Raw genomic sequence first — 144,179 nt, 5'->3', positions numbered from 1 at the left:
GGGGGGGGGGGTCAAAAATCGTCAAAAATCGCGTGACGTCATTTATGGACGGCCCCTAATGCCGTTCATTAGCACCGGTGCACACAACACTCTAACTCACACCCGAGGTAGGTGCTCTCTATTACTGGTAGGAACCCACTGGTTACACCAGCCCACAGGGGATTATTGTGTCCGTCCGTCCGTCGTGCAGGGAGGGGCTGGGTGGGGAGGGAGGGGCTGGGTGGGGAGGGGCTGGGTGGGGAGGGGCTGGGTGGGGAGGGGCTGGGTGGGGAGGGGAGGGTGGGGAGGGGCTGGGTGGGGAGGGGCTGGGTGGGGAGGGAGGGGCTGGGTGGGGAGGGGCTGGGTGGGGAGGGGCTGGGTGGGGAGGGGAGGGGAGGGTGGGGAGGGGCTGGGTGGGGAGGGGCTGGGTGGGGAGGGGAGGGGCTGGGTGGGGAGGGTGGGGCTGGGTGGGGCGGGGCTGGTCACCCCGTGGTGCCCTTATAAAACTCAACGTTTAACCTACTCACGCCGGCTTGTGCCCGCCCTCACAGTCGGGCATAATTGCGGAATACACCACGCCGCCGTTGACCCTGGCCATTGACCGAGCAACCCGACGTTCCTACCAGCTCCCTCCGCAGGAGGAATGTGTTATTTATACCCGGCACTTTGAAGGCCCCCCACTTGTGCATCATCTCCCAATTAAACGCAAAACCACCAAACAAAGACAAAGGTCCCCCGTGTAGCCTTAACAGACTTGTTGGGGCAAGTGCTGTTAGCGAGCAGCACCCTACGAAGGCCGGCACTGTGGCACACGGGGAGTGGTTGACCGGTACCACGCCCGGCCGCCTTTGTCTCCCTACAGTGGCGATGTTTACACAGCGCACCAGCTACTCGTTTGAGGCTGAGTCGACCTAGAAGGAGGGGGGTGGGGGGAGGCCCAGGACCGGTTCAGATAATCCGTCACTGGTGGTGTTCGTGGCCGTGAGCGGGAATCGAACTCGGGTCGCCGGGTTCGTAGCGCAGCAGTAGCGCTAATCGCTACAGAACCGCTCCCCAGAAGAAGTTCAACAACAACAATAACAACCGCCATTCGCCACAAAGTGAAGGTGACGTCACCACGGCGCCTGTGCCAGGCTATGTGCACGTTAAGGCCACGTGAAGTGTCGAACGCCCGCTGGCAGCAGGAGGTCACGGGACAGATCCCAGGTGCCATGGGTCGACTGAACGATGCACCACCACCTGTGCCCCCCGACTGTGCCAACTTGCTGCGTTCTTAGCCCCCCGTGTACCAACATCAACACAAAGACAAAGGCTCCCCCCTTGCCGTAATGCCTTCACAGACTACTCTTTGGTTCTTTCGGTAAAGTCACGTATAAAGAGAAAATAATAAATTAAAAACTACCATACAACGTTTCAATTGCAACACAAGCAATCATCATCAGGTATAAATGAAATCGAAACACAAATCTAGTATACTTAGAAATTTAATATAATACAACAGAGCATCGGATAACATAACAGTCAACACCCTACCTGGTTGATTACGCTCTTCCTGAGAATGTTAAATTTGAGAGAGAGAGATAAAACACAGAACCGGAGGCACATAGACAAGACATATGAAGTGTTCTTGAAGACGCGTGGACAACGGGGTAAGGCACACGTATTTATTTGCACAATGTCTTACAATACTGGAGGGATGTATCGGCCCCCTCACCCGTACAACTGGGAATTCACCCCTAGCTAGCCTTCCTAGCCGAGTCCTCCGCTAACGGGCTAGGGGAGGCTGTCTGGCCCGACACTGGTCAGTCGGGCTACGGTACCCGGAATCCCAGAGGTCTGACTCTGGTTCCGGGACCACGCCACTGGCTCCAGCCTGTACTGCCCTTACAAGGGCGGCGTCCCAGGGGGAGTCCAGGGCCTATCTGGCCGGTCTTCTCTCTTCCCTTCTACCCTAAGACTGAGCCCCGAGCTCTCTGGCTCAACCCTTTTTATACCCCCCTAGAGGATCGAAACCCCCCTCACGCCGTCCAGTACGGACGTCGTTGCGGGCACCACCCCGTGTGCTCACGGAGTCCCCGCCCACTGTGTTTGTTATCCGTTAGCCCCTATGCAAACAGCCCTACACAAACAGCCCCTCTGTAACAGCCCTACATCACCCCCCCCTGTACAGCTCGCAGCCGTCCCGGCTGCAACAACTTTAATAAAGGCTATTTAACCCCTGGATACCCGCGTGTGCCTTAAAAAAAACGTTTTTAACGCTAACATGAAGGAACCAACAGCAACAACGACAACAACAACAACAATGACAACAACAAAACCCACAACCCCGAAGGGAACAATCCGACGCACCCCCCCTGAATAAATACGAATACCGTAAGAGCGACGCATATATACAGGTTAAGCAGGGAACTCGCAGCACACATGCAACACAACACAAAAAAAATGTGTTAGGAGCTCCCCACCGACGCAGCACCACGCAACCGTACGTAAGAGAGAAGAAGAAAAAAATGTTCGTCCAATGCATTATAAGAGTCTGCGCATTTTTGCGCGTGTCCTTGCTGCAGGCCCGTCACACGGGGCAATCCCGGGTGGCGAACCCGCCGGTGGCGGTTGTTCGTTTTGTATAGAGTCCGCGTCTGACGTCGCGGGAACCTCGGCGTCCCTTGCAGCAGCAGGTGGGTGCGGGCTCGTCAGTCCCGATGCACCTGGAGGTGGCACGGCCGGCAAGGCATTAGGTGAGCGCGGTGGAGACGGAGCTAGTGAGTCGGTCGACCCCCCACACGTCTGGCCACGCATGTGTGAAGTGGGTTTGTGTACCGCGACGAAAGGTTTCAACCGAGAGGGGTGCACGAACCATCGCCGCTTCCCCCAACGAATGCGCACGCACTGTGGTCGCAAGACCTCGACCACTTCCACGGGGCCCCGCCACGGCCGCGCCAGCTTAGGGGAGGTGGCCAGGGGTACTTGGGGACAGTGCAACCATGCCCTGTCCCCCGGTTTCCACTGTATTACATGCGCCCGACCCAGCCTGAGGCGCTCGTTCGCCTTTTGACGGAGGTCCGAGTTCAACCTCGCAGCATCCCGCGCCTCTGTTAATTTAGCCAGATTAAATTTGACGTGGTCAGCCAATTTAGTTTTTCCTTGCGGGTCGGGGATCTGCAGCTGGGCGCGAACAGGCGGGTCGGGTTCGCGACCGTACATAAGGTAAAAGGGGGAAAATCCCGTAGCTGCATGGGGTGCCATCCGGTATGCCGCCAAGACCCCCTGAATATGCAGGTCCCAATCAGTCTGAGAATCTGAGACCTGCTGTGCCATCATTGACGAAATGGTGCGATGCAGGCGCTCGACCATTCCGTCTGTCTGTGGGTGATACGGGGAGGTCCGAATTTTCTTTGTGCCTAAGAGGTCACAAACTTGTTTAAGTAATTTGCTTGAAAAATTTTTACCCTGGTCGGTCAGCAGCCGTTCCGGAGCACCTTTGTCCAGGACGTATCCCTGAACAAAGGCGTCCACAATGGCTGCTGCCGACTGGTTGGCAAGGGGCCAGGCCATGGGCCAGCGCGTAAAATACTCGACTCCTGTCAGCAAATACCTATTGCCCCTGGGGGTGGCGGGAAATGGGCCCAAGATGTCCAGCGCGACAAGCTCATTTATTCTGGACACCTTGATTGATTGTAAAGGCGGGTTAGACTCCCGTGCCGGCGGTTTCCGTTGCGCACACCGCGGGCATGAATTCAAAAGATCCCCAACATCCTTTGTCATACCAGGCCAAAAAAAATCTAGTTGTATCAGTGCAAGGGTCTTTAGAGTCCCCAGATGTAACAGGCGCTCATGCGCGGCCCACACCACTTTGCCTCGCAACTCCGAAGGGACGACCAGCCGATGTCGCTGTAATTTTGCGTCCCAATGCATGAGCAGACCCTGTACCATTTCCCATGCACCCGAATCACCTTTCACCCTGGCCAGCACCCCCGACGCGACGACGCCACCCGAGGAGGGAGGTATCCTCCATTTGGAGGCGCCCCCACTCAGTGACGGGCAACCCCAACAGGGAATCCCTTCCCTGTTGTTTGATCGAATTATCAGGCAGTGGTTCGTCGTCGTCGGTGGCTGCCAGGATCGGAACCGATGCGTCCCCTGAAGGTCTGCAACGTCCCGACCCCAGGAGGCATGCACATTCCGAGGTGGTTGGCATGCGTGACAGAGCGTCCGCGTTGGTATGGCGAACGCCCTTACGGTAAGTGGTCTCAAAATCAAAATCCTGGAGAACCTCCAACCATCGAGACAACTGTCCCGATGGTTGTTGAACCCGCAGGGCATACTGTAGTGCCGCATGATCTGTGCGGACGGTGAAATGCCGACCGTACAGATATGGGCGATACTGTTGGATGAAAAAAACAATTGCCAACAGTTCTCTACGGGTGACACAATATCTCTGCTCCGCAGGAGACAACACCCGACTACCGTATGCGACCACCCGTTCAACGCCATCAACCACCTGGGAAAGCACACCCCCAATACCCGTGTTGCTCGCATCGGTGTCGAGCAAAAAGGGCTTCGAAAAATCAGGGTAGATCAAGGGAGGGGCTTTCACCAGGGCGTCCCGAAGGGAGCGGAACGCAGCCTCCTCCTCTTGACCCCAGTGGAACCGAACCCCTTTAGATGTTAAAGCGTGCAGGGGTTTAGCAATTGTCGCAAAATCAGCAACAAACCGTCGATAATACGACGCGAACCCAATGAAACTCCTGACCTCTCCCACCGAGGTGGGAGTCGGCCAGGAGCTGACACACTGCGTTTTGGCGGGATCGGTAGCAATACCTGAGCGTCCCACGATGTGCCCCAAATAACGCACCGAATCACGCAACAAATGGCATTTTTGGGGCTTGAATTTCAAATTAGCAGCCCGCATCTTTAGGAAAACCGCCCGCAACCTCTGGAGATGTTCATCAAAGGTTTTTCCAAAGACGATAACGTCATCCAAATAAATGAGGCACGACTCCCATTGCAGTCCAGCCAAAACCAATTCCATTAAACGCTGGAAAGTTGCCGGCGCTGAGTGTAAGCCCATCGGCAACCGGTTGAATTGAAACAAGCCGTGCGGTGTACGAAAAGCAGTTTTAGGCTTTGACTCATCATCCAGAGGAAGCTGCCAGAATCCCAAAAGTAAATCGAGTGTGGAAAAGAATCGCGCTCCCGCCAAGGCGTCAAGCGATTCATCCATCCGAGGGAGCGGGTATGCGTCGGCAACCGAAATTTTATTAAGACGCCGGAAGTCAACGCAAAACCGCAACGAACCGTCCTGCTTTTTAACCAGGACGATCGGCGCTCCCCAAGGGCTGGTGGAAGGAGAAATGATGTCCGCGGCCAACATGTCATCAACAGCCGATTTGACATGGTCCTTTTCGGCGGGACTCAACCGAAACGGATTTTGGCGAATTGGCGCGCTGTCACCCGTGTCAATATGGTGACGCAGCAAGTGAGTGCAACCCAAATCATATTTATTTCGACTAAAAACGTCGGAAAATTCTCGCAGTAATGTTTTAAGTTGTTGACGCTCTGAATCGGACAGGTCCGTCGATCCCGCACAAAGCGCCTCGAGCCACCCTTCATCGCTGTCCGAATGCGGTCGCGACGCAGGGACAGTGTTGACGCAATTTACGGCGGGTTCCTCACACGGCACCGGCGTTGCGTGAGCAAGCACGGTCCCCTGTGGGATCACCACCGTCCGCGAGCCCACATTTAGGACCGCGATGAAGGGTTCACCATCCCCTCTCACTATGGTCTGGGCCGGTAGTAAGTCAGGTCCACTAACCCCGGCCCTAGACGGTCCCAACAGTACCCCTTGTGCCCCAGCACCCTTAACGAGGGGCCGCCGAAGTTTCAAGGGTACCAGCATTTGCGTCCCCGGAGGAACGCGTACCGTTCTTTCCACGAGCGCCGGCACCGTCGCGAACGCCGTCCGAGTCGCAACCGGCGATGGCAGAAACGCCATGCGTCTGCCCGATGGAAGCTCTATGCACCCCTGGTCGATCAAAATTACAATCGGCATTTTGGCCAGGAAGTCCGTCCCCAGCAGGCACGGAACCGCCAGCGAGGAAGAAACAAAAATCGGCCCAGACAATTTTATTTCCCCGATACAAATTTGGGCACGAATTTGTCCGATGATGCCAAGTGAGCCCCCGTTAGCCGCATAGAATGGTATGTTAACTGGCATCAAGGGACGACTCCGGACGGGGAGAATATTATAAATTAATTCCGAAATAATAGTCGCCGATGCTCCCGTATCGACCAGGATGCGCACTTCAACCCCGTCGATATACCCCACAACGGCCGACGACCCCGACGATGCGGCAACCACACGATCGGCCAGCACGGACCACTGGCCGGGTTCGATATGGGTACCCGGAGTGGTGCGTGATGGTGCGATGGTGCGTGATACCGGCCCCCCTCTCGTCGCGGTGTTTGAGTGCGTGACGGGTGTGTGTGTGGGCCAAACGTGTGGGGTGCCGCGACTCGCCGGTTTTTGATGGTGGAGCTTGGGATGAGGCCCGTCGTCCCGGTGAGGTGTCGTCCCGCGCTGACGAGGAGAGCGGCACCCTGAGGCGACGTGGCCCCGGACGCCGCAGTTAAAGCACCGCGGGAGCGACGTCGGAGGTGACGAATGGTCGGAACGGCCCGACCCGTCCTGGCCCGGCCGTGCACTCGTCGCCTGTTGCCGTCGGTGGTCGACGGCGTAGAGTTCCTCCGTCGGAAGGGTGGCTGCAGCCACCGCACGCCCCGCCGATGCCCTGCTGGCTTTTCGCCGGAGCGACAGGAGGTTTGCGTGGAGGAGCCGCGCCGCCTGGAGCGATGTCATTTCCGCGTCCTCCTGTGCAACGACAGCGATGTCAAGATCGTCAGCCAGGAGGAGTATTTTCTCCGTCACCATAGCGTCGATGCCGTCGTCATCCATACGGGGGAAGGCCGACTTGGCCATCGCCAGGAGGCTCGTTCGGTATCCCAGGGGCGACTCCTTTTCTCCCCGCTTGCGGTCGTAGAACTCCTGTCTGCATTCCGCCGATGGTCCGTAGACCCCTCCCAGCAGCTGCAGCGCCATTGGTAACGTAGAGCGCCTTTCCTTCGGTGCCGATGTTAGGGCGGCAAGCGCGTCGCCGTCCAGGAGCGCCGGCAGGGCGCTGAGAGCTTCTGCGTCTGTCCATTTAGCCATTTCTTGGTGGGCGAGGAAGCGTCTTCGGAAGCCGCTCCAGTCGCCCTCTGCGCCCACGAATTCTTTAAGCGGGGGCAGCCTTTGATGCAGCGCAGCAGTTGCCGTGGAGTCCCGTGGGCTGCTGTCTCCCCGACCCGGCTGCGTCTCGGCGCGAACGGCAGATGGCATCGCCTGTCGCAGCTTTGATGACGCGCCCTCCTCCGTCGTTGATGCGGCAGCCCCAGCGCGGCCGATGTCGGACCCCAGGTTGAGGTTGGCCACGCCCCTAGCGGTCGCCGCGTCGATGGCGGGAAATTCTAAATTTGAATCTTCAGAAATGGCGGGAAGGCGCTCCGGACGCCGGTTCCCCTCGCCCCACGGTGGACCACCAGCCCCCAGCCGTGTGATGTTCTCCAGCGTAGCGGCAGCGGCGTAGAGCAGTTCCGCCAGCCTCTCGTGAGCCAGCCTCAGGTGGTCTGTCCGCTGCTCCTCTTCATGGCGACGCTCCGGCAAGAACGCGTCCGGCCCCGGCTGCACGTCGTCTTGTTGAGCCATCTCGGGCTCGACAATTTCGGCGGCGTCTTCCGTTTGCTGTTCCCTGGCTCGAGCTGTTTGGCGCGTGTCCATGTTCTTGGTTCTTCTGACGCCAGATGAAGTGTTCTTGAAGACGCGTGGACAACGGGGTAAGGCACACGTATTTATTTGCACAATGTCTTACAATACTGGAGGGATGTATCGGCCCCCTCACCCGTACAACTGGGAATTCACCCCTAGCTAGCCTTCCTAGCCGAGTCCTCCGCTAACGGGCTAGGGGAGGCTGTCTGGCCCGACACTGGTCAGTCGGGCTACGGTACCCGGAATCCCAGAGGTCTGACTCTGGTTCCGGGACCACGCCACTGGCTCCAGCCTGTACTGCCCTTACAAGGGCGGCGTCCCAGGGGGAGTCCAGGGCCTATCTGGCCGGTCTTCTCTCTTCCCTTCTACCCTAAGACTGAGCCCCGAGCTCTCTGGCTCAACCCTTTTTATACCCCCCTAGAGGATCGAAACCCCCCTCACGCCGTCCAGTACGGACGTCGTTGCGGGCACCACCCCGTGTGCTCACGGAGTCCCCGCCCACTGTGTTTGTTATCCGTTAGCCCCTATGCAAACAGCCCTACACAAACAGCCCCTCTGTAACAGCCCTACACATATAAGCAGAGAGAGACAGATATCACAGAGATACATAGAGAGAGACACATACACACAGACTGTTGGGACAAGTGCCGTTTGCTAGCAGCACCTATGAATGCCGGACACAGCTCACCAAGGTGGTGGGTGACCATCACCCGGCCGCCTTTGTCTTCCTACAGCGGCGATGTTTACTACACACCGCACCAGGTACTCGTTTGTGGCGCGCTGTTTGGGCAGGATATCGATTCCTGAGTCGAGGGTATTGGGGGGGGGGGAGGAGGGGGGCAACCGGTCACATGAATGAATTATTAATTCACATTGTGAGTGGGGCTAGGTTTGGGGAATAATTCACATTGAGAATGGATAATGAATGAATGTGAAATAATTAATCATTCACATTGTGAGTGGGGCTAGCTAGGTTAGTGAATAATTCACATTGTGATTGAATAATAATTAATAATGTGAACTAATTAATAATTCACGTTGTGAGTGGGGCTATCTAGGTTTGCCGAAAAATTCACATTGTGAATGAATAATTCATAATGTGAACTTATTAATAATTCACGTTGTGAGTGGGGCTAGCTAGGTTAGTGAAAAATTAACATTGTGAATGAATAATTCATAATGTGAACTTATTAATAATTCACATTGTGAGTGGTGTTAGCTAGGTTAGTGAATAATTCACAGTGTGAATGAATAATAATTCATAATTTGAACTAATTAATAATTCACGTTGTGAGTGGGGCTAGCTAGGTTTGCCGAACAATTCACAGTGCGCACGAATGATCCATCTGAGAGTGAGTGAATTTTTCCATGCACGACTACGCCACTCAGCTACCCCGAAACGACATTAACACCACGAGCGTCGCCCCTGAAGCTTTCATCCAAAACCCCGTACGACAGAAGTGGGAAGATGAAACGTCAATTGATTCATCAATCAATCCGCACAAACCACGCGTTACCTTGACGAGGGCAGGTCATCGCGTTGGCGTAACGAGAAACGCCAATTTTTTAATTGTAAGAGCGAGTTTTTTTATTATCAAATGTTTGTTTAGGCTCACAATGCACGCACTCAATCGCGCGTAGCACCATCGATTTTTACGTTGGGGATAGGAATCAGAAACAGCCGCACCTCTGATTAGCGCGGTCGGCTACGTACGGGGCGAAAGAAGACCGACGTACGTGCATACACACTGCACGTAGATTAACACTGCACGTAGATTAACACCGCACGTAGATTGACACTGCACGTAGATTAACACTACCCATAGACTCAACACAACCCATAGACTCAACACCGCACCATAGACTCAACACTACCCATAGACTCAACACAACCCATAGACTCAACACTGCCCATAGACTCAACACAACCCATAGACTCAACACTTTCCATAGACTCAACACTGCCCATAGACTCAACACTGCCCATAGACTCAACACTGCCCATAGACTCAACACTGCCCATAGACTCAACACAACCCATAGACTCAACACTGCCCATAGACTCAACACTGCCCATAGACTCAACACTGGCCATAGACTCAACACTGCCCGTAGACTCAACACTGCACATAGACTCAACACAACCCATAGACTCAACACTGCCCATAGACTCAACACTGCCCATAGACTCAACACAACCCATAGACTCAACACTGCCCATAGACTCAACACTGCCCATAGACTCAACACTGGCCATAGACTCAACACTGCCCATAGACTCAACACTTTCCATAGACTCAACACTGCCCATAGACTCAACACCGCACCATAGACTCAACACTGCCCATAGACTCAACACCGCCCATAGACTCAACACCGCACCATAGACTCAACACTACCCATAAACTCAACACTGCACCATAGACTCAACACTGCCCATAGACTCAACACTGCACCATAGACTCAACACTGCCCATAGACTCAACACTGCACGTAGATTAACACTGCCCATAGACTCAACACTGCCCATAGACTCAACACTGCCCATAGACTCAACACTGCCCATAAACTCAACACTGCCCATAGACTCAACACTGCCGATAGACTCAACACTTTCCATAGACTCAACACTGCCCATAGACTCAACACTTTCCATAGACTCAACACTGCCCATAGACTCAACACTTTCCATAGACTCAACACTGCCCATAGACTCAACACTGCCCACAGACTCAACACTGCCCATAGACTCAACACTGCACCATAGACTCAACACTGCACCATAGACTCAACACTGACCATAGACTCAACACTGCCCATAGACTCAACACTGCCCATAGACTCCACACTGCCCGTAGACCAACACTGCCCGTAGACTCAACACTACCCATAGACTCAACACTGCCCATAGACTCAACACTGGCCATAGACTCAACACTGCACGTAGACTCAACACCGCCCATAGACTCAACACTTTCCATAGACTCAACACTGCCCATAGATTAAAATAAAAGCTTTTATTTTAATTTATTATTTTATCTTTAGACGTGACTTAACCGAAAGAACCAAAGAATTATTCCTGCAGTCACGAAAGCTCCATAATTAAGATTGAATTAAGACTGCCCATAGACTCAACACCGCACCATAGACTCAACACTGCCCGTAGACTCAACACTGCCCATAGACTCAACACTGCCCAAAGACTCAACACTGCCAGTAGACCAACACTGCCAATAGACTCAACACTGCCAGTAGACTCAATACTACCCATAGACTCAACACTACCCGTAGACTCAACACTTTCCATAGACTCAACACTGCCCAAAGACTCAACACTGCCAGTAGACCAACACTGCCAATAGACTCAACACTGCCAGTAGACTCAACACTACCCATAGACTCAACACTGCCCGTAGACTCAACACTGCCCATAGACTCAACACTACCCATAGACTCAACACTGCCCATAGACTCAACACTGCCCATAGACTCAACACTACCCATAGACTCAACACTGCCCATAGACTCAACACTACCCATAGACTCAACACTGCCCATAGACTCAACACCGCACGTGGACTAACACTTCCCATAGACTCAACACTGCCCATAGACTCAACACTGCCCATAGACTCAACACTGCCCATAGACTCAACACTGCCCACAGACGAACACTGCCAATAGACTCAACACTGCCCATAGACTCAACACTTTCCATAGACTCAACACTGCGCCTCCGATCGGCGCGATCGGCTGTGTGCGGTGCGAAAGAAGTCGAACGAACGTGGCGCACACCTGGAAGGGGGGCTGCTGCTGCTGCCGCTGACACGACGCGATTCAGGGCCAAGGTCGCAGCGTGCAAAAGAGTCGGCGAAAATATTCAATCAATTGCAGGGCCGTGCCTTTCTTCGCCGCCTTTCACGATGTATACACGTCCTTCGAAAATGAGACTTCAAGAGGTTTATTTTTGGTGTCTAAAAAAAAAAGGACCCCCAACGAATTTCCTCGAAAATCACAAAAATGCGAGAAATTTCTCCCCCCCAACCCAAAAAAAATAAGAACACCGCGATAACGATTCGAGAAATAGGGATCACTTCAAAGGGACGCGCGCCTGATGCAGCCAGAGGTGACGATTCAATCGATACGCGGTACTCACCGAGACAGACACCTACGAAGGCCCACACCATGCCCGGCCGCCTTTGTCTCCCCATAGCTGATATTGTTTTGAACACACCGCACCGGGTTACGGATTTGAGGCTGACTCGATCTATGGGAGGCCCAGGACCGGTTCAGATCGTCACTGATGGTGGCCGTGAGCGGGAATTGAACTCAGGTGCCTGGGTTCGCAGCGCAGCGCGCTAAGCACTACACTACCACTCCCATCGTACACACAGACACACACACAGACAGACACACAGACAGACACACACACATACACAGACACACACAGACACACACACAGACACAGACACACACCCCGTGTCTCTCTCACTCACACACACAGACACACACCCCGTGACTCTCTCACACACACACACAGACACACACCCCGTGTCTCTCTCTCACACACACACAGACACTCACCCCGTGTCTCTCTCTCACACACACACAGACACTCACCCCGTGTCTCTCTCTCACACACACAGACACTCACCCCGTGTCTCTCTCTCACACACACAGACACTCACCCCGTGTCTCTCTCTCACACACACACTCACCCCGTGTCTCTCTCTCACACACACACTCACCCCGTGTCTCTCTCTCACACACACACTCACCCCGTGTCTCTCTCTCACACACACAGACACTCACCCCGTGTCTCTCTCTCACACACACAGACACACACCCCGTGTCTCTCTCTCTCTCACACACACACTCACCCCGTGTCTCTCTCTCACACACACACTCACCCCGTGTCTCTCTCTCACACACACAGACACTCACCCCGTGTCTCTCTCTCACACACACACTCACCCCGTGTCTCTCTCTCACACACACACTCACCCCGTGTCTCTCTCTCACACACACACTCACCCCGTGTCTCTCTCACACACACAGACACACACCCCGTGTCTCTCTCTCACACACACACTCACCCCGTGTCTCTCTCTCACACACACAGACACTCACCCCGTGTCTCTCTCTCACACACACAAACACTCACCCCGTGTCTCTCTCACACACACAGACACTCACCCCGTGTCTCTCTCTCACACACACCCCGTGTCTCTCTCTCACACACACACTCACTCACCCCGTGTCTCTCTCTCACACACAGACACTCACCCCGTGTCTCTCTCTCACACACACAGACACTCACCCCGTGTCTCTCTCTCACACACACAATCACCACGTGTCTCTCTCTCTCTCACACACACACACACCCCGTGTCTCTCTCTCACACACACAGACACTCACCCCGTGTCTCTCTCTCACACACACAGACACTCACCCCGTGTCTCTCTCTCACACACACACTCACCCCGTGTCTCTCTCTCACACACACACTCACCCCGTGTCTCTCTCTCACACACACAGACACTCACCCCGTGTCTCTCTCTCACACACACAGACACTCACCCCGTGTCTCTCTCTCACACACACACTCACCCCGTGTCTCTCTCTCTCACACACACACACACACCCCGTGTCTCTCTCTCACACACACAATCACCACGTGTCTCGCACACACAGACACACTCACCCCGTGTCTCTCTCTCACACACACAGACACTCACCCCGTGTCTCTCTCTCACACACACAATCACCACGTGTCTCACACACACACAGACACACGTGTTGGTGGCCACCGTGCAGTGTGAATGGCGAATGTGTTGAGGCGTTGTGATTGTTGTCAATTTGTGCATTTGCAACCACCGCCCATGCAGCAGCAGCAGCATCATCGCCCAATGACATTTCACTTTTTATATTTATATTCTGATTCATAGTCTGCGTCTTTGAACCTCATGGCCGGAACCCGGGGACCCATAAGCCCCCGGCTCTCACATAAAACATATTGTAATGTAAACATTATATTATGTACACATTATAATATAATGTAAACATTATATAATGTAAACATTATATTATAATGTAAACAAAAACGTTGCTCGTTTTCACCAATGGGTATGAAGGATGGTGGCAAGTTCGATTTAAAGCTTCTTTCGTGACTGCAGGGATTCATCTTCTTGGTTCTTTCGGTAAAGTCACGTAAAGGGAAGTAATAAAATAATAAAAATAAAACATATTATGTTTAAAATAAAACATAACATTATGTTTAAAATAAAACATAATATTATGTTTTATTTGTATTATTTTATTACTTCCCTTCTACGTGACTTTACCGAAAGAACCAAGAAGATGGTGGCAAGTGTTGTCTCGTTAAACTATGCCTTTAAAACTGAAAACTACTTACCTGCAGCACCTCTAGTTCAATACACTATCGAAAAAATAATTTACACCCCTCTTGTCAATCATCGTGTTTCTCATTGCGGATTTGTGAACACACTTTGTAAACAGTACGTAACCTAGTACGCGTTTTCAATGCGCTGTTCATATTGTAACAAGCGTTTATATCAAGGCCGTAATTATTATATATATTTGGGGGGGGGCATATCCCGTGTTTCTCTCCCACAATATGCTCCTAAATGTCCCCCCAATATATTGCTATAAAAAAAAAATCATTGCTATGCTATGTAAATAAAAACAACAATTTGATAAACCTTGGCTACAATATCTGGACTTTTCTTCACGTAAATCAACGCACAGATTTCTGTTTATATGATTGTGGTTATGGTTGTTCTTTATTAATCCCTAATCTCTGCCATTACATACAATGAAACAATAAATGGTGTATAAAAAAGAAAAGTTAAAACAGAGCAATGTAATATAATAAACTATTAGACATTATTGTAAAAAATTAAGAAAAAGTCCATCCCATGTGTTAGTAAAATTTTTTTTCTATTTTAGGCAGGAAATTCGTTTTCAAACTTAGATTTTTTTTCTGGATTGGGACCCCCAGACACCCTGAAAGATTTGGTCCCACCCAATGTTGACTCCATGTCCACGGCCTTGGTTCATACCAATGTCACTCTACAGAGCAGTGGGTCGCCGCTCCTCTTATCCGCATTGATACGAGCGGTATGTGGGGACTGTGGCTTAACCGCAACAAATAAAAAATTAACCCGTAAAAACAAAGTTTTTCACTATAAATCCTTTATATGCGTGTTCAATGGGCCACAACCCAGCCCACATTGGTCTTTGAAACGGGCGGCTAGAGTCCTCTCGTCCTCTGGCTTGAGATGGCTGCCACCTATGGGTCAGATGATTGCCTGCCACCATTAAGCAATTGGTAATTAAATATAAAAAAAAAATTTTACCTAAAAACTGTAAAATTTGGGAAAAAAATTTTCACGAAAAGAAATTATCACGCACAACGAGTCTGTGTGCAAAATGCCAGCTCAATTGGATCACGGGAAGTGGGTTAAAACACGACCGAAAGATTTGCACGGTCGTAAGCGCGCAAGCAAGCAAGTGAACTTAATATAAAGGATTTAAAAAGCCTCTCTTGCACAGATGCATACGAGCAAGAGAGGTATTCTCAAACAGGAGGAATTCACGGTGCAACGCATCTCATATCTGCAGGTAATAGGATTGTCATCGATGGATCCTGGCTGCAGCCATTGGTAGGTCACAAATAATAATGAAGATAAGAGAGCCGTTTCACCGTATTATGCATACCGTGATGACAAATAAAGGACTTTAGTTTTCGATTTAAAGCTTTCGTGACTGCAGGGATTCATCTTCTTGGTTCTTTCGGTAAAGTCACGTAGAATGGAAAGAATAAAACAATAAAAATAAAACATAATAAAATAATTCTCACGACGTTTCGGCCACAACGCAAGCAGCCGTCCTCAGAACAGGACTCTGTCTTCTCGACAGACCTGTTCTCCACCTGAGGACGGCTGCTTGCGTTGTGGCCGAAACGTCGTGAGAATTATTTCATTATGTTTTATTTTCATTATTTCATTATTTCCATTCTACGTGACTTTACCGAAAGAACCAAGAAAAATGACTTTAGTTTGAGCAGCTTTGGATCAGACGTATTACGATCCTGCCCATACCCCGAGCATGGAGTGGCATTCGCTTGTTCAGCTCTTCTGCGCATTCATCCTCGCTGCTGCTGCTGCTGCTTGGACACGGCGTGACATAACAGTCGGGTCGCCGCGTTTATGTAGGGCGGTGGGACGGAGTCGCCACAAATCCATTGATTCAATCTCGATTCGAAGCTTTCGTGACATTGATTAATTACGATTTTGACTTCCGTTTATTCGAAAACCCCGGGGTCCCGCCACTAGGTTCGTTTAATGTGCTCTCATCCACGCGCTCCTCCGTCCGTCCGTCCGTCCGTCTCTTTGTTTTTTTTTTACGATCAGTGGAAACAAGAAGATGCTCGGTGTAGTCGGCACTTTGCTTCGTTCATCATTTCGTAATTTTTTTTTATAACTTTGCTTTATGTAAACCCCCATCTCTCGCTCACTCTCTCGCTCACTCTCTCGCTCACTCTCTTGGTCACTCTCTCGGTCTCTCTCTCGCTCACTATCTCGCTCTCTCTCTCGCTCACTCTCTCGCTCTCTCTCTCTGTCACTCACTCTCTCGCTCGCTCACTCTCTCGCTCACTCACTCTCTCGCTCATTCTCTCGCTCTCTCTCGTTCTGCACGCAGCCCTTCTCGCAGTCCGACGGCCTCCGACGGGTAGCTCATATCAGCATGCAGAGCTCCCCGTCATCTGCCACCGAGCACACGGCCTCCTCCATCGCCCACTGCTCCTTGAAGGCCGGCACGGCGTGGGTCACCAGCCGCGCCGCATGGCGGAACTCCAGCCCACACACCCTGGCTCCGACCAGAGCGCGGAAGATGCCCAGGCTGCTGGCCGGACGTATCCCCTCCAGGGCCACCTTCCTCGCCCTGTCTATGGCGAGATTGGCGTAGCCGACGAGCACGTTGACCAGCCCCTGAAGATGTTGGGGTCCGTCGCCCTTTTGGTATCCAAAGATCTCTCTCTGTGCAACTTGAACGCAATCTAATCGAGTAGTACTCGCACGACTGCAGATGTGCATTGTGAGTCCTGGAACGCCTTTGCGTCGGGAGGAGGAGACTGGGGGAGATGTCTTCGGCCCTCGTTCAATACACACATCCTGGCTCCCGGCATGGGAACGTGGAATGTTTTCACCACTGGGCCGAGGACGGCCATAGGAACGTCGCCCGATACTCGTGTTTATATGGAGGGGGGGGGGGGAGCGGGGGGGGGGGGGGGAAATTCGATCCCTGGAAAACAAATACATTCTGTTCCCCGATGGATTCATTATCGATCCATTCATTGATCGAATTAAGGCCTCAATCTGCCAGCGAAGACATCGCGTTTTCAATTGCAGAGAGGTGCAGATCTGTACGTACGAGTGTGTAGTGTGCGTGGAACTTCTTTCGCACCGTACGTAGCCAACCGCGTTAATTGTTGGTGCGGGGGAAGGACTATCTATGGGTTTCTGTGTGAGTCTATGGGTCTCTGTGTGAGTCTATGGGTCTCTGTGTGAGTCTATGGGTTTCTGTGTGAGTCTATGGGTCTCTGTGTGAATCTACGGGTCTCTGTGTGAGTCTATGGGTCTGTGTGTGAGTATATGGGTCTCTGTGTGAGTCTATGGGTCTCTGTGAGTCTATGGGTCTCTGTGTGAGTCTTTTGGCGTCCACTGGTCTAGCGCCAATTGAGACGAGGCTCAAAAGAAAGCCGTCTCTGGTGTGGACCAATCAGTTAAAGGACAATGCATTTATTATCAAAGTGTGTTTTTTGCGAAAACAGCTCAGATCTTCGGCCTTGAAGTCAGCCTGAGGAAGACTGAAGTTCTTCATCAGTCCGCACCCCATGAGGAGCACCATCCACCAAGCATCTTCATTGAACAAACAGAACTGAAAGCTGTCCACCAGTTCAGCTACTTGGGGTGCGTCATCTCGTCTGACGCCAAGATCGACAACGAAGTCGACAACAGGCTGGCCAAGGCAAACAGTGCATTTGGCAGACTATACAAACGTGTCTGGAACAACAGAAACCTTAAAAGAGCCACAAAGGTCAACGTCTACAAAGCTGTTGTGCTGACCACTCTCCTGTATGGCGCTGAGTCCTGGGTCACGTACCGTCATCACCTGAGTCTCCTCGAGCGTTTCCATCAGCGCTGCCTCCGCACAATCTTCAATATTCACTGGAGTGACTTCGTCGCCAACACTGAAGTCCTCAAGTCAGCGAAGGTCATCAGCATCGAGGCCATGGTCCTCAAGACACAGCTTCGTTGGGCAGGGCACATCGCCAGGATGGAGAACCACCGCTTGCCTAAGATTGTGCTGTATGGGGAACTGTCCTCTGGCCATCGCGACATAGGGGCACCACGAAAGCGATACAAAGACTCCCTGAAGAAGTCCCTCACTGCTTGCTGCATCGATCACCGTCAGTGGGCAACACAAGCAGCTGATCGCAACTCCTGGCGGCACACAGTCCACCAGGCCACCTCCTTCTTCGAAGATACCCGCAGGGCCCGTATGGAGGACAAAAGGAGAAGGAGGAAGAACCATGATCCCTCAGCACCCATCCCAGATGAGACCTATACTTGCAGCTGTTGTGGCAGGACCTGCTTGTCCCGCATAGGCCTCTTCAGCCACCAGCGTGCCTGCAGAAGACGTGGATGTCCTTCCTAGATCTTCGTTCGCGAAGCCAAGCCATGATGGTGTTTTTTGTTTGCATTTTGACCACAAGTATTGTGGTTAATGCAGACATGAATCCTCGTAAAAAGGTTTCAGTTGTGTTGCCAGAAAAAAGGGGAAAACCCCTATTAATATATTTTGGTACTGGCAAAGGAGGTCTAATGATGTAGTTTATATATATATACACACACGTGACGAGGTGTTCTAAACAGCCGGTACCTGAACATCTGCGTGAACACGCTGGTTCCGGGTAAATCGGGTGAAACGCACGTGCAGTCATATCGGATCCGCAAATAGACCATCTTTCATAGACCCCCCACCCCCCACCCCCACCCTACCACCACCACTGATAATTGTGCTTAATTAGGACACGACACACGACTGCATTCTATTCCAAAGCCTCTGTGACCATCTCAATAGACTCGTTAAATCAACACCTCCATAACCCCACTTCTCCACCGCCCCCCTCCCCATCTCTCTCTCTCTTTTTACGATCAGTGGAAACAAGAAGATGCTCGGTGTATTCGGCACTTTGCTTCGTTCATCATTTCGTATTTTTTTTTGTTAATTACATTTTTTAAAACTTTGCTTTATGTAAACCCCCACCTCTCGCTCACTCTCTCGCTCGCTCTCTACATTTAGCGAATACGCCCGTCGCGAATCGCCCGTACAACACGATGATTCACACGACGTCGAACGTACGTTGGCCAACCTTTAGCCAACGTGAGCACACAGCAGAGGTCGCAACCGGGTACCCGATACCCGTACCCTACCCCATACCCGGTTTCCCGTACCCGGCCGGGTACGGGTAGCCGTTTTGTGACCCTGGTGCGGCCGGGTACGGGTAGGCCGTGAGTCACTGGTGAGTCACCGTTTGTCACTCATTTCGGGTAGGGTACGGGTAGGGAACGGGTACGGGTAAGGAATCAAAACCCGTTTGCGACCTCTGCCACACAGTGATGATCGGGAGGTAAGCGCGCAGGGGAAGAATAACTCGACGCAAATCAACTGCATCGGAGTCCTGTTGTAACAAAAACGTGATGACCCCCTCCCCTCCCACCCTACCTCCCGCCCGCCGCTTTAAGTGGCCCAATGATCGGGCACGTCCCACTTAGTTGAGCTGATCATTTGCGCCTATAGCCGGGTAGCTTTGGCGGAAAAAATTAACCCGTAAAAACAAAGTTTTTCACTATAAATCCTTTATATGCGTGGCGGCTAGAGTCATCTCGTCCTCTGGCTTGAAATGGCTGCCACCTATGGGTCAGATGAATGCCTGCCACCATTAAGCAATTGGTAATTAAATATAAAAACAAAATTCCTAAAAAGTGTAAAATTTTGGAAAAAAATTTTCACGAAAATAAATTGTCACGCACAACGAGTCTGTGTGCAAAATGTCAGCTCGATTGGATCACGGGAAGTGGGTTAAAAAACTACCGAAAGATTTTCACGGTCGTAAGCGCGCAAGTGTAAAGTAGTCACTTGGCGGGAGACGACTTTGACGGGTAGCACACCTTTTTATTAACACCAAACTGTTACACGGGTGGCAACTGCCACATAACCCACGAGGTTCCCCTGAGCTATACCCACACGGGCTCTCACGCCCCGTAGCTTCTTGGAACACACCCGGCTGGGTTATTAGTCTCGACTCTGGGTCCCACAGCCTCGCCTCTGAGCCAGGGTTGCGATTTCCGCATGGAAAATGCGGAAGGAGGGTTCAAATTTTCCCGCATTTTTGCTAAAGTCAACCGCAAACGGTGGAAAGACTACTCCTATGACCGCGCGCTTTTAACAACACGTTAATGCGTTCTATTGGAAAGGATACATCATGTACATGTGCTCGTAATCACGGCTCCGCATTTGAATAAAGTATGTGGTTCTTGTGCGGAAACGCGGAAATCATATATTCATTCCAATCAGTAACTCAAAGCCCTACGTGATGCTGGGCCTTGCATGTATCCTTTCCAATAGAACGCATTAACGTGTTGTTAAAAGCGCGCGGTCATAGGAGTAGTCTTTCCACCGTTTGCGGTTGACTTTAGCAAAAATGCGGGAAAATTTGAACCCTCCTTCCGCATTTTCCATGCGGAAATCGCAACCCTGCTCTGAGCCGCACAGGGTCCCGGCCCTTACAAGGACAGCGGGGCTAGGGGTCTCAGGGCCCTATCTCTTCAACTCCGTCTTCGATCTTCAGCTGGTAATAACTCCCCGAGTGCTCTCGCGCGTCCCCCTTTATAGTCCTCCATGCGGACGTCGCTGAGAGCACCCACCCAAGTTGACCAATCACCCAGCGCTCTCTCTACGATCCTCTTTCCCATATCGTGTCTGCGTGCACAACCACGCACCTAGCGCCGCCCCGTGATCCATCACTGTCCGTGTGCGTCAACACGCCCCACACTCGATGTAGCCACGCCCGGCTCGCGCACACCCACGCCCCCACCTTGTCGGCGCGCACCGCCACTACACAAGCAAGCAAGCGAACTTAATATAAAGGATTTAAAAAGAGATCCGTAGCTCACGGCCAACATCGGTGACGATTATCTGAACCGGTCCTGGGCCTCCCCTAGGTCGACTCAGCCTCAAATGAGTACCTGGTGCGGTGCGTAAAAGCATCGCGCCACTTGGGGAGACAAAAGCCGGCCGGGCGTGGTGCTGCCGTGCCGGCCTTCGTAAAGGTGCTGCTCGCTAACAGCACTTGCCCCAACAGTCTGTTCAGGCTACACGGGGGATCTTTGTCTTTGTGGCAAGTTCCCTAAAGTTCCTTGAGTTATTCGTGCCACGGGGGGGGGGGGGGGGGGGGGGGGTTGGTAGCGGACTCCGCACGAGTTTCAGACCGGGGATCACCCGTGGCCCGTGGCCTCGCTGTGTGCCGTGAAGATGGCCATCGCCCGAAACGTCGCCCATTTGAATATACTTCTTTTTAAGGCCACCGTGTTAATTGACGAACGTGTTTTTTTTGTACTTATTATGATAATGCAGTCGTACCCAGATGTACGTCTCCCCCCCCCCCCCCCATATTTACGTTATTTCGCAAATACGTTGCCACTGAATGAACACCGCCATCCGATGCGTCTCCTCCACCCCCCACATGCACAATGACGTCGCTGGCAGCATCTCGTCTGCCCTTTCATCGTCGTCATCCGTCGCCTCTCAGCCTGCGCCTCCACCACTACAACAACCACCGCCACCACCACCGCCGCCACCGCCTCCTCCACCGCCACCACTGCCTCCTCCGTCACCGCCACCACCACCACCGCTACCGCCGCCACCGCCACCACCACCGCCGCCACCACCACCACCGCCTTCTACCAAACCCTGCAAATCATCGCTCTGATTCACGTCGTTTCGATCATTCGTCGTCATACCTTTGGGGAGCGCCATCCCAGACCTACACCGGGGGGGGGGGGGGGGGGCATTATCTGCAGTGTTTTTATTTATTTGTACTTTGTGCACCACTGCCAACGCTGCAGTAGCAATCACCACCAGAACATCTGTTGAATGCATTTTTTAAAAATCCTATAATCCCCCTCCACCCCCCTTGATGATGATGATGACGGTTACGAGGCCGGGAGCCGGCTAGTTCGATCATTCGCGAATTCCATCAATTCTTTCAACAGAAAAAATTATGTAAAAAAATACACGCACACAAGTGGTGAGCGTATTTTGCAGGGTGAAAACGTGGGATCCATTTGCGATTGAGCGGAATAAAAATAATAATTACACCCGGCACTTTCAAGGCCCCCACTTGCAAACCGCACAAGCATCACCACCACCGTGCACCATCACCTCACCATTTAACCCAAACCACCAAATACAAAGATCCCCCGTGTAGCCTTCACAGACTGTTGGGGCAAGTGCTGTTAGCGAGCACCTATGAAGGCCAGCACTGTGGCACACGAGGGGACGGGTGGGTGGGCCAGCAACCACGCCCGACCGCCCTTGTCTCCCACGGTGGCGATGTTTACCACACACGCCACACCAGGTACTAATTTGAGGCTGAGTCGACCTAGGGGACGATTTATTGGTCAATCAACTTCAAGACAGTGTATATATTATCAGAGTTATGTTTTTTGTTTGCATTATGACCGCAGGCATTGTTGTCTATGCAAACATGACTCCTCGTAAAAAAGGTGTCAGTTTTGTTGCCAGATAAAAGGGTAAAAAAAAACAATTATAAGAAAAAAGTCTTTACTCACCGCGGAGAACTGTGGCGACACGACCGCTCCGCACTCTAAACACCCCCTCCCCACCCCTCCCGCAAGGCCGTTTTACTTCGAATTCCGTTCGGTGAAAGGGTTATCTTGGTTCACGCCGTTACATGGCACCCAAGGCGCTTATTAAGCTTCCCCTCCATCTGTCTCCCCCTCGCCCGCCTCCCCGCGAGACCACAGAGCCAAGAGACGGAAATCGATGCATGGAATTATCCCGCAAGAGATGTTTACTATCTCGCCTGGTGTACAGGAGGTCGTGGGTTCAGTGAGGGTTGATCCCGACCCTGACGCCTGCTGCCGTATATTTGGAGTTCGCGTGTCTCTCTATAATCATCATCACGGTGGCTAGATGTTAACTACCTCGCCTGGTATACAGGAGGTCGTGGGTTCAGTGAGGGTTGATCCCGACCCTGACGCCTGCTGCCGTATATTTGGAGTTCGCGTGTCTCTCTATAATCATCATCACGGTGGCTAGATGTTAACTACGTCGCCTGGTGTACAGGAGGTCGTGGGTTCAGTGAGGGTTGATCCCGACCCTGACGCCTGCTGCTGTATATTTGGAGTTCGCGTGTCTCTATCATCATCACGGTGGCTAGGAGATGTTAACTACCTCGCCTGGTGTACAGGAGGTCGCGGGTTCGGCGAGGGTTGATCCCGACCCCTGACGCCTGCTGCATATTTGGAGTTTGCGTGTCTCTCTATAATCATCACGGTGGCTAGGAGATGTTAATTACCTCGCCTGGTGTACAGGAGGTCGTGGGTTCAGTGAGGGTTGAACCCGACCCCTGACGCCTGCTGCATATTTGGAGTTTGCGTGTCTCTCTATAATCATCACGGTGGCTAGGAGATGTTAATTACCTCGCCTGGTGTACAGGAGGTCGTGGGTTCAGTGAGGGTTGAACCCGACCCCTGACGCCTGCTGCATATTTGGAGTTTGCGTGTCTCTCTATAATCATCACGGTGGCTAGGAGATGTTAATTACCTCGCCTGGTGTACAGGAGGTCGTGGGTTCAGTGAGGGTTGAACCCGACCCCTGACGCCTGCTTCTGTATATTTGGAGTTCGCGTGTCTCTATCATCACGGTAGCTAGATGTTAACTATCTCGCCTGGTGTACAGGAGGTCGTGGGTTCAGTGAGGGTTGATCCCGACCCTGACGCCTGCTGTATATTTGGAGTTCGCGTATATCTCTCTCATCATCACGGTGGTTAGGAGATGTTAACTACCTCGCCTGGTGTACAGGAGGTCGAGGGATCAGTGAGGTTCGATCCCGACCCTGACGCCTGCTGTATATTTGGAGTTTGTGTGTCTCTCGCTCTCTCCCCGTGCTCGCGTGGATTTTTGTTCTCCGGCCACAACGCAATCGACGGCCGCTAGAATTCAGGCGGAAGCGGCACATGGCCGCGAAGCGAACGCAATCGATGGGCTCCGAGTAGGCCTCGGCAAGGTAAGGTAAAAGTGTAAAAAAACGAGCCTACCTTTACCCTACCCATTACCCTTACCCCTTGGCATGTCGACACATTTACCTTTACCCTTTAACCCGGTAAAAAGGGTACAATTACCTTACCTTGCCGAGGCCTCGCTCCGAGATCCAACCGACGGCGTCTAATAACGACAAAGCCGGTAGGAACGTAACAACAACAAACAATTTTTTGCGTAAAGTGACGACGGCCTTGCAACGGCGAGGCTGCAGATGCGCTACGGATGCTACTGAAGGCGCTCGAGATTTATTATTTATTATTATTGCATTTGTAGTGTCACAGGACGTGAGAGAGAGGGAGAGGAGGGGGGGGGTGTAGGTGCGCAGCCTTGAACGGCCAGCGACAGGAACTTGCTCGCGTATTTATTGATACGGATTTAATAACACGCTTCCCCCCCCCCGAACCCCACCACCCACCACCACGGGGGCTTTGCATAGTAGTGCGGGTTTTTCATTCCCACGGAAGCAACGTGGCCTGAGCATTTCAGCGTCTCGGCGCGAGACGAGAGACGAGAGGGGGGTCGCCGTTAGGTCGTCGGGAGTGACCGGCGCCGCTTTGGGGAAAAAACAACGAACGGATGAACATCGAGCGAACGAACGAATGGGCGTTGGGCGGACCGGCGCGCGGGCGGGCGGGCACGTTGGCGGACCGGCGCGAATCCTTTGGCGTGCGTTCTTTGACTTCCAACACCTCCAGGAGGAAAATAACGACAAGCGATCATCGGTTTTCCGAGCACGGCGCGCGGATTAATCGACGGACGAAGGAATGATTTGGGTGTTGCGAGACGAGAGAGAGAGATATCTATAGAAGGTAAAACAGTAATCAGTGTACACCAGTGCCCCCCTCCAGTCTATTGCATTTATGAATATCGAGTCGTCGTTCTCTACCCTCCCCCCCCCAATCCTCTTTTGGTGCCGTCTTAAATCAAAAAATAAAAAGCGTGACACAAAAAAAATCAAACACAAACCGAAGAGAAAAAAAACAACTCTCGACGACAAAGACGACAAAACGAAAATCCGAGACGTCGTGACGCTTACCCTGCTAGACGGGGGGGGGGGGGGGGGCGAGGGAATAACCGAAGAAAGTCTGAGAGACCCTCAGCTTCGTGGGGGGGTGGTGAGTAAAGGGGAGAAGGAAGAGCGGAATCAACGAAACCCTCCTGGCTCCCACGGGTAACGCCACAAAAAATTCACACAATGGCCCTTGGCGACCCCCGATTCGGATTGCCTTCATCTAGCAGCGGAATGAGAATGGGCGAAGGCTGACGATGACGACGACGACGATGACGACGATGGCCCTTTCCACCCAGCATCTATTCCGTTTCCGTGACCAACATCCGCGTGGGCCATCGACTCGTCCATTTGTTTTGCGAGGGCCTCGAAAACAAACGGCGCCAAAAACATTTCACGGCGCTTATTCCCACCGGTGGCGGGGTCGATAAAACGAGAACCACATCGTGAGAAACCAACAGCTGTTGATGGCCTGCACCCCCCGCCCGCCCCCCCCTGCCATCGCAACCCCCTGGGCCTTTAACGAAGCTCGCTGTGGAAGACAAACCACCCCCTTGTTTCCCACCACCACTGGCTCACCTGGGCCAGGCACCGCCCCCCCCCCCGCCACCAGCGACGGCACTCGTTGGGTTTTTATTTCCCCCCCTAGCCGGCTATTCGGCGTGCCGAGCCGGAGGTGGTGTGGCGGAGGTACGGGGCCACGCGACGGGGCTGACCGCCTCCCCACCACCCTCTTGCAGAGGAGGTCACCTGCCAAGCCTCTAGGGCAGTGTTTCTTCATTGCAAGGCCCACGGGGCCACGTGGCGGCCCCTGGTGGCCTTTAAGTGCGGCCCACCGACGGTGCGGGTGACCCCGTCCCCCCACCCGACTATAGACAAATGTGAAACGACACCCCCCCACCACACCCCCCCCCCACACACCCCCCCCCCCCCCCCCATCATCTTCGGGCTGTCAAACCACCGGCGGTTTGAAATGTGTGCCGGAGGCCTCGCACCGATGATGTCTTATCGGCGAAAGTGTGCCCCACTCTGAAAGTAGGTGAAGAACACCGCTAACGGGGTAGCTTTGTGTGGTGGAGGAATGTACTGGAATGGTGACTCCCCCCCCACCTCCCCCCCCTCCTCCCCCCCCCACCACCCCCCCCACCTCCGCCCCCCCACCACCCCCCCCACCTCCGCCCCCCCACCTCCCCGCAGTGTCACGAGGTCCACCAAGCTAAGTTCTGCAAATGTGTTCATGAGGTACGGAACGGCGTAAGAAGGGCCCCCCCCTGAGCACCCCGCGTCGAGTGCAGAGCAGGCGCCGTCGATTGTACGACGGCCCGTCGCACACGCGAGTGACGGCCCGCCCCTCCCCAACCCTGAGATGTTGTGCACGGTGCACGGAGGAGGTACGAGGCTGGCGCGGGGGAGATTGAGCCGAGCGTGCCGAGCCACGCGGCAGGCGCGGCCGAGGTGTCGCGAGCGTGCGGGGGGGGGGGCAGTGGGTGGGTGGCTGAGTGAGTAGGAAGGGAAGATTGTGGCTGTGTGAGCCGGGTGGGTCTGTGAGTGAGTAGAGTGGGCGGGTGAGTGCAGTGGGTGGGCGAGTGCAGTGGGTGGGCGAGTGTATGCGTGGGTGGGCAAGTGTATGCGTGGGTGAGTGAGTGGGTGGGTGAGTGGGTGGGCAGGTAAGATTGTGGCTGTGTGAGCCGCCTGGGTCTGAGTGAGTAGAGTGGGCGGGTGTATGCGTGGGTGGGCGGGTGCATGCGTGGGTGAGTGAGTGGGTGGGTTGGCGAGTGGGTGGGCGGGTAAGAGCGTGGCTGTGTGGGTCGCGTTGGTCGGTGAGTGAGTAGGGTGGACGAGTGAGACAGTGAGAGTTGGTGAGAGTGGCCGGACGGGTGGCTGAGTTGACGGGTGGGTGAGTGGGCTGTTGGTTGGGCGGGCGAGCGAGCGAGCGAGTGAGCGAGTGGGTAACTGAAAGATTAATTGAATTGGCGAGGAGGAGGAGGAGGGGTCACGTCATCGAAGGACCCCTGGCTCGGCACGCGGCGTCACGAGCCGCCGAGCGTGAGCTTCAGCTCGTCCAGGATGTTCGACAGCAAAGCGTGGTCGCTGCTCTTGCCGTCCACCGACACCATTGAGCCCTCCTGAGCCACAGGCCAGAGGGGAGGGGGGGTGAGACATGGATCAAAGCGTGCGGCCGTGGTGGAGGGCTCGTGGTCACAGCGGCAGGGGCTGCCTGAAGTGGCTAGGAGATATATTCTTGGTGACGTAGGTAAAACATTAAAATTAATAAAAGCAAAATATAAAAAAAAATCACGACGTTTCGGAGGCAACACAAGCTTCCGTCTTCAGGTGGAACCGTCACAGCCACGACAGCTGTATCAAGTAAATGAGAGATTACAATAAAAAGTGTGCCGTACTTGGCCCTTCCCCCTCTCCAACCATTATATATACGGAGTGGTAGCTCCTGCAATCTCTCATTTACTTGATACAGCTGTCGTGGCTGTGACGGTTCCACCTGAAGACGGAAGCTTGTGGTGTTGCCTCCGAAACGTCGTGATTTTTATTTTATTTTACTTTTATTAATTTTAATGTTTTACCTACGTGACTTTACCGAAAAAACCTAAGAATATGAATCCTTGCAGTCACGAAAGCTTCAAATCTGGAATATTCTTGGTTCTTTCGGTAAAGTCACGTAGAAGGGAAATAATACAATATAAAACAATAAAAATTCTCACGGCGTTTCGACTGCAACACGAGAATTTGTATTGTTTTATATTTTTATCATTTTATTAGCTCCTTTCTACGTGACTTTACCGAAAGAACCAAGAATATGAATCCCTGCAGTCACGAAAGCTTTAAATCGAAATTTGGCTAGGAGATGTTAACGACCTCGCCTGGTATACAGGAGGTCGTGGGTCCGATCCCGACCCTGACTCTTCGAGATTTGGAGTTTGCGTGTTCTCCCCGTTGTCGCGTGGATTTTCTCCAGGTTCTGCGGTTTTTCCTCTCCCCCACATTTAGAATCAACATCACGCGTTGTATAGTATTTGGCAGCGATAAATGTGCACGTGGTAAGCCACTTAATTGTGGGCACTTCTAAAAAAGGGCTACACAGCCCAGTGGGCCTTAGTAAGATAAAACAAATAAAAGTTTATCTGGAGGCCCAAACTGCTGAAATTTACCACCACCCCCCCTCCCCACCGCATCTGCCGTGTGAGAGCAATGTTCATCGCGAAACGGTCAGACCCCACATTTTAACAGTCAGAGTTGGGATTCAGCCAAATTGCATGCATGCATGCATGTTGAGTTTCTTTAGCAGAATATGTAGCCAACTCCAGTGGCTTTGTAACATCGTTAGGAAGAGCGAAGGAAGAGATGGCCAGCCAAAAGCCGCCGCTGCGAGGAGGATGACCCGAGTTTGCGCGATGGTTTATGCTCCTTGACGAGACCAGGCAAGGGCATTGTGGTGCTTCAAATGAAGTGGCGCTAGGCTCGTGAAGATGCAACAAAGCTCCCAATGACACGGGCTACAAAGTGGATTCTGAGGACACGAGCAAGGACTCACCGCGAGCTTGAGCAGCAGACACACGGGGTGATCCTGGATGGAGCGGCTGTAGAGCGACGCGCAATTTCCCAAGCGCTCCACCACTGGTGGGACAAACGTCATCGTCGTCACCGTCTTTGTTATAGCGATCGTCGTCGTCGTCATCATCATCGTTGTCGTCATCATCTTTGTCGTCGTCATCATCATTATCATCGTTGACGTCGTCATCATCATCACCGTCGTTATCATCACCGTCATCGTCGTCATCATCGTCGTCGTCGTCATCACCGTCATCGTCGTCATCGTCATCATCACCGTCATCGTCATCATCACCATCATCGTCATCATCACCATCATCGTCATCATCATCGTCGTCATCATCATCACCATCGTCATCATCACCATCGTCATCATCACCATCGTCATCGTCACCATCGAGCGAGGGAGGGAGCAAGGGAGGCAGCGAGGGGGAGGAGCGAGGGGGGGGGGGAGGAGTGAGGGAGGGAGCAAGGGAGGCAGCGAAGGGGGGGGGGCGAGCGAGGGGGGGAGGAGCGAGGGGGGGAGGAGCGAGGGGGGGGGGGCGAGAGCCACGAACCGGAGAATCGGTGCAGGAGGCAGACGCGGGCGAGCAGCACTGCGAAGGGCTGTGCGACGCTGCCGGCGCGCACCGACGCCGACTTGAGCTCCCCGCCGCCCAGCAGCTCCGCAAACGCCTCGCTGCACCGCCACGGGGCACACGGCACGGACCGCCAAACGTAACGTGGTGACGACCTCCGTCGGGACGGGGTCTCCGGGCAGTAAGACTGCCAAATCCAGGACTAATACGGTATTTAGACAAGACTGGAGGATGGGTCCCGGTCCCCCGATAAGATCTCTTTGGGTCTCTAGCGGGGGTAAACGAGAGCCGTTGATTTAAATAAATTGTTTGGCTTCTGTACCCCCCCCTCCTTGCTGAATTTTGTTTCGACCGAGTAACCCCCTTGCCTGACCCAACATGGTCCTGCGCAAGCAAATGTGTGAATAATGAAGATCAATATTTGAAACCGATTGTCCACTTTGTGAGGGAAAGCCTAACTAGAAACTGCAAGCGAATAAAAAAAAAAATGACAATTCAACGGACGCTCTGCTCTGCACGCGTGACGTAATACAGGCAAGGAACAACAGGTTCCACACTGCCCACCAGGGATTATTTGTCTGTCTGTCGTGCATAGCCACGCCCTCGATTTGTATTTCATAGAGCGCTTCGGGGCGGGCTCAGCACCACGTGACGCGCCGCCCCACGCAGCTTGCGCCGCGTGACACGGATCGCACGAATGCGCCGTCCAACCAAGTTCCTACCTGCCCACTCCGAAGAAGGAACGTGTTTTGTTTGCGCTCGTTGGCTGCTCTTGAAAACCCACATTGTGAACCGGCAACGAGTTTTGGCATCGCTCTAAGTTTCCATATGGAACTAAATGTTATCGTAGTTATTTTACATTGCCAGATCCGTATGCGACTATTCACCGAATGACTCTCAGTGTACGACGTCACTTCACACGCAAGTCACCTCGCGTACCTCCTGGGATACTGCCCCCAGGGGTCCGCATGCCCCTGGTTGAGAGGCACTGCTCTAGGCGATAGAAAGATAAACACGGTTGTTGCCGGAGTCTTTCGACAAGGCTGATAGACCAATCTCTACCGGAGTCTCTGGGCTAACAGAGACACAGGCAGACTGACTGGTCGCTGGCAACAGAGAGACAGGCAGACTGACTGGTCGCTAGGCAAAAGAGAGACGGGCAGACTGAGTGGTCGCTAGGCAACAGAGAGACAGGCAGACTGAGTGGTCGCTAGGCAACAGAGACACAGGCAGACTGAGTGGTCTCTAGGCAACAGAGAGACAGGCAGACTGACTGGTCGCTAGGCAACAGAGACACAGGCAGACTGAGTGGTCTCTAGGCAACAGAGAGACAGGCAGACTGACTGGTCGCTAGGCAACAGAGACACAGGCAGGCTGACTGGTCGCTAGGCAACAGAGAGACAGACAGACTGACTGGTCGCTAGGCAACAGAGAGACAGGCAGACTGACTGGTCGCTAGGCAACAGAGACACAGGCAGGCTGACTGGTCGCTAGGCAACAGAGAGACAGGCAGACTGACTGGTCGCTAGGCAACAGAGAGACAGGCAGACTGACTGGTCGCTAGGCAACAGAGAGACAGGCAGACTGACTGGTCGCTAGGCAACAGAGAGACAGACAGACTGACTGGTCGCTAGGCAACAGAGAGACAGGCAGACTGACTGGTCGCTAGGCAACAGAGACACAGGCAGGCTGACTGGTCGCTAGGCAACAGAGAGACAGGCAGACTGACTGGTCGCTAGGCAACAGAGAGACAGACAGACTGACTGGTCGCTAGGCAACAGAGAGACAGGCAGACTGACTGGTCGCTAGGCAACAGAGAGACAGGCAGACTGACTGGTCGCTAGGCAACAGAGAGACAGGCAGACTGACTGGTCGCTAGACAACAGAGAGACGGGCAGACTGAGTGGTCACTCGGCAACAGAGAGACGGGCAGACTGACTGGTCTCTAGGCAACAGAGACACAGGCAGACTGACTGGTCGCTAGGCAACAGAGACACAGGCAAACTGACTGGTCGCTAGGCAACAGAGAGACAGGCAGACTGAGTGGTCGCTAGGTAACAGAGAGAGGCAGGCAGACTGACTGGTCGCTAGGCAACAGAGAGACAGGCAGACTGAGTGGTCGCTAGGTAACAGAGACACAGGCAGACTGACTGGTCGCTAGGCAACAGAGAGACAGGCAGATTGAGTGGTCGCTAGGTAACAGAGAGAGGCAGGCAGACTGACCGGTCGCTAGGCAACAGAGAGACAGGCAGACTGAGTGGTCTCTGCTGTAGTCTCCAGGCTAACAGAGACACAGGCAGACTGACTGGTCGCTAGTCAACAGAGAGACAGGCAGGACGGTCTCCGTTGTACTCTCGGCAGTAGCCAGCGTCACTGCTACCGATGAGACACAGGCAGACTGACTGGTCGCTAGGCAACAGAGAGACAGGCAGACTGACTGGTCGCTAGGCAACAGAGAGACAGGCAGACTGAGTGGTCGCTAGGCTAACAGAGACACAGGCAGACTGACTGGTCGCTAGGTAACAGAGAGACAGGCAGACTGAGTGGTCTCTGCTGTAGTCTCCAGGCTAACAGAGACACAGGCAGACTGACTGGTCGCTAAGCAACAGAGAGACAGGCAGGACGGTCTCCGTTGTACTCTCGGCAGTAGCCAGCGTCACTGCTATCGATGAGACACAGGCAGACTGACTGGTCGCTAGGTAACAGAGAGACAGGCAGACTGAGTGGTCTCTGCTGTAGTCTCCAGGCTAACAGAGACACAGGCAGACTGACTGGTCGCTAAGCAACAGAGAGACAGGCAGGACGGTCTCCGTTGTACTCTCGGCAGTAGCCAGCGTCACTGCTACCGATGAGACACAGGCAGACTGACTGGTCGCTAGGCAACAGAGAGACAGGCAGACTGACTGGTCGCTAGGCAACAGAGAGACAGGCAGGCCGGTCCCCGTTGTACTCTAAGCAGTAGCCAGCGTCACTGCTACCGATGAGACACAGGCAGACTGACTGGTCGCTAGTCAACAGAGAGACAGGCAGGACGGTCTCCGTTGTACTCTCGGCGGTAGCCAGCGTCACTGCTACCGATGTGCCGGGCGCCTCACCTGTGGCAGGAGGTGGTGAGAAGGTAGGACGAGCAGGTGAACTGTAGCGTAAAGTCCAGTTTCTCGTGCGAGGAGCCATCATCCGTCTGCATGTGCGGTGGTGGTGGTGGTATTGAAACGCACGCACACCAGCTCCGGTTAACTGCCATTACTCACCTGTGCGGGGCGGTTGTGATATCCCTAGCCGGGGAAGGGGGCTGGAGGATGTGTGTGAGCACACAGAAACCCCGCCCCACCTCGGTGGGGAATTGTATAAAAGGCGAGACCCTGAGAGAGAGTTCATCTTTTTGGTTCTTTCGGTAAAGTCACGTAGAAGGGATAAAAATAAAATTATAAAATACAATTCTCACGACGTTTCGGCCACAACGCAAGCAGCCGGCCTCGGGTGAAGAAACAGGGCTGTCGGAAAGACAGCGTCCGAATGAACACCGCCAAGCTTGGCAGCGTATATTTAAGCTGGGTTAGGGGAGGAAGGGCGCCTTGACAAAGGAATTTGCATATCAACAGAGAAATTCAGCATATCTATGGAAAATCCAGATATGGGATTAGTCGCTACTTGTGGAATGCGTAGGAGGTGGGGGGTGGGGATCTCAAAGTCATATTATGCCCGTGCATTATGTAGGATTAGCAGAGTTCAGTTTGGACAAGCCCAAGACGAAGAACCAGCTGAAGGCCCAAGTCCATCTAGCTAGACCCTGGGACTCCTCTGACCCGCTGTCCTTCTAAGGGCCGGGCAGAGCAAGCCAGTGGTGCGACCCAGAGCCTCGGAGCCGATGTCCTTGTAAGAGCCGGCTTCGTGTGGCTGTCGGTCGAGACCTGTGCCTTGGCTGGGCCAGGTCAGGTAAGTCCCTTGAGAGCAGGCGAGTCGAAGCGGGAATATCTCCCTTGAGAGTAGCGAGTGAAGAGGCCGTTATACCGCTTTGAGTGTGAAGCGGTAATAAATACGTGTGTCGCCTCTAGTCAACCGCCTCTGTCGTCACGGTGCCCACTACACATGCACGCGCGCACAAAAAAATCCAAAGACAAAGACCGCCCCCTCCCCCCGTATAGCCTTCAACATACTATTGGGGCAAGTGCTGTTCACAAGTAGCACCTATGAAGGCCGGCACTGCATACGAGGGAGGGTGGACGGCTGAGCGCCAAGCCCGGCCGCCTTTGTCTCCCTGGTGGCGACGTTTAGACAGCGCACCAGATATGCATTTTGAAGCTGGGTCGACCTAGGGGAGAGGCCCAGGACCGGCGTACCCGGGTCGCCGGTTTCGTAGCGTGGCCCGTTTGCGTGTGTGCGTGTGCGTGTGTGCGGGCGCGGCACGGGCTAGAGAAGAGATGGAGTGATGTGGTACAGGAGGACGTGGAGCTGAGTGGACTTGCCGATGACTGGTACCAGCAGTGTCAAGATCGGCCTCTGTGGAGGAGGCTCGTGAAGGACGCTACTGGGCAGTTGGAGGCAGTCGCCCTCCAACAACAACGGAGGGCGGAGGAGCGACGCTCACAACAATGAGCGGAGCGCTGGGTGGCTAAAGCACAGCAAGTTGGTACAGTAGGGGGCACAGGTGGTGCATCAGCCAGTCATCTCGGTCATCTCGGTCAGTTGACCCGTGGCACCTGGGTCTGCCCCGTGACCTCCTGCCAGCGGGCGTTCGACACTTCACGTGGCCTCAAGGTGCACATGGCCTGGCACAAGCGTCGTGGTGACGTCACCGCCACTTAGTGGCGAATGGCGGTTGTTGTTGTTGTGTGCGTGTGTGCACGTGTGCGTGTGTGCGTGCGCAATCGTACGTGCGAGGGGCCTCACCTTGACCATGAACGCGAGGGAGCCCTTGAGCTTCTGCGGCATCACGATGGACTGGACGTTGAATGCGACGTGCATCTCGTTCGAGACGCCTACGGGAGCGCAGAGAAACATTGCGAGGCGTGAACGGTCCCCCCCGTCTCACGCGTACTCACCCGTGCGAAAGGGTTCGTGTGAGAGAGCGTGTGAGCGTGTGTGCGAGTTTGTGAGTTTGTGAGTGTGTCTGTGCAGCGGTTAGCAGCTGCGCCACGAACCAGGTGACGTGGGTTCGATTCCCGCTCCAGGCCAACACGGCGATCACAGGCGCTGCTCGCTAACAGCACTTGCCCCTAACAACAGCCTGTTCAGGCTACACGGGGGATGTTTTGTCTTTGTAATTGTGCGAGGGTTTGCGTGAGTGTGTATGATTGGACAAGGGTTTGTGTGATTGTGTGAGGGTTTGTGTGTGTGTGTGTGTGATTGTATAAGGGTTTGTGTGATTGTGTGAGGGTTTGTGTGTGTGTGTGTGTGATTGTATAAGGGTTTGTGTGATTGTGTGAGAGCGTGTGATTGTGTGAGGGTTTGTGTGTGTATGATTGGACACGGGTTTGTGCGATTGTGTGAGAGCGTGTGATTGTGTGAGGGTGTGTGTGTGATTGGACAAGGGTTTGTGTGATTGCGTGAAAGCGTGTGATTGTGTGAGGGTTTGTGTGTGTGTGTATGATCGGACAAGGGTTTGTGCGATTGCGTGAGAGCGTGTGATTGTGTAACGGTTTGTGTGTGTGTGTGCGTGCGTGCATGAGAGGGTGCGTGGCCGTGCGTGAGGGAGCGTGCGAGCGAGTGTCAGTCCACGTGGGCCGCTGGAGCGGGACAAAGGAGGTTCCACACCGGGACTTCGACATCCACCTCCACATTAGCTTGGCTACGTACGGTGCGAAAGAAGTTTGACGCACACACACACGTGGTGGAGAGGCGAGCGGCGGAGGCATGCATGGGCGAGCGACAACAACGACAAACGACGCCGCATAGTTACCACTACGCTGCTCAAAGTAGTCCCTCCCACGCCTCCGATTAGCGCGGTTGGCTACGTACGGAGTGAACGAAGTTCAACGTACGTGCACACTCCCCACGGACGAACACTGCCCATAGACTCAACACGTACATTTAGGCTTCGGCCCGCTGTACGCGTGCTCGTTCAACGCCCGAAGGAGAGACGGGCGGCTGGAGGGGCACGGAGGGCTAAGGTGGAGGGGGCTGGGGGGTTGAGGGGCTGTGGGGGGGGGGGTGTTGGGGGGGGGTGTTGGGGGGGGGTGTTGCAGCGGCGCTCACCGGCGGGCAGCTGGAAGGGGACCGCGATCCCATCGTGCGCCGCGGCGCCGGGCGGCCTCAGCAGCCTCATGTTGAGCGAGTCGAGGACGTTGAGCTCCATGGACTTGAGCTGAGCCTCGCCCTTGTTGGCCACAATCAGCGACACGACCACCTTGCTGCCACCGCTGCCCGCGTCGCCCTGGACGTCGTACGTCTACGCGCGAGCGGTGAGCGGTGGGGGGGACGCGAGGATGAGTGGCAGAGGTCGCAACCGGGTACCAGATACCCGTACACTACCCGATACCCGGCTACCCGCACCCGGCCGGGTACGGGCTACCCGTTTGCGACCCTGGTGCGGCTGGGTACGGGTAGGCCGTGAGTCACTGGTGAGTAACTGTTTGTCACTCATTTCCCAACGTCTTGTCTCTTCTCACAATTCAAGTTCCTAGAATCAACCCACCCGCGCCTGCAACATGGCTTCATCCCAGAGGTCGCAATCGGGTACCCGTACCCTACCCGATACCCGGCTGGGTACGGGTAGCCGGGTACGGGTAAGGAATCAAAACCCGTTTGCGACCTCTGATGAGTGGCGACGTGCAGAGACGAGACAAAGATCTCCCGCCCCCTACCCTTTTTACTTTCAATAGGAGCCCGGTACAAAGCGCAAACCGCGACGTGGGATGGGGTGGGGGTGGGGTACAGAAACTCCACAGACCTCGTTCACGGACACTATGGCACCAGGGTTTAAAGAAGCAGCTACTAATTTAAGGCCGGGACCGGTTCAGGTAATCGTCACTGGCAATTGGTGGCCGTGAGCGGGAATGGAACTCGGGTAGCCGAGTTTGCAGGGCAGCGCGCTAACCGCTGCACACCGCCGCTCCCCACACGCACCAAGGCAAACACAAAAGCCGCGCACATCGATTCCTGCACCCGTGATGAGGACTCGGGCTGACAGACCGACAGTTTGACCTGTCCGCATGGTGTGAACCACAATATACCAATTTTTATTTTAGCAGGTAAAAAATTTTCAGAAGCGACCTAGTCACAATTGATAGCTCAAAGAAGTGGTTTAACACGCGTCATTTTGTAGCAGTCAAATAAACACTCTAGACTCGGAGAAAAATTCACGCGACCACAGGGACAGAAGCACGCACACTCCGAATATACAGCGGCAGCAGGCATCGTCAGGGTCGGGATCGAACCCACGACCTCCTGTATACCAGGCGAGGTAGTCAACATCTCCTAGCCACCGTGATGATGATGATGAGAGAGAGACACCGCAAACTCCAAATATACAGCGGCAGCAGGCGTCGTCAAGGTCGGGATCGAACCCACGACCTCCTGCACAGCAGGCGAGGTAGTTAACATCTCCTAGCCACCGTGATGATGATGAGAGAGAGAGACACGCATACTCCAAATATACAGCAGCAGGCGTCGTCAAGGCCAGGATCGAACCCACGACCTCCTGTATACCAGGCGAGGTAGTTAACATCTCCTAGCCACCGTGATGATGATGAGAGAGAGACACCGCAAACTCCAAATATACAGCAGCAGGCATCGTCAGGGTCGGGATCGAACCCACGACCTCCTGTATACCAGGCGAGGTAGTTAACATCTCCTAGCCACCATGGCCCCCCCCCCCCCCCCCCCACTTCTACCGGCATCGTTTTTTTGACCATACTTCACCACGCTGGTGAGTGCAGTGCAGGTTGGTGAAGGCGGGGTCTGGAGGAGGGTGGTGGGCCCGGAGATCGGTGCAGACGCAGCGCTCGCCACTGATTTTAGCCGTGGTCGGAAATCAAACTCGGATCGATTGATTCTCCTCCCATCCCGAGGAGGTAGTGAACCTCAAAAGGTTCGATAATTGTTTTTTTACCCTTCTATCTGGCAAAAAAAACTGACACCTTTTTACAAGGAGTCATGTTTGTATAGACCGCAATACCTGCAGTCATAATACAAACAAAAGACATAACTCTGATAATGTGCACTGTCCTTGAAGTGCGCCTTTTGGCGTCATCTGGTCCAACCCATGTGAGACTAGGCTCTAAGGAAAGCTGTCTCGGGTGTGGACCAATCAACTTCAAGGACAGTGCACATTATCAGAGTTATGTCTTTTGTTTGCATTATGACTGCAGGTATTGCGGTCTATACAAACATGACTCCTTGTAAAAAGGTGTCAGTTTTTTTGCCAGATAGAAGGGTAAAAAAACAATTATCATATTTTTACTGGCAAATGAGGTTCCCATAGTACTCAAGAGGTTCATCAAGACCCGGTAATGATTCACGAAGATGTTCAAGTGTCTCTCTCTCTCTCGCTGTGATGTGCCACAACCCTAACCCCGAGTTGTGGGGGATCAGAAGTCGGAACTTACCAACTTGAGGTGGGAGTTCTCGGCCAGGAGCTTGTACCTGGACATCGGCTGGGGAAATAAAGCGACAGACCAAAGAAACACACGGAATATCAGGGCAGCGGTGGAGACTCCATTTGTCGGGTAAGAAAATGCTTCTGCACCGCGTGTTTGTTGAACTTCTTTCGCACCGTACGTAGCCAACCGCGCTAATCGGGGGTGCGGGGGAAGGACAACAAACTAAACACGAAAATTCGTTCTGAAGAAATCGGATTTCAATCGAGATGATTTCAAAGTGCACAACTCTGATGGCTTCCTGATGTAATAAAGCTCGTTGAGACGACTCCTGGAATCCGTCTTTTATTCAACTTGCATACAGCTTTTCCTTCCCGCTGCTGACAGGCAGCTTGAGAGGAACAGATAGCGGGAGAGACGCACTGCCACGTGGCAACCCGGAGCCCCGCTCCCGCGTGGCCCCTTTCCTCTGTTCGTTCCCGTTCTGACCACGTGTCGTTCGTCTCCACCCCTATTTAATACCCGGGTCACGTGGTACGTTTCCCCCAATCCTGGCTAGCCTCCATGGAATATTCTAGGCCTCCTCGTAAGCTGCCGGGACCACGCCCCTGACTCGTCTCCCCATTGGCTGTGGCCAAAGCCAGCAGAACCAATCCCCTACTTACAGCTGTCACCTTTCCATGACGTCAGGGCCACGCCCCTAGGCTTCCCCCCATTGGCTATAACCCAGGACTGGCAGAGCCGATCATCATGACAAGTTGTGATACGTCATTGAGCCTGAAATATCCTCACATTACACACTAATATCGGAATAAAGAGCATTCCGGAAGGAAAGCGCGCAATGATGCGGTGGCCGTCTTTGTTCGACGGTTAAGCCAAAATCCGCTGCTGCGAGGATGACCGGAGTTCGCGTGACGCTCTATGCTCCCTGACGAGACCAGCGAAGGTGTTACACGTGCCAGGCATGTGCGCCCACAATCGTGGAAACCGCCCAACTTGACGACGCGCGCTTCCCAGTGCCGGGCGAGACGGGCTTCACCAGGCCGGTGAGTTTTTCACCGACGCTGAGACCGTGACGGCGGCATTAAGACGTACAAGTGGTGCCGGGCTGTGGGAGGGAGGGGATCCATAGTCTTTGTGTTTTTTCGGTAAAGTCACGTAGGTAAAAAAATCAATTAAAATGAAAACAAATAAATTAAATCACGACGTTTCGGAGGCAACACAAGCTTCCGCCTTCAGGTGGTAGTGTCACAGCAAAATGACTGTATCAAGTGAAGAGTAATTACTGTATCAAGTGAAGAGTAATTACTGTATCAAGTGAAGAGTAATTACTGTATCAAGTGATTTTGTTGTGAGGGTTCCACCTGAAGACGGAAGCTTGTGGTTGCCTCCGAAACGTCATGATTTAATTGATTTGTTTTCATTTTAATAGATTTTTTCACCTACGCGACTTCACCGAAAAAAACAAAACGTATTGATCCTTGCAGTCACGAAAACTTCAAATCTAGGGAGGGGACTGCCAGCTAACCCCGCGTGTCCCGGTTGAGCTTCCCAGAATTCCGGAAACTTCCTTCATTAATAACAAGCCCCGTGGCGCGAGGTCGACCCCCGCGTGCACCCCCTTCGCCGTGGGATCCCCGCGCGACGCGAGGCTTACGGGCAGCAGAACGGGCAGCTCATCGCCGTTCTGCAGGGGGGCGGCCTTTCCAGGCGACGCGGCCTTCTCTTCCCGGCTCTTCCGGCTCTTCCGGGACGACTCGCCATCCTCCTCCCGGCTCTTCCGGCTCTTCCGGGACGACTCGCCATCAGCTTCCCGGCTCTTGCCGCTCTTTCGGGACGACTCGCCATCAGCTTCCCGGCTCTTGCCGCTCTTCTGGGACGAATCGCCATCCTCCTCCCGGCTCTTCCGGCTCTTCCGAGACGATTTTCCGTCTTCTTCCCTGCTCTTCCGGGACGGCTTGCTGTGCCCGTCCCTGCTCTTCCGGCTTTTCCGGGACGCGTCCCCCTCCTCCTCGTGACTTTCGGAGCTCTTCCGACTCTTCTGCGATGACGAACCCTCCTCCTTGCGGCCCTTGCGGCTTTTCTGCGATGGTTCCTCCTCCTCCTCTTGACAACTCTCCCGGCTCTCCCCGGGGGTCGCGACCTCTTCTTCGTCCTTCTCGTGCCTCTTCTCGCTCTGCAAAACGAAACCGGAGAAGCCGCCGTTGGCCAAGAGCGTTGAGAAGAGAGAGCCGAGTGGACGGCTCTTACGCCAATTCCCAATCAGGGTCATCGGAGATCGAGATATTAAAGCGACAACCATTCCCATCCGCAGGCGTCTACGGTCAGGTCAACTCCACTCCCTTTCAACAGAGTGCGGATTGAAGCCATTCAAAGTTCACCGTTAACTCCGTATAGAGTTCTGCACGTTCAAGTGATCAACATTCCCATGATGCAAATGAGAGAGGATGGAGACAGGTGCAGAGCGAGAGAGGCAGGTGCAGAGCGAGAGATAAGCAGAGCGAGAGAGAGAGAGCTAGTGAGAGAGAGAGAGAGAGCTAGTGAGAGAGTTCGCTAGAGGGACAGGTGGAGTGAGAGGGACCCTACGTTGTCCGCCACTTCCGGCTCGTGTGCTGCTGAAGGCGCTGTGCTCTCGATGAACTCGTACTGCAAGACACAACAACACAAGACGACCAAGAAGTTGCGCAACAAGTAACGTACGATGAACTTCTTTCGCACCGTACGTAGCCAGCCCTGCTAATCGGAGATTCAGCGGTTGAACGGGACCCCCAGAGTCGTCTTGAAATGGGAAAGTGTAAACTAGAGGCACGTGCATTCTTAACTACAGCCACATGTAACATTAACTACAGGGACATGTATTCTTCATTACAGGCACACGCAACCTTAAGCACAGTGACATGCACGTACAGCCAGGTGAACTACCTTGGCTTTGGAGGGAGACACTGCGTCGGACAGCCAGAAATCCAAATCGTTCAGCTGTGGAGAGCAGAGACCACCAATACACACACACACACAAAGGTAAAGCAATGTGAGGTCTTTTCTTGGTTCTTTCAGTAAAGTCACGTAGAAGGGAAATAATAAAGTAATAAAAATAAAACATAATAAAATAATTCTCACGACGTTTTGGCCACAACACAAGCAGCCGAAACGTCGTGAAAATTATTTTATAATGTTTAATTTTTATTATTTTATTATTTCCCTTCTACGTGACTTTACCGAAAGAACCAAGAAGACGAATCCCTGCAGTCACGAAAGCTTTAAATCGAAATTTTATGTGAGGTCTGTGCATGTGTGTGCTGTGTGTGGTGCGTATGATGCGTTTGTGCTGTGTGCGTGTGAGGTGTGTGCTATGCATGTGGTGTGTGTGCTGTGTATGTGTGCTGCGTGTGCGTGATGCGTGTGTGCGTGTGTGGGGACCAGTAATGTAGCGCTTAGCGTGCTGCCCTACAAACCCGGCGACCCGAGTTCGATTCCTGCTCATGGCCAACACCAGTGACGATTATCTAAATCGGTCTTGGGCCTCCCCTAGGTCGATTCAGCCTCAAATGAGTACATGCCGCAGTGTGTGAACATCACTAACAGCACTTGTCCCAACAGTCTGTTAAGCCTATATGGGAGATCTTTGTCTTTATTTTTTGTGGTGTGCTGTGTGCACTGTGCGTGGGCACTGTGTGTGTGCACGCTGTGTGTGTGTGCACGCTGTGTGTGTGTGCTGTCGCTGTGTGTGTGTGCTGTCGCTGTGTGTGTGTGTGCGCGCTGTGTGTGTGTGCTGTGTGTGTGTGCTGTGTGTGTGTGTGCTGTGTGTGTGTGTGTGTGCTGTCGCTGTGTGTGTGTGTGCTGTGTGTGTGTGCGTGCTGTGTGTGCGCGCTGTGTGTGCGCGCGCGCTGTGTGTGTGCGCTGTGTGTGTGTGCTGTGTGTGTGTGTGCGCTGTGTGTGTGTGTGCTGTCGCTGTGTGTGTGTGTGCGCGCTGTGTGTGTGTGCTGTGTGTGTGTGCTGTGTGTGTGTGTGCGCTGTGTGTGTGTGTGCTGTCGCTGTGTGTGTGTGCTGTGTGCTGTGTGTGCGCTGTGTGTGTGTGCGCGCTGTGTGTGTGTGTGTATGGTCGATATTAGGGGGTGGGGAACCGCTTCCTTACCAAGACTCAAAACAGGAATTTCAATTTCCTTTTGTGTGCGGCACATTAAACACTCAACTCACTATGCTGCAATGTCACATCTGCCACGATGCTACACTAAGCTAAAATCACAGTAACCTTGGCTCGATTTCTAGCAAATTCCTGGCAAATGGAATCTCCACATCTATCATTCATTGAGCCTCTTACGGCTTAAACAAAAAAAATATTATAAGGAGAGCCTCTGTAGAAACTGCTCTAACAGCAACAACAGTTGGACACCCTACAGAGGTTGGTGAGGGGGGGGTGCAGGGTGGTTCAGGATTATTTTAAAAATTGCGTCAGGATCACCGGGCCGGACACGCACCTCGTGGAATCCGGGTTTCAGACGCCCGCGGTTAAGCCGAGTTAGGTTCTCAAGCGATGCGCTCGGCCCAATGATGAAACGAGGCGAGCAAAAAAAAAGAAAAATTAACCCGTAAAAACAAAGTTTTTCACTATAAATCCTTTATATGCGTGGCAGCTAGAGTCCTCTCGTCCTCTGGCTTGAGATGGCTGCCACCTATGGGTCAGATGATTGCCTGCCACCATTAAGCAATTGGTAATTAAATATAATTATTTTTTTTTCCTAAAAAGTGTAAAGTTATGGAAAAAAATTTTCACGGAAATAAATTGTCACGCACAACGAGTCTGTGTGCAAAATGTCAGCTCGATTGGATCACGGGAAGTGGGTTAAAAAACGACCAAAAGATGTACACGGTCGTAAGCGCGCAAGCAAGCAAGCGAGCGAACTTCATAAAAAGGATTTAAAAAGAAACATCGCGTACAATGCGGTTTCTCGAATTGATTCAGCATTTTCTTGAATTCGTTTATTTGCCTCGTGACAAATGGCTACACAGGAGCAGGCTTGTACGGCGGAGGTTGCACCTCCACCTCGTGCAGACAAGATGTAATTGAAGCGAGCTCCGAACGAGCTCTGTGAAACCATCTTACCGCAAGATGCATATTCTCCAACAGGTGGCGAGAGTTCCAAATGGAAATCTCTTGCCCCTCAAGCCACGGTTGACAACGAAACAGCACCAACGCCAACAACCACACATCACCGGGACGCGAGAGATTCGGAAGTCCTGGAAAATGTACAGGGACCCAGAGGTCAAAGATCAAGGGGGTGAAGGTCGTACGTCTGCATTGGCGGGCGTGCTGGTGCCGCCCTCTCCATCGCCGGCCGCCCCCCTAGGCTCCGGGTCATGTGACGTGGCGGCCACCGCCTTCTTGTCCCCGTGCGAGCCGTGCCTCTTCCGCTCTTTCTGTCACAGACCCCGCACAGACCCCGCGGCAATGGTGACGACGGCGCAACGATAGCGGTAACGATGCAAGGGTCGCTGGTTATGACAATCGAACGCGAGTAGGTGACACAGGAGTAAAGACTATTTAAGGCCTCGACACAGAGGCCTAGTTTCTCTGTGTGCCTATGTATGTCTCTCTCTCTATGTATCTCTGCGATATGTGTCTGCTTATATGTCTGTCTATATGTCTCTGGTTCTGTGTTTTATCTCTCTCTCTCAAATTTAGCATTCTCAGGAAGAACGTAATCAACCAGGTAGGGTGTTGACTGTTATGTTATCCGACTCTCTCTGTTGTATTACATTACATTTCTAAGTATACTAGATTTGTGTTTCTATTTCATTTATACCTGATGACGATTGCTTGTGTTGCAATCGAAACGTCGTATGCTAGTATTTAATTTATTATTTTCTCTTTCTACGTGACTTTACCGAAAGAACCAAAGAGTAAAGACTGCTCAAGTCTATCGGGTTTGTTTCTAAGGCTGGGGGGTCAGGTTTAGGGTTTCTGGTTGGAGTCGGGTTCAGGGTCGGAATCAGGTTTATGGTTCTGGTTGGAGTCAGGTTTAGGGTTTTGGGTGGGGTCAGGTGTAGAGTTCTGCGTGGGATCAGGTTTAGGGTTCTGGGTCGGAATCAGGTTTATGGTTCTGGTTGGAGTTGGGTTTAGGGTTTGGGTGGGGTCAGGTTAAGATTTCTGCGTGGGATCAGGTTTAGGGTTTCTGGTTGGAGTCAGGTTCACGGTTTCGGCTGGAGTCAGGTTTAGGGTTTAGGGTTAGAGTCAGGTCTACGGTCCTCGCTGGAGTCTGGTTTAGGGTTTTAGGTGGGGTCAGGTTTAGAGTTCTGGCATGGGATCAGGTTTAGGGTTTCTGGTTGGAGTCAAGTTCACGGTTTCGGCTGGAGTCGGGTTTAGCACGAGCATCAGCGAGCGCAAGACAGGATGAAGGCGTCAAACGTCGGTGGTAGAAGAGAGGGTCAAACCTTGTCCTTCTTGCCCTTCTTCCTGTCCTTCTCCTTGTCTTTGCCCTTGTCCTTCTCTTTGCTCTTCCTCTTCTCCTTGCCCTGCTCTTTGCCGCTCATCTTGCCCGGCTGCACGGGGCTCTCGCTGTCCGGCGAGACGATGCGGTGAGTCTTCACCGGCAGCTTGTCGCCGTCGGTCAGCGGCCTGGCAAGCGAGCAGAGGCATCGTCGCTCACCGTCACCACCATCATCACCATCACCGCCATCGTCAAAGACAAAGATCCCATCCCTCCCCCCACCCCCGGGACAGCTTGTGAGCAAGTAGCGGCATATAGGAGGTCGTGGGTTCAATCCCCGACGCCTGCTGTATAAATTTCGATTTAAAGCTTTCGTGACTGCAGGGATTCATCTTCTTGGTTCTTTCGGTAAAGTCACGTAGAAGGGAGGTAATAAAATAATAAAAATAAAACATAAAATAATTCTCACGGCGTTTCGGCCACAACGCAAGCAGCCGTCCTCAGGTGAAGACCAGGTCTGTTCAGACGCTGTCTCCCCGACAGACCTGGTCTTCACCTGAGGACGGCTGCTTGTGTTGTGGCCGAAACGTCGTGAGAATTATTTTATTATGTTTTATTTTTATCATTTTATTACCTCCCTTCTACGTGACTTTACCGAAAGAACCAAGAAGCCTGCTGTATATTTGGAGTTTGCGTGTGTCTCTTTCTCTCCCCTGAGGTCGCGTGGATTACTTTTTTTCCGGGTCCTCCGGTTTTCCCCTCCACGTTTAGAATCAACGAGCGTGTTTGGCTCCTGCTATAAATGTCCACATGATGATAACCCACTTCGTTGTGCTATCACTTGTGGCCAGGGTCGCTTGCGAGAAAAGAGCTCTACAAGCTCAGCAGGCCTTACCTGCTAAAATAAAAATAGTTAACAGCTTAGTTTGATCTTCTTGGTTCTTTCCGTAAAGCCATGTAGAAGGGAAATAGTACAATAATAAAAATAAAACATAATAAAATACAATTCTCACGACGTTTCGGCCACAACGCAAGCAGCCGTCCTCAGGTGATATGCAAATTCCTTTGTCAAGGCACCCTTCCTCCTCTAACCCAGCTTAAATATACGCTGCCAAGCTTGGTGGTGTTCATTCGGACGCTGTCTTTCCGACAGCCCTGTTCTTCACCCGAGGACGGCTGCTTGCGTTGTGTCTGAAACGTCGTGAGAATTGTATTTTATTATGTTTCATTTTCATTATTTTATTATTTCCCTTCTACGTGACTTTACCGAAAGAACCAAGAAGATGAATCCCTGCAGTCACGAAAGAAGCTTTAAATCGAAATTTAGTTTGAGTTCAAGATGACGCAAAAACATACTCACTTGTCCAAATCCATGTCCAGAGCTCTGTAGGGGTCTTTGGGGTCGAACCTTTTATCTTCATCGTCACTGGGGAGGGCGTCCTGGGTCAACACGAACATCGCAGAGCTTAGCCGGGGGACGTCTCCCGGGGGAGACCGGCACTGCGCCAGTGAGCAGCAATTTAATAAAAACAACAACAACGGCAACAGCGGCGGCATGGGGATGTGCAGCGGGTCAGCGGCATGAGTCACCGCCGCCGCTGCTGCTGAATGTTTGCTCACCGCATCAGGCGCTGGCTCTTAAAGATGAGATGGCTCATGGGGGACGGCGAGGCCAGGTTCGGGTAGGAGGGGGGGGATGGAGAAACTCCAAAGGGCGCGTACACAAAGACAAAGCATCCCCCACCTTCCTATAGCCTTTAACAGACTGCAGAGGGGCAAGTGCCGTTCGTGAGTGAGCGCCTATGAAGGCCGGCGTGTCTCTCCAGGACTCATGCTTACACACTTGCGCTAGGTACTCGTTTAAGGCTGAGTCGACCTAGGGGAAGCCCAGGGCCGGTTCAGATATTCGTCACCGATGTTTGGTTGCGAGTGAATCGGACATTGCAATTGGAATCTCTATTTATCGTGGAGAAATCCGATGAGCCATTAAGCTCTTTTTCAACAGCTGTCCAGGAGGGGCAAAAGTAGCAATGGAATGGGTTCATAGCGCAGTGCACTAATGAATGTGCCACCGCTCACACACACACACTCTCTTGCAAATGTTCATTCACACGTGCACATCCAAAAACAGATAAACACACATCTCCTCTCACAAGCACACCCCCCCATGTGCACAGTAAACAGGCCTCCAATTACACAAAGATCCCCCGTGTAGCCTTTAAAGGATTGTTGGGCAAGTGCTATTAGAAAGCAAATATGAAATAAAATAATAATAAATGAAAAATAACTAAATTAAATCACGACGTTTCGGAGGCAACATAAGTCTCCGTCTTCAGGTGGGACAGTCACAGCTAAATTTACTGTATCAAGTGAAGAGAAATCCAAGAGACAAGATCTTATATACTGGTTCAGGGGAGGGGGGAGGAGCTAATCTAAATGAGGGGGGAGGAGCTAATCTAAATGAGGGGGGAGGAGCTAATCTAAATGAGGGGGGAAGAGCTAATCTAAATGAGGGAGGAGGAGCTAATCTAAATGAGGGGGGAGGAGCTAATCTAAATGAGGGGGGAGGAGCTAATCTAAATGAGGGGGGAAGAGCTAATCTAAATGAGGGAGGAGGAGCTAATCTAAATTTGGCAGTCAGGGACTGGGAGGGTGGAGGGGGGGCTCGAAGGGAAGGTTCAAGTGAAGCACTTCCATAGGGATTATGGCCGATGTTGGCTTCCAAAACCAAACAACAGCAGCGCTGTTAAACGCGGTGGATGTCAACAACTCGGTAAAATAGACCTACGTGACTTTACCGAAAAAACCCAAGAGTGTGCATCCTTGCAGTCACGAAAGCTTCAAATCTAGAAGCAAATATGAAGGCCGGCATGGCGCATGATGAAGTGGGTGGCCAACACCACGCCCGGTCGCCTTTGTCTTCCTTTTGTAAATGTTTACACACCGTACCAGGTACTCATTTGAGGCCGAGTCGACCTAGGGGAGGCCCAGAACAGATAATCGTCACTGGTGTTGGCCGTGAGCGTGAATCGAACTCGGGTCGCCGGGTTCGTAGCGCAGCGTAGCGCTAACTGCTACACTGTCGCTCCCCACAGACGCACACCGTTAATTGGCTGTGAGCACGAATCGACCACGGGTCGCCGGGTTCCTAGCGCAGCACGCTAACCGCTTCCCTGCCGCTCCAATCACACACCCGGCAAGAGACACGCGCGCATGCACAAACGACCCATCCACACACACAGGCACACATCCCCAACAACAACCACGGCCGTCTTTCCCCACGAGGTGGCGGTGACGTCACCGTGGCTCTTGTGCTAGATTCGGTGAACTTTAAGGTCACGTGAAGCACGTATAACAACACGCAATATCAGAGCGGCGACGGAGACCCCATTTGTCAGGTGAGAAGATGCTTCTGCATCGTATATGTTTGTTGAACTTCTTTCGCACCGCACGTAGCCAAACGTACTAAGTGGAGGTGAGGGGGGACGGACAAGAAACTAAACACGAAAAGCAGTTCGAAAAAAAAATGTTAACATAGATTAAAAAAATGCATAGCTCCAATGGTTCATCTTCTTGGTTCTTTTCGGTAAAGTCACGTAGAAGGGAAATAATAAAAGACGCTTCGGCCACAACGCAAGCAGCCGTCCTCAGGTGAAGAACAGGTCTGTCGGAAAGACGGCGTCTGAATGACAGCGTTTGAATGACGCTGTCTTTTCGACAGACCTGTTCTTCACCTGAGGACGGCTGCTTGCGTTGTGGCCGAAACGTCTTTTATTATTTCCCTTCTACGTGACTTTACCGAAAAGAACCAAGAAGATGAATCCCTGCAGTCACGAAAGCTTTATATCGAAAGCTCCAATGGCTTTCTAATAAACGTTCCCCGACGGCCACAGAAGCGCATCTTAAAGCGCGCGATGCAGTAACGACAGGAGGTCACGGGACAGACCCAGATGCTGTGGGTTGACCAACTGAGATGATGGACAGATGCCCCCCTACCTGTAATCCTCACTGTGCCACCTCGCTGCATTTTATCCGCGCGCACACACCAGGCCTCCTTTGCAGACGAGAAATTGTTTTTCGTGTCTCCGTGCGTTTATTTCATCTCCTGGTTAAGTGAAAGGGGCCTCACTGATCACAGCCTGGCACTAACCCACAAAGACCGGGGTAGCTTGCACACGCACACACACACACGCGCGCGCCCAGCACCTCGGGCATCTCCTCGGTGACGATGTCGACCGTCTGCGCGGGCGCGATGTCCTCCTCGCTGTCGGCCGTGCGGTGCCGCCGCCTGCGCCGCCGCCCGTCCTTGTCGCCCTTGCGACGCGCCTCCCCCCCGCCCGCCGCGGTGCGCTGCTTCCGTCGCCGCTCCTCCTCCTGCCGCGCCAGCTGCTCCGACGACGCGTGCAAGCCTGTGCGGGCCGATTGGCGAGACGCAAACCGCATGTCGTCCCCCCCCTCTTGAAGTCGACAGTTATTGCAATTCACTACTCTACGGGATGTCTGGCAAAAAAAAAAAAGCATTAACAAGCCGTAGCGCGTACATTGTTCTCCAGCACACTCTGAGGTTGTTTCGGTATAGTCACGTAGGTAAAATAATAATGAAGTAAAATGAAAATAAACAAAATTAAATCGCGACGTTTCGGAGGCAACGCAAGTCTCCGTCTGCAGGTGGGACCGTCACAGCCAAATTGACTGTATCAAGTGAAGAGAAATCCAAGAGACGAGATCTTATATACTGGTTCAGGGGAGGGGGTAGGAGCTTATCTAAACTATGGCTCCTCCCCCCTCCCGTCACGACTGATCCCACCTGCTTCAACTGCCGTTCGGCGAGACTCGGGATGAGGCCATCATACGCAGAGGGGCTGTCACGGATCAATATAACGGAGGGAGAGTGCACATGCACGCTGGCACGGGGGAGGGACAACCCCACGTGCAGGACCCGAGGGCTGCATGTTGGCGAAGGCGGGGAGGGGGGGGCACGCCTACCTGGCATTTTCAGCGGCACGTCGAGGTCAATCTCCACGACGGGGATGTGATTCACTCCTGGCGAGGAGTTCTAGAGGACAAAAGGACAAAGGCAAGAATTCCCCGTGTAGCCTCTGTTGGGGCAAGTGCTGTTTGCGAGCAACTGTGAAGGCCGGCACGGCGCACGAAGGGGGGTGGGTGGCCAGCACCACGCCCGGCCGTCTGTCTCCACAAAGTGGCGATGTTTACTACACACCGCACCAGGTACTCATTTGATGCCGAGTCGACCTAGGGGAGGCCCAGGACCGGTTCAGATAATCGTCACCGGTGTTGGCCGTGAGCGTGAATCGAACTCGGGTCGTCGGGCGCAGCATAGCGCTAACCATTACGCTACCACTCCGCCCACATACACAAAGTACAAACATCAGCACCACGTGATGGCCAAATGTGTGCACACAACCGTAATGTGAAGACATCGCACGTGATGTGTCCGGTCCGCGTACTCTGGATGTAGTAAGCGGCTCACTAGCAATCTAGTACACAACTGGGGGGGGGGGGGGGGGGGGCGGTTACGAACCTTTTGGTGGGAGGGGGAGCTCTTGATGTAGTAGGGATTGCTCTCCTGATCCCGCTTGCGCTGCTCCCGCATCTGAAGGTGGTGGGGGGGGGGGGGGCACAAAAACACGTGGTCACGAGGGCCGGGGCTCAGTGCGGTGGCAGTGGTCGTGGGGTTAGAACCCTGAGGTTCCCTCGGCCTGATGCTCTTGTGAGGGCTGGGTCCGGACGGGCCAGTGGTCAGGGACCCACCGGACCAGCGGTGGGTCAGTCTCCCCTAGGTTTAGCCAGCCAGAGGGCTGGAGTAGGGAGAGTCGTAGGTACGATAGCCTGGAGGCTGTACCTCCCCAGGTTGTGGGTGAAAGGGGCCATTACCCCTTTGCGTTAGGGATTAGTGTAAACTGTTTGGTGAAATAAAGCGTGTTGCCTCGACGAAGACTCCGTCTCCCTCCAAGAACATTACACATGGAGGGGAGATCTTTGTTCTGAGTGTGCAAGTTGCCTTGTTCATCTCGTCCTTGCTGGGCTCCGGCTGCCGGCGTTGACTCGGATCGCTGTGCTCCTCCACGATGCCTCGTTTCCGCTTGCCCTCGTTCTCCCCGTCCTCCTCTTCCTCCTCCTCGCTTCCCGACGAGGGCTCGTTAATCCAGCTGTCCAGGTCCAGCCTGGACAACGACAACAACAACAACCGCTGTTTGACACTAAGTGGGCGACCTCTCCAGTGCTGCTGCGGTGGTCCACTTCCTGCCCCGCCTCCTCCCCCCCACTTCTCTCCCCCCCCCCTACTGCCGAGGCCGATATAACCTCGTGCCACGGCATATCTGTCGTCTACTTCAACACTATACACTACAATATAAACTACACTATACACTACACTATGCACTACACTATGCACTACACTACACTACTATACACTACACTATACAATACACTACATTACTATGCACTATACAATACACTACACTCTACACTACTATACATTACACAATACACTACACTCTACACTACACTACATTACACTATACACTACACTACTATACACTACACACTACACTACTATACACTACTACACACTACACTATACACTACACTACTATATTTTAACCGGTCCTGGGCCCTTCCGTTTTGATTCCACCACGGCGCTAGTGCAGCGGGTGGCGCGCAAGTGTCATCGGTGTGGTTGGTGTCAGCGCTGCGGTCTCACCCATCCGGGATGGGTACTTTCTTCTGGGCCTTGGGCGCCACGGGGTTGAGTTCCCCGGAGAAGAGCGAGGCCACCTCCGCCACCACGGCCACGTCCTTGACGTGCAGCTTCTGCACGTAGCGCACCAGCTGCAGCACGCCCGACGCCTGCACGCGGCGCCGCGCGGAACGCACGCCGCATGCCGCACGGCCGATTAGCACGGTTGGCTAATTCTAGATTTGACGCTTTCGTGACTGCAAGGATTCATACTCTTCGTTCTTTCGGTAAAGTCACCATGTAGGTAAAAAATGAAATAACACGACCACAGGGGAGAGAAAGAGACACACGCAAACTCCGAATATACAGCAGGCTTCTTGGTTCTTTCGGGTAAAGTCACGTAGAAGGGAAGTAATAAAATAATAAAAATAAAACATAATAAAATAATTCTCACGACGTTTCGGCCACAACGCAAGCAGCCGTCCTCAGGTGGAGACCAGGTCTGTCGGGGAGACAGCATCTGAACAGACCTGGTCTTCACTTGAGGATGGCTGCTTGCGTTGTGGCCGAAACGTCGTGAGAATTATTTGATTATGTTTACTTTTTATTATTTTATTACCTCCCTTCTACGTGACTTTACCGAAAGAACCAAGAAGATGAATCCCTGCAGTCACGAAAGCTTTAAATCGAAAAATAAAATAATAAAATCACGACGTTTCGGAGGCAACGCGAGTCTCCGTCATCATCAGGTGGGACCGTCACAGCCAGATTTGCTGCATCAAGTGAGGCAGGGATTCCAAGATGCAAGCTCTTACATACAAGTTAAGGGGGAGGAGGGGGGGGGAGCTTATCAGAATGTGGTAGCCAATGAATGGAACGTATCGAGAGGGGGGGGGGCGGGGCTAAGTACGGCGCGAAAGAAGTTCAACACACGTACATATCGTCTTGGTTCTTTTGGTAAAGTCACGGAGAAGGGAAATAATAAAATAATAAAAATAAAACATAATAAACGTACATGTTATACGTACACAATCCACAAGCCACTTCACGAGCGACACGCACACCGCACCAATGCCACACACCCTGCCCCCCTCTAAAATCTCGTCGGATCTCAGAAGCTAAGCAGGGCCGAGCGCTGGACAGGCGCTCGCAAGCGGTGACGACTCACCCTCTCCTGCACCTCCAGGTCGCCGTTGTTCACAAACGGCGGCAGGCGGTCGGCCATGAGGCTGACGAGGTCGCCGAGGCCGCTGCCGGCGTTGTCGTTGGGGTCGTCGGGGTCGCGACCCGACAGCGACCCCAGCAGCCAGGCGAACAACTTGGCGGAATTGTGCACGTACACGGCCTGGACGTGGCCGGGCAGCGTGCACACGCGCGGGCGCAGGAGGGCTTCGAGGGTCACGCGCGGCTCTTCCAGGTGCCTGCGACGAGACGAAGGTCAGTTTCTTGTCCCTCCCCGTCACCTCCGAAGGGCACGGTTGGCGATGTACGGCGCGCGCGCGAGAAGTTCAACACGCACGCACGCACGCATACGTCAGATCCCATACCCCCCACCCCGACCGCCGCCACGTAGCCTTTTAGGATCGGTGGGAGCAAGAGCTGTGAAATATTTGTGATTCAACACATCCTCCCTCACGTAACACACTGCAACATTAGGACGTTGCCGGGCGGTGATGCCAGGGCAGTCGACGGTATCGGGCACATCGGACTCATCAGAGCAGGCGGGGGGAGGAGAGGAAGGGATTTTCTTTGGGGGAAGGGTGGGAGGTTAGACGGTCATTGCCGTTCTGGGTTCAGGTGTTTAAGGGGCAAGCGCTGTGAGCGATGGGTGGGTGTGGCTAGCACTTGGCATGGCACCAAGTGCTCATTGAAGACTGAGTCGACCCAAAAGGAAGGCCCCAGGGACCGGTTAAAATATATTGGTCTTGACACTATTGCCGATGCTGCTACGGATGTTGCTGCTATTCCTGCTGCGAATGTTGATCACGATGTCGCTACTGATCCTGATGATGCTGATCATGCTGATGGTGGTGGTGTCGATGACGTGCAGCTTCAGATGCAGGGCTACAACATCAGCTGGGCAGCCTTCAACATCATCGAGGTCATGAGTTCAGCGAAATTCACGCACAGGGTAAGGGGATCCATTCTCTTTGGTTTTTTCGGTAAAGTCACGTAGGTGAAAATGAAAACAAATGAATTAAATCACGACGTTTCGGAAGCAACACACGCACAACCGTCATTCAGGTGTTGACTGCACCAGCAAAATGACCGAGGCGTCTGAAGAATTTTGCCGGAGCAGTCAACACCTGATGACAGATGTGCTGGTGTTGCTTCCGAAACGTCGCGATTTAATTTATGCGTTTGTCTTTTTCTACCTACGTGACTTTACCGAAAAAAACAAAGAGAGTATGGATCCTTGCAGTCACGAAAACTTCAAATCTAGAATCAATAAAAACTCTTTGGGTCTTTGGGTAAAGTCAAATAGATCTTTATCTACGTGGGAATTGTCATTCAGCAGGCGAAACACTTCACTGCCGCTGCGCACGACATGACTGCACGCGTAGGCCAGCGGTTGGGAAAGCAGATACAGGTTAGTCCCCGAGTTACGATGGGGTCCGACTGACGATATTTCGATCTTACGATGGCGATAGCGATAAGACAAAATTGCCATCAACAACCTAACATCGTACACCATTGGTGTCATGACTCCTCGTAAAAAGGTGTCAGTTTTGTTGCCAGAGAGAAGGGTAAAAAAACAATTATCATATTTTTTACTGGCAAATCAGGTACCAATGGTGTAAATGCTTACCCCGAGCTCTCATACTCTGATGGTGCATTGTCTCTGAGTTGTGCGCATTTTGGCGTCATCTGGTCCAACCCATGTGAGACTAGGCTCTAAGGAACGCTGTCTCGGGTGTGGACCAATCAACTTCAAGGACAGTGCATACATTATCAGAGTTATGTTTTTTGTTTGCATTATGACTGCAGGTATTGTGGTCTATGCAAACATGACTCCTTCCTGAAATTTCGACGAATCGTCACGATGCAAACTCTTGATCAGATCCCAGATTCTAATCGATATTTCGCTTTGGTCTCGATTCTCACCGTCTTTAATTTGTATTGTTTGTCCTCTCTCTCTCTCGTCCGTGCGCCCACCGTGACATGTGCCCCCCCCCCCCCCCCCCCGTGGCAAATCCACCGCCACGGCAGTTTGTTTGGACATACTTCACCACGCCGGTGAACCGAGACGGGCGCTTCCCCGCCCCCCACCCGCCAGAGGTCGCAAACGGGTTTTGATTCCTTACCCGTACCCGGCCGCACCAGGGTCGCAAACGGCTACCCGTACCCGTACCCGGCCGGGTACGGGTAGCCGGGTATCGGGTAGGCTACGGGTTTCGGGTACCCGGTTGCGACCTCTGGGAGACACGGGGGACATGCGGGGACGGAAGCAGGGGGAGAGGTTTGCGGGGGGGGGGGGGGGGTAAAGCGGAGACGGGGATACGCGAAGACAGGAGAGGGACGTGTGGCACAGAGGCGGGGGGGATGGGGGGACAGGGGCGGGGGAGGCAAGGGGAGTTTGACGGGTGGTGTGGCAGGGCGGGGGGCGGCGGGGGGGGGGGGGGGGGGCGATCGCTGCTCACTCTGCAAACTCCCCGCAGATCCAGGCGGCGGCCGACAGGACGTCGGCAAGCCCCCGCTGGGGCCCCTCGTCCAGCAGCAGCGCCATCTGGCGCACGGCGAAGGGGCGCACAGCGCGCACGCGCACCGCCACGTCCTGCAGCTGCGAGGCGACGCGCGGCCCGTGCTGCGTGCCCTTCAGCCGAGTCAGCTCCACCAGCACGCTCACGTACCTGCACGCATACGAGAGAACGTACACACACGTGTGTTGTATCTACACACACACACACGCTCACGTACTTACACACACACACGCTCACGTACCTACACACACACGCTCACGTACCTGCACGCATACGAGAGAACGTACACACGCGCTCACGTATCTACACACACACGCTCACGTACTTACACACACACACACGCGCTCACGTATCTACACACACACACACACGCTCACGTACTTACACACACACACACGCGCTCACGTACTTACACACAAACGCTCACGTACCTACACACACACACACGCTCACGTACCTACACACACACGCTCACGTACCTACACACACGCTGACGTACCTACACACACGCTCACGTACCTACACACACACACACACACGCTCATGTACCTACACGCATACGAGAGAACGTACACACACGCTCACGTACTTACACACACATGCTGACGTACCTACACACACACGCTGACGTACCTACACACACACGCTGACGTACCTACACACACACGCTCACGTACCTGCACGCATACGAGAGAACGTACACACGCGCTCACGTATCTACACACACACGCTCACGTACTTACACACACACACACACACGCTCACGTACTTACACACAAACGCTCACGTACCTACACACACACACGCTCACGTACCTACACACACACGCTCACGTACCTGCACACATACGAGAGAACGTACACACACGTGTGTTGTACCTACACACACACGCTCACGTACCTACACACACGCTGACGTACCTACACACACACGCTGACGTACCTACACACAAACGCTCACTTACCTACACAAACACGCTCACGTACCTACATACACACACGCTGACGTACCTACACACGCACACACACGCTCACGTACCAACACAAACACTGACGTACCTACACACACGCTGACGTACCTACACACACGCTGACGTACCTACACGCATACGAGAGAACGTACACATACGCTCACGTACCGACACCACAAGCTCACGTGAACATGCATAACAACACACGTATACATGCATGCATACGCACACGCACTTACACATACAAGCTCATGTACCTACACACATGCACGCACATGTAGACGTACACATACACACACGCTCACATACCTACACACGCTCACATACCTACATACACACACGCACCTACATACACACACGCTCACGTACCTACACAACAACCGTCATTCGCCAACTAAGTGGTGGCGACGTCACCACGGCGCTCGTGCCAGGCTACGTGCACGTTGAGGCTACGTGAAGTGTTGAACGCCCGCTGGCAGGAGGTCACGGTAAAAACCCAGGTGCCATTCTGTCGACTGACTGAGATGACTGGCCGAAGCACCACCTGTGTGCCCACCACTGTGCCAACTTTCCGCGTTTCAGCCGCCCTGGCGTTTCGCTCGTTGTTGTGAGCGTCGCTCCTTGTCGCACGTGCGCGGGCAGGCGGGAAGGGGGGGGGGGGAGGCGAGGGCGGCGGGGAACTGACCACTCAAAGTTGGTGACGTGCTGATAGTTGGACTGGCTGCAGATGTCGATGATCTTGGTGAGCAGCTCGTCGCGATAGGACGTGCCCTCCGCCTTGTCCACGTGAGACATCAGCTTCTTCACGATCTCCATCAGGTTCTTCTTGGAGACCTGCGGCGGGTGGAGAGGGCAGGGAGGGGGTGGGGGGGGGTGGCACGCGGAGGACGCGATCATCGTCAGCCGCAAAGCAGAGCAATAACCGGCCAGACAAAACGATGGGCGGATGGGTCTGATGAACTCTCCGAATAATAGCCAGCACACACGCACACACGCAGGCACACATACACGCACGCAGGCACGCACACATGCAGGCACGCACACACGCAGGCACGCATACACGCACGCAGGCATGCAGGCACGCACACACGCAGGCACGCACACACGCACACACGCACACACGCACACACGCACACACGCACGCACGCACACACGCAGGCACGCACACACGCACACACGCACACACGCACACACGCACACACGCACGCACGCACACACGCACGCACGCACACACGCACACGCAGGCACGCACGCACGCACACACACACACAGGCACGCAGGCACGCACACACGCAGGCAAGCACACACACGCACACACACACACACACGCAGGTACGCAGACATACACACACACACACGCAGACACACACACACACGCAGGCACACACGCACACACGCACGTACGCACGCACACGCAGGCACACACGCACACAAGCACGCACGCACACACGCACCATGCCGTAGAGCAAGTCGAGGGCGCGCAGGCGGATCGACTCGTCCTTGCCGTCCAGGCACTGCAGGATCAGGTCCTTGTGCGGTTGCACGGCCTTGGGGTGCGAGGTCAGGATCCTGGACATGGCGAGCAGCCCCAAGTACTTCACTGGCTCATGAGGGGGGGGAAGCCATAGAGACAGACAAAACCCGTGAGCCCACTTGCTGATGGGAGGAATCTGATGAGTTACAAAGCTTTTTGTTTATTATTTTAATTCTATTATTATTATTTCTATTATTTATTTTGATGAGTATTTCGTTTTTTTTGCCTACGTGACTTTACCGAAAAAAACCTAAGACTATAAAGCTCTTTCTCACAGATGTCCAGTAGGGGCCGGATCAGAACGAACGTTACAACAACGAACAATACAAAAGCACGATAGGCGTGCTAAGTACAGCAAAGGTAAGCAAATCACTGATACAAAAAATATATACAAATAGAACTAAACTATTTTATTTGAGCATCTAAAGCTCACTGAGCTTTTAGCTTCTTTCTCAGAAGGGACTTGGCCACAAATGATAGCTCAACGAAGTTGCTCATCGCGTGAAAATGTATCATAAGCAGCCAAATAATCTAATAATGTAAAAACATCTTCTTGGTTCTTTCGGTAAAGTCACGTAGAATGGAAACAATTAAAATAATAAAAATAAAATAATAAAATAATTCTCGCGACGTTTCAGCCACAACGCAAGCAGCCGTCCTCAGGTGGAGAACAGGTCTGTCAAGAAGACAGCGTCTGAATTCAGACGCGAGAACAGGTCTGTCTTCTCGACAGACCTGTTCTTCACCTGAGGACGGCTGCTTGCGTTGTGGCCGAAACATCGTGAGAATTATTTTATTATGTTTTATTTTTATTATTTTATTACTTCCCTTCTACGTGACTTTACCGAAAGAACCAAGAAGATGAATCCCTGCAGTCACGAAAGCTTTACATCGAAATAATGTAAAAACATATTTCTAAATGTGGAGGGGAAAAAACGGAGGAGGACCCGGAGAAAAATCCACGCGACCACGGGGAGAAACATGCAAACTCCAGAATAAACAGGCGTCACTGTCGGGATCGAACCCACAATCTCCTGCGTACCAGGCAAGGGAGTTAAACATCTCGGCAGCGCGGGGTAACCACGTCTAAAGGGGCCATCGATTCGGTTAACGAGCGAGAAGAACGACGACTCACAGTTCTGGTCGGAGTCTTCGATGAGAATTCGTAGTTTCTGCACACAGAGCTGAGGGCGACGGGGTTATACGCACACACACACACTCACTCCGTTAGACAAAGACCCCCCGTATAGCCTTCAGCAGACTGTTGGGGCAAGTGCTGTTAGCGATGAAGGTCAGCATGGCACACAAGGAGGATGGGTGGCAAACGCCACGCCTGGCGATGTTCACATATTAATAAAAAAGTGTGCCGTTCCTGGCCCTTCCCCCCTCAACCAGTATATATACGGGGCAGTATTTCTTGTGATCTCTCATTTACTTGATACAGCTGTCGTGGCTGTGACGGTTCCACCTGAAGACGGAGGCTTGTGTTGCTTCCGAAACGTCGTGAATTTTTTAATTTGTTTTATTTTATTAATTTACATTTTTTACCTACGTGACTTTACCGAAAAAACCTAAGAGGATGTTCACACATTGCACCGGGTATTGATTTGAGGCTGAGTCGACCTATGGGAAGGCCGAGGACCAGTTCAGATAAACGTCACTGGTGTTGGTGACCCTGGCAAGAAAACAAACTCGATTGTTCTCCTGTGTATTTTGTCTCTGATCGCTATTGTTCTCTGCTTCGTTCTGTATCTTGTCGCTATTGTTCTTGTTTGTTCTGGATCTTGCCGCTATTGTTCTGTATCATCGCTATTGTTCTCTGCTTTGTTCTGTATCTTGTCGCTATTGTTCTCTCCTTTGTTCTGTATCTTGTCACTATTGTTCTCTCCTTTGTTCTGTATCTGGTCGCTATTGTTCTGTATTTGTCACCATTGTTCTCTCCTTTGTTCTGTATCTTGTCGCTATTGTTCTCTCCTTTGTTCTGTAGCATCGCTATTGTTATCGTTTGTTGCATCTAAATTCTTCTGTTAGCCCCAAAATAACACAATTTAACATTACAATTGAATGCAGATGTAGCGATGTAAAGGAGTCACTATGGTGTTTAGCACCAGCTACTGTCACAAGAGTTGAACTGTGCGTCTTGAGCCTCTCTCTGGCACCACCAGAGTGGGCATGGCGTGGAAGCGGGGCCCTAGGGGACATGGTTCTGGCGACGGTCAGAGAGAGAGGGCAAGTAAGAACGTGACAGTCTGGGTGAACCCGAGAGGGCACGTGACCGGGACCGGGTAGCGAGGGGACCCAAAGGGTGGCTTGGGGGACACGTGGTGCTCAGTCGAGGGCCTTCTGGTGAGATCCAGCAGGGGGCGTTGCCGAAGGCGGAGCGGGGCCAGGCTCGGGAGCATAAAAGGGAGGTCCCGAGAGCCATCTGGGCTGTCTGCTCAAATGGAACCCGTTGGTGCTACGTCTCTTCGATCCTCGGTCTTTACGCTCGGCATCGTGGGTCAGGCAGTGTGTTAGCCGACTGACCCGGTTATGTAGTTACCCCATTGTGGTCTAGTTAACGTGTTGTTACGTTGAAGTAGTAGACCTGTTTGGGGCCGTATAATAAACGTGATGCCTCCAAGTTCAAGAGTGTGTCTCCGTGGAACTCACCACACAGGTATTGTTTTTAGAGTCTTAGATTACAAGATACAGTGAGAGTTAGAGCCTCTGATTTAAAAATGCAATCCAAAAGTAATTCCTTGTTTTTAAAGGGCCAGGCTAACACATTTAGACATATTTTGACACGAGATACGGCTTGGGAGTGTTTTGGCTTTAGCACTGGTGGTTTCATCATCACAGGATTCAGACAGAAGGCATTGAAAGTATGGGATTATGGGATAGCGATTGAAAACGTCGGGAATACAAATGTAATCCAGAAGTAATCCTTTGCTTTCAAACAAATTAAGTTACGAAAACTCAACACATTCATAAATAACACTGCAATGGCTCTTCTTCATATCATAATAATTGCAAACGAAGGGCCCATTGCATCAAACGTCGTCTTTAAGTGTTTTTTTCTGTTTAAGGCCGCAGTGTTATTCCGAACCAGAAAAATTATTTATACTAGAGGAATCTGATGCGCTATAAGGCTCTTTTTCACACATATCCAGTAAGTGTTGATTTTAGTTGTTGTTATTAATTGTGCTTGTGCACCACTGCCAACGCAGCAGCAGCAGCAGCGCCATCACCAAATTTCTGAACGGGCTAATGCATCACACCACGGAAGCATTGAACAATGTAAACAAAATACTCAAGAGTCCAAGATTAAAGTAACATTGCATTTTAAGCTGGTACCCTACGATTGCACATGACAGGCACAGTAATCTAGCTCTAATGTAGAGAGCGTGCATGCCATAGGAGAATGGTGTACATACCTTGCATCTGGATGTACCACACTCAAAATAAATGAAAAATATTAAAGAGCAAAGTCACATTTCGAAGGGGGTAAAGGAGGGAAGAAAACGGTCACGGTCTCGTTGTCGAGTCTCAGTCAGAGTAGCACTGAGCGGGGTTAAAGGTCAGGGGCAGGTCAAAAGGGGGGGGGGGTCAATCGTCCACATTCAAATAAATACGAGTGGCCACGTGCGAGGGTCAGAATTAAGATTATTGTGGGGGGGGAGGGGTGGTAGGGGTGGTCATGGGAGGGGTCATGGGAAGTGTTCAGTCTGGGTCAGAGTTCAGATCATTGGGTGGGTGGGGGGTCATGGGAGCGTTTCAGTCAGGGAGGTTATACTTAGATGTCAAGGAGGTATTCGGGTCAAGGGGGTCGTCGTCGTCATCTTTCCTTTACCTGGATGCTAGCATTGTGGTCCGGGATCCCTGAAGACAAGGAAACGAGAACTGTGGTCATGACACGGAGGGAGGCAAGGAGAGAGCGGGAGAGGGGAGGGGGGGGCGCGAGCGTTAGTGAGAGACCCCCGCTCCCGTGCCAGCAGCCAGGAGGACAGGAGACGCACCACGGCTATCGTCCACACACACACGCGTGTGCGCGCGTGCACGCTGGCACACGCACGGGGCTAGAGTGGGCCATGGTTCCAGGGAGAGGCTGAGGGCCTTCCTACCTGGGCTCAGAGGTCGCAAACGGGTTTTTATTCCTTACCCGTACCCGGCCGCACCAGGGTCGCAATCGGGTACCCGATACCCGTACCCGATACCCGGCTACCCGTACCCGGCCGGGTATCGGGTAGGGAACGGGTACCCGATTGCGATCTCTGGGATGAAGCCATGTTGCAGGCGCGGGTGGGTTGATTCTAGGAACTTGAATTGTGAGAAGAGACAAGACGTTGGGAAATGAGTGACAAACGGTGACTCACCAGTGACTCACGGCCTACCCGTACCTGTACCCGGCCGCACCAGGGTCACAAAAGGGTACGGGTAGCCGGGTAACGGGTAGGGTACGAGTATCGGATACCCGATTACGACCTCTGCCTGGGCTACTTGGACTGTCTGATTAGCGAAGCGAAGTGGGCTGGGAGAGGGGTCGGGTCGTGTGGCATTTTTTATTATTTCGACGGCGTTTTTGCTGCTGTGAATTTCCACGCGATGATGACCCAACTTCGTTGAGCTATCATTTGTGACCAGGTCACTTCTGAAAAATAAGCGAAGAGCTCAGTGGGCTCGGTAAGATAAAAAAAAGTTGTTGTTTTATCTGTATATTTTTATTAAGTGATTGGTTTACCTTTCCTAAACTGTGTACTCCGATTGCGTTTTTGTATTGTTTGTCATTATAACGTTATGACCCGCCCCTTACTGGACATGTCAAAATGAGATTTACAACTCATCGGATTCCTCCGGTATGAATAAATAATCTGATAAGCTGAGAGGGAGCATTGTGGGAAATACCCACCATGCCACGAATTTAACTCAGGGGTGGTGGTGGTGGGGGAGGTTACCTATGGCCCATGGGCTGGATGTGGCCCAAAACTTAATTTAATAAGGGTCCAAAAGCCACCTAAGGCCCTACCACTTCGAAATGGCCCACAAACGATAGTTTTTCACCATTGCAGGCATCTTAACTGCACGAATCGGCTCTTAGAATTGAAAATATTTTCAAGCTGCCAAACACTAATTTCGAATTTTAGCGCAGTCACACCTCTCACTTCAAGGCTCTCTTGCAGTGCCAGATGTAACCGAGGTGGCGTGTGAAAACGCGTGGCCCGCCAAGGTATTTAAAAACCCCACTGGGCTTTTAAATACCTTCCAACTCGAGTCTCTGTGTGTGCGTGGACGATACCGAAGATACGCCGTGCAATCATTCGACAGATAGAGTTCACACACACTCGTCCCGACCACCACATACTCTCGGCCCCAGTTCTGACCGGGCCCGATCAAATTATTTATTTGAGCACCGAGAAGCGGGCGTCAGCCACCGGTTGCTATCGGGTGTGCAGGTTGTGCTACTGCACCGGCGCCTACAGGCCTGGGAGGCGGGCGGTTGGGGACTTGGGCACCGGGCTACGGATGAGGAGAGAAATTTGACCCATTTTGTTCCTTGCACCAGGGCGGCCCGTGCCAAACATGGGTGGGGGGGTGAGCCGAACGGTATCCGAATTTCATCGGGAGGGGTCACTGCATCCTCTTTCGTGACCAATCGTACAATGCATGCATTAGGCTTAAGGAAACATGGAAACGATTTGGCGGGCGCACGTGGGTGGGTGGGTGGTGGTGATCAGAACGGACCGAGGGAGAATTGGGGTGGGTGGGTAGTGGTGATGATCGGAACGGACCGAGGGAGAATTGGGGTGGTCGGGGTGAGTTGCGAAGGCATCTGCTGTTGCACAGAAAGTCTCTAAACCGCAAACCGAGCGGCGATTGGACAGAGAGAGACCGACAGACATTTTTTTTACGACGGCGACACCGTCACACCTTGAATCGCCGCGAGACCAAAGCGCAAAGCCCCGACTGCGAAGCAAAGCGGCGAAAAAACTAAAAACACTGCTTCAAGTTAAAATCGGCAACGCATCCTTCACCTAGGACCCCTCTAAAAGTCTGGACTCGCCGAGGCTTTCCAGGACAAATCCGTCACTTTGTTATTTTATTGGTGGCGTTATTATCATCATTACTCTTTTGGACAAAGAAGAGCAACGGACGTGCATTGGTCAAAGCGCTGTGTTATTGGGATCGAACATCGAAATGGATTTTTTTTTTGCACTTTCTGTATATGCACCATGGACGGGTTGTGCTTTTTCTGTAGGATTGTATTGTTTACGTATGTGATGTTTAGATTTGTGTGCAATTAATTTTAGGTGTATCTTGTAATGTTATTGTTTGTTGCGGTTGAACCCAAATCAAGAGCCGAATGGCTCACAGGGTAAATCCTAATAAATTTCACTGAAAACTGAAACTGACCGGTGGAAAGTGATATCCGAGCAACAGTCTTGGGCTTCTGCCCCCCCTCAACAGCCCACCCGCAATAACCAACGTGGTGGAGCAAGAGTCAAACAACCTCCTGGTGGGTGGGTGGGTGGGGGCGAGGGCGCTGCTCTGCCCCATCCATTACGAGCCTGTGCAAGACACCCTGCGCCAGGTGTCGAACCCAGGCTCGGAGGCGATTGGGGCTCGGTGCTCTCGGCAGAAAGCGAAAAAATTACAAAGAGAAGCGTGGCAATCTTTTTTCGCAGCCAAGCAAGCGCAGTTGGATTTTGAGAAAGGCGAGAGGGAGATATGGCCACACCGTCGGACAAACCAAGCGTCGTCAGCAGCCAAAAGAATCGGCGTAGGTAGCGACAGGGGCAGCAGCAGCAACAACAGCAGCAGCAGCAACAGCAACAACAGCAGCAGCAACATAAATCACGGCAACAACAACGACATTCCTCCAACGTCACTCGCATGTGAATTCACCCTGTGAGCAAGTCGGAACGTTTGTTCATCACGCACTCTTACGAGCCCAGCCCATCGCCAATGCCCCATGTTGGCCGCAACAGGGTAAGCTCTTTTGGAATAACGACACCGGTTTGAAGACCGTTGCCAAGAAATAATAACTGGCTCAGACTCGAGGATGGATCCCGAACATCGGCCGGCTATTGCTGGTAGAGTGGTGCTGCGGTCAGAGCGAACAGCCTCACACGAGGAAGGTTGCAAGTTTAAACTCCCGGTTGGTGGTCGTGGTGGGGGGCGGCAGGGCGGTGTGGGTGGTGATGTGGGTGGTGGGGTGGGGGGCTGGTGAGAGTAGTGGGGTGGTGGGAGTGCAGTGGTGGTGGGCTGGTGTCGTGGTGGGATAGGGGGGCTGTTGGGGTGGTGGAGTGATGGGATGGGGCTGGTGGGGTGGTGGTGAGTGGTGGGGGCTGGTGGGCTAGTGGAGCAGAGTGCAGGTGGGGTGGTGGGAGAAGTAGGGTGGTGGGGTGGAGAGCTGGTGGGGTGGTAAGAGTGGTGGGGCGGTGGGAGTGGTGGGATGGTGGGAGTGGTGGGGCGGTGGGAGTGGTGGGGTGGTGGGAGTGGTGGTGGTGGGGGCAGGTCCATTCCAGGCGAGATCATTAACATCTCGCCACCGTGGTGTCCTACTGTCTGCATCGTGTGCACGCTGTCTCTGTATTCTTTTCGCCGTCACCAATTTTATCCCGACTGTGCTTTTCGGGGTCACGTCAGTTCTCGTGCAGAGCAGTTCAACTATTTGCGGTAGAGAACGACCCACGGAGGTGGATATCATAGCGCTGCCTCCTGAGATCCTTGTATATGAAAGCGAATTTTGTTCATATTCTTGGTTCTTTCGGTAAAAGTCACGGAGAAGGGCAAAATAACATTTTCTTGCTGTGGATTTCACACCTGATGATGATTGCTTGTGTTGCAGTCGAAACGTCGTGAGAATTTTTATTGCTTAATATTTGTATTATTTTATTATTTCCCTTCTACGTGACTTTACCGAAAGAACCAAGAATATGAATCCCTGCAGTCACGAAAGGTTTAAATAAAAAATATTTTGTTTGTCGAATGGCACTCGAACTTATATTATTTGATACAGTACCACGATACAATGAATTATTTTTATTGAATTATATTTTTCCTTCCTAACTCTGTTACTCTAGAACAGGGGTGGGAAACCTTTTTTCTGCCAAGGGCCATTTGGATGTTTATAACATCATTCGCGGGCCGTACAAAATTATCAACTTAAAAATTAGCCCGTTATATTTTGTCAAACATTTAATTAACTCGCCCCTAAATGTGATGGCTGGAACAGACTAATTTGCGGGCCTTATACGGCCCGCGGGCCGGACGTTCCCCACCCCCCTGTTCTAGTTGAAATGGGATCCCATCTACAGCTGGGCAGGCAGCTTCAACGAGTGGCTCCTCTCGCTGTTTGCGCATCTTTAGCAGTCAGCTCTGGACCGAATCCCATTCGGTTCAACGACCGTTATTGATGAGATGCGGGCCCACTGCGATTCTCAATATCTTATTGACAAGGGACACCGAAATTCACATTGTAACGGTCACTTCATAATGCAACTGTCATTACTTTATCGGAGAACAGCTTTTATAATCACTGCCATGTAATGATCAGGCATGTGCCGTCAAGCAGATGCAGCGTCTCAGCTTCAGCACGAGCAGTCCCGTGTTTGTACGCGCGTACGTACGGAGAACCCCTTTCGCGCCGTACGTAGCCAACCGTGCTACTCGGAGGATGCAGAGGAAGGCCAACAACTAAACACGAAAAGCAGCTCTGTGGGTCCCACCCCCACCACCACAACCCCCCCCCCCCCACGTTTTATTGCGGTATCCAGTGCCGCCCCATTAACCGTGCCCACCACCCCCCCTCCCCGCCCCCGTCAACCGCGCTGCCGTACCTGCGATGACGGTGTTGACGCACTCGTACAGCAGCGACATCGCCGAAGTGCTGCCAACACAGAGGGAGGGTGCGGGGGGGGGGAGATCGGGGGGGGGGGGGGGCGGCACTCGAGTTAGCAACCGATCAACGCCGAGCACAACGGGTGGTGACGCCAACCCATCTCCCGCCCGTCCACCCCAGAGGTCGCAAACGGGTTTTGATTCCTTACCCGTACCCGTACCCGGCCGCACCAAGGTCGCAAATGGGTACCCGTACCCGGCCAGGTACGGGTACCCGTTCCCTACCCGTACCCATACCCTACCCGAAATGAGTGACAAACAGTTACTCACGAGTGACTCACGGCCTACCCGTACCCGTACCCGGCCGCACCAGGGTCGCAAATGGGTACCCGTACCCGGCCGGGTACGGGTAGCCGGGTATCGGGTAGGGTACGGGTATCGGGTACCCGGTTGCGACCTCTGGTCCATCTCCAACGCGAACCGGCCTGCGCGACTGCAACCCAGGGGGTGGGGGGGGGGTGAGGTGCTTTAAGATGGAAGCGCAGCCAAGATTAATTGGCGAACGAGCACCCTACGGCAAAGCAGGGTTCTTCAACTGGAACTCCCCCGCGCGGGCAACATCTGATCCGTGCAAGCTCTTGGAGCGGCTTGCCGAGAGATCTGGCGTTTGGTTTGTTGTCCTTCCCCCGCACCTCCGATTAGCACGGTTGGCTGCGTGCGGTGCGAAAGAAGTTCCACGTACGCACGTACATATGTCTCGCTGAGAGATATGGCTCGCCGAGAGATATGGTGTTTAGATTATTGTCCGTCCCGCGCACCTCTGATTAGCACGGTTGGCTACGTGCGGTGCGAAAGAAGTTCAACGTACGCACGTACATATGGCTCGCGGAGACAAACGAAGCAAGGGATAGAGAGATAGAGAGATGCATGTATGTACGTTGAACTCCTTTCGAACCGTTACGTAGCCAACCGTGCTAATCGGAGATGCGGGGGGGAAAGACAACAAACTAAACGCAAACTGAACAAGAGATGGACATTGGGAAGATGAGAGAGAAATAAAAGTTAGAGATGAGAGTGCAGTGCACAAGTGATATAATTTAGTGAGAAGCCAGAGAGATGAACAACGGATAGACAAGATTCGACTGTAGTTACAGCTTATCGTTAATGAAAGATAGACCAGGCGGCAAAAGTGGTCACGTGTACAGGATAATACGGATGATGTTATGATGCTCCACGACTTGGTGACATATGATCGTCACGAAGCCTGCCAGTGCAGGGCACAGTTTTTTTGTTGTTGTTGCGATCCACCGGGAAAATAGAGTTAAAGAACCCCTCTCTCAGATGATGATGATGATGATGTGCGTCCGCATGCAACGCTCGCCTCGCACGCGCTGCCCAAATCACCGCTCTTTCGGCATCGAATCGCCGGACGTGTCAATTCCGGGTCAACGAGTCGGAGGTCAGGGGTCACGACACCAAATTATGCGCGTGTGTTTGTTGAGCTTCTTCTGCAACGTACGTGGTCAACCATGCCGATCGGGAGGTGCGGGACAAAAACAACTCAATCACAACACTGGCTTAGCGCCTGTCAGAGGTCGCAAACGGGTTTTGATTCCTTACCCGTACCCGTACCCGGTCGCACCAGGGTCGCAAACGGCTACCCGTACCCAGCCGGGTACGGGTAGCCGGGTATCGGGTAGGGTACGGGTATCGGGTACCCGGTTGCGACCTCTGGCGCCTGTTTAGATGAGCATCAATTCAGAGAGACGTTGCACTTCCGGTATTTTGGGAAAACGGCTGCGGCGACAGGCGACGCGGTTTTTGCACGTTCCCCGCACGCTCTGCTACGAGACCCATTACGTTTAGCCGTACGGCAGTCAAGCCGACGTTCTTTTTTATTCTTCCACTTCTCAAGAGTCGGACATCCGGAGAAACGATACGGAGAAACAAACATTTCATGCGGTGGTATCTGTTGCTCCGTCACTGGTGACGGCGCCGAGATCAGTCAACTCGCGAACAGTTGAGGACCGCCATTGAGGCACGGGGTAGCCGGAAACCCAAATTCAAACTCCGCATTCACAGCGGCGCCAGCTTGGCTATACAGTAGAACCTCGGAGATCGAACGCACCAGAACTCGAACAAATCGGTGTTCCAACGATATTCGCGAACATTTTTTGGCCCGGAAATCGAACGAAATTCGGAGGTCGAACGGGCAATCGCAACTTGCAAGAACCTGTACGGCTGAGACACGTTTGGTCAGCGTGCATGACGCTTGCCCAGACGAAGGTTTTACCGTATGATAACCTCTTTAGATAAGTTTTTAGTCAGAAAGAGCTCAAGTGACTCACAGTTAGTGGCAGAAAAGAGGCACAAAAGAGAAAGAACCCCAGAAGGGCAGTTACCCGACGTTATTGTGGAAGGCGACTCCCCTTCCAAACAATAACACCACCACCTCCTCCTCACCACCTTCCACTCAAACCATCAACTCTCCTTACTACAGGTAAAGTGAAGTTCAATGTAAAATTTATTTCATTTATTCTATATATTTATTCCATTTATTTATTGTGTTTCTTGTTTTTTTGGTATGATTTTATGCATGCAATTACTGCACACTTCGTGTAAAAATGCTTCATAATGATATAATTCTTGTGTCCGAAACCAATTAATGTCATTTACATTAATTCTTATGGGGAAAATTTATTCGGTGTTCGAACAAATCGGTTATTCGAATGGATCTTCTGGAACGAATTAAGTTCGATCTCCAGGGTACCACTGTACCTGCGAAACCGATTTACAATCGCGGGCAGCAAAGAACAAACCCAAATTCGAAACCTACAATATCAGCGGTGCAAGCTTGCACGTCTCTCACCTCCGAGCTGCCCACCCACTCTGCCAGCCACCTCGCATTTTTTAAAATCCTTTATATTAAGTTCGCTTGCTTGCTTACGACCGTGCAAATCTTTCGGTCGTTTTTTAACCCACTTCCCGTGATCCAATCGAGCTGACATTTTGCACACAGACGCGTTGTGCGTGACAATTAATGTTCGTGAAATTTTTTTTCCAAAATTTTACACTTTTTAGGACAAAAATATTATATTTAATTACCAATTGCTTAATGGTGCAATGCAATCATCTGACCCATAGGTGGCAGCCATCTCAAGCCAGAGGACGAGAGGACTCTAGCCGCCACGCATATAAAGGATTTAGAGTGAAAAACTTTGTTTTTACGGGTTATACTTATTAAGAAGTGACCTGGCCACAAATGGATAGCTCAACGAAGCGGCTTATCGCGTGGAAATGTATCGCGGCCAAAAGCTCTCAACACAAGTCTCTAAGATGTGCAGGCAAACACACTGGAGGGGGAAAGACACGCAAACTCCAAATATACAGCAGGAGAAGGCGTCACAGGATTGGCATTGAACCCACAACCTCTTGCATACCAGGCGAGGTAGTCAACATCTCCTAGCCACTGTGATGATGATGATGATGAGAGAGAGACAAGCAAACTCCAAATATACAGGAGGCGTCAGGGTTGGCATCGAACGCACAACCTCCTGCATACCAGGCGAGGTAGTCAACATCTCCTAGCCACTGTGATGATGATGAGAGAGAGACACGCAAACTACAAATATACAGGCGGCGTCAGCGTTGGCATCGAACCCACAACCTCTTGCATACCAGGCGAGGTAGTTAACATCTCCTAGCCACCGTGATGATGATGAGAGAGAGAGACACGCAAACTCCAAATATACAGGAGGCGTCAGGGTTGGTATCGAACCCACAACCTCCTGCATACCAGGCGAGGTAGTCAACATCTCCGAGCCACCGTGATGATGATGATAGAGAGACACGCAAACTCCAAATATACAGGAGGCGTCAGGGTTGGCATCGAACCCACAACCTCCTGCATACCAGGCGAGGTAGTCAACATCTCCTAGCCACTGTGATGATGCTGAGAGAGAGAGACACGCAGACTCCAAATATACAGGAGGCGTCAGGGTTGGCATCGAACCCACAACCTCCTGCATACCAGGCGAGGTAGTCAACATCTCCGAGCCACCGTGATGATGATGATAGAGAGACACGCAAACTCCAAATATACAGGAGGCGTCAGGGTTGGCATCGAACCCACAACCTCCTGCATACCAGGCGAGGTAGTCAACATCTCCTAGCCACTGTGATGATGCTGAGAGAGAGAGACACGCAGACTCCAAATATACAGGAGGCATCAGGGTTGGCATCGAACCCACAACCTCCTGCATACCAGGCGAGGTAGTCAACATCTCCGAGCCACCGTGATGATGATGAGAGAGACACGCAAACTCCAAATATACAGGAGGCGTCAGGGTTGGCATCGAACCCACAACCTCCTGCATACCAGGCGAGGTAGTCAACATCTCCTAGCCACTGTGATGATGCTGAGAGAGACACGCAAACTCCAAATATACAGGAGGCTTCAGGGTCGGCATCGAACCCACAACCTCCTGCATACCAGGCGAGGTAGTCAACATCTCCTAGCCACTGTGATGATGATGAGAGACACGCAAACTCCAAATATACAGGAGGCGTCAGGGTTGGTATCGAACCCACAACCTCCTGCATACCAGGCGAGGTAGTCAACATCTCCGAGCCACCGTGATGATGATGATAGAGAGACACGCAAACTCCAAATATACAGGAGGCGTCAGGGTTGGCATCGAACCCACAACCTCCTGCATACCAGGCGAGGTAGTCAACATCTCCTAGCCACTGTGATGATGCTGAGAGAGAGAGACACGCAGACTCCAAATATAGAGGCGTCAGGGTTGGCATCGAACCCACAACCTCCTGCATACCAGGCGAGGTAGTCAACATCTCCGAGCCACTGTGATGATGATGATAGAGAGACACGCAAACTCCAAATATACAGGAGGCGTCAGGGTTGGCATCGAACCCACAACCTCCTGCATACCAGGCGAGGTAGTCAACATCTCCTAGCCACTGTGATGATGCTGAGAGAGAGAGACACGCAGACTCCAAATATACAGGAGGCGTCAGGGTTGGCATCGAACCCACAACCTCCTGCATACCAGGCGAGGTAGTCAACATCTCCGAGCCACCGTGATGATGATGATAGAGAGACACGCAAACTCCAAATATACAGGAGGCGTCAGGGTTGGCATCGAACCCACAACCTCCTGCATACCAGGCGAGGTAGTCAACATCTCCTAGCCACTGTGATGATGCTGAGAGAGACACGCAAACTCCAAATATACAGGAGGCGTCAGGGTTGGCATCGAACGCACAACCTCCTGCATACCAGGCGAGGTAGTCAACATCTCCTAGCCACTGTGATGATGATGAGAGAGAGACACGCAAACTACAAATATACAGGCGGCGGCAGCGTTGGCATCGAACCCACAACCTCTTGCATACCAGGCGAGGTAGTTAACATCTCCGAGCCACCGTGATGATGATGAGAGAGAGAGACACGCAAACTCCAAATATACAGGAGGCGTCAGGGTTGGTATCGAACCCACAACCTCCTGCATACCAGGCGAGGTAGTCAACATCTCCGAGCCACCGTGATGATGATGATAGAGAGACACGCAAACTCCAAATATACAGGAGGCATCAGGGTTGGCATCGAACCCACAACCTCCTGCATACCAGGCGAGGTAGTCAACATCTCCTAGCCACTGTGATGATGCTGGGAGAGACACGCAAACTCCAAATATACAGGAGGCTTCAGGGTCGGCATCGAACCCACAACCTCCTGCATACCAGGTGAGGTAGTCAACATCTCCGAGCCACTGTGATGATGATGAGAGACACGCAAACTCCAAATATACAGGAGGCGTCAGGGTTGGCATCGAACCCACAACCTCCTGCATACCAGGCGAGGTAGTCAATATCTCCAACAACAAAACTGACACCTTTTTTTTTAACAAGGAGTCATGTTTGCATTGACCACAATACCTGCGGTCGGAATGCAAACAAAAAACACAACTCTGATAATGTATGCACTGTCCTTGAAATTGATTGGCCCACACCCGAGACAGCTTTTTTCAAGGACAGTGCATACATTATCAGAGTTGTGTTTTTTTTTGCATTCTGACCGCAGGTATTGTGGTCAATGCAAACATGACTCCTCGTAAAAAAGGGTGTCAGTTTTGTTGCCAGATAAAAGGGTAAAAAACAATTATCATATTTTTCTACTGGCAAAGGAGGTTTCAATGGTGTAAATGCTTACCCCGAGCTCTCATACTCTGATGGTGCATTGCCTTTGAGTTGTGCGCCTTTTGGCGTCATCTGGTCCAACACCATGTGAGACTAGGCTCTAAGAAAAGCTGTCTCGGGTGTGGACCAATCAATTTCAAGGACAGTGCATACATTGTCAGAGTTGTGTTTTTTGTTAGCATTCCGACCGCAGGTATTGTGGTCAATGCAAACATGACTCCTTGTAAAAAAAGGTGTCAGTTTTGCTGCCAGATAAAAGGGTAAAAAAACAATTATCGCGTTCAGTTGCCACACAGACGTGTTTGCGGTCACGCAGCAGGCAAAGCTACAGACCTTCGTCGAGCGAGGAGCAGCCAATAGTGAAACCATGCAAGTCAAAAAAAACTCAGGCATACTATACTCTTAGTTATTTCGGTAAAGTCACGTAGGTAAAAATGAAATTAAAATTAATACAAATAAAATAATAAAAAATCACGACGTTTCGGAGGCAACACAAGTCTCCGTCATCAGGTGGGACCGTCACGGAAACATCGTGATTTTATTATTTTATTTTTTATTCATTTTAATTTCATTTTTTACCTACGTGACTTTACCGAAAGAACTAGAGTATGAATCCTTGCAGTCACGAAAGCTTCAAATCAGGCATATTAACCCACAAGCTCAATAATCTGCCAGTGGATCATCGACAGCTAAACTGTACTGCACATTTGGGGGGGAAGGGTGGTGGTAACCCATCCGATTGATGGCCACACCAAAGCCCTGCTTGGGCTTGGGGAAGAGGCACAATGGGGCCAGGCCGCAAGGGGCCGCCGTGAGGCTCAAGCGACGCGCCACGACGTGGGATGGCACGGCAGGAGGGAGAGACGGAAGGATGAGAGCGTGGTGGAGTAGAGGAAGGGGGGGGGGGATGCACGACTCAAGGACGAATAGAGAGAGGCTCGGGGTGGGTAATGAGCGAGAGAGAGAGCGGGCGAGTTTCTGCGTCTCAGCAGCAGCAGCTGCAGCGTACTCACATTGTCGAGACGTTTTGCCGGCTAATGCAGGCACAGACGCACACACACACGCACGCACACACACACACGCATAGGTCCACGGACATACCGGCACGCGCGTACAAACACACACACGCACACACGCGCGCACACACGCGCACACACACACACACGCGCACACACACACACACGCACACACGCACACACGCACACACACACACGCACACACACGCATAGGTCCACGGACATACGGGCGCGCGCACACGCACGCGCACACGCACGCGCACACACAGGCACGCGCGTACAAACACGCACAACAGCTCCAGAACCCAAAATCGACCCCAGTGGTAACGAGCGAACTTTGCAGTCAAGGCACAGGGTGGAGGGGAAGGCAGTGTTACGGAGAGACAGCGATTACGACAACAGCAACGAGGAGCGCGCGTGCGCCGCGCATGATATCGGCGAGCACGCAGCGTGCACGTGTTCAACTAAAGGTGTGTGTGTGCGTGTGTTGTGGGGAGCGGTGGTGTAATGGTTAGCGCGCTGCGCTACGAATCCGGCGACCCGAGTTCGATTCCCACTCACGGCCAACACCACAGTGACGATTATCTGAACCGGTCCCGGGCCTTTCTCTAGGTCAACTCGGACTCAAATGAGTACCTGGTGCGGTGTGTAAACATCGCCACTGGGGAGACAAAGGCAGTCCAGGTGTGGTGCTGGCCACCTACCCCCTCATGTGCTGTGCCGTGCCGGCCTTCATAGGTGCTCGCTAACAGCACTTGCCCCAACAGTCTGTCTAAGCTATAGGGGGGGGATCTTTGTTGTGAGAAGCAGTGGCGCAGAGGTTAGCGTGCTGCGCTACGAACAAGACAACCCAAGTTCGATTCCCGTTCACAGTTAACACCAGTGACGATCATTTGAACTGGTCCTGGGCATCGCCATTGGTCGACTCAACCTCAAATGAGTACCTGGTGCGGTATGTAAACATCGCTCACAACAACCAGCGGAGCGCCGGGGGGCTAAAACATAGCAAATTGGCGCAGCAGAGGGCACAGGTGGTGCATCTGCCAGTCATCTCAGTCAATCGAACCCGTGACCTCCTGCCGGCAGCGAGCATTGGACAGTTCACGTGAAGGGCCTAAAAGTGCACCTGGCCTGGCATAAGCGCCGTGGTGACGTCACCGCCGCTTAGTGGCGAACGGCGGTGGTTGTTGTTGTAGGCAATAAGTGTGTGTGTGTGTGTGTACGGTGCCGAGTGGCGCAACAGCGTACACAGGCAGTTAACGAGGCGCGTTAAGTGTGGATACAGGTGTAAGTGCGAGTACGTGCGCGCGCATGCATGGGTGTGTGGCGGTAGTGTATATAGAATGTGTGTGCTTGTGTCTGTAGGCAACGGTCTACGCCCATCTCGTCTGTGTGCGTGTGCATGTGCTGGACATCTGTGCGTATTTCTCCAGGATAAGCAAAGAAATCGGATTCTGAACCATGAACAATCCATTGCTTGATGAGAAGTGCCTCCACAAAGTTTGAGACCATCTCATGGTCCTGCAGTGTAAAACGCAGCATGCCTGTAGCTGCTGTGCACGAGCCGATTTCAACGCTCACATCTCTTTGTGTAGATTTGGTCTCCGCGGTTCTGTTACCCTCTGTCGGCTGCCGCTCGCTCGGTCGACAATTTCGATCACCGAGCGTTGCCTGCCCAAGCCCACCGAACTTTTTGTTCAACGGTCAACGCGACGTCTCGAACCCACGGCGCGTTCTCCGATCCACTCGTTCCAAATCCCGCTTCTCAGGACGATTGCAAGCACGCGGCTTGTCGTGGCCATATATTCGTGCATATATTTTTAAAATACTTTATATTAAGTTCGCTTGCTTGCTTGCTTGCGCGCTTACGACCGTGCAAATGTTTCGGTCGTTTTTTATTTAAATCCTTTATATTAAGTTCGCTTGCTTGCTTGCTTGTGCGCTTACGACCGTGCAAATCTTTCGGTCGTTTTTTAACCCACTTCCCGTGATCCAATCGAGCTGACATTTTCCACACAGACTCGTTGTGTGTGACAATTAATTTTCGTGAAAAAAAATTTGCTATATTTTAAACTTTTTAGGATTTTTTTTAAAATATTTAATTACCAATTGCTTAATGCTGCCAGGCAATCATCTGACCCATAGGAGGCAGCCATCTCAAGCCAGAGGACGAGAGGACTCTAGCCGCCACGCATATAAAGGATTTATGGTGAAAAACTTTGTTTTTACGGGTACATTTTTTAAGTGTTCGTGTTTAACAACCTCCCGGTCTCACCATACCCCAAGTGATGTTTTTATATTTTTTTTTTACAAACGGCAGATCTCAGAAACCATCTGCCAAAAGCGGGTAAAATAGCGTGGACACGGGGGTGTCGGTGTGCGTGCGCGAGTACGTGTCGGCGGGGAATTCATACGCAGTGTGGCGGCGTTTGCATGCCCCGTCGCGAACGCCACCCCCCACCTGTGAATGAGGTTGGTGAGAGGCTCGATGAGTTTCTTTCCCAGCCGTGGCTCCAGGGGAGTGAGCGACGCAAACTGCGAGCACAGAGAGAACGCAAAACACCCACCGCCCCGGGCGCTCATTTCCGACCTACGTTGCGGCGGTCCCCCAGCGGATATCCGTCGCGGGTCCATTCGCATTGGGGGGGGGGAGGGGGGGGGGAACGAACCCAAGAGCGGAATTAACACGAGTCACTTCAGTAAGTTTAACACGTAGGCTCTTTCTTTTTCGATTTAAAGCTTTCGCGACTGCAGGGATTCATCTTCTTGGTTCTTTCGGTAAAGTCACGTGGAATGGAAGTAATAAAATAATAGAAATAAAACGTAATAAAATAATTCTCACAGTGAGAATTAAAAATAAAACATAATAGAATAATTCTCACAGTGAGAATTATTTTATTATGTTTTATTTTTATTATTTTATTATTTCCATTCTACGTGACTTTACCGAAAGAACCAAGAAGACGTAGGCTTTCGCGACTGATATTATCCACTATAGCGGGTTTTTCTGGGTGTGCCGGACGAGTCACGAATTGGCAAACCTCACGAATTGGCTGTGTCGGCGGGTTTAACGACACATTTATATATTCATACGCAAATCTAACCCAACAAAAAAACCTGCATTATGGATGATATTGGTCGCGAAAGCCTACGCGTTAAAATCGCTACACTACCGATCCCCACAAATGAACCCCTCAAGACCAACGTGGAGCGGGGATGGCCTTTACGCAAGTTGCAGTTATTATTTCACAATTATTCCAAGGAGGCAAGGTCGGCGAGCGGCGGTGGCGGTGGGGGGATCTCACCAGCTTGATAATCTTAATGAGGACCCAGTTGTTGGTGGACGAGGTCATGAGCTTGAAGAACAGCGGCGCCAGCGAGAGGTAATTCTTCGGGTTCCTCCGCGCCAGCTCACAGATCACGTTCATCGCCGCCGACTGCACGCCTACGCACGCAGGGAGCGGACAGCACCCCCGAGCCGTCGCGGTGGTTACACAACAGGCGGCGACGGGCCCCACCGCCGTCGCACACGCTAGCGCCGGCTCCAGTAATTGAGGGCGGAGGTCATCGTCTTGAGAAAGAACCGTTTGGGTTCGGCGGTTTAAGCACGTGGGAGGCTTTCGCGAGCGGTGTGATTCACAAGTAAAGGGTTTCTCGGGTTAGATCGCGTGAATGTGCGTTGTTAAACCCGCCACCACCCGACACGGCCAACCGGTGTGCTGAAGTAGTAACTAATTGGGACGTTTTGTTCATGGGATAAACGTTGATAATTGGCGGCGGCGGGTGGTGGTGCTGGGTAAACGACACATTTATACTGGTAGGAACCTCCTGGTTACACCAGCCCACAGGGGATTATTGTGTCCGTCCATGTGTCGTGCAGGGAGGGGCTGGGTGGGGAGGGGAGGGTGGGGAGGGGCTGGGTGGGGAGGGGCTGGGTGGAGAGGGTGGGGCTGGGTGGAGAGGGTGGGGCTGGGTGGGGGATTGAGGGGAGGGGCTGGGTGGGGAGGGGCTGGTCACCCCGTGGTGCCCTTATAAAACTCAATGTTTAACCTACTCACGCCGGCTTGTGCCCGCCCTCACAGTCGGCCATATTTGCGGAATACACCACGCCGCCGTTGACCCTGGCCATTGACCGAGCAACCCAACGTTCCTACCAGCTCCCTCCGCAGGAATGTGTTGTTTGGGTCCGCATTAAGCATGAAGTTCAACGTTTAGAGTCAGGGGTCAGGGTCAGTATTACGGGGTTGGGGTGAGGTTTTTATTGGCACGGTTGGCTACGTCCAATGCGAAAAAAAAGTTCAACATACATGCATACAATTCAAGTGCCCGGGTCAAGTCGGTGGCGAGATGTTAACTACCTCGCCTGGCATACAGGAGATCATGGCTTCTATCCAGAACCTGACGCTTGCTGTATATTTGGAGTTTGCATGTCCTCGCTCCCCGTGGTGGTGGTGTGGATTTTTATCCGGGTCCTCTCCTTTTTCCCTCCACATTTAGAATCAGCGTGCGTCGACTGACCATTTGTGGCCGGGTCGCTTCTGAAAAAAACAAGCTATATCGCTCAGTAGGCCTTAACCGGTAAAATTCAAAACAGTTCAGATGTGTCAGCTAATATGTCGTTATCTCTGTGGGGTCGCGGTGCTCCGGGATCACGAGGGGGTGTGAGTGGGAGGGGGGTCAAGCCGTGCCTGGGTCTGGGTCCTCCAGCTTCTCCTTGAGACGAGGGAATGCCGGGCGGAGCGACTCGGGGTATTTGAGGAACACCTTGTACATGATGAGCACCGCCTTCTTGCGGATGTAGGGGCGCGTCGACGACATCTGCAGCACATCACGCGGAAATCCCCCGTGTACCAGAGGTCGCAACTGGGTACCCGATACCCGTACCCTACCCGATGCCCGGCTACCCGTACCCGGCCAGGTACGGGTACGGGTAGCCGTTTGCGACCCTGGTGCGGCCGGGTACGGGTACGGGTAGGCCGTGAGTCACTGGCGAGTCACCGTTTGTCACTCATTTCCCAACGTCTTGTCTCTTCTCACAATTCAAGTTCCTAGAATCAACCCACCCGCGCCTGCAACATGGCTTCATCCCAGAGGTTGCAATCGGGTACCCCATACTCGTACCCTACCCGATACCCGGCCGGGTACGGGTAGCCGGGTATCGGGTAGGGTACGGGTAAGGAATCAAAACCCGTTTGCGACCTCTGTGTTGCACTCATTTCGGGCAGGGTACGAGTACGGGTAGGGAACGGGTACCCGTACCCGACCGGGTACAGGTACCCATTTGCGACCCTGGTGCGGCCGGGTACAGGTACGGGTAAGAAATCAAAACCCGTTTGCGACCTCTGCCGTGTACCCCCCTTGGCAATCGCACCTCCGATTAGCATGGTTGGCTACGTACCGTTGCGAAACAAGTTCACCGCGACGCATACGCACATCATCATCCCTAACCTGCTTCCCTTCCTTCCTTAAAACAACCCATCTCTTCTCCCTAGCCCGGGGGTAGGCAACCAACGTAACAAGAGGAGGCCTTTGTTTTTCGAATTCGGTAAAAGACGCACTGCATGCGGATGCTCCACACGTACGTTTGGAGCAATGTTCCTCACTGCAAGGCCCGCGGGCAACTGCATCCCCTGGTGGCCTTTAAGTGCGGCCCCAGACGATTTCACAAATGTGAAAATACCCCCCCATCATCGCGCTGTCAACCCCAATAGTTTCAGATGTGCGGCGGCCCTCACACCGATGTCTTATCGGCGAAGTGGGCGCCCCCCCCCACCCCCCTCCGATAATTCGAGAAGAACACCGGTTTAGAGTAGTCATACCTCGGTATACAACCGCTTTGAAATACATCGAATTTGGTACAGGTCGTGTTTTGACGAGAAAAAAGTGCCTTGGGATACGACGTCTTGCTTGGGATACGACGCGCTTGCTAGAACTTTGAGACATCTCCTTTACCAGTGGCAAAATATATTAGTAGGTTTTGACCCTTTCAACTGGTACAAAAACTGACACCTTTATACAAGGCATCATGTGTGCAATAACCACAACACAAGCAGTCAAAATTCAAACAAAAAGAAACAACTCTGATGATGATAATGATATGCACTGTCCTTGAAGTTCATTGGTCCACACCCGAGACAGCTTTTCTTAGAGCCTAGTCTCCATTGGTGTTGAACCAGATGACGCCAATGGAGACTAGGCTCTAAGAAAAGCTGTCTCGGGTGTGGACCAATCAATTTCAAGGACAGTGCATATCATTATCATCATCAGAGTTGTTTCTTTTAGTTTGCATTTTGACTATTTGTGTTGTGATTATTGCAAACATGATGCCTTGTATAAAGGTGTCAGTTTTTGTACCAGTTGAAAGGGTAAAAACCTACTACTATTGCTAGAACTTGTATGGATTGGGATGAGTCACCGCATCTACCCCGTTCACGACCGAAACAAAGCGCCGCTCCTCAGTCTGCCTGTTCAGGAGATCTCGTTCAGTGCACAAGCATTGCTAGAAACTCTCCGTGAATTTTCACGTGATTTTTCGTGTCATTTTAACTAGAAATTTTTGCAAATTCATTCGAGATGGCAAGGTAAAGTGACGTTAAATTTTATTTTTATTTCAATTTATTTTAATTTATTTAGGCATTTATTTTCATTTGTGTATGCATTTTAGTAATAAGTGGTATCTAAATGATTTTCTACAACCCCATTAATGTATAATATGCCATATAACATATAATTTCTTAGACTCTGGAACAGATTATTTCATTTCCCTTTATTTATGGGAAAAATGCGTTTGGTCTACGTCATTTTCGGTACAAGTCCTCCTACCTTCCGGAACGAATTAACGACGTATACCGAGGTACCGCTGTACTTGGCTGCTACTACAATAAGCCAATCGATCAAGCCATCAGTGGGGGCCGTACCTGGTCAAAAACAACAACACTTAAATAGTTCAAAGTCGGTTCGGGCGCGAGCGGAGATCATAAACACGGCAGCCAGGTCCCAGGGACTTGAAACCTAGAAAATCTGGCTCCGGTTAAGTTGCTCGGATAAAGACATCGGCTCCTGAGAGGGAGACAAGACATCCGCGTAGCGCCGCCAAGACCAGGATTCTCACCAGGGTCATGATGTCGTTGGCGAGGTCGCGGGCGAGGTCGTGGGTCATGAAGCACGCCATGCCGGTGAGTGCCAGGCCGGCGTCGTACTGATTTTGACTGCTCAGGTCCTGTGTGACGAGCGAGCGTTACACACGCGCACGTGTTGTCATACACACGCGACTACGCACGCGCAATTGTATCATCATGCGATGTGAACACAATTTAACGAGACCTAAGACAAAAAAGTAACAAACTTGATTTGAAGCTTTCGTGACTGCAGGAATTACTCTGTGGTTCTTTCGGTAAAGTCACGTAGAAAGAAAATAACATAAATAATAGAATATGACGTTTCGATTGCAACAGAAGCAACCGTCATCAGGTGTGAATGCAAGCTCGGAGACAGATACACAGAGAGAGACACACATAGAGACACACAGAGAGAGACAAACACACAGGAGAGACACAGAGAGAGAGAGAGAGAGACACACACAGAGAGACAGAGAGAGAGAGAGAGACAAACACAGACACGGAGAGAAACACATACACAGAGAGAGACAAACACAGAGAGAGACAAACACAGAGAGAGAAAGACAAACACACAGAGGAGAGACACTGGCAGACCAAGGTACTCGCAATCCAAGGTTTTACTGGACTGCTTTTTGTGTTTAGTTTCTTGTCCTTCCCCCCGCACCTCCGATTAGCACGGCTGGCGACGCATGGAGCGGTTGGCTACGTACAGTAGCAGGTGAGGCTCACTGAGCTGTAGAGCTCTTTTTCAGAAGCGACCTGGCTACCACAAATGTAAGCTTAACGAAGTGGCTTATCATGTTCACGTTGTTAAACATACCAAGGCAAAAGTGTTGATCGTATTGAGCGTGGTGAGTGTTGAGTGTGGCGAGTGATGATTGTGTTGAGTGTGGCGACTGATGATTGCATTGAGCGTGGTGAGTGATGATTGTGTTGAGCGTGGTGAGTGATGATTGTGTTGAGCGTGGCGAGTGTTGATTGTGTTGAGCGTGGCGAGTGTTGATTGTGTTGAGCGTGGCGAGTGTTGATTGTGTTGAGCGTGGTGAGTGTTGATTGTGTTGAGCGTGGCGAGCGATGATTGTATTGAGCGTGGCGAGTGATGATTGTGTTGAGCGTGGCGAGTGCTGATTGTGTTGAGCGTGGCGAGTGCTGATTGCATTAAGCGTGGCGAGTGCTGATTGCATTGAGCGTGGCGAGTGTTGATTGTATTGAGCGTGGCGAGCGATGATTGTGTTGAGCGTGGCGAGTGCTGATTGTGTTGAGCGTAGTGAGTGATGATTGTATTGAGCGTGGCGAGCGATGATTGTGTTGAGCGTGGCGAGTGATGATTGTGTTGAGCGTGGCGAGTGTTGATTGTGTTGAGCGTGGTGAGTGTTGATTGTGTTGAGCGTGGCGAGTGTTGATTGTGTTGAGCGTGGCGAGCGATGATTGTATTGAGCGTGGCGAGCGTCACCTTGCGGATCATGTTGGTTGTGAGCATCAGGACATCGGTGCCCTCGTGAAACGACTGCGATGCTGCCATGTATCCAATGCGCTGAGACACGCAAGCAGCAGCAGAGAGAGAGCATGGTGATCACAGCTATGTATAGCTAACGTATACACATTGCGTGCAGACAAAGACAAAGATCCGCCGTGTGGCCTTAATAGGATGCAGGGGCAGATGCTGTGAACGAGCAGCACCAATGAAGGCTGGCATGGCACATGAGGGGGTGGGTGGCCAGCACCATGTCTGGCCGCCTTTGTCTCCCCAATGGCGATGTTTACACATCGCACCAGGGGAGGCCCAGTTCAAATAACCGCCACTGGTGTTGGCCGTGATCTCGGGTCTTGCTCTCCACTCACGCACCCTCGCACACATAGTATCCCCTTAACAGTCTGTACAGACTGTAGGGGCAAGTGCTGTTAGCGAGCACCTATAGAGGCCGGAACGGTACACGAGGGGGTGAGTGGCCAGCACCACGCCCGACCCCCAGTGGCGATGTTTACACACCGCACCAGGTACTCATTTAAGGCTGAGTCGACCTATAGTATATACACACACACACATACACATTCACACATTACACACACAGTATGTACACACTCACACCCAGGCCACAAACATACGCCAAGAGGTCAAGGGGCAGCCCTGCAATTTCCGTGCTCGGGCCACTGCTGCCGGAACACTCGAGGGATGCTCTGGGGGAGTCCCTCTACAGCGGCACTGGCTGGTGCGCAGGCGCTCCCCGCAAAGCCGTGGAAAGCGCTCCGCAAAAACTGTTGCACGTGTAGTGGCATAGCGCTGGCTGCTGGCGAAAAAAAGGAACTGCGGTGTATAGCAGAACTCGCGTCAGCAGGCCACGAGATACACGAGAGGGGGACGTCTCGGGGAAAGGTCTCAGAAGGAGCCCATCGGGAAGCCCCGGGGACCTGCTAGTAGGTTACAGAAGGGGGGCGAGGTGGAGCGAGGCCACGCTGAGAGTATAAGAGAGGCCCTCCCTGTGCGGGACCTCGTGGTTGTTGCTGGGAGTGGGATCCCCGCAAGTCTATCGTCGTCACCTTCTCGTCGTCGTCACCATCTCCCTGTCGTCCTCTTCGTCTTCACCATCCCGGGGCGCTGATAGTCAGACAGCCTACCAACTGTTCTAAGTAGTGCCGCCGACAATAGGACGGTCTTAGTAATAATAATAGTTAAATTTCGATTTAAAGCTTTCGTGACTGCAGGGATTCATCTTCTTGGTTCTTTCGGTAAAGTCACGTAGAAGGGAAGTAATAAAATAATAAAAATAAAACATAATAAAATACAATTCTCACGACGTTTCGACCACAACGCAAGCAGCCGTCCTCAAGTGAAGACGGCTGCTTGCGTTGTGGCCGAAACGTCGTGAGAATTCTTTTACTATGTTTTATTTTAATAAATTTTATTATTTTATTATTTCCCTTCTACGTGACTTTACCGAAAGAACCAAGAAGATGAAGCCTACCAACTGTTATAAGCAGTGCCGCCGACAATAGGACGGTCTTAATACTAATAATAGTGTGCACCCGCGTAGGGTGTTGTGTGTTATCCCGATGGTGCTTGTTAAATAAAGAAATGGCTCCAAGTCTTGCCGTCTCCGCATTGAGTCACTACACATGCATGTGAGATTTTTCCCCATCGCTCACCACGCGCGAATATTTTCACCGCGCCGCAAAAAACGTGCCCGGGTTTTCACAGCGACAGTCTGCGGGTCGCAGGAATCTTGAGAACCGCTTGCTCTGCTGTGCTCAAAATAATGACCACGGTAAATGTGAATGAGCTGTACGCCAAATAATACAGCGAAGAGCTTTACGGGGCCTCCCCTCTGCGAGCCCGTGCGTTGAACTTCTTTCGCGACCGTACGTAGCCAACCGTGCTAATCAGAGGCGCGGGCCGAGCGGGTGACCTCTGGACCACGAGCCCAGTGCACTAACCATTACCCCACGGCAGCGCCACTACAGTGTGTACACACACAAGGAGCTAATGACTGCACGGTAATGATTCAGGGCAGATGCGCCTCCCCTATACCTTAATCTAGATGTGAAGCTTTCGTGACTGCAGGGATCCATGGTTCTTTCGGTAAAGTCACGTGGGTAGAAAACTAAATAGATGAAATCACGACGTTTCGGGCGCAACGCAAGCGCCCGTTCATCAGCTGGGACAGCCACAGCAAGAAACAATTGCCCAAGTGGGCAAGAGGAGGCTGCTTGTGACACCCTTGTCAAGATCCCCTTACCTTGTGCGTGAATTTCGCTGAACTCATGACCTCGATGACGTTGAAGGCTGCCCAGCTGATGTCGTAGCCCTGCATCTGAAGCTGCACGTCATCAACATCACCACCACCACCACCATCATCATTATCAGCATGATCAGGATCAGTAGCGACATCGTTATCAACATTCGCAGCAGGAATAGCAGCAACATCGGTAGCAGCATCGGCGATAGCGTCAGCATCTTGGGCCTCCGAGTAGCGATTGGACATTGACCAGTAATTTGGAGAAATTTTCTCGCGTTGAGAATTGTTTTATTACTGTTACGAACAGCAAGAGAGTTATAGCTGCAATGGCAACACCAGTAGCATCATTAACATCATCATCAGGAGCATGAACATCACCAATATCATCAGCAAGAATCATTACATTAATCAGACCAATGACATCAAGGCATAGACTGTTGGGAGAAATTCTGTGAACGAGCGACAGTGGAAGGCCGGCACATCGCACGAACGGGTTGTGTGGCCAGCATTGTGCCAGGCCGCCTTTGTCTCCCCCAGTACCGATATGTACAAAACACATCAAGTATGTACAGGTAGTCCCCGACTTACGATGGAGATGTGTTACGACGACCCCCATCGTAAGTCGAAAATATCGTAAGTCGAAGATGGCCTATAGCCTACCCAGGAGTCTTAAAGAACGGTGAAAATTTAGCAAAACAGAGCAATTTACAGTACCGTACTGTATAAACTATATACTGTATGTATTTATTGATTACAATACTGTATTGCACGGTAAAATGTAGGAGTAAAAAGGTAAATTCGTAGCCTACCTATATGAACTGCAATTTAATGAAAAGTTTTTTCAGGAAACAATCTGCTATAAAAACTTTGAACATGCATTGAACGTATGTATCTCATCGTGGTAACCTTAAACTGAAATCGCTAAAGCTACGTATCATAGTGTAGTGTATAGTGTAGTGTATAGTGTAGTGTATAGTGTAGTGTAATAGTGTAGTGTAGCGTGTAATAGTGTAGTGTATAGTGTAGTGTAATAATGTAGTGTATAGTGTACTGTATAGTGTAGTGTACACATGCATTGAACGTATCGTAACGTATCATTGTACCGCGCTCACCAAGATTCTGTCCGTCGTCTGCACGCTTGAACGATGTTAGGTTGTTGATGGCAATTTTCTCGTATCGCTATCGCCATCGCAAGATCGAAATATCGTAAGTCGGACCATCGTAACTCGGGGACTACCTGTATTTCGCACCATACATAGCCAACCGTGCTCACTCATCAACCACACCATCGAAGGCTGAGTTGACCTAGGGGAGACCCAAGAACGGTTCAGCCATCATGTGTCACCGATAGGTTACCCATGGCCAGGCATCAAAAACCAATGTCGCTGGGTTTGCAGCACCACGATGTGGTTACTGCTCACTCTCGGAAGGTCATGCTCATCGAGACTGCGCGTACAGTCGGTGTCACCTGTAGCACCCAGGATTTAAAATCGATTCTCCCACCACTCGTGGATTTAAATCGATAGCTAACCATCGAATAAAGAGTCACCGCAACGATAAGTTTCTGTGGCCGTCTGGAACGCTCTTCCTTGCAAGATGACGAAGCCGCTTTTTAATCTCGATTGAACAATAATTTTTGACAAATTATTTTCGTGTTTAGTTTGTTGTCCTTCCCCCGCACCTCCCATTAGCCCAGTTCGCTAGGTATGGTGTGAAAGAAGTTCAACATACATACAGCGGTGAGTGTGTGGAAGTGAGTGTAGTATAGTAATCAGTGTGTCGGAGCGACGATGTAGTAGTGTGTATTGAGTGTGTGGAAGTGTGTGTGTTGAGTGTGTAGTAGTGTGTGTATTGAGTGTGTGGTAGTGAGTGTATTGAGTGTGTGAGTGTAGTGAGTGTATTGAGTGTGTGGTAGTGAGTGTATTGAGTGTGTGTAGTGAGTATATTGAGTGTATTGAGTGTATTGAGTGTAGTGAGTGTATTGAGTGTGTGGTAGTGTGTATTGAGTGTGGGGAGCGGTGGTGTAGTGGTTAGCGCGCTGCGCTACAAACCTCGCGACCCGGGTTCGATTCCCGCTCACGGCCAACACCAGTGACAATTATCTGAACCGGTCCTGGGCCTCCCCTAGGTCGACTCAGCCTCAAATGAGTACCTGGTGCAACGTGTTAACATCGCCACTGGGGAGACAAAGGCGGCCGGGCGTGGTGCTGGCCACCCGCCCCCTCGTGTGCCGTGCCGGCCTTCACAGGATATCTTTGTATTGAGTGTGTGGTAGTGAGTGTGTATTTAGTGTGCGGTAGTGAGTGTGTATAGTGTGTGTGTAGTAAATTGAAAAGAATTTCTTTAGAACCGCCCTTTTGTGCGTAGTTTGTTGCTATCACCCCACACCTCCGATTATCACGGTTGGCTACGTACGGTGCGAAAGGAGATCAACATATTTTTCGATTTAAAGCTTTCGTGACTGCAGGGATTCATCTTCTTGGTTCTTTCGGTAAAGTCACGTAGAAGGGAAGACGGCTGCTTGCGTTGTAGCCGAAACGTCGGGAGAATTATTTTATTTTATTATGTTTTATTTTTATTATTTTATTACTTCCCTTCTACGTGACTTTACCGAAAGAACCAAGAAGATGAGATCAACATACACATGCATGCGTGCGTATCGCGAGTGTGGGAACCGGCTGTAACCATAGCCTCGCGCGAGCTCCTCCACGAATGCCAGCAGGGACTCACGTAGCCGAGCTTGGCCACTGCGTTGGCCTTGACGGCAATGTTCTCCTGCCTCAGCTCCTGCTTGATCTCCTCGATGCACATTGATATGTACTTGGGCTGCAAAGACACAGGACAAACATCCGCCATATAGCCTTAACAGACTTTCGGGGCAAGCTCTGTTAGCGAGAAGTAGCACCTGTGAAGGCCGGCACGGCACACGAGGGGGTGGGTGGGTGGTCGGCGCCACGCCCGACCGCCTTTGTCTCCCCAGCATCGATGATTTTACACACCGCACCAGGGTCTCATTTGAGGCCGAGTCGACCTAGGGGAGGGCCCAGAACCTGGTTCAGATAATCGTCAATGGTGTTGGCCATGAGCGGGAAGTTAACTCGGGTCGCTGGGTTCGTAGCGCAGCGCGCTAACCATTGCACTTGGGCTGCACACACGCGCACGCACGCGCGCACGCACGCACGCACACACGCACGCACACACACGCGCACACACGCACACACGCACGCACGCGCGCACACACACAAGGCAAAAACACAAGCAAGGTGACCCGGTGCTTCAAGAGGTCAGAGCGATGAGCTGTCAACCACCGAGATCCTGGGTTTCGACTCCAAGCAGAGCCTGTGCATACAGTTCACAACGCAAACGCGCATTCGTCTATGACAGGGGTGGGGAATGTCCGGCCCGCGGGCCGTACGAGGCCCGCAAAATCATTTGGTGTGGCCCTGCCAAGGCAACCGCAGGCGGGACTCGAAGTTCAATAAATCTAGGAGCAAACCTGGAAAAGCAGTTGCGTGTAGCAGCAACATTATCAATAGCCAGCTAACATCACCAAGCCTCGCCCAAAGAGAAGCAGTTCCAGCCATCGCATTAGGGGCGAGTTAATTAAATGTTTGACCAAATGTAACGGGCTATTTTTTAAGGTGATTATTTTGTATGGCCCCACGAATGATGTTATAAATATCCAAATGGCCCTTGGCAGAAAAAAGCTTCCCCACCCCTGCTCTATGACAAGGTATTTAAGGGTAAAAAAAAAACTTTGAAGCAATGGCCCTTCTTCATAGCACAAGTGCTTCATAGGCTATGAAAGAAGAACGTCATCCGTTACCTACGTCTCCTTTCAAGGCCACGGCGTTACACGTCGATTTATTTCGTCACCCAGCCCCTCCCCACCCTCCCCTCCCCACCCAGCCCCTCCCTCCCCACCCAGCCCCTCCTTGCACGACGGACAGACACAATAATCCCCTGTGGGCTGGTGTAACCAGGAGGTTCCTACCAGTAAAAACGTTTATTCTTTGGACAAACACGACAAAAGATCACCTATTATAGTCAACAGGGGGCTGTTAGAGCAAGAGCTGTCAGCGAGCACTTACGAAGGCCGGCACGGCGCTCAAGGGGGTGGGGGGAGTGATCGACACAATGCCGCGGCTGCTTTTGTCGTCTCAGCGGTGTTTTCCTGTTAACGCACCGCACCATTTAAGACTGAGTCGACCTAGGCGAGGCAAAGGACCATTTTAACCATTTGCCTCCCCTATATACGTTAGCAGGGGCCGGGAATTGAACTCGAGATGCTGGGTTCGGAGCGTGGCACGCTAACCGCTTAAGGCTTATCGCTCCTCTTCGATCTTTCTCCTTTAGACACGCTGCCTTAACTGCTTTTCACTCTCAAGCACGGGTAATAATTTGCTCGACATTCCATAGATATAATCTGTGAGTTCACGGACAAGAAGATGAATGTGTGAAGGGCCTTGCAGGCTGAGCAGGGTCAAGGGACGAGGAAGACAGTCAATGCGAACGATTCCTTTGAGCATTCTTGGTTCTTTCGGTAAAGTCACGTAGAAGGGAAAGAATAAAATAACAAAACATTATTTAATAAAAACATTCCTCTGAGGTTTTGTCAGCGGCAAGGCGAGACGCATTCTCAAGGGAGCGACAGGCGAGCATCTTTACATCTTTATCCTCGGCCCAGGGAACACGCAACAAGGGTTCTTATCCGGTTACACGCCACCGCCGCCCAATCCCCGTGACCACGCCGACATTAATTTGCAATGAGCCGAATAGTCGGGGAGTGTTGGTGTTTGTCCCTCTGGTAAGTGACTATTGTTTTCGGCCACTCCAGTTTCCCCACCTTGCAAAAACTATGACGGGTGGGGAGAGGAAGGCAAAGATGACAGTGGGCTTGTAACAAATCGACCTCCCATGGGATAGCCATGAATTGACATGATTCAAGGGTTTCGATTTAAAGCTTTCGTGACTGCAGGGATTCATCTTCTTGGTTCTTTCGGTAAAGTCGCGTAGAAGGGAAATAATAAAATAATAAAAAGAAAACATAATAACATTTCGATTTAAAGCTTTCGTGACTGCAGGGATTCATCTTCTTGGGTCTTTCGGTAAAGTCACGTAGAAGGGAAGTAATAAAATAATAAAAATAAAACATAATAATATAATTCTCACGACGTTTCGGCCACAACGCAAGCAGCTGTCCTGAGGTGAAGAAGAGTGATATGCAAATTCCTTCGTCAAGGCGCCCTTCCTCCTCCAACCCAGCTTAAATATACGCGGCCAAGCTTGGTGGTGTTCATTCGGACGCTGTCTTTCCGACAGACCTGTTCTCCACCTGAGGACGGCTGCTCGCGTTGTGGCCGAAACGTCGTGAGAATTATTTTATTATGTTTTATTTTTATTATTTTATTATTTCCATTTACGTGACTTTACCGAAAGAACCAGGAAGATGATTCAAGGGGTTGTGGGTCCATATAAGAATTGGATCATTTCCGCCTCGATTTAACTACCCCAAATGTAGTGTTTCTCATGTCACTCCGCCTCGTTGGTTCAATTTCGTTCACCCCATATTGTTCACAGATATTCTGAATAGTGAATGATCACATACAAGACGAAGCATAGGTAATAAGATTAGATGTCGATGAAATTATGCAGAATTAAATGCCCACAAAACACACTCCAGAGTAGACCCGAGTGAAAATTACATTAGAGACTAGATTCATTGATTAAAGGATATTCTTACGGTCACAAAAAGAAGTATTGAATTGAACGTTAAGAAAATAACGTTAACAATTAATATGTATGAATAGTTTGTTTTTTATACCATGTATAATTCTCTAGCCGTAGCAAGAAAATATACAAAATTTGGAAAGTGTGCAGAAAAGAACGGGGAGAATGAATGATGGTTAGATGTTAACTCCCTTGCCTGGTATGCAAGAGGTCGTGGGTTTGATCCCGACCCTGACAATGCCGGTATATTTGGAGTTTGCATGTTTCTCCCCGTGGGCACGTGGATTTTTCTCCAGGTCCTCTGGTTTTTTCCCTCCCTCGCCCGGTATGCAAGAGGTCGTGGGTTTGATCCCGACCCTGACAATACCTGTATATTTGGAGTTTGCATGTTTCTCCCCGTGATCACGTGGATTTTTCTCCAGGTCCTCCTGGTTTTTCCTCTCCAAATTTAGAATCAACATGCGTTTATAGAGTATTTGGCTGCTAAAAATGTCCACATAAACCATTTTGTTGAACTATCAATTGTGGCCAGGTTAATTCTGAAAAAAAAATCTAATATAGCTTACTGGGCCTTACCTGGTAAAATAAAATTAAGTTCGTGTTTAGTTTTAGTAACGCTTGGGAAAACACTGATAAGAGACAGAAGCACATGTATTAGAAAATATACACAAGTGAGAGCCATGATCACGGTTTCATTGCTTTTATGGCTTTATTTTGGTGTTTTTTGAAAAGTTTTTCGGTTTGGCCATGTTTGTTTGTTGTAGTACAGAGTTAGACTGATGGCCTTAATCTAAGTTGTCTTGTGGTTGTTGTCGTTGTTGTTTGACTTGCATCCCACTGGGATTTTTGCACACAGCGTTGGTGTACGGTGATTTTTCTGCAATATTTTGCTGTATTTTCTTGGATTTTCTGTTTGCACTCAGTCACATAGTCACTTTAAGATGTTTTCTTGTTCATGTTTTAGTTTTTTTGTTTGTTGCAGTTGCACCCGATTCAAGAGCCGAATGGCTCACAGTGCTATACCTAATAAATGAAACTTGAATCGCATGGACCGTTCAGAAATGTAACACAAAACTCATTTCCAATAACACTGCCTTGAAAGAAATATGGATGTATAATAGTCCAAGTGGGTTTGGGCAGGAAACTTCGGCTAGAAAGGATGATCGCTAGTGGTCAAGGCCAATAAAGGAGTGGGAATAAAAAAATAGGTAAACAAAAATATATATAACCGTTTGAATGTCATTCTTTCAGTGAAGGCACTCTATTCATATAAAAACACATTCCTGCGGAGGGAGCTGGTAGGAACGTTGGGTTGCGCGGTCAATGGCCAGGGTTAACGGCGGCGTGGTGTATTCCGCAAATATGGCCGACTGTGAGGGCGGGCACAAGCCGGCGTGAGAAGGTTAAACGTTGAGTTTTATAAGGGCACCACGGGGTGACCAGCCCCTCCCCACCTAGCCTCACCCCTCCCACCCCCCACCCAGCCCCTCCCTACCCTCCCCACCCAGCCCCTCCCCACCCTCCCCACCCAGCCCCTCCCCACCCTCCCCTCTCCACCCAGCCCCACCCCTCCCATTTTTGGATGCACGACGGACGGACACAATAATCCCCTGTGGGCTGGTGGAACCAGGTGGTTCCTACCAGTATTAGATTCAATTGTATCCCCGTAGCATGGCAAGTGGCAAAATTCTGCCCCGGAGTCTGTGGATCAGAGGTCACTTGAGGACATCTCAGATGGCGTTCTAGAGCATCTGCTTCTGCAGGTCTTTCTCTCGCACGAAAAGGGTGCATTGCTCTGCGAGAGATCTGAATGGATTTTTTGTCTCATCACGTGATACCGATAGCACAACTGGGATGAAATTGGAGGGGTGGGGGGGTTTTGCATTAACATGATTTATAAAAGACATATTAGCCCTCCCAGTGCTGACATAAGGTAGGATTGAATCATCCGAGCAGACACGCGGCTACTATTACTCATACAGATTGTAAACCAAACAGCTGAACGAAGGAACGTAATCATTTCGAAGCGCGTCTCTTCAGACAATCCACAATGCCGTTGCAGATTGTGGGCTTTCTTTGACCGCACGTCACCAAGCTGGTTGGTTGAAGACATGGGGGGGGGGGGTGAGAGGAGGTGTTGAGAACAGAAGCATCGCGCAACGACGAATTTCCCTGCATTGCCCCTCCGCCGCCCACAACACAGACACGTGGTCATGTTAACCAGAGCGGATTTGTAAGCTTGAACCGACGGGGGAAAAAAACTAAACCGAAAGTAAGGAGACAGAAATGGCTCTTGGTCTTGAGCACAGCGAAGAGAGAAACGGCAAACCTGTAACCGGACTGCCACTGTCGGGAGCGGTGGTGCAGCGGTTAGCACCAGAGGTCGCAAACGGGTACCCGATACCCGTACCCTACCCGATACCCGGCTACCCGTACCCGGCCGGTACGGGTACGGGTAGCCGTTTGCGACCCTGGTGCGGCCGGGTACGGGGAGGCCGTGAGTCACTGGTGAGTAACCGTTTGTCACTCATTTCGGGTAGGGTACGGGTACGATACGGCTACCCGTACCCGGCCGGGTACAGGTACGGGTACCCGTTTGCGACCCTGGTGCGGCCGGGTACGGGTAAGGAATCAAAACCCGTTTGCGACCTCTGGTTAGCACGCTGCGCCGCGAACCTGGCATGCCCGGGTTCAATTCCTGCTCACGGCCAACACCAGCGACGATTACCTGAACCGGTCCTGGGCCTCCCCTAGGTCGACTCAGCCTCAAATGAGTACCTGGCGCGATGTGTAAACATCGCCACTGGGGGAGACAAAGGCGGCCGGGCGCGATGGCGGCCACCGCCCCCCTCGTGTGCTGTGCCGACCTTCAAAGGTGCTCGCTAATAGCACTTGCCCCCAGTCTGTTAAGGCTACACGGGGGATCTTTGTCTTTATTGCCGCCCCGCAACTGCCCATGTGTTCTCCCCCCCCCCCCCCCCCCCCCCAGGGCAGGTGTCATTTTCCCCACCGCATGAATCTTTAACCACCAGGAGGTTTCAAGTCGGCGGACGACGGAGTCACCTGGCTTCGCTCGCTCACCTCGCTCCCAACTTCTGCAGAATCAGCGCGAATCAGGCTTGTGCACATCCCTCTCTCCCACGCCCGCGGGGAAAAAAAGCTCATTCCACAAATAGCACGCGGGTCGAGATGTTTGACAATAAGCAACAAAAATGTTTGGTTGGGTGCGCCCGCTGTGCACCTACTACGAAATCCGCATTCCCCTGTTTTTTAGCCCTGTGCGGGTACAGTTTAACTTTTAAATTGTATGCGTTTGAGTGACTTGGTGAGCTTTTGTTGTTGTAACGTTCTGAACCCCGTGCCCCATGCTTGACATCTGTGAAAAAAAAGCTTCATAAGCTCATCAGATTCCTCCTGTAGAAACGCATTTTCTGATTCTGTTACATCAACATTCGGATTACTTTCTGTGGCAAGGAAGATGGGTAAGGGTTGCCATGTAAATTTCTATTTAAAGCTTTCGTGACTGCAGGGATTCATCTTCTTGGTTCTTTCGGTAAAGTCACGTAGAAGGGCAATAATAAAATAATAATAAACAAAAATAAAACATAATAAAATAATTCTCACGACGTTTCGGCCACAACGCAAGCAGCCGTCCTCAGGTGAAGACCAGGTCTGTCGGGGAGACAGTGTCTGAACATTCAGACGCTGTCTCCCCGACAGACCTGGTCCGAAACGTCGTGAGAATTATTTTATTATGTTTTTTTTCCCTTCTATGTGACTTTACCGAAAGAACCAAGAAGATTGCCATGTACTACTGCGGGGATTCAGAGGTGACTTGAAGGGGATTTTGAGAAGTAGTTATGTGATATCCGCTGCCACGGACTTTGCAGCGTCTGTTGATGAATTTCATCAGAGACCGGTTCTCTCAATCCATTGCCTAAAGATCCCATCAGAGACCGATTCTGACAATCCATTGCCGAGAGATCCCATCAGAGACCGTCGAAAGATACCAGACGGATTACAGTCAAACAAGGCCGTAATTATATTATATTCAATTATGCTCAAAATGTCCCCCCCAATATAATGCTATCAAAAATATGAAAAAATTGCTATGCTATGTAAATAAAAACAACAATTTTCTCAACCTTGGCCACAATATCTGGACTTGTCTTCATATAACAATGCATAGGTTTCTGTTAATATGATTGTGGTTATGGTTGTACTTTATAAATCCATAATCTCTGCCATTACACACAATAAAACAATAAATGGTAAAAAAATAAAAACAGAGCAATGTAATAGAATACACTATTAGACATTATTGTAAAAAATAAATAGAAAATCCATCCCATGTGTTAGTGAATTTTTTTTATATTTTAGGCAGGAAATTAGTTTTAAAATTTAGATTTTTTTTTTCTGGGGGGGGACCCCCAGACCCCCTGGAAGATTTGGTCCCCCCCCAATATTGACTCCATGGCTACGGCCTTGCAGTCAAATATATTGTCAAGTGAGCCCATCAAAGATCAATCTCTCGGTCTAAGGTCTCGAGACCCCAACAGTGACTGGTCCATCAGTCTTTGGCCATAAAGACCCCGATTATACATCAGAAGTGAAATGGCTGATGTAAGACCTCTTTAGTCATGTGGCAGAGTAGCAATAAAACTATTGAACCCAACCCATGCACAAAAAAGTGAGGTTCAAACAAGAAAAAATCTCACTCCATTTATAATTAACACTGCCAGACAATACAACTAGCGTTACGAGCAGGCTTCGCCCGGGACTTGAATTCACCACGCCCGGCCGCCTTTGTCTCCCCAGTGGCGATGTTCACACACACCACAGCAGTTACTCGTTTGAGGCTGAGTCGACCTAGGGGAGGCCCAGGACCGGTTCAAATAATTGTCACCGGTGGTGGCCGTGAGCGGGAATCGAACTCTGGTCGCCGGGTTCGTAGCGCAGCGCGCTAACTAATGCGTTACGCTTCCACATGCGCGGGTCGCATGACATATTTGACTTCACAGTTCACTTGGCGTGCAAAGAATATCTGCATTATTGAGCCAAAAATAAGTGTATTTTTTATAATGTTTGCATGGTGTACAGTCGGAAAAGTACCCACATGGAAAATTTCCAGTTTGTTGCATGTCGGGAAGTAGTTGTACGCTAAACATTTTGAACAGACACACATAATCACAACTCTGCCTTTTATACATATGGAGATAAAATACAGGAGGCTAACGTTTCGGGCAAGGGCCCTTCTTTAGAGCAGAGTGAGAAGACCTCGGAATTGAATGACTCGCACACGTTTCAATGTAACGTGCACTTTGCAGTGACATTTTAGAACACTGAGAAATGTGAAGCTGATATAGGAACAGCGGTGAATTGACATGCAAGTCGTTTTCCGGTCAGCAATGGGTAACAATCAAAAGCTTTAAAAAAATCACGAAAATAAACGCGTGTACTGACTTCAACCAGACCACTACGTAATCACTTGTGACTGAACGACTGCAGCAATGGGACCACACCTGGGGTCAACTACAATAACAAAATGCCGAGGCAGCATCCTGAGTTAAGGTGACAAATGCCGTCCATCGCGATTGCCAATCATCACCCAAAAATCGCAATAATTTTCAGCGACTCGAAGCTTGAATTCATGGGTAGTGGTGGCACACACATATAATCCATCGCTCGGGAGGGAAGGGTTTGTGAATAATAATTTAAATTCATAACTGACCAAACAGTTCTAGATTTGAAGCTTTCGTGACTGCAAAGATTCATATTCTTAGGTTTTTTTGGTAAAGTCACGTAGGTAAAAAAATTAAATTCATCTCACTTGATACAGCTATCGTGCTGTGACGGTTCCACCTGAAGACGGAAGCTTGTGTTGCCTCCGAAACGTCGTGATTTTTATTTTATTTTTATTTTACTTTTATTAATTTAAAATTTTTACCTACGTGACTTTACCAAAAAAACCTAAGAATATGACCAAACAGTTCTTCGAAAGCTCTCGTACAGAAATGCCCAAGGAGGCGCAAGGAAGCACAGACAAGCAGGAAGGCAGCCACGCAGTGACCTGGAGCCAACAATTTCCCAAGGTCTGTGGTCCTCTATATATGAAGGTGTTATCAGCCAATTAATGAGTTCATAATATACGTTGTTGGGTTAGATTGCGTTATTTATAAATGTGTCGTAACCCTCCTCCACAACCCGACACGGCCAATCAGCAAAAAAAGTGTCACATTGATAAAAGACAAATAGTTCACTACTTTAGCCCACCGGTGCATTGAAGAGTGAAACCACAACATTTACAATTTTTGAGTACGACGTTTCGCTGATAATTGCATCCAGCATCATCGGGCAATTCGCCAGAATGGTGAGGCTCTGCTCTTGCTCCTGGTCTTAAATAGAGCAGCAGCAGCAGGGTGACATCATCATTTAACTCATCAGGTGCAATGATTTGAGACGGAGGGGGGGTATTGTAATTATATACTAGATTGGTAAATTAATGAGTGTTTACATGTGGGAGGAAACCCACGCTTGCGAGGGGGTAACACTCTATAACACACACACGCACGGAGATGTGTGAGGCTTCCAAGCCCATTGGTGGCTGTAGTGTGTCCAGGACATAGCAGTACAACAAGTGGGTTCAAAAACCCATCTGTGCGCATCTTTCTTCCCTCGCATAAAAACTGTTCTTAATTTGCCAAACCCTACAATTCTGGATGCGGGCCCTCAGAGAGTATGTGTTGCATGCATCTTGAGAAAGTGATGATTTTCTGATATAGATTACAACACTATTACTATTGTTACAGATTGAAGATTACCGTTAAATATGTTTACATTAATTGCCATACTGTACTGATTGCAAGGCACTACGGAAAAATCGAGGCAACCTCAAACTTGCGCCCGGTGTAAAAAAATCATACAAAAATGATCTCACACACACACGCGCCAACCAGATTAAAAGACGCACACTCTAAATTTTTGCTGGTAAACTCAAGGAGGTGGGGGGGGGGTAAAAGTGCATCTTACAATCTGGAGCATACGGTATTGTCTGCATCATAATTACTAAATGCATGGCATGCTATGCGTATGTATGTGCGCGCGTATTGCAGAAAAAAAATACCACACGTATTATGCAACTTCAAAGCTTGGTTGAGGGGCCGTTGGGGGATAAGTGTTTGAATGGGGGAGGGTAGGAAAAGTCACATGAGCATTTCCCACGTGTTAAAGCCGCTACTTCCTGCGCCTGCATAACAACCGCATTATCATCGTTCATATATTGATTACGTGAAATGGTACCCACAGCGTTGATGCATAGTCGTGAGAGCCCGGTGGTACAGAAAAGCCTCGTTCTCACAAATAGGATACACATTACAAGTGTAACGAAGCTCAAAATTGTCATCATGAATTGTTTCTATGGATCTTACAAAGCACGATTACAGTTATTGGCCCTTTGTAACTCCACTTGTGCAAGAAGGCTTCACTCCACCGTGGCAGTCGTCTGACAATATTTCACCGCGCTGGTCGGCGCAGGTTGGCGAAGGCGGCGCTCACATAGCCATTGCAGGTATCACTTCGCCACCGACACTGGCAATCTAGCTCAAGTGGCCAGGTTCATGGTGCCAAGCACCGCACAATCACTCCGATTAGCACGGTTGGCTACGTACGTACGGTGCGAAAGAGCTCATACATCTTCTTGGTTCTTTCGGTAAAGTCACGTAGAATGGAAATAATAAAATAATAAAAATAAAACACAATAAAATAATTCTCACGACGTTTCGGCCACAATGCAAGCAGCCGTCCTCAGGTGGAGAGCAGCTCATACACTCAACCTGTCAGAGCGCACTTTCATAATACAACACATTTCAAGCTACAGTTACCCGAATTCATTGTATGCTTTGTGTTCATCTCCAGAAGTGACCCAGAACCAGTTGCGGATCATTTGCATTCTCATGCCAGTGGCCAAATTCAACCATGATATGACCACTGGCGACTTCCCATCCATTGAAACTTTGATCCTTACCCTGTGTATCGACGGCTCAATGTTAATGTGCCATTTTATTTAGGGACTACGAGCGTGTTATCTTGATGTGGCCTGGGACTGTTTTGTTGCTGGTTTTGCTACCGTGCCGAAGCCAGATAAAAATCGGGCTTATATAATTCATGCGTTCATTACTTATTCAGATCGTATTTTGTTTGTACTGTTTGCTGTTGTAACTCCTTTCTCACCCGCTCCACACATTGGAGATTTGTGAAATAGAGCTTCATAGCTCATCGGATTCCTCCTCCAAGTTCAAAAATAAAGATTTTTATTCTGAACTGCACTGAAGGATGAAATAAGTCGACCCCCAAACTGGGACTTAAACGCACACCGTATCGCTTTTTGGGAGTCGGCTACTCTAACCACACTGCCATCAGCCCATGGACTGGTATATTACACGGTTATACAGGCAGTCCTCTACTTACGATGGAGATGCGTTACAACGACCCCATCGTAAGTCTAAAATATCGGAAGTCGAAGATGGCCTAGCCTACCCAGGAGTCTTAAAGAACGGTGATAATTTAGCAAAACAGAGCAATTTACAGTACCGTACTGTATAAACTATATACCGTATGTATTTATTAATTACAATACTGTACTGCACAGTAAAATGTAAAGTAAAAAAAACAAGGTAAATTCTTAGCCTACCTATATGAACTGCAATTTAATAGAAAGTTTTTTCAGGAAACAATCCTATCTGCTATAAAAAAAACTTTTAACATGCATTGAACGTATCGTATCGTGGTAACCCTAAAATTTAATCGCTAAAGCTACGTATCATACATGCATTGAACGTATCGTAATGTATCACATTGTACTCTGCTCACCAAGATTCTGTCCATCGTCTGCACACTTGAACGATGTTAGGTTGTTGATGGCAATTTTGTCGTATCGCTATCGTAAGATCGAAATATCGGAAGTCGGACCCCATCGTAACTCGGGGACTACCTGTATAGGATTACGCTAACATGGCCGTGGCCTTTTTAGTTCAACTTTAAAATGTTTCTCAATGAGTCATCCTTTTTCACAGGGTTCTGCGTAACACCAGAACTGCAGTTGTTCACCCAGGAAAAGTCTTACCAAAGCTACAGACACACCCGGTTGCATCTGAAGGATTGTGTGTTTTGTGTGCGGGAATAGTGGTGTGCGTACAATGGTGGGAAGACTCAAATATCCACCCATATAGATATGTATCCTACTTGCTGTGCTGTCTCAGAAAGTGCTTTCTTCCTCCTTAGCCACCACAAAAATATCTATTTGTCAAGGTCTTAAGATATTGCAATGCTTTGTTTACACTAAAACACGTTCACAAAGTCGAAAAACAATTCCTCGGGTGGGTCTTGTTTGTAACGTTTACGCAATTGCAACGCACACGTTGATAAGTGTCTAGATGTATTCGACCTGATTTTGGCCTATGGTTTTTGAGATCAGACGTTTGTCAAAGAAACTATAAAAACAACACTTGACGTATGGTTTCTGAGAGCTGGGGGGTTGTAAAATCAACACTTAAAACGTGCATGCATACATACTCTTAGTTCTTTCGGTAAAGTCACGTAGAACTAAGAGTATGAATCCTTGCAGTCACGAAAGCTTCAAATCTAGAAGTACATGCATACGCCAAGCTACATGCTTGGAATTATACTGAGAACCAGGATGTGGAACGCGTGGATGGGAGAACGCACCATGGGGTTTGAGATGTCGCACTGACTGATGACAAAAAGTCGGTGGGCTTGCGCAGACAACGCTTGGTGATCAAAACTGTCGACTGAGCGAGCGACAGCCGACCGAGATAAGAGAACCACGAAGACCAAATCTACACAAAGAGATGTGAGCGTTGAAATCGGCTCGTGCACAGGAGTTTAAACATGCTGTGTTTTACATTGCAGGACCATGAGATGGTCTCAACCTTGTGGAGGAACTTCTCATCAAGCAATAGATTGTTCATGGTTCAGAATCAAATTTCATTGCTTATCTTCTTGGTTCTTTCGGTAAAGTCACGTAGAAGGGAAATAATAAAATAATACAAATAAAACATTATTATTTCCCTTCTACGTGACTTTACCGAAAGAACCAAGAAGATGAATCCCTGCAGTCACGAAAGCTTTAAATCGAAATTTATTGCTTATCTTGGAGAAAATCCGATGAGCTATGAAGCTCTTTCACATGCGTTCAGTCGGAGCGGGTCAGAAACGTTACAACAGACAATACAACAACAACGATAGGCGTGCACAGTACAGAAATAGATCAACAAATCACGAAAAAAAATCTATAAATATACAAAAACGCAATTTTATTTTTATTTTACCAGGCAAAGCCCACTGAGCTATTAGTTATTTTTCAGAAGGGACCTGGTCACAAATGATAGCTCAACGAAGTAGCTTATCATGTGGAAATGTATAGCAGCCAAATACAGTACTGTTATTTAAACGATAATTATATTATTGATACTGGCCATGACGTAATCTTTAAAAGGAAAAGCTCTTCCGGTATTGAACACAAATGCTTTAATTACGCAAGAAATGTAACCCTCGTCTAACAATGTATTTGCTCAGGAGGATACTGCCATATGGTGTTATATTTTTAGGTATTGTTGAAGCTGGCACACTTTTAACTTAATAAATTTCATGTTTCTGAAGCATATGCCCTAGCAAACAGTATCGAATGATTTAAAAAGTGTTTTTTAGGTATTATTGCTATGTTACTTTTCATTAAATCTTTATTTAACTTTTCATTTTTTGAGAATAGGTTTTCCCATTTTTTTCTGGCAACAAAACATGTGTTATGATGTTGAAACACCAAACTTAAAACACCAAACTGAAACCTTTTACAAGGAATCATGTCTGCATTAACCGCAATACTTGTGGTCAGATTGCAAACAAAACACGTACTCTGATAATATATGCATTGTCTTTGAAACTGATTGGTCCACACCAGAGAGAGCTTTCTTTTGAGCCTAGTCTCAAACCGGTGTTAGACAAGAGGACGCCAAAAGGCGTACTGCCCAAAAACAACGCATTATCAGAGTAATGAGAGCTCGGGGTGAGCATTTATATCATGGGACCTCTTCCTTTGCCAGTACCAAAATATGTGAATAGGTTTTCCCCTTTTTTCTGGCAACAAAACAGCTGTTAAGATGTTAAAACACCGTACTGAAATCTTTTACAAGGAATCACGTCAAGTTCGGATTTCCAAAAGCACAGAAACCCGCTCTCATCTGCCTCTTTTAACGAGTATATAAGTAAACAACCACACGGTCTTACGGGTTAAACACTCAAATAGTATTTCACTTCAGTTTATAATCCAACGCATTATTAAGATTCTGCATTGTTGCATAAACAGCTTAAGGTATTTGCTTTCAACGAAGACTGACGAGTCAAAGCTATCCAAGTGTATATACTTTAAAGTGCATATTTCTGTCATGTGTTTTCTACCAGAAAATATGTTATAAAAAAATGTCCATTGCTAACGTCTAAAAGTTAAAACGCCTAAAAAAACTATTTAAACACATCAAACGTGGCAGCCCGAAACCTAAAGATCTGACACGTCCCAATTTCCTGAACCTCAAATACTGTACGGAACTTAAAAAATAAATAAATCTCAGTAAACTGGAGTTTACAAAGCCTCACAACGTACAAACACGGGGCATGCGCGCCAATTTTGTTTTACTCTATAAACCACACCAGTTTCTTTCAGAAAGCAAACTTCAAACAAAGTTTTCAAAAGTAGCAAACTAATGACTTCCCCATACACCGACTAGGCCGCGAGTGAAGCGTCGCAGTTTCCTAGTTCGACTGCGGCTCTGGTCCCTCCCAACCCGGCAGGCCACTCCACTAGACCACACATCGATATTGGGACGGGGGGAGGAAAACAATAATCAATTAAACCCTCCCCAGACTCAAGTTACACAATGGCAACATCCTCGCATCGTTCCAGCTTGTAACGCCACCCCAATAAACACATCCGATCTCACAAACCCACACACTTTTAATTCCCACAAAAAAAACTTCCCACGAGCCCGACCAGGCCTCAAGTGAAGCCCCGACCTCGCCTGCCGAGCCCGCCGGCGAACGTGCACCCTAACCCCGCAGCCAACCCCAAGACAACCCTCCCCACCCCGACCACGCAAAAACTCCCCTCTTTCTCTCTACCCACCCGAGTCGTCGCCGCCGTCGCCGTCACAACAGTAGCAGCAGCAAACGACTCACCTCGTCGTCTTTGTGGTTTCGAATGCCTCGCACGAGGTCTTGCAGACTTTTGTCGAACATTCTGTCCAAGCTGCCCTTCACGATCTTCAACGCCATGGTCGGTGCTCGGTGGTGGTGGTGGGTCTCTGGCTGACTGCGTGTGGCCGGACCAGCCACAAGGGGGGCCCACTCTTATTAAGCGATGGGGATGTCTTCACAGATGCTTTCTTTATTCTAACTTGGCTTGTGGCTTTTTTGTGTGCGTCAATGAACTTTTCTACGGAGAAAATAAAGGGCGTCAGGTCGTTTTATCGACTTGGGATGGTGATGGTGACGCGGCGAAACTTGCGCGTTTGTTATTCACGCGCGAGTTAACAGAAGTTAAGGGGGGCAGGCAGGGGAGGTTATCGCTAGTGGTTATAAAGTAAACGGGGGAGTTAAAGAGGTTTGTAATCTTACGGAGGGATGTTGTGTATTGATAGCGAACCCGATGCTTATTGAACCGCCACACGAGCAGCTAAAGAAGGTGCAGTACATCAAGCTGCGTGAATTGTCGACAAAGTAATCGATAGCAAGACTCAATCTGCATTACGAGGCGGAGGGAAAGGGTTGGGGGAGAAGGGCGATGATTCTAAGTGCGCTGACGGGCCGCTTGAGTGTTGCTGTGCCCTTCGTGCAGCGGTGATTAGAAAATGAAACTTTAAGAATGGAATCGACATTAGCTGCGAATTGTTCCAACACAGCGAGTCAAAGAGTGAAAGCACGAAACTCAAAGGCGGTCGGGGCAGGGAACACGAGAAACCCGAGTGTGAATTGAGGAGTGGGCTGACTTCTTCTTATCGACAACTCAGCGGCGAAGATCGAATAAAATCGACGATGTTGAGGAGTGAAGTGACAGCCACGATTGACAAGAGAACGTGGATTTGTCCCACACGGATTAATGCAGCCAGCCGGACCGCATCACCTGCCCCCCCCACCACCCCCCACTGGCTTCCTCCTCCTCCTCCTGCTGCCCTCTCAGCTGGTGCTGCTGCTGATGCTGCTGCCCCCCCCCAGCTGGTGCCTGCTCCTCCTGCTGCTGCCCCCTCAGCTGGTGCTGATGCTGCTGCCCCCCCCAGCTGGTGCCTGCTCCTCCTGCTGCTGCCCCCTCAGCTGGTGCTGATGCTGCTGCCCCCCCCTCAGCTGGTGCCACTCCTGCTCCTGCTGCTGCCCCCTCAGCTGGTGCCACTCCTGATGCTGCTGCTGCCCCCTCAGCTGGTGCCACTCCTCCTGCTGCTGCCCCCCCCCCAGCTGGTGCCTGCTCCTCCTCCTGCTGCTGCCCCCTCAGCTGGTGCCACTCCTGCTGCTGCCCCCTCCCCAGCTGGTGTCACTCCTGCTGCTGCTGCCTCCTCAGCTGGTGCCACTCCTGCTGCTGCCCCCTCCCCAGCTGGTGTCACTCCTGCTGCTGCTGCCTCCTCAGCTGGTGCCACTCCTGCTGCTGCTGCTGCCCCCTCAGCTGGTGCCACTCCTGCTGCTGCTGCCCCCTCAGCTGGTGCCACTCCTCCTGCTGCTGCTGCTGCCCCCTCAGCTGGTGCCACTCCTGCTTCTGCTGCTGCTCCTGCTGCCCCCTCAGCTGGTGCCACTCCTGCTCCTGCTGCCCCCCTCAGCTGGTGCCCGCTCCTCCTCCGCAGATGCTGCTGCTGCAGCAGTGAAGATGGCGCGGGGCGGAGGTGCCAGTCAGCTGATGCCGGCCGCGTCAGCAGCCGCGAGTCTCACGGGGTGGTGGTGGTGGTGGTGGGGGGTGAGTGGGGGGGTGAGTGGGGGGGGTGTGAGTGGGGGGTGTGTGAGTGGGGGAGGTGTGAGTGGGGGGGTGTGTGAGTGGGGGGGTGAGTGGGGGGGGTGTGAGTGGGGGGTTGAGTGGGGGGGTGAGTAGGGGGGTGGTGGGGGGTGGTGTGAGTGGGGGGGTGTGAGTGGGGGGGTGTGAGTGGGGGGGTGAGTGGGGGGGGTGTGAGTGGGGGGGTGGTGAGTGGGGGGGGGTGAGTGGGGGGGGTGAGTGGGGGGGGTGTGAGTGGGGGGGGGGTGAGTGGGGGGGGGTAAGTGGGGGGGGGGTGTGAGTGGGGGGGGTGTGAGTGGGGGGGGGGGTGTGAGTGGGGGGGGTGTGAGTGGGGGGGTGGTGAGTGGGGGGGGGGTGGGGGGGTGAGTGGGGGGGGGTGAGATGATGCCCAGAGACTCCTTGTCTTTGAGTTGTGCGCCTTTTGGCGTCATCTGGTCCAATCCATGTGAGACTAGGCTCTAAGGAAAGCTGTCTCGGGTGTGGACCAATCAACTTCAAGGACAGTGCACATTATCAGAGTTATGTTCTTTTGTTTGCATTATGACTGCATGTATTGTGGTCTATGCAAACATGACTCCTTGTAAAAAGGTGTCAGTTTTGTTGCCAGATAGAAGGGTAAAAAAAACAATTATCTCACGGGGGGTTGTTAGACTTTGGACAACTCACGAATCTCGTCTCACAAGCGTGAGAGTTTATATATCTTATTCTCACGTACGATTGTGCCGTATGTACTTCGTACCTAATCAATGGAATTGATTTCTCACTCCTCTCAATTAACGCTACTCCCCTCCCACGCCCGGCCAAGGTTGAAAACTCATTCATTTAGAACTGAATTTCGATTTAAAGCTTTCGTGACTGCAGGGATTCATCTTCTTGGTTCTTTGGGTAAAGTCACGTAGAAGGGAAGTAATAAAATAATAAAAATAAAACATAATAAAATAATTCTCACGACGTTTCCGCCACAACGCAAGCAGCCGTCCTCAGGTGAAGACCAGGTCTGTTGGGGAGACGCTCTCTCCCCCACAGACCTTGGAAGTAATAAAATAATGATTTTTTAATTATTTTATTACTTCCCTTCTACGTGACTTTACCGGAAGAACCAAGAAGATAATTTAGAACTGATTCGTGTGTTTCGCACGATTGGCCACGCACGTACGGAAAAGCCACTGCTTTTACTTTATTTGAAATTTGAACACGGATGATCCAGTTTATCCAGTTTTCTCGACTGCTTTACAAGGGAGATCCGTGGTGCATACGCAGAGCAGCAGCAACGAAAAACCTGCAAACACATAAATATTGCAGAGAACTAGGGATATTGTACAACGCGCCAATAAAACAAAGTGCAAATATAACATGACAGTAAAAGGCGCAATAAAAAATTGAGTTAGAGATTGTGCAAGTAAGCTGGTTGGTGCAAGCTCAAGTCTCCCTTTGCTACAACTGCCCTGTACGAAAGCCATAACACCTTCAATCTAGATTTGAAGTTTTCGTGACTGCAGGGATCCATACTCTTTGGTTCTTTCGGTAAATACTCTTAGGTTTTTTTCGGTAAAGTCACGTAGGTAAAAATAAATAAATAAAATATTAGAAATAATCATAGAAATAAAATAATAAATCACGACGTTTCGGAGGCAACACAAGTCTCCGTCATCAGGTGGGACCGTCACAGCTGAATTTACTGTATCAAGTGAGGAGAAAAATCCAAGAGGCAAGCCCTTAAATACAAGTTAAGGGGGGGAGGGGGGGCTTGTCTGAATGTGGTAGCCAAGAGTCCTCGGGAGCGGGGCGAAAAGAGAAAAAATTAACCCATAAAAACAAAGTTTTTCACTATAAATCCTTTATATGCGTGTTCAATGGGCCACAACCCAGCCCACATTGGTCTTTGAAACGGGCGGCTAGAGTCCTCTCGTCCTCTGGCTTGAGATGGCTGCTACCTATGGGTCAGATGATTGCCTGCCACCATTAAGCAATTGGTAATTAAATATAATTTTTTTTTACCTAAAAAGTGTAAAATTTGGGAAAAAATTTTTCACGAAAAGAAATTGTCACGCACAATGAGTCTGTGTGCAAATTGTCAGCTCGATTGGATCACGGGAAGTGGGTTAAAAAACGACCGAAAGATTTGCACGGTCGTAAGCGCGCAAGCAAGCACGTAAGTGAACTTAATATAAAGGATTTAACAATGGTGCACATCGGCTCATGGTTGTGGCCGATGTTAGCTCATAATAAGCATAAAAGTAACCAATACTGGTTAAACGCTGGGGATGTCAACACTCGGTAAAGTAGAATAGTACCTGTCAGATAAGATGGTACAAATATGTGTATATATTCTAGATTTTAAGCTTTCGTGACTGCAAGGATTCATATTCTTGGTTTTTTTCGGTAAAGTCACGTAGGTAAAAAATTCAAATTAATAAAAGTTAAATAAAAAATTTAATAAAAATAACGACGTTTCGGAGGCAACACAAGCTTCCGTCATCAGGTGGAACCGTCACAGCAAGAAACAATTGCTGAAGTGGGTAGAAGGACTCCCGTAATACGAGGTTATATAGATAAAGAGGGGAGGGCAGGGAGGAGAGGGGGGGGGGCTGCCGGATGAAGAGCAGCTAGAAAGGAAGAGAGGGGGGGGGGGAGGAGAGGGGCTTCAACCCGGGATGAAGCTTGGTAGATGTGAATAGAGTTCAAAAGAACTCAAACAACCACGTGATATCTTCTTCTTGGTTCTTTCGGTAAAGTCACGTAGAAGGGAAATAATAAAATAATAAAAATAAACCAATAAAATAATTCTCACGACGTTTCGGCCACAGGTGAAGAACAGGTCTGTCGAAAAGACGCTGTCTTTCCGACAGACCTGTTCTTCACCTGAGGACGGCTGCTTGCGTTGTGGCCGAAACGTCGTGAGAATTATTTTATTGTTTTATTTTTATTATTTTATTATTTCCCTTCTACGTGATGACTTTACCGAAAGAACCAAGAAGATGAATCCCTGCAGTCACGAAAGCTTTCAATCGAAATTTAACCACGTGATAGACACAACGCAGAAGATCCATGGGGTTTGATCTTCCACCAAGTTCATGGTCCACCCTAAATCGCACCCGCTGCACAAAGCATTGCAGATGTGGATACCAAATGCACAAATGGGAAATAAAAAAAACTCTTTTGGTCATCCAGCACATACCCTACAACATGCCGTGACCCACCAATACGAAGGAGACATCACAGCGATCCACTGCACTTACTTCTGACGCAGTTGACTGGCCTGACCACCGGAATGTGAAATTGTAGTTGCTGCTCTGCCATTTACATCAGCAGCCATGCGAAACAAGAATAGGACATTCTAGATTTGAAGTTGACTGCAGGGACACATATTCTTTGGTTCTTTCGGTAAAGTCACGTAGATTTAAAATTAAACCACAGCAAGACATAGTTGAAATTGTTTCTTGCTGTGATTATCCCACCTGGTGACGGACGCTTGTGTTGCGCCCGAAACGTCGATAATTATACCTACGTGAAAATACAATTTAAATAAATTAAATTAAAATAAATCACGACGTTTCGTTATGTAAATTTAATTTAATTTGCTGAAATTTTATTTCTACCTACGTGACTTTACCGAAAGAACCAAAGAGTATGGATCCCTGCAGTCACGAAAACCTCAAATCTAGAATGCATCTTGTGCTGCACTGCCCTCTGCCGACAATTTAGCCTCCAAGCAAAGTAGCCTCATATTCTTAGGTTGATGACGGCCTCTAAGCGGACGTTCTTTTCCCTCCCTTAGTAAGATGGCGGCCTCTAAGCGGACGTTCTTTCCCCTCCCTTGGTAAGATGGCGGCCTCCAAGCGGACGTTCTTTTCCCTCCCTTAGTAAGATGGCGGCCTCAAAGCGGACGTTCTTTTCCCTCCTCCCTTGGTAAGATGGCGGCCTCTAAGCGGACGGTCTATTCCCCCTCCCTTGGTAAGATGGCGGCCTCTAAGCGGACGGTCTTTCCCCCTCCCTTAGTAAGATGACGGACTATAAGCGGCCCCCCCCACACCCCTTGGTAAGATGACGGACTACAAGCGCCACCCCCTCCCAACACCCCTTGGTAAGATGGCGGCCTCTAAGCGGACGGTCTATTCCCCCCCTCACTCCCTTAGTAAGATGGCGGCCTCTAAGTGGACGTTATTTTCTTTCCCTTAGTAAGATGGCGGCCTCTAAGCGGACGTTCTTTTTCCTCCCTTGGTAACATGGCGGCCTCTAAGCGGACGGTCTAATCCACCCTCCCTTGGTAAGATGGCGGCCTCTAAGCGGACGTTCTTTTCCCTCCTCCCTTGGTAAGATGACGGCCTCTAAGCGGACGTTCTTTTCCCTCCCTTAGTAAGATGGCGGCCTCTAAGCGGACGTTCTTTTCCCTCCCTTGGTAAGATGGCGGCCTCCAAGCGGACGTTCTTTTCCCTCCCTTAGTAAGATGGCGGCCTCAAAGCGGACGTTCTTTTCCCTCCTCCCTTGGTAAGATGGCGGCCTCTAAGCGGACGGTCTATTCCCCCTCCCTTGGTAAGATGGCGGCCTCTAAGCGGACGGTCTATTCCCCCTCCCTTGGTAAGATGGCGGCCTCTAAGCGGACGGTCTATTCCCCCTCCCTTGGTAAGATGGCGGCCTCTAAGTTGACGGTCTATTCCCCCCCTCCCCTGGTAAGATGGCGGCCTTTAAGCGGACGGTCTATTCCCCCTTCCCTTGGTAAGATGGCGGCCTCTAAGCGGACGGTCTTTTCCCTCCCTTAGTAAGATGGCGGCCTCTAAGCGGACGTTCTTTTTCCCCCTCTCCTGGTAAGATGGCGGCCTCTAAGCGGACGGTCTATTCCCCCTCCCTTGGTAAGATGGCGGCCTCTAAGCGGACGGTCTATTCCCCTTCCCTTGGTAAGATGGCGGTCACTAAGCGGACGTTTTTTTCCCTCCTCCCTTGGTAAGATGGCGGCCTCTAAACGAACGCTCTATCCCCCCCTCCCCTGGTAAGATGGCGGCCTATAAACGAACGCTCTATCCCCCCCTCCCCTGGTAAGATGGCGGCCTCTAAGCGGTCTTTTCCCTCCCTTAGTAAGATGGCGGCCTCTAAGCGGGCGGTCTCTTCCTCTCTCCCTTAGTAAGATGGCTGCCGCTTAGCTCCTCGTCCTCCATCGCCCGCGGGGGGTGCTGGGAAGGGCTCACGAGGTGGGGGTGGGTGGAGGGGGGGCGGTTTCTGGCGGAAAAGGCGCGGCCGAGTTGGGTCCAGATCGTCGTCGTCGTCGTTCGCGGCTGTTGCGTGAAGAAGGAACGAGAGCCGTGAGGAGATTTCACGAGAGAACAGAGGAGGAGGAAGAAGACGAAGAGATGTCGAACAACGCGGGCAGCATCTCGGCCATGAGGCGACTCGTGGAGCAGCTTCGCGTCGAGGCGAGCATCGAGCGAGTGAAGGTGCGGCCCTGAGTTTTCGTCATTCGCGGATAAGTTTACCTCATAACTAGGTGACTTGAAAATAAAATTGTAGTAATGTAATTGTATAGCTGCGTGACTTTACCGAAAGAACCAAAGAGTATGGATTGAAATGAGAACTTTATTTATTCACTTAACCAGGTGATTGTACCCCCCCCAACTGAGGCTGTGGACGGTATCGAGATTTTATTTTGTTTTTAAAAGAAGCGACGTGGCTCGTCACAAGTTTGATAGATCAACGAAGTGGGCAACATCATCATCGTCACGTGTACATTTATAAACAAATACAGGTAGTCCCCAACTTACGATATTTTCGATTTACATTGGTCCGACTTACGATATTTCCGACTTACGATATTTTCGACTTACGATATTTTCTACTTACGATGTTCCCACTTACGATATTTTCGACTTACGATGGTCGGACTTACGATATTTCGACTTACAATGTTCCGACTTACGACATTTTCAACTTACGATGATCCGACTTACGAAATTTTCGACTTACAATGTTCCGACTTACAGTTTTTTCGACTTACGATGTTTCGACTTACGATATTTCCGACTTACGATGGTCCGACTTACGATATTTTCGACTTACGATGGGGTCGTCGTAACGCATCTCCATCGTAAGTCGGGGACTACGTGTAACTCTAAACGAGTGATGTTGATTCTAAACGTGGAGGCATAGAGACGCCGCGAACTCCAGATACACAGAGGCGAGCGTTCAGGTGTCGGGATCGCGAAACCCACGACATTTCCCCTTGTGAACTGGTCCCTGGGGGGCCCCTCCTTTGTGAACCGGTTTTTTGAGGGGGGGGCCCTTGTGAACCGGTTTCTGGGGGGCCCCTCCCTTGTGAATCAGTCCCTTGGGGGGCCCTCCCTTGTGAACTGGTCCCTGGGGGGCCCCTCCTTTGTGAACCGGTTTCTTGGGGGTGTCCCCTTCTTTGTGAACCGGTTTCTTGGGGGGGGGGCCCTTGTGAACCGGTTTCTGGGGGGCCCCTCCCTTGTGAATCAGTCTCTTGGGGGGCCCCTCCTTTGAACCGGTTCCTGGGGGGCCCCCCCTCCTTACCCTCGGTCGACTCGGCCTCAACTGAGTACCCTGATGCGATGTGTGTGTGTTGGGGGGGAAACTTGGGGATACAAACGCGGCCGGGCGTGCGTGCGTTTGCCTGGCCCTCCCCCCTTACCTCCCCCCTCTCTTACCCACATAACCTCTTGCCACGGCAGCTCTCTCTCGCATACTTCAGCATTTTCTTGCTGCGGTTGTTCCACCTGATGAAGATTGCTTGTGTTGCGATCGAAACGTCGTGATTTGTTTTATTTGATTTCTACCTACGTGACATTGCCGAACGAACCAAAGAGTAGTACGTATGCCTTGTATGAACACATACACCTGCACTGAGACATCTCCTTTACCGGTGGCAAAATATAGTGATAGGTTTTTACCCTTTCAACTGGTACAAAAACTGACACCTTTATACAAGGCATCATGTTTGCAATAACCACAACACAAGCAGTCAAAATGCAAACAAAAAGAAACAACTCTGATGATGATAATGACAGTGCATATCATTATCATCATCAGAGTTGTTTCTTTTCGTTTGCATTTTGACTGCTTGTGTTGTGGTTATTGCAAACATGATGCCTTGTATAAAGTTATCAGTTTTTGTACCAGTTGAAAGGGTAAAAACCTATCACCACATACATCTGCTTTAAACACGAAAGCCTCGAAGACTTTCATTCGGCCTCCTGCATTGGGATGTTTGCTTAATATCACCCTCTGCTGAGCGTTCTTGCAGGTACCACCCCCGGCGTTCCGCCTCGCACGCAAAAGTGACCAACTCTCCCCGAGCACTCGTGTTGCACCAGAGGTCGCAACCGGGTACCCGATACCCGTACCCTACCCGATACCCGGCTACCCGTACCGGCCAGATACTGGTACGGCTACCCGTACCCAGCCGGGTACGGGTACCCGTTTGCGACCCTGGTGCGGCCGAGTACGGGTGGGCCGTGAGTCACTGGTGAGTAACCGTTTGTCACTCATTTCCCAACGTCTTGTCTCTTCTCACAATTCAAGTTCCTAGAATCAACCCACCCGCGCCTGCAACGTGGCTTCATCCCAGAGGTCGCAATCGGGTACCCGATACCCGTACCCTACCCGATACCCGGGCGGGTACGGGTAGCCGGGTATCGGGTAGGTTACGGGTACGGGTAAGGAATCAAAAGCCGTTTGCGACCTCTGTGTTGCACCTCGCATGCAAACGTTGGTCGTCGCACGACCTTTCTCCGGGCGCTCCGGTTTCTTCCCAGACGAAGTAAATTCACAACATCAGCTGGGCCGGCCTGCATCGGCCACCAACGGCAGAGGCGGCGGCGGCGGGGACGCTCTGTCATCCATCGAGAGCATAAACTGCTCGAATTGATCCCTGAAGAAGCTCGTCGATTGAAACGTCGGACACATCGCGTCGAACAACAACCGCAAAGCACATTGGAGAGCTGTACGCCTCGACGGCAAACACCTAGGCCAGTAGTTCTGTCAATATAAATCTATTCGGATAATCCCAGAAAACACGTTCATTCGGAGTGGGCAGGTAGGAACTTGGTTGGACGGCGAATTCGTGCGATCCGTGTCACGTGGCGCGTCACGTGATGCTGAGCCCGCCCGAAGCGCTCTATGAAATACAAATTGAGGGTGTGGCTATATACGACAGACAGACAAATAATTCACTGGTCAACACACTTTTTCTGGCATAAGGTATTCCAACGGTTTTAATGTAATTTTGGGGTGCTGATTCCAAATCTGGCATCAGTTTTTGTCTATCACATCAGGTTTTTGAGATATCAAATGTTGCATTTTCAATAAAAACTGCAGAAGAGAAATATTAAATAAATGTGGATATCTACATAAAATGATATTATAAACACACTATCCTAAACATATAGCACCTTATTTTAACACTAAAGCAGTCACTGACTCGCAGCAACTTGCAATCATAAGTGACAGAGTTAATTTCGGGTAAAATCAATGAAAATGGGGTATGCCGATAGCATAAAAATGAGATGTGATAGAGCAAATCTGAGATCAGATTTGGAATCGGCACCCTGAAATTAGTCTAGAACAGCTGCAAAAGTCCAGGCCAGAAAATTTTTTTTTTTTTGTTGACCAGTGTAATCCTGGTGGGCAGTGTGCAACTGTTGTTCCTACCTGTAATACCCACCACGCATTCCAGGGAGTAATGCAGAGGCGGGGTTGTGAATCCCTCTGCTCTGTACTGCCACCTCGGTGCCTTGCGGAGATGCCCGTCCCACAGCACGTGATGGGTGAATCTCGGCGGGATCCGTTAACCCTGCTTTCCCAAAGCGCTGGGTCGCATGCCCGCTACGCCACGCCAGGCTCCCAAGGCGCTCGGTGTTTAGTTTGGTTCACATTGCCAGTAGCGATACGTGGCTTGAGACGGCACCAGTCTTAAGTGTTCTTTTTAAATTCTTTATATTAAGTTCGCTTGCTTGCTTGCTTGCGTGCTTGCTTGCTTACGACTGTGCAAATCTTTCGGTCGTTTTTTAACCAACTTCCCGTGATCCAATCGAGCTGACATTTTGCACACAGACTTGTTGTGCGAGACAATTAATGTTCGTGAAAATGTTTTTCCAAAATTTTGCACTGTTTAGGGAAAACAAATTAAATATTTAATTACTAATTGCTTAATACTGGCAGACAATCATCTGACCCATAGGTGGCAGCCATCTCAAGCCAGAGGACTCTAGCCGCCACGCATATAAAGGATTTATAGTGAAAAACTTTGTTTTTACGGGTTATTATACTTATTATAAATTATTGTTTGTTGTGGTAGATTACGGCACACAGATGCGGGTGTCACAGAGCTCTGCTGCCTGAGAATGTTTCAAGTGATTTCTGGTCTACGCGGTATGGAGGGCAGCATATTCCCTACCACCCTGCCCGAAAAAGAACAATGTTTAATCACGCGGCAGTTAAACTCGTAATTTAACATTCTCAGAGCTGTGAGATTTAGCCAAATTTAGTGCAGGCCAAAATTGTATCTTATTTTTAAATCCTTTATATTAAGTTCGCTTGCTTGCTTACGACCGTGCAAATCTTTCGGTGGTTTTTTAACTCACTTCCCGTGATCCAATCGAGCTGACATTTTGCACACAGACTCGTTGTGCGCGACAATTAATGTTCGTGAAAATAAAATTCCAAAATTTTACACTTTTTAGGACAAAAATATATTTAATTACCAATTGCTTAATGGTGCAATGCAATCATCTGACCCATAGGTGGCAGCCATCTCAAGCCAGAGGACGAGAGGACTCTAGCCGCCACGCATATAAAGGATTTATAGTGAAAAACTTAGTTTTTACGGGTTATACTTGTATACTCTTTGGTTTTTTCGGTAAAGTCACGTAGGTATAAAATAACGTTCAGCAGTTCCACTGCTGAATTATATTTCTTCCGCCTGAGGACGACCGCTTGTGTAGGCGATCGAAACGTCGTGATTTATTTATTTTATTTCATACCCACGTGACTTTACCCATAGGACCAAAGAGTATGGATTCCTGCAGTCACGAAAGCTTCGAATCAAAATTGTATCTTATTTTGTGTGACTGGGGTGAGAGACCATCCACTCATTACCCTTAAGAACCCGGTTTTTAATCGCAAGTGTCTGCCAGGGTTTTAACCAACGATACCCAATGGTTGCAGCTGAGTGTATATGAATGTTGAACTTCTTTCACCCCATACATAGCCAACCGCGCTAACCAGCAATGCACCAATCGGAGGTGCGAGTAACGCCTGACTTGCACCAGACTGGATAAAAAAAAAATAAGACTGGAATATTGTCTTCAGAGTGCCGTCCTAAATGCATAGCTGGGAAGCAATTTATCTGCTCCGCTTTCTCGTTTAATGAATCCTTGTGACGCGATTTGCTTGTGTTCATGCTCTGCGTGGATGGTCACATGGCAGAGGCGCGATCGATTTGTGACGACACGGGGAGGGACCTCATCCAGCGTTGGATTAATCGTGGATGATGATGGTGATGAGGAGCTGTTTGTTGTTCTGGTTTGTGTCTTGCTTTATGCACGGCGGCTCTCCGTTACCAAGGCCTGAAAGCGAACGTGAAATGGCGCCTTACCCGCTGCGCCGAGAATGAAACTCGAGGCGGAAACTCGGAGCGGCAGCGGTGCCGTGAGATGGTGGCGGTCTCTCACTGAGGCTTGAAGGAGTTGTCACCGCACTGACTGGTTCGACAAGTTCTCATCTCGCCCCCGTTCTGTTCCATCGACCGCCCAGAATCTCAAACTAGCGCGGCGCTTGTACGTACCTTGAACTTCTCTCGCACCGTACGCAGCCAACCGTGCACATCGGATGTGCGGGGGAAGGACAAGAAACCTCGTACGCTAAGCTCGGAGTTGAGCCTGGCTAGTACTTGAATGGGTCTGTGGAATCGCGCGTTAACTCGTTACCCTGGGTCGGGGGTCGGCAAGCGAGCTTACAAGAAGAGCCATTTGTTTAGAATTTGGTAAACACAAAAGCTGCCATTCTCTAGATCGGTGATGATAAAAAAAAACAACGCGCCGCATTCGTCGATAACATCGCGTGTGACCTTATAAGGACATGTATATAATACCATTGGAACCTCATTTGCCAGTAGCAAAATATGATAATTGTTTTTTTACCCTTCTATCTGGCAACAAAACTGACACTTTTTTACGAGGAGTCATGTTTGCATGGACCACAATACCTGCAGTCGGAATGCAAACAAAAAACATAACTCTTCGCCGGCTTCCTCGTATCGAAAGGCAGAGCGTTCCAGACGGCCGCAGAAACGCACCTGACGGCGGCCGATGCATAAACCGTCTTTGTAACAATAACACAGAGACGGGGGGGGGGTGATGACGCCACGTCGTGACATAGGGGTGAGGTGGAGGAAAGGCGTGACGACATTTGAAATGATCAGTTTATGAAGTCATCGGCGTCTCCACATATTTGCCGTCCTTTTACCGCGTAAGTTTTCCGGTTAGCGCCACGCTCCGCTACGAACTTGGCGACCCGGGTTCGATTCCCGCTCACGGCCAACACCAGCGACGATTATCTGAACCGGTCCTGGGCCTCCCCTAGGTCGACTCGGCCTCAAATGAGTACCTGGCGCGAAGGGGGGCAAAGGCGGCCGGGCGTGGCGCTTGCCAACCCACCCCCTCGTGTGCCGTGCCGGCCTTTACGGGCGCTCGCTGACAGCACTTGCCCCCGCGGTCTGTTAGGGCTACACGGGGGATCTTTGTCTTTATCTTTGTTTTTGCTGTTGCCGCAGGTGTCGCAGGCGGCCGCGGAGCTGCAGCAGTTCTGCCTCCAGAACGTGCACAAGGACGCGCTGCTCACGGGGGTCCCCGCGGCAACCAACCCGTTCCGCGAGCCGCGTTCCTGCACCGTGCTCTAGTGCGCCCCACGCTGCAACGCGCGCAAACGTGCGTACATTGGCACGCGCGCTGACGCACACGCTGACATGCACGCTGACACGCACGCTGACACGCACGCTGACGCACACGCCGACGCGCACACGCTGACATGCACGCTGACACACACGCTGGCACACGCTGACACATGCACGCCGACACACACGCTGGCACACGCTGACACACACGCTGGCACACGCTGGTACACGCTGACACACACGCTGGCACACGCTGGCACACGCTGACACACACACGCTGACACGCGCGCTGACACGCGCGCTGACACGCACACGCTGACACGCACACGCTGACACGCACACGCTGACAGGCACGCTGACACACGCGCTGACACGCACACGCTGACGCGCACACGCTGACAAGCACACGCTCACGCGCACACGCTGACACACTGACACGCACGCTTTGCGTACTTACTCGGGGACGCACGAGACGTGGGCACACAACACACGCGCGGACGTACACGCGCAAATGCGATACAAATCGATAAATATGTTGTTGGTCAAGGGGAGGGAAAAACCTGAAGTACGGGAGATAATATGGACAGCAAGTGCCTTTTTAAAGCGGTGGCATTGTCACCAATGATGTGTCCGAGTTTGTCATTCGCCCGCGGTTGGGCTTGTGTTTTGTAATCCGTTAAAACCGCCGCCTCGTCCGGGAGAAACCCGTGGCCACGGCAATGAAGCCACCGTGGGTTTCCGAGTTCAAACGTTGGCCTGAACAGAGACGCCGCTCCGTGTAGCCTGACCCCCGTGGGGGGAGCGGTAATGTAGTGGTTAACGCGCTGCGCCATGAACCTGGATTTCCCGAGTTCGATTCCCGCTCAAGGCCAACACCAGTGACGATTGTCTGAACCGGTCATGGGCCCTCCAATCGTTCCACTCGGCCTCGAATGAGTAGCTGGTGCGGTGTGTAAACATCGCCCACTGGGGCACGGTACTGGCCACCGAACCCTCGTGTGCCGTTCCGGCCTTCATAGGTGCTCGCTAACAGCACTTGCCCCAACAGTCTTTTAAGGCTATACGGGGGGGGGGGGTATCTTTGTTTGTTTTCTCTAAAAAAATGTTTTGTCTTTTCAGACTGATGTTGCCATCTTCCGCGACTTCTAGACGGACATCCACAAACAAGTTTACAAGATTCCGGATTCCAGCCTTCCCAGGGTGGGGACCACCCCGGGATTTTGAACGTGCCAGAGCTTCGCGAAATCATGCTTCCCTTTTCTATAAAACGCACGCGGACGCACGGACATGCACACGCACGGTAGCGCTGGCAGCGATGAACGTACGGAACCGGCTGCCCCCACCCACAGCCCCCCCCCCCCCCCCCCCCCCCCCACCTCCTCCTCTCATCCTTTTGCTCACGGTGCCATTCTCACACGACCAGCACGGCCGGTGTGTTCCCGTCGATTTTTTTACGAATGAAATCTAAAAACAACGCATTTCTTAGCCAGTGTCATTTTAAACGGATTGTTTTCTAAGTTGACTGAAGACACCCCTGCTAGAAGAACCAAAATAAAATCGCAAGGGTGGGGGGTTGGGAGACGATCCCCTTTTTGTTGCAGAGGTTTGGTTTTGTTAAAATAAAGGTTTGTGCGTTTTGAGAGTTTCACATCACTGGTACTGCCATCATGCGATTTTCTTGTACTCGTGGGCGACAATTCCGCGATTTTAGTTTTTTTACGTCGGGGTAGGGGAGGGGAGGGAAGCGGGGATTGCTTCGAATGCAGGATTTAGATGTTTCATGCAGTGCCTGTTAAAGTGTGGTTGCTTGCGCCCGTGTGCATTGGTGCGAGGCCGTGGGGTGTGCGTGTTTGTGGCGAGCAGCAAGTCCTGTCGTTAGCGCACTGCGCTACGAAGCCGGCCACCCCGAGGTTCGATTCCCACTCACCACCGTCGATGTTGGCGAATGTTATGAATCAGTCCTGGGCCCTCCCCTAGGACGACTCGGCCTTAAATAAGTACCTGGTGTGGTTTGTAAACACATCAGCACTGGGGAGACAAAGTCAGCCCGGATGTGGTGTTGGTCACCCACTTTCTTGTACACCGTGCTAACCTTAAATAGGTGTTCACTTAACAAGACTTAAGCCAACAGTCTCTTGAAGGCTACACTGGGGATCTTGGTTCGTATGTGTGGCACAAGCGTGTTTGAGTGTGCCAGGAATTTCTTTGCGTGGGTCTCTGCTTGTTAATGGCGAAGGTGGGAAGGGTTACCACCAGCCCATTGCGCCCATCCAGAGCCGCCGCTAGCCACACAAGTAACAGACCTCAAGAAATTAGTTTTCAATCTCGATGATGATTTAAAAGTGTGTAGCTCCCAGTGGCTTCTTAATATCGGAAGGAAGAGCGTTCCAGACGGCCCCAGAAGCGCATCTGAAGGCGCCGCGCGATGCCGGTGACCGTCTCTGTTCAATGGCGAGCAGCCAAAAGCCGCCACCGCTGCTGCTGCTGCGAGGGTGGACAGGAGTTTTCGAACTGGAGCCGTGCAGCAAAATCTCGCTGCGTACTGGAAAGTTTCCACGTCGCGTCTCGGGGTTCGGTCCTTGACCGACACCTCACTGCTCTTCCTTCCCCCCCCCACCCCCCCACGTCTCGTCCGTGCCATGATTGCGCAATAACCACGTCTAGATTTGAAGCTTTTGTGACTGCAATGATTCATATTCTTAGGTTTTTTCTGTAAAGTCACGTAGGTAAAAACATTAAAAAGTAAAATAAAAAATCACGACGTTTCGGAGGCAACACAAGCTTCCGTCTTCAGGTGGTACCGTCACAGCCACGACAGCTTACTTGATGCAGCTGTCGTGGCTGTGACGGTACCACCTGAAGACGGAAGCTTGTGTTGCCTCCGAAACGTCGTGATTTTTTATTTTATTTTACTTTTTAATGTTTTTACCTACCTGGTGACTTTACCGATAAAACCTAAGAATAATAACCACGTCGCCACGTCGAGCGGTGGACAATGCACATTTTGCTCGCGCGATCTGAGCGCGATGCGCGTTGTGTCGCCTTGCGTCGGGTGCACGAAGACCGCCGCCGCTGCTGCAACGTTAACCATCCAAAGTGGCTTGGCAAAACCCTCGCCCAGCAGTGGATTGACCATGGCTGTTGGTAATTTTGACGATTCTCCATCGAGTTAAATCGCCGTGCGCAGTTGATGCTTTGAATGCCCACCGCCCACGTGGCTGGCTCGGCCTGTCTGGAGCGCTCGTTCGGTAACGAATTTACGCGTGCGCGCGCGCGTCAGGGTTTGCTGTACGCGAGCATGGAACGTGCGTGTGTGTGGTACAAGTGGTACGAGCGTGGTACGCGTGTGGTGGTCCTGCGGAGGGAGCTGGTAGGAACGTTGGGTTGCTCGGTCAATGGCCAGGGTCAACGGCGGCGTGGTGTATTCCGCAAATATTCCCGACTGTGAGGGCGGGCACAAGCCGGCGTGAGTAGGTTAAACGTTGAGTTTTATAAGGGCACCACGGGGTGACCAGCCCCTCCCCACCCAGCCCTGGTGTTTTAATGAGAACACTTATGGGACCCTTGGTGCGCTGCGCTACCAACCCGGCGACCCGAGTTTGGATTCCCGCTCACGGTTAATATCGGTGACGAATAACTGGGCCTCCCCTAGGGCGATTCGGCCGCAAGTGGGTACTTGATGCGGGGTGTGCCCCAGCAGCCTGTTAATGGCTTTGCGGGAGGGGATCTTTGGAGTCGCGCGTGTGTTCGGTGATGTTGCCATGTAATTTCTTGAACCTTTACAACCATGTGGGGGGGGGGGGGGGGGGGGGGAAATGTGATTGCAAATATGATTCAAAATCGTGGCCTGCAGTTACGCTACCAATGTTGTTTCTCGCAAAGTTTGTATTTCTGTGCGCGTCTTTGTAGTCAAAACACATTTTTGTCGGCGTTAACGATCGGAAACGGCGAAGAGTTGAAAGTTGTTCGTATAGACGCCAAAGTGTTTCTCTTCCCAACGGAAAACTCCGTAATCTTAAACGCGCCTTCCATGTGCCATTGCGTTAAACATCTCAGCCGTTTTTTAAAAATGATGATTTCTTTACCTTAACTAGTACAGAAATGTGCCCCCTTTTTTTTAAACAAATGTAGTCCTGTGCGTGGCCTGACAACGACGTGGTCTTTGTGTGGCCTGAGAACCACGTGGTCTTGCATTGTGTGACCTGTGTGATCGCGTGGCCTTGCATTGTGTGGCCTTCGTGACCACATGGCCTTGCCTCGTGTGGCCTGAGAACCACGTGGTCTTGCTTTGTGGCTTTCGTGACCACGTGGTCTTGCTACGTGTGGCCTGCTCACTGCAGAGTGATCTGTGCTGATCGCTTTGCTCCAGGGGGGTGTCTGGCGCAAGGGTGGCACAGTCGGGTTTTTTGCAATCGGGTTTAATTGTCTTTTGATATTAAACCCGATCATCTGAGATTGTGAGAAATCCGGTTTAATTGGTTCTAATTGCAGAACCGCACTTTGCCAACTTCTCAACGATGGGCTTCATCCATTCCCCAAGCTAAGGAACTCACTGGCGCCCACGATTGTGGAGAAGCCCGTGTTCATCAAGACCAACCTGCCCGCCGCATTCTACGACTGCCCCGTGTGCCCGACGGCCCCCCCGAGTACGATGATAGCAGCACCGACGAGGAAGCAGCCTAAGCCTTGGATCAGAGTTTCGTATTCATTAAACCAGGTTCTAATTCCCCGGGTTTAATTGTATTAAAGAAAAAAACCCGATGCCTGCCGCTGGAAAAATCGTTTTTTAAAAAATCCTTTATATTAAGTTCGCTTGCTTGCTTAGGACCGTGCAAATCTTTCGGTCGTTTTTTAACCCACTTCCCGTGATCCAATCGAGCTGACATTTTCCACACAGACTCGTTGTGCGTGACAATTAATGTTCGTGAAAATTTATTTCCAAAATTTTACACTTTTTAGGACAAAAATATATTTAATTACCAATTGCTTAATGGTGCAATGCAATTATCTGACCCATAGGTGGCAGCCATCTCAAGCCAGAGGACGAGAGGACTCTAGCTGCCACGCATATAAAGGATTTATCGTGAAAAACTTTGTTTTTACGGGTTATACTTATTTTCCACCCATGGTCTGGCGAGCTGGCCGCGTGGGCCTCGTGTGGAAGCATTGGTCAGCGCCGCCTTGGCTGGGTTACACGGGGCAATGTTACATTTCCATAATTGTTTCGATTTAAAGCTGTTCGTGACTGCGGGGATTCATATTCATGGTTCTTTCGGTAAAGTCACGTAGAAGGGAAATAGTAAAATAATACAAATAAACCAATTTTCTTGCTGTGGTGGTTTTCACACCTGATGATGATGATTGCTTGTGTTGCAATCGAAACGTCATGAGAATGTGATTGTTTTATTTTTGTTATTTTATAATTTCCATTATTGTGTTCGTGGCAAAGCTGTGGTAACTCACCCGCGTGACAAAACAACGATGGCTCCTTCGCAGCCACCGTTTCGTTGATTTCGTCTGTTGCTGCGTGGGGAGTTTCCAGGTAGCGATTAGAGCCGTCTGCGATTGGATCGATTTCGACCACGTGTGCAAGTGTGAGACCCGTGGACACGTGTTGTGTTTTAAATCCTTTATATTAAGTTCGCTTGCTTGCTTAGGACCGTGCAAATCTTTCGGTCGTTTTTTAACCCACTTCCCGTGATCCAATCGAGCTGACGTTTTGCACACAGACTCGTTGTGTGTGACAATTAATTTTCGTGAAAAAAAAATTTCCAAAATTTTACACTGTTTTTAGGGAATTAAAAAAAAAAAATTTTACCAATTGGTTAATGCTGGCACACAATCATCTGACCCATAGGTGGCAGCCATCTCAAGCCAGAGGACAAGAGGACTCTAGCCGCCCCGATGCCACGCATATTAAGGATTTATAGTGAAAAACTTTGTTTTTACGGGTTAATTTTTTACTCTCCAACACACAACCGGTCAGTGCTGAACGAGTAACGAATTGGTCACGTTCTGTTTACGTGACAAAACCCCTGACCGATTGGCTGTGTTGGGTGGTGGCGGGTTTAACGACACATTTATATTGACGCGATCTCACCCCAAAACATCTATGATGGTGCTTATCCTGGTTATGAGTACAGGAGTTGTATGGGGCCATTTTCAGGAAAGGATGTTTCCGTTTAAAATGCAACCCATAAGGTTTTGTTACGAATAATTAATCGGCACTCAAGTCAAGCAAATTTTTTTTTTAATCGCAAATCCCTGTGACGATTTCGCCTTGAACGGTGCTGTTTGTTGCTGGCGTTTTAAGGATCTGATAATTGTTTTTTTTACCCTTCTATCTGGCAACAAAACTGACACCTTTTTTTTACAAGGAGTCATGTTTGCATAGACCACAATGCCTGCAGCCATAATGCAAACAAAAAACATAACTCTGATAATATATGCACTGTCCTTGAAGTTGATTGGTCCACACCCGAGACAGCTTTCTTTAGAGCCTAGTCTCACATGGTGTTGGACCAGATGACGCCAAAAGACCTGTGGCTCGGTTGCCGTGATGTTTAAATATACACGGGTGACACGTCATTATGTTTAGTTTGAACAAACCACGTAGGGTTACCGAATTTATTTTAACCAATGTTTAACACGTAGAGGCTTTCTCGACCAATATCTGAGGTTTTTTGTTGGGTTAGATCGGGTAAATATGCGTCGTTAAACTCGCCACCATCCGACACGGACAATCATGAAGGGTTTGTCACGTAAACAAAACTTGCCAACTCGTTACTAGTTCAGCACTAACTGGTTTCGTGTTGGAGAGTAAAGCCCGCTGCAGCTGCAGCATATTTACAAATCGTTTCGAGAATTTTTTCGATTTAAAGCTTTCGTGACTGCAGGGATCCATCTTCTTGGTTCTTTCGGTAAAGTCACGTAGAAGGGAAGCAATAAAATAATAAAAATAAAACATAATAAAATAAAATAATATAATAATACGTGACTTTACCGAAAGAACCAAGAAGACGTTTCGAGAATTGTGAAGAAATCCTCCTCCTGTTTCGGTCTTAAATATTTTAACGAACGTTCGAACTGACTTACGTTAATGCGGGATAAAAGTTCGTCTTCGTTTCTATTCCTATTCCATTTTTTTTATCTTCACGTGAAAAGGAAGAATTTAAGACAAAATGTATGTTAATAATGATAATAGGTCTATTAACTTAAAAGTTACACAATTCAAATGTTGCAATGCCAGTGTTAACATAAATTAAACAACCCTACGTGATTTGTTCAAATTAATATAACAACCCTGTATATATACATTTGTGTTTTAAACTGCCCTTTAGCATTCGGCACATTAATATTTGTCTAAATCTTAATCGTCTGAATCTGGGAACTGCTGGGTTGTATTTATAAGAAGATGTTTTTTTGTTCTTTTCATTTTGTTGTTGGCAAAGCTTGTTGATGTTCACTTGGTAATTCGTCCCAAATGTTACACAGAATGAAATTAAAAGCCACGTTGCCATCGGCCGGGGTGATCACATTGCATCAACGTCACTGTGCGCCGTTTGTTTTCAAGCGCAGTGCCGGTTTGTGTGACGCCTTGTGAGACCGTGAATGCGTGCGCCTGTGTGCATGTGGTCCACTCGGCCTCAAATATCAGTATCTGGTGCGGTGCTCTGTAGTAAACATCGCCACTGGGGAGACAAAGGCGGTCGGGCGTGGAGCGGGCCACCCACCCCCCCCACGTTTGATCGATATCTTTGTTGTGTTAGCCTCAAACGAGTGCCTTGTGCAGTGGTGTGTAGTAAACATCGCCACTGGCGAGACAAAGGCGGTCGGGCGTGGTGCTGGCCACCCACCCCCTCGTGTGCCGTGTCGGCCTTCACAGGTGCTACTCGCTAACAGCACTCGCTCGTATCGTCTGTTATGGCTAAATGGGGGATCGCTATCTTTGTTGTGTTAGCCTCAAACGAGTGCCTTGTGCAGTGTGGTGTGTGTAGTAAGCATCGCCACTGGTGAGACAAAGGCGGTCGGGCGTGGTGCTGGCCACCCAAGCCCCTCGTGTGCCGTGCCGGCCTTCACAGGTGCTGCTATTCGTCTTCTTGGTTCTTTCGGTAAAGTCACGTAGAAGGGAAATAATAAATAATAATAAAATTAAACAATAAAATAATTCTCACGACGTTTCGGCCACAACGCAAGCAGCCGTCCTCAGGCGAAGAACAGGTGTTGTCGGAAAGACAGCGTCTGAATGAAACACCACCAGGCTTGGAGCGTATATTTAAGCTGGGTTGGAGGGGGAAGAGCGCCTTGACAAAATAATTTGCATATCACGCGGCATCTCTTCAGAAAGGTGAGAGACTCGATTAGCTGAGCCTTCATATCCCGGAGTTTGTTGAAAGATCTTAAAGTTTTGTGGAATCCCACCCCGTAGTGGCGGTTAAATTTCGATTCAAAGCTTTCGCGACTGCAGGGATTCATCTTCTTGGTTCTTTCGGTAAAGTGACGTAGAAGGAAAATAATAATAATAAAATAATTCTCACGACGTTTCTACTCGCTAACAGCACTCGCCCCCCACGATGTGTTGAGGCTTTAGCCAGGGTTCTTCGCCGTTTGGTTTGGGCAAGGAGTGGTGGAGTACGAAGCAGAGGTCGCAATCGGGTACCCGATACCCGTACCCTACCCGATACCCGGCTACCCGTACCCGGCCGGGTACGGGTACGGGTAGCCGTTTGCGACCCTGGTGCGGCCGGGTACGGGTAAGGAATCAAAACCCGTTTGCGACCTCTGGTGTGAAGTAAAATTCCGATGGCACATTTCCGCACGAGTGCGAAGATTTGTTAAAGCCTTGACGATGCACGCGGTCAAGTCGTGAGTTGCCGTGCCGACTTTTAAGATGATTGAATCCTCAGTCGCGTTGAGGTCTCCTATTCCCTACGGTTGTGTAGCCATGGCCACGGGTTTTTTTAAATTGTTACGTTATTACTGAATTCGATTGTTTTTTTGGCGCGAATAAAAGTCAATCCAGCCCGCTCGTTCTCTCCCTGCTGGCGTGTTGTGTCATTTCATCATCGGCGGGCCGATGCAATACGGTCATTCTGGAAGAAGAGGTTCTACATACAAACACATCTCCTTTCATCATCATCATCATTAAACCTCCTTTGCCAGTACCAAAATATAATAATATGGGGTTTCCCCCTTTTTTCTGGCAACAAAACTGGAACCTTTTTACGAGGATTCACGTCTGCATTAACCACAATACTTGCGGTCAAAATACAAACAAAACACACACTCTGATAATATAATTGACATTGTCCTTGAAACTGATTGGTCCACACCAAGGGACGGCTTTCTTTTGTGCCTCGACCCAATTGGTACTCGACCAGAAGACGCCAAAAGGCGTCTACAGCTCAAAGACGATGCCACTATCAAAGTAACGAGGGATCGGGGTGAGCGTCTACATCATTAGACCTCCTTTGCCAGTACCAAAATATAATAATCGGGTTTTTCCCCTTTTTTCTGTCAACAAAACTGAAACTTCTGGTCGAGCACCAATTGGATAGAGGCTCAAAAGAAAGCCGTATATATATTAAAGACGAGTTCACCATGGGAGACTAGTTCACCATGGAAGTCCAGTTCACCATGGAAGCCCAGTTCACCATGGAAGCCCAGTTCACCTTGAAAGTTCAGTTCACCATGGAAGTCCAGTTCAACGTGGAAGCCCAGTTCACCATGGAAGTCCAGTTCACCTTGAAAGTTCAGTTCACCATGGGAGTCCAGTTCACCATGGGAGTCCAGTTCAACCACCACCGCCACCACCACCACTCATCACCACCACCACCACTCATCACCATCACCACCACCACCGCCGCCACCGCCGCCACCACCACCACCGCCGCCACCGCCGCCACCACCACCACCGCCACCACCACCGCCACCACCACCGCCACCACCACCGCCACCACCGCCACCACCACCACCTCGTAGTATTCATCGCGTGCATCGCGGCTCTTGAAATATCGAGGGGTTGTTGGCCTTTTGTTGATACCGAATTCTTGTTGTTGTTGGTTGCTCCACCGCTGGACTGGAACGAGAGCCAGAGAGAGAGAGAGGGCGCGAACTTTGTCCCCCAACAAACGGAAGTTCTCAAGTTCCCACCAGAGGGCGATATTGGCGCATACGTGAGGCACACCAACTCCTGCAAACTCAACAATGTGTTGTTTGCTGGTAGGAACCTCCTGGTTACACCAGCCTCACAGGGGATTATTGTGTCCGTCCGTCCGTCGTGCATCCAAAAATGGGAGGTGTGGGTGTTGTATATGTTGGTTATCAAAATTTGTTATGTTGTATGCGTGCGTGGGTGAAATTATTATGTTGTATATGTGGGTTATGAATATTCAGTGAAAATAATAATAATTAAATGAAATTTGGCCAAATGTGTAATTATCCGGAAATATGTTAATTTATGTAATTATGCACATTTTAATTATGCCAATTCGAGAGGTAATCGTATTAATTATGCGAGTGGGTGTAATTATGATAATGCAAGTCGTTATGATAACCAGACCCCGCCTCGGTGACGAGGGTGGGTTATCGATCGGAATAAGGCAATTAATCGTATGCAGTTATGCAGGTGTGGTGTAAGTATGCAAGATTAACTTAGATTAACTCGGCATCGTTGTCTAGGTTCGTCTCATTCTCGCTTTAACATTCCCAGAGTGTGTATTCGTGGTTATATTTTAGGTCCCCGGTTCACCCCGTTATCGCTTTAACATTTACTGAGTATGTATTAGTGTGTTTATTAAGGTCACCAAGTTCAGATCTCAACGCAGAAGCAGATCTTATGCATAGATTTCAGGAAAGAATCACACAACCACTTCTGTATTGATCAATTTATTACTAATTCAACCTTAACTATGATATAGTATGCGAACTCTCAATCCCGGAACGTCAACACGGCATCAATACAGTATCATCAACGATTGTCTGATTTCACTTTGACAACGGCACATGGATCCCGCATAACGCGATGGTTGTTAGTGAGAGAGAGGGTCGTTAAAATATGCAAATACTATGCTAAGAAAACCTTAACGTTAATTAATGATCATACTCAACATTGTTCACGCAGTACCGCACTCCTTATTGATCATACGCAACCCTTATCACGTTGTTAGCACCTTGGGTCACGGGACAGTTGAATATTCTGTAGAGGATGCGAGTACGTGCGGCGATTATGACTGAAAGATACTTGAAAGATTATACGGCGATAAAAAAAACACAATCAAAAACAGTTATTATTCTTAAAGGCACCAATCTCAACAGATACATCGGCAGGTTATCTGACAACAGAACGGCTCGGAGTAAGGGCCTGCGACGGTGCTCCTTTTCCGAAGATCGTTATCTTATACCAAGTTTACTAATTGGGGACCAGATCACCTGATAAGGATCCGGTGGGCCACCACTCCCCATGTGAGCGTGGCTCGGCGGAAGGAGGTGCCAAGAATCAGTTCGTATTGATGGATCTGTTGGGAATTTATGCGATTAAGAGTACAGCCCACTAAATATTAAAGATAAAAATTACGAATACTTTTATAAACGACGGATGGCCATCACTCGGTCTCGTTGTGATGCCTTCCCAGCCACGGATGGCTTATGGGTTCGAGTGTGTTTGAGTGGTAAGAGTTGTCTTGAATAGTCGGTGTTCGGAGTCGATTCTTTATGTCAAACAGACGCCTGGTGGTCGTGTGGTGAGGGGGTGGTGCGCGTCATACGTATCAGTCGCTCCCCTGTCACCGTGGTGAACTGGTTCGGATGCCCGTTGATACGCTGTCGCAGTTCGGAACCCGGTCGGTAGGTGGCGCCCACAACTCGCTCGCAGCGTGCAGTGTTGTCGTCGACCAGGGTGTGCACGGAGCCTCGTCGCCAAACCGCGACCCTCACCACTCCGGCGGCAGCAGAGACCTCCGACTCGGCAGAGGTTGACCCACGCAGGCCGAGTTGAGCTGTCAAGCGGGTCTTGCCCGCCTGCAGAGGAGATGGGGAGCCGCTTGAGTCGAGCCCCGAGAGCCGGCTTTGGTAAGCCGATCGAACATATTTGAGGGGGGGGGGTCTGACTTTTTGTGGCGCTGTGTGACGAAGGTGGGGGGGGGTCAAAAAATCGTTCAAAATCGCGTGACGTCATTTATGGACGGTCCGTTACAGCTCATGGCATTCCTCTTCCAGTATATAAATATAGAATCTGACGTGTCGTCATCCTCCGCTGGATGCCGTGGGCGCCACGGTGGCTAGGAGATGTTAACTACCTCGCCTGGTGTACAGGAGGTCGTGGGTTCGATCCCGACCCTGACGCCTGCTGCTGTATATTTTGAGTTTGTGTCTCTCTCTCTCATCATCAACACGGTGGCTAGGAGATGTTAACTACCTCGCCTGGTGTGCAGGAGGTCGTGGGTTTGATCACGACCCTGACGCCTGCTGCTGTTTATTTTGAGTTTACACATCTCTTTCCTGCTGGGATAATAGTTACAATAATAATAATTTAAAAAATAGGTGCGTGACGTCATTTATGGACGGCCCCAAAAGCTCTTCGTCACAGCTGTGTGTAGTCGGGGCGGATATGAACGCGATATCAACTAACACTTGTTAGGTAATGGAGGTTTCGCGCGGTGCGGAGTCTAAAAGTCCACGGTCGGGTTCGCATTACAAAGTTAAAATGTTATAAATAGTAACCCGCAATATACTGGGTGGGTGTTGATGTCAGCACTTACACGAACTCTAATCGCCACTCGCAGGAAGTCTGGCTAATGGACAACTAAGTTAAATCTATTTTTATATATTGGGGATTTTTTTTTTAAATCCTTTATATTAAGTTCACTTGCTTGCTTGCTTGCGTGCTTGCGTGCTTGCTTGCTTACGACCGTGCAAATCTTTCGGTCGTTTTTTAACCCACTTCCCGTGATCCAATCGAGCTGACATTTTTGCACACAGACTCCGTTGTGCGTGACAATTTATTTTCGTGAACATTTTTTAGCAAAATTTTACACTTTTTAGGTAAAAAATGAATTAGATTTAATTACCAATTGCTTAATGGTGGCAGGCAATCATCTGACCCATAGGTGGCAGCCATCTCAAGCCAGAGGACGAGAGGACTCTAGCCGCCACGCATATAAAGGATTTAGAGTGAAAAACTTTGTTTTTACGGGTTAATTTTTTACCAGCTAAGGCCCCGCTGGGCCTTTATCGTCGTCCCGTGGACATTTAGAGCAGCCCAAACACGCTAAAAGCGTAACGTTCATTCTAAACGTGGAGGGGAAAACCTGGAAGGACACGGGGAAAACCCACGCGACCACGAGGAGAGAGAGAGACACCGCAAACTCTAAACACACAGCAGGCGTCAGGGGGTCAGAATCGAACCCACGACCTCCTGTATACCAGGCGAGGTAGTTAACATATCCGAGCCACCGTGATGATGATGAGAGAGACACGCAGACGCCAAATATACAGCAGCAGGCAACGTCAGGGTCTGGATCGAACTCCACGACCTCCTGTACACCAGGCGAGGTAGTTAGCATCTCATAGCCACCGTGATTATGATGAGAGAGAGACACGCAGACGCCAAATATACAACAGCAGGCATCGTCAGGGTCGGGATCGAACCCACGACCTCCTGTACACCAGGCGAGGTAGTTAACATCTCCTAGCCACCGTGATTATGATGAGAGAGACACGCAGACGCCAAATATACAGCAGCAGGCATCGTCAGGGTGCGGATCGAACCCACGATCTCCTGTATACCAGGCGATGTAGTTAACATCTCCTAGCCACCGTGATGATGAGAGAGAGACACGCAAACTCCAAATATACAGCAGCAGGCATCGTCAGGGTCGGGATCGAACCCAAGTCCTCCTGTACACCAGGCGAGGTAGTTAACATCTCCTAGCCACCGTGATGATGATGAGAGAGAGAGACACGCAAACTCTAAATATACATCAACAGGCGTCAGGGTCGGGATCGAACCCACGACCTCCTGTACACCAGGCGAAGTAGTTAACATCTCATAGCCACCGTGATGATGATGAGAGAGACACGCAAACTCTAAATATACAGCAGGCATCAGGGTCGGGATCGAACCCACCTCCTCCTGCATACCAGGTGAGGTAGTTAACATCTTTAAGCCACCGTGATGATGAGAGAGAGACACGCAGACGCCAAATATACAGCAGGCATCGTCAGGGTGCGGATCGAACCCACGACCTCCTGCATACCAGGCGAGGTAGTTAACATCTCCTAGCCACCGTGATGATGAGAGACACGCAAACTCCAAATATACAGCAGGCATTGTCAGGGTGCGGATCGAACCCACGACCTCCTGCATACCAGGCGAGGTAGTTAACATCTCCTAGCCACCGTGATGATGATGAGAGTGAGACATGCAGACGCCAAATCTACAGCAGCAGGCATCGTCAGGATCAGGATCGAACCCACGACCTCCTGCATACCAGGCGAGGTAGTTAACATACCATAGCCACCGTGATGATGATGAGAGAGAGAGAGACATGCAAACTCCAAATATACAGCAGCAGGCGTCAGGGTCGGGATCGAACCCACGACCTCCTGCATACCAGGCGAGGTAGTTAACATCTCCTAGCCACCGTGATGATGATTAGAGAGAGACATGCAAACTCCAAATATACAGCAGGCATCGTCAGGGTGCGGATCGAACCCACGACCTCCTGCATACCAGGCGAGGTAGTTAACATCTCCTAGCCACCGTGATGATGATAATGATGAGAGAGACACGCAAACTCCAAATATACAGCAGCAGGCATCGTCAGGGTCGGGATCGAACCCACGACCTCCTGCATACCAGGCGAGGTAGTTAACATCTCCTAGCCACCACAGCACCCTAGAATCCGGTTCGCTCCGTGCGTGCCCTTCCGTTGACGCAGTTGGCACCGTGCGGTGGTCTGGTGGCTTGGAAGTGAGAGACGCTGAACCACCCCGGCCCAGATCTCTCAGATTGGAATCCAGATTTCAGTTACCGCCCGCGAGTTGGCGGTCTCAGACCCGTGACTTAGATAGACACCATAGACTCACGCAGAGAGATAGACTCACGCAGAGAGATAGACTCACGCAGAGAGATAGACTCACACCAGAGACCCATATACTCACGCAGAGACCCATAGACTCACGCAGAGAGATAGACTCACGCAGAGACCCATAGACTCACACAGAGAGACATAGACTCACACAGAGACCCATAGACTCACGCAGAAACATAGACTCACACAGAGACCCATAGACTCACACAGAGACACATAGACTCACACAGAGATACACAGACTCACACAAAGACCCATAGACTCACGCAGAGACCCATAGACTCACACAGAGACACATAGACTCACACATAGACCCATAGACTCATGCACAGACCCATAGACTCACACAGAGACCCATAGACTCACACAGAGACCCATAGACTCACACAGAGACCCATAGACTCACACAGAGACCCAAAGACTCAGACAGAGACCCATAGACTCACACAGAGACCCATAGACTAGCTAATACCTCAGTGGGTGAATAAAATCGTTTATCCGCAGTGGATTAGGGGGCCGTCCATAAATGACGTCACGCACCTGGGGGGGGGGGGTGGTCAGACATTTGTGACGATGTGTGACGATTGGGGGGGTTGAGAAATGTGACGTCACATCAAAATGCGCAACTTTAAATAAATGTAGACAACACGTTCTACTTAATTAAATAGACTTTGTAATAAATGTTTTCTCCTACAACATCAGAGTGCAGCGCCACATTAAATACGCACTACAATGACAATAGTTTAAAGCGATTTGAAGCATTTCGATTTAAAGCTTTCGTGACTGCAGGGATTCGTCTTCTTGGTTCTTTCGGTAAAGTCACGTAGAATGGAAATAATAAAATAATAATAAAACATAATAAAATACAATTCTCACGACGTTTCGGCCACAACGCAAGCAGCCGTCCTCAGGTGAAGAACAGGTCTGTCGATAAGGCAGAGTTAACTACTTCAGACGCTGTCTTTCCGACAGACCTGTTCTTCACCTGAGGACGGCTGCTTGCGTTGTGGCCGAAACGTCGTGAGAATTATTTTATTATGTTTTATTTTTATTATTTTATTATTTCCCTTCTACGTGACTTTACCGAAAGAACCAAGAAGATGAATCCCTGCAGTCACGAAAGCTTTAAATAGAAATTTAATTATGTTTTATTTTTATTATTTTATTATTTCCATTCTACGTGACTTTACCGAAAGAACCAAGAAGACGATTTGAAGCATGTTTTATTTTTGGGGGTGGGGGGCAGAGCTTTGTGACGTCATATTTGACGGGGGGGGTCTGACTTTTTGTGACGCCGTGTGACGAAGGGGGGAGGGGAGGGGTCAAAAATCGTCCAAAATCGCGTGACGTCATTTATGGACTCATCAGCAGTGTGGTGATTCTAGATGTGAAGCTTTCGTGACTGCAAGGATTCGTACTCTTGGTTCTTTCGGTAAAGTCACCACGTAGGTAAAAAAATGAAATTAAAATTCATAAAAAATAAACACAATAAAATCACGACGTTTCGGAGGCAACACAAGCTTCCGTCTTCAGGTGAAACTGTCACAGCAAAAAAAATCTGTATCAAGTGTAGTGTATAGTGTAGTGTATAGTAGTGTATAGTGTAGTGTGGAGTAGTGTAGTGTATTGTGTATAGTAGTGTAGTGTATAGTGTAGTGTGGAGTAGTGTAGTGTATTGTGTATAGTAGTGTAGTGTATAGTGTAATGTGTAGTCGTGTAGTGTAGTGTATAGTGTAGTGTATAGTAGTGCAGTGTATAGTGTAGTGTGTAGTAGTGTGGTGTATAGTGTAGTGTATAGTGTAGTGTATAGTAGTGTATAGTGTAGTGTATTGTGTATAGTAGTGTAGTGTATAGTGTAGTGTATAGTGTATCAAGTGATACAGATTTTTTTTATTAATTTTAATTTCATTTTTTACCTACGTGACTTTACCGAAAGAACTAAGAGTATAGCAGTGTGGTGGCCCGTGGAGTCGGTTCAAAACGGAGGAGGCTTTCGCGTCCCAATATCATCCACAATCTTGTGCGGGACGTTACGCGCGTCACTCGAACTGTCATCGTTGTTGTTGTTGTGGGCTCACTCTCCCAACACGCAACCGCTCAGTTACCGATTGGCCGTGCTTCGGAGAAGGCTTTTAACGACGCGTAATCACGCGATCCAACCCTCAAACGCCGCCCGCCCACCTCTATTATGCCCATTGAATCGATGACACATCGTTGGAATGCAACTGGTTCTTGACTCGAAGCTTTCGTGACTGCAGACATTCATATTCTTTGGTTATTTCGGTAAAGAAAAGAACAAAAAAACTACGACGTTTCGATCGCAACACAGAGGGGTCGATGTATTGACACATCGCCTGGTGAAGCTGGTTGTAATTTACTGGCGAAACGTCGGACTTGGATTGTTAATGTTGTGGCTTGGCTCTCCAACACACTGGTGTGCTGTACTAGTGTACTACACTATATACTACACTACTATACACTACACTATACACTACACTACTATACAGAATACACTACTATACACTACACTATACACTACACGATACACCACACTACTATACACTACACTATACACTACACTATACACTACACTACTATACACTACATTATACACTACACTACTATACACAATACACTACACTATACACTACACTACTATACACAATACACTACACCACTACACACTACACTATACACTACACTACTACACACTACACGATACTATACACTACACTATACACTACACTACTATACACTACACTACTATACACTACTATACACAATACACTACACTATACACTACACTACTATACACAATACACTACTACACACTACACTACTATACACTACTACACTACTATACACTACACTACTATATACTACACTACACACTACACTATACACTACACTATACACTACACACTACACTACACACTACACTATACACTACACACTACACAATACACTACTACACACTACACTATACACTACACTATACACTACACACTAGTGCTGTACTAGTGACGAATTGGCCACGTTCTGTTCACGTGACAACCCCCTTACTAGCTGGCTGTGCCGGGTGGTGGCGGGTTTAACGACACATTTATACATTTACGCGATCTAACCCCCCCAAAAAAACCTCTATTACGTATACTTCTTTCGGTAAAGTCACGTAGGTATGAAATAAAACAAATCACGACGTTTCGATCGCAACACAAGCAACCATCATCAAGTGGGAAAACCACAGCAATATTTTTTTTTGCTGAAGTTGCAATCGAAACGCACGTGAATTATTTTATTTTTCTACCTACGTGACTTTATCTATCCATGCGGTCACGAAAGCTTCAAATCTGTGTTACGGATTCATATTCTATATATGTTATGTTACGGATGTTGATAAACACGTAGGGGGTTGATGAAACAGCAGAGTAAGTTGTCCGTGCGCTCCATTTGTCTTATCCACGACGTGCCTTCCCGAGAACAAAACAATCTGCCCGTGTCTGTCGCACACACACACACCCATCTCTCACCCCTCACCCACCCCCTAGGATGTGCGTTCATCCCCAGGTGAAGAAACCATTGCCCCGAGGTGATATCGAGAATCACCGCGCATGCCCTGCCATTGGAAGTCGAGCTTTTTTTAAACAACACATTCCTGCTGCGGAGGGAGCTGGTAGGAACGTGGGTTGCTCGGTCAATGGCCAGGGTCAACGGCGGCGTGGTGTATTCTGCAAATATGCTCGACTGTGAGGGCGGGCACAAGCCGGCGTGAGTAGGTTAAACGTTGAGTTCTATAAGGGCACCACGGGGTGACCAGCCCCTCCCCACCCAGCCCCACCCTCCCCACCCAGCCCCTCCCCACCCTCCCCACCCAGCCCCTCCCCTCCCCCCCCTCCCCACCCTCCCCTCCCCACCCAGCCCCTCCCCACCCTCCCCACCCAGCCCCACCCCTCCCACCCCCACTAGCCCCACCCTCCCCACCCAGCCCCTCCCCACCCTCCCCACCCCACCCAGCCCCATCCTCCCCTCCCCACCCCAACCAGTCCCTCCCAACCCTCCCCTCCCCACCCAGCCCCACCCTCCCCTCCCCACCCAGCCCCTCCCCACCCAGCCCCTCCCTGCACGACGGACGGACGGACACAACAATTCCCTGTGGGCTGGTGTAACCAGGAGGTTCCTACCGGTAAGAATCAACATCTATGTTTCTTGTTCTCTTCCCGTGTCCAGTACGTCAGTGTTACTGACAACCGCGTCGAGTGGCTCGTTTGTTATTCCGTGCTTTTGTGCGCCCATTGCCAACGGAGCAAACAACGTCATCATCATCATCAGCAGCAGCGTCATCATCGTTTCAACACAACGTTTGTTGGCTCACGCCCAGCGCAATCAGCTGATCGCCGAGTATAGAAGTCAGTAGCAGCAGCAGAGGCTGAGTCACGAGAGAATTCCTTGACGTTACATTACCCCGAGGCAACATTTGCTTAAGGGGCCGTCCTTAAATGACGTCACGCAACTTTAAATAAATATAGACAACACGTTCTCCTACAACATCAGAGTGCAGCGCCACATTAAATACGCACTACAATGACGATTTTTGAGAGCGTTAAACAGCGAATCAAGTTAAAGCGAAAACCATTGCTTCTATCTTTGATTGTTTTTGAGATATTTCCGATGAAAGCGAAATTTTTTTGTTCGAATTTTACGATGTTCAAATCTGAATAATTCGAATGCGGTAAAAGATAAGAGAGCTTCCCCTCGGTGACTATTAAGTTAATATGTTATTGTTCTAATAATTTTTTTTATGAAATCTTCAAAAGGAGCGGTTTCTGATGGGCACGTCTCTAAATATAACAAAGTCGATTCAAGTCAACTATTTTTTTTTTGCGGAAAAATACAAATTGTTAGGAGTAGTTGTTAATGTCTGACCGTAGATACAAATTGTGTGTGTTTTTTTTAACACATCAGGTTAATGATTATATTTATTGGCAACTTTTGCCTGGCGAAGACAGACTTTACGAACGTGTTGAATGACAATAAGTAAGTGGTAGATTTAAAGCTTCTGTCGTGACTGCCGGGATTCATATTCTTGTTCTTTCGGTAAAGTCACGTAGAAGGGAAATAAAAAAATAAAAAAATATATAAAACAATACAAATTCTCACGACGTTTCGACTGCAACACAAGCAATCAGCATCACCTGATGAGCATCACCTGCTTATGATTGCTTGTGGTGTGTGTCTCTCTCTCATCATCACGGTGGCTAGGAGATGTTAACTACCTCGCCTGGTGTACAGGAGGTCGTGGGTTCGATCCCGACCCTGACATCTGCTGTATATTTGGAGTTTGTGTGTCTATCTCTCATCATCATCACGGTGGCTAGGAGATGTTAACTACCTCGCCCGGTATACAGGAGGTCGTGGGTTCGATCCCGACCCTGACATCTGCTGTATATCTGGAGTCTGCGTGTCTCTCTCTCATCATTATCAGGGTGGCAAGGAGATGTTAACTACCTCGCCTGGTATACAGGAGGTCGTGGGTTCGATCCCGACCCTGACGCCTGCTGCTGTATATTTGGAATTTGCGTGTCTCTCTCTTCCCGTGGTCGCGTGGATTTTTCTCCGGGTCCTCCAATTTTTCCCCTCCATATTTAGAATCGACATCACATAAATTGAGAGTTTTTGGCTACCGGTATAAACTTCCACACGGTGATCATCCACATCGGTGAGCCATCATTTGTGGCCAAGTCGCTGCTGAAAAGGAGCTAAATAGCTCAGTGGACCGTACCTGGTAAAATAAAACGTTGAGATTAGTAACAGGCGTCAGGGTCGGGAACGAACCCACGACCTCCTGCACATCAGGCAAGGTAGTTAACATCTCCTAGCCACCGTGATGATGATGATGAGAGAGACACGCAAACTCCAAATGTACAGCAGCAGGCATCGTCAGGGTCGGGATCGAACCGACGACCTCCTGTGTACCAGGCGAGGTAGTTAACATCTCCTAGCCACCGTGATGATGATGAGAGAGACACGCAAACTCCAAATATACAGCAGGCGTCAGGGTCGGGATCGAACCCAGGACCTCCTGTACACCAGGCGAGGTAGTTAACATCTCCTAGCCACCGTGACGCCTATATATTTTAATTCATCCACGCCCTCTCTTTCTCTTTCTTTATCTCTCCCGTTCATGTTTTCGTTCTCTTACGAATGCAATTTAAAGATACAAAAACAGATAGCTACATTCTTTGACAATGACGATATCATTCCACTAAAACAAACACAAAGATCCCCCGTGTAGCCTTCGACAGACTGTAGGGGCAAGTGCTGTTAGCGAGCACCTATGAAGGCCGGCGCGGCACACGATGGGGTGGGTGGCCAGCACCACCACGCCCGGCCGCCTTTGTCTCCCCCAGTGGCGATGTTTTACACACCGCACCAGGTACTCATTTGAGGCTGAGTCGACCTAGGGGAGAGGCCCAGGACCGGTTCAGATAATCGTCACCGGTGTTGGCCGTGAGCGGGAATCGAACCCGTGTCGCCGGGTTCGTAGCGCAGCGCGCTAACCACTGCACCACCGCTCCCCACATTCTTTGACATTGACGACATCATTCCACTAAAACAAACACAAAGATCCCCCGGATAGCCTTCGACAGACTGTAGGGGCAAGTGCTGTTAGCCAGTAGCACTGTGGCACACGAGGGGGTGGGTGGGGTGGTCAACAACCACCACGCCCGGCCGCCTTTGTCTCCCTACAGTGGCGATGTTGACTCGGCACCGCACCAGGCAACTCATTTGAGGCTGAGTCGACCTAGGCGCAGCGCTAACCGCTACGCCACCGCTCCCCGCATTCTTTGACAATGACGTCAGCATTACACAAAAAAACGAACACGAAGATTCCCCGCATCGCCTTGAACACCTCCAACCCCCCCCCCCACTCCTTCGGATTCATTTGCCCCTTAAACTGCAAAGAGTGCCGTCCATAAATGACGTCACGCGATTTTGGACGAGTTTTGACCCCCCCCCCTCCCCCCCTTCGTCACACGGCGTCACAAAAAGTCAGACCCCCCCCTCCTCAAATATGACGTCACAAAGCTCTGCCCCCCCCCCCAAAAAAAATATAAAACTTGCTTCAAATCGCTTTAAACTATTGTCATTGTAGTGCGTATTTAATGTGCCGCTGCACTCTGATGTTGTAGGAGAAAACATTTATTACAAAGTCTATTTAATTAAGTAGAACGTGTCGTCTGTATTTATTTGAAGTTGCGCATTTTGATGTGACGTCACATTTCTCAACCCCTCCCCCCTCGTCACACATCGTCACAAATGTCTGACCCCCCCCCCCCCCTCAGGTACGTGACGTCATTTAGGGACGGCCCCAAGCTAGTGATTTCCCCTCTCTCCCCCTTCAGAATCAGACTCTTTCATTGTCATCATCACGTTTTAATTTTGCGTCCCGATTAGGGGCCGTCCATAAATGACGTCACGCACCTATTGGGGTGGGGGGGGGGTCAGACATTTGTGACGATGTGTGACGAGGGGGGGGGGGTGAGAAATGTGACGTCACATCAAAATTCGCAACTTTAAATAAATATAGACAACACGTTCTACTTAATTAAATAGACTTTGTAATAAATGTTTTCTCCTACATCATCAGAGTGCAGCGCCACATTAAATACGCACTACAATGACAATAGTTTAAAGCGATTTGAAGCATGTTTTATTTTGGGGGGGGGGGTGGGGCAGAGCTTTGTGACGTCATATTTGAGGGGGGGGGGGGGTCAAAAATCGTCCAAAATCGTGTGACGTCATTTATGGACGGCCCCCTTATCTGACGAGACAACGCGAGAACGATTTGCCAGCCCCTTGGGCTTTCATAGCCGACGGTTCACAACCCCGGGATCTTGTGTTCATTTATCGCGGAGAAATCCGATAATCTGTGAAGCTCTTCATGTCCAGTTCACCAGCATTAAGTCAAGCGCGCCTGATGATGATGATGATCATTATTATTGCTACCGCCGCTACGATATCACAGTCCTACGGTACAGTGTAAAACAAAACAGCAACGCGACACCCCTAAACACGAAACATCAGAGGACACGCGGTCCGATCCGGACCAGAAATTGCCCCTCCAACCGCTTATCTTTTCTGTGATCTCAGTCCCTTCAGCCTGGCTGTTGTGTGATGCGGGTGGCGGCGGTGGTGGTCGCGGTGGTGGTGGCGGTGGAGCTCAGCCAAGGTCAAACAGACCTCGCCAAGGTCAAACGGAACTCCCCCAAAGTCAAACGAACACCGCCAAAGTCAAAGGGAACACCACCGAGGTCAAACGGAACACCACCAAGGTCAAACGAACACCGCCAAGGTCAAACGAACCCCGCCAAGGTCAAACGGAACACCGCCAAAGTCAAACGGAACACCGCCAAGGTCAAACGGAACACCGCCAAGGTCAAACGGAACACCGCCGAGGTCAAGCGGAACCCCGCCAAGGTCAAACGGAACACCACCAAGGTCAAACGGAACACCACCAAGGTCAAACGGAACACCGCCAAGGTCAAACGGAACACCGCCGAGGTCAAACGGAACCCCGCCGAGGTCAAACGGAACCCCGCCAAGGTCAAACGGAACACCACCAAAGTCAAACGGAACACCACCAAAGTCAAACGGAACACCACCAAAGTCAAACGGAACACCACCAAGGTCAAACGGAACACCACCAAGGTCAAACGGAACACCACCAAGGTCAAACGGAACACCGCCGAGGTCAAACGGAACACCACCAAAGTCAAAAGGAACACCGCCAAGGTCAAACGGAACACCACCAAGGTCAAACGGAACACCGCCGAGGTCAAACGGAACACCACCAAGGTCAAACGGAACACCACCAAGGTCAAACAGAACACCACCAAAGTGAAACGGAACACCACCAAGGTCAAACGGAACACCACCAAGGTCAAACGGAACACCACCAAGGTCAAACAGAACCTTGACAGGTTCAAACGGAACACCGCCAAGGTCAAATGGAACACCACCAAGGTCAAAAGGAACACCACCAAGGTCAAACGGAACACCACCAAAGTCAAACGGAACACCACCAAAGTCAAACGGAACACCACCAAGGTCAAACGGAACACCACCAAGGTCAAACGGAACACTACCGAGGTCAAAAGGAACACCACCAAGGTCAAACGAACACCACCAAGGTCAAATGGAACACCACCAAGGTCAAACGGAACACCACTGAGGTCAAACGGAACCCCGGCAAGGTCAAACGGAACCCCGCTAAGGTGAAACGGAACCTCGCTAGGGTCAAACGGAACACCACCAAGGTGAAACGGACCACCAAGGTCAAACGGAACCTTGACAGGTTCAAACGGAACACCGCCAAGGTCAAACGAACACCACCAAGGTCAAACGAAACACCACCAAGAAGTAGCAGGTGGTGACGGCTTTTGGCTCACCATCGAACAAAGACTGCGGTTGACCCCCCAGGTTTTAGATGAGTGGGGGGGGGGGGGGCTGCTACTGCGATTGGCCGTCTGGAACGCGCTCTTCCTGTCGACATCAGGAAGCCACTGGGTGCTGTGCACTTTTACATCCACACTGAGCGTTCGTTTCTTTAGAAGAGAGAGTGTGTATGTGTGTGTGTATGTATGTGTGTGTGGTCGTATAGCGGGTAGGGGGCCGGCCATAAATGACGTCACGCACCTGGGAGGGGGGAGGGTCAGGCATTTGTGACGATGTGTGACGAAGGGGGGGGGGGGTGAGAAATGTGACGTCACATCATAATGGGCAACTTTAAATAAATATAGAATTAATATAACGACACTCTTACAACATCAGAGTGCAGCGCCACATTAAATACGCACTACGATGACAATAGTTTAAAGCGATTTGAAGCATGTTTTATATTTTTTTTTGGGGGGGGGGGGCAGAGCTTTGTGACGTCATATTTGAGGGGGGGGGGGTCTGACTTTTTGTGACGCCGTGTGACGAAGGGGGGAGGGGGGGGTCAAAAATCGTCCAAAATCGCGTGACGTCATTTATGGACGGCCCCAAGCGCGCTGCGCTACGAACCCGGCGACCCGAGTTCGATTCCCGCTCACGGCCAACACCACCGGTGACGATCATCTGAACCGCTCCTGGGCCTCCCCTAGGTCGACTCAGCCTCAAATGAGTACCTGGTGCGGTGTGTAGTAAACATCGCCACTGGGGAGACAAAGGCGGCCGGGCGTCGTGAATCCAAGTCCCGGGCGAAGCCGGGTAGTACAGCTTAGTACCAAATAATAAACGAAACTCGAACTTGAAAACTCGTGTGGGCCGACTTGCATATCAACCGTAAGAAGCACGTGGAGACCCACAGATGTCACGTGGGGATTTGTAAGGGATCGTAGGTTGCGGTGGAAAAAGACAGCGACGAACTGAACGCAACTCTTTAAAACAATAAAAAAAACTGTTCTAAAGAAATCAGTTTCCAATCTTCTACCCCCCCCCCCCCCCTGGTGTTTGTGGCGTTCTCTTCGCGGGGCCGAACTCCGGTGAGGTTCTTCTTCTGCTTGGTTCTTTCGGTAAAGTCACGTAGAAGGGAAATAATAAAATAATAAAAATAAAACATAATAAAATTCTCACGACGTTTCGGCCGAGAAGATGAATCCCTGCAGCCACGAACGCTTTAAATCGAAACCCATCCAATGCGTTAGTGATTTTTAAAATATTTTAGGCAGGAAATTCGTTTTCAAATTTAGATTTTTATTCTGGAAAATGTGGTCCCACCCCCCAATGTTGACACCATGGCTACGGCTTTGCCGTGTCACACACAACAACTCCCCGAGGTTGAATCGCTGTAGGGTTTGCTCGCATTCACAAATTGAAGAGCCCATTCTCAAATACGGAGTGGGGGGTGGGGGAGGTTGTCATCGTCACAAGAGCGACTCACCGCCACGCCACTCCGGACGCAAATAATCTCCGGCTCATCGGTTGCTATCAACATCAGCCGTACACTGATACCAGCAGGCACACGCAGAGACACGTAGAGTCACACACAGAACCATAGACTCACACACAAAACCATAGACTCACATAGAGACACATAGAGTCACACACAGAACCATAGACTCACGCAGAGACACATCGAGTCACACACAGAACCATAGACTCACATAGAGACACATAGAGTCACACACAGAACCATAGACTCACATAGAGACACATAGAGTCACACACAGAACCATAGACTCACGCAGAGACACATCGAGTCACACACAGAACCATAGACTCACATAGAGACACATAGAGTCACACACAGAACCATAGACTCACATAGAGACACATAGAGTCACACACAGAACCATAGACTCGCATGGAGACCCATAGAGTCACACAGAGAACCATAGACTCACATAGAGACCCATAGACTCACACAGAGAACCATAGACTCACATAGAGACCCATAGACTCACACACAGAACCATAGACTCGCATGGAGACCCATAGAGTCACACAGAGAACCATAGACTCACATAGAGACCCATAGACTCACACAGAGAACCATAGACTCACATAGAGACACATAGAGTCACACACAGAACCATAGACTCACATAGAGACACATAGAGTCACACACAGAACCATAGACTCACGCAGAGACCCATAGTCTCACACAGAGACCCATAGAGTCACACAGAGACCCATAGACTCACATAGAGACCCATAGAGTCACACACAGAACCATAGACTCACACAGAGACCCATAGAGTCACACAAAGAACCATAGACTCACACAGAGACCCATAGAGTCACACACAGAACCATAGACTCACATAGAGACACATAGACTCACATAGAGACCCATAGATCACACAGAGACCCATAGACTCACACAGAGACCAATAGACTCGCATGGAGATCTATCGATTCACACATAGAGACCCATAGACTCACATAGAGACCCATCGACTCACATAGAGACCCATAGACTCACGCAGATACCCATAGAGTCACACAGAGACACATAGAGTCACACAGGGACCCATAGACTCACACAGAGACCCATAGACTCACACAGAGACCCATAGAGTCACATACAGAACCATAGACTCACATAGAGACCCATAGACTCACACAGAGACCCATAGTCTCACACAGAGAGGCACAGACTCACGCAGAGACCCATAGACTCACACAGAGAGACATAGACTCACACAGAGATATATCGATTCACATACAGAATCATAGGTTCTCACAGAGACCCATAGACTCGCATGGAGAGACATAGACTCACACAGAGACCCATAGACTCACACAGAGACCCATACACTCACACAGAGACCCACAGACTCACACAGAGACCCATAGACTCACACAGAGACCCATAGACTCACATAGAGACCCATAGACTCACACAGAGACCCATAGACTCACACAGAGACCCATAGACTCACACAGAGACCCATAGACTCACACAGAGACCCATAGACTCACACAGACCCATAGACTCACACAGAGACATAGACTCACACAGAGACCCATAGACTCACACAGACCCATAGACTCACACAGAGACCCATAGACTCACACAGAGACCCATAGACTCGCACAGAGACCCATAGACTCACATACAGAATCATAGGTTCTCACAGAGACCCATAGAGTCGAATTACAGCTGGTAAGATAAATAAATAGTTTAGTTTAGTTCACGAAAAAGAGATACTTAGCTCAGTGGGCCCTAACCGGTAAAATAAAAAACAAAGTCAATAAAAATGTAAAATTACGACGTTTCGATCACAACACACGATCGCTTGTGTTGTGATTTTATTTACTTTGATATTTTTTATATGTTTCTATCTACGCGACTTTACCGAAAGAACCAAGAAGATGAATCCCTGCAGTCACGAAAGCTTTAAATCGAAAAATAAAGAGTTGAATATTTTGAACATCATGAATCACGCGGTGAAGCGATGACGTCTCCGACAGCCAATCAGATCATTCCCCGTCGTTGCATCACGATGGTGGGGGGTGCGAGGGTGGGGGCGAGGGTGGGGAGAGGGTGGGGTGGTGAGAGTGGGGGGGGGATGATGAGAGGGTGAGGGGGGTCAGAAGGTGGGGGGGAGAGTGTGGGGGGGAGGGTGAGAGGGTGGGGGCTGTGATGAGAGGGTGATGAGAGTGTGGGGGGGGGGGTGAGAGGGTGGGGGAGAGGGTGGGGGGAGGGTGGGGGGGGGTGAGAGGGTGGGGGGGATGATGAGAGGGTGAGGGGGGTCAGAGGGTGGGGAGTGTGGGGGGGTGAGAGGGTGG

General features: G+C 50.5%; 2 protein-coding genes across 3 annotated transcripts; one reads left to right on the top strand and one right to left on the bottom strand.

Moving 5' to 3' along the window:
* Positions 1-26,413: 26,413 nt before the first annotated feature.
* LOC133358970 (AP-3 complex subunit delta-1-like) lies at positions 26,414-103,042 on the bottom strand. 2 transcript variants are annotated; one of them, XM_061577351.1, is made up of 33 exons: positions 102,122-103,042; positions 86,876-86,971; positions 84,146-84,226; positions 81,865-81,945; positions 80,405-80,512; positions 77,982-78,111; positions 76,599-76,738; positions 75,755-75,828; positions 66,058-66,107; positions 61,071-61,120; positions 58,374-58,422; positions 57,159-57,304; positions 56,390-56,538; positions 54,675-54,884; positions 52,202-52,454; positions 51,058-51,203; positions 50,356-50,518; positions 49,876-49,947; positions 49,320-49,389; positions 48,540-48,742; positions 45,694-45,773; positions 44,338-44,521; positions 43,198-43,323; positions 40,831-40,884; positions 40,495-40,554; positions 39,566-40,084; positions 37,918-37,965; positions 35,567-35,759; positions 34,262-34,350; positions 32,467-32,552; positions 29,351-29,472; positions 28,777-28,859; positions 26,414-27,352 (listed from the first exon to the last, which is right to left on the bottom strand). In XM_061577351.1, exons 1-33 carry the CDS (start codon positions 102,215-102,217, stop codon positions 27,257-27,259), a joined length of 4,107 nt encoding a protein of 1,368 aa, XP_061433335.1. In that variant the 5' UTR covers positions 102,218-103,042; the 3' UTR covers positions 26,414-27,256. The 2 variants fall into 2 exon arrangements, with proteins under 2 accessions (XP_061433335.1, XP_061433336.1); XM_061577352.1 differs by having other exon boundaries at positions 61,071-61,099; positions 102,122-103,041.
* A 6,075-nt stretch (positions 103,043-109,117) lies between these two features.
* LOC133359087 (guanine nucleotide-binding protein G(I)/G(S)/G(O) subunit gamma-10-like) lies at positions 109,118-118,506 on the top strand. Its single transcript, XM_061577470.1, has 3 exons — positions 109,118-109,342; positions 115,690-115,843; positions 116,929-118,506. The coding sequence occupies exons 1-2, from the start codon at positions 109,259-109,261 to the stop codon at positions 115,813-115,815; spliced, it is 210 nt and encodes a 69-aa protein (XP_061433454.1). The 5' UTR covers positions 109,118-109,258; the 3' UTR covers positions 115,816-115,843; positions 116,929-118,506.
* Positions 118,507-144,179: the final 25,673 nt, after the last annotated feature.

The sequence above is a fragment of the Lethenteron reissneri genome, chromosome 64, assembly GCF_015708825.2.
Source record: "Lethenteron reissneri isolate LAM-NWPU_2019-01 chromosome 64, ASM1570882v1, whole genome shotgun sequence".
In the NCBI taxonomy this organism is placed as follows: domain Eukaryota; kingdom Metazoa; phylum Chordata; class Hyperoartia; order Petromyzontiformes; family Petromyzontidae; genus Lethenteron; species Lethenteron reissneri.
This window is presented reverse-complemented; position numbering and strand designations above follow the sequence as displayed.

What these genes read in the sequence shown, in the direction of transcription:
- LOC133358970 (XM_061577351.1), bottom strand. Translation starts at nt 102,217, where the DNA reads ATGGCGTTGAAGATCGTGAAGGGCAGCTTGGACAGAATGTTCGACAAA. An exon ending in CACGTCACCAACTTTGAGTG is followed by an intron (nt 54,885 to 56,389) that starts GTCAGTTCCCCG and finishes GTATGCGTGCAG; the next exon opens with GTACGTGAGCGTGCTGGTGG. An exon ending in CCTCCTGCACCGATTCTCCG is followed by an intron (nt 28,860 to 29,350) that starts GTTCGTGGCTCT and finishes TTGTCCCACCAG; the next exon opens with TGGTGGAGCGCTTGGGAAAT.
- LOC133359087 (XM_061577470.1), top strand. Translation starts at nt 109,259, where the DNA reads ATGTCGAACAACGCGGGCAGCATCTCGGCCATGAGGCGACTCGTGGAG. An exon ending in CGAGCATCGAGCGAGTGAAG is followed by an intron (nt 109,343 to 115,689) that starts GTGCGGCCCTGA and finishes CTGTTGCCGCAG; the next exon opens with GTGTCGCAGGCGGCCGCGGA.